The sequence below is a fragment of the Taudactylus pleione genome, unplaced genomic scaffold (genome assembly GCF_031769625.1).
Source record: "Taudactylus pleione unplaced genomic scaffold, aTauple2 ptg000095l, whole genome shotgun sequence".
In the NCBI taxonomy this organism is placed as follows: Eukaryota; Metazoa; Chordata; class Amphibia; order Anura; family Myobatrachidae; genus Taudactylus; species Taudactylus pleione.
The window spans coordinates 2,878,233-3,008,631 of record NW_028284497.1 but is presented as its reverse complement, the minus strand read 5'-3'; the positions used below and the strand labels follow the sequence as shown (position 1 = coordinate 3,008,631).

Here is a 130,399-nt window from a genome sequence, read left to right as displayed (position 1 = left end):
TATGTTTCTATGGGGGCTGCTAGGCATTTGGATTTACCATGCTCTGGAATGCAAAGCAGCTAATGCCATCTTCAGATGTGTAGTCAGCAGTCAGCACATGCGCAGTATCACAGCAGTGTCCCATTTTTCAGAACCTCTGTCATTGCATGTGTATTTTAATACATTCAGGTGGTACATCATTATTTATTGCTGCGAACAGAAATTAATCATGTCATCTTAAACCTGATGATTGATAGATATGCCCCTAATTAACTTCCCCAGTAAGGTTATTTTTGGAAGTTATAAAATAGTTTTGCACTGATCTGGGAAGTAATTATAGTACTTTAGATATAATTTAGGTATTATGTGTATTTTACAAAAGGAAAGGCCTCAGATGGCCAAATAAAAATACCACAGTGATATGTAGAATTTCTTAAAATTTTGATGAGTCATGAGAAGAGAGAATATTGGGGAGGGCTGTGGCAAAGCATATATTATCAGTGCAAATGTGTTTTCTACTTATATGTATAACAGAAAGGTGAGGAATTGGAACAGGAATCATAGAGGCAATTAAAAAAGTGAAGTATAAGGAAGTGAGCGGTAGAGCAAATGAAGGATGGATATTATTAATAATAATAATAATAATAATAATAATAATAATAAAGTGTGAAAGTAGTATGGTGAGGAAGAAATCAATTTGGGCATTAGAAGGTATAAATAAATAGACAAAAGTATAGAATAGTAAAGTACAGTAATGAGGAAATAATTGAAATTTATATAAAAAATAGGGATGTAGGAAAAAGGACTAATAGTTATGATATTCCTTAAAAGAGTTAATATTAATGGTAAATCAAAGGTGGATGACCATGAAAATCACTTAAGGTAGATAAATGTTTTTTTTGGCTACCTGAAATAGTTTTAATTTTCTTGGAAACATGATTTTCATAAGTTCAGAACTTGACCTTTTCAACAAAGTGAAGTGTACAAAAGTTTCCCACTTGCACTTTCTCACCTGATTGATTACATTAGCCCATGCTGTTGAGACTTACTAATGTTAGAGTTTGAGATGCCATTCTGCTCACTGCTAAAAAGTAGGTGAAATGTTCTTTGAAAATTTACTTTTCTTTGGATTTTCTCAGGCATTGCAAAAGTTTTGTATTACATTTAAATAATTAAAGAAATAGCCATGGTCTGCTATATTTTACTACTGGAGTACAGCACCTTTCAGACATAACAATTAGATTTGAAGGATACTGTACTACTCCTAGATATCAGACACATCTTACAGAATTCTCCAAGTATATATGATTATATATGTACAGTATATATATATATATATATATATATATATATATATTGTGATGTATGGGGCAACTTGTTGGGGTAATAGCTTGGTAGATGGGTGTTAGTAGTGCAGTGATTAGGTACAGAATTACTAGGCAAAGAAAAACAAGCATAAAAATTTCTCATGGACTATTGAACATTTTTAATAAATAAACATAACTAGAATACAAACTTATATCTATGTTAAATATTTTTGCTTTTTTTGCTTCCTTATTTTACATTGTGCATATATTTTGTGGATTAAGTAGTATTGCCCAAAAAATATTCTGCAAACATTATAAGAGGGGAGTCATAATAATATTTTCCACATATATAAAGTATAAGCCACTTAAACTTCCTACACATGAGCCTGGATACCTTCTCCTGAAGTTGCTCCATTGCCACTGCATTTGAACAATGGAGAATCATATTTCCAATTTAAAGTGCACCTTTAAGCAGATTTATTGACCCTTACCTTCATTAATCACAGGTTAATTACACGCAGTAGTTTTTGTGGTGGTACTTTCTCGCTATGCAGTAACGGCATATTTTTTTGCCTAATTTTTAAGTCTTATAACTAGTCCTAGAAACAGGAAATAAAATCATATACACACTTGATGAGAATGTGATGGTAAGTAGCTGTACTCAATTTACAACAAAACTATCTTAAAATGTGCAAACATACTATGTTTACATACTAAACATATACATTTAAACCATCCTAACACATATATTCAATATCACACAAAACAATCACAACATTGAAAAGGGTAACATTAGTTTTATTCATAAAGACCATTCCAATTAATATATAATTAATTATTCACCAAAAACCTAGGACAAAGCATGCATTCCACTGTGGAACGTAGCCTACTTCCAGGACTTGGATCAACAAACAGTGAAAATCAAAGAGACTGAAGACATCATAGAAACAGTGCAGTAGGGTTATGTCTAACCCACACTGCCTAACTTATGAACAATCCTGTAACTTAAAAGTAGTCTGAGACTATCAACAGCCATCCCTATGCAGATCAGAAAAGTCAGAAGTTGACAAAAGACATCAATTTCTGTATCCCAGTATGTGAATCATAGCACCAGACCCCTAGTGTGTTTCACCCTGGAACACATAATGGAAATATAATGAACATCATGTGAATAGTCAAAAATGTCAGCACATCACAATTGGCACATGTATGGGAATGGATTAATAACAAAACTGATAATTCCCTACCCTCCCTTGTCCTGGTTCACTATAACACAGATTATTGCTGAGTGATAATATACATATAGTTAATATCCCCTTAATTAGGCAGGCTATCACTATTTGGAGACTGGTTTCTCGTCTATTACAAGCAGAGGGCATAGATCCAGATACTCCTCTCGCCCATGCTAATTGTCTCAGTGAGCTCTCTGCTCTTCAGGTCAGTGAGGCCTGGGGTCAATGGGGTATAGTGTCTATTGGGCAGATATTTCAGGCAGAAATGCTAAAGTCAAACTCCAGCATCTGGAGTTTGACGTCCCCAACCATTTCTTCTTTAGATACCTTCAGCTAAGACATGCTATCAATGCTCAGTTCTCTGAAGTTCCTCTATCTTTGCAGGAGTCTCCCAATAAAATTTATTGTAATCTGCTGGTTCTGGCCGCTTAATATCTGGGATTTACTCTAACTTGTTGAGCAAGCACCATAAGTCTGAGTTATTATCTTTAAAACTGCAATGAGAAAACGATGTTGGAGTAATGGAGGAGGATGATTGGAGAGCAGCTCTTGCTAGCCCTTGTTTTGCTACCACATCCATTAGATACCAGCAGATACAATACTTTATAATACACAGAGTATATATGACACCCACCCGATTAATGAGAATAGGGGGCAGGTCGGACTCAAAATGTCCTAAACGTAACTCTTCTGAGGGGAACTTTTGGCATTTAATATGGTCTTGTCCTCTGGTGAATACCTTTTGGCAGGGGGTACTTCGTGTTATTATTTCTACGGGTATCCCTCAAGATATCCTTACCCCTACGACATGCATTTTGGCTGAGATTGATGCAGACACAATCGATAAGCATGCCATATGATACATTACTAATCTCTGTACGCTTGCTACAGTATGTATAGCAAGGGAGTGGATGGCGACTTCTGGGCCAAACCTCGAAACATGGTTATCCTTGGTTGGGGCAGTTGCTGCACATGAAAAGTATGTTTATGCTGCCAGAAATGCAGTGCAGAAATACTATGCTACCTGGGAAAGATGGCTCGATTCCCCACATAGTTGTTCAAGGACGACTGTGCCTAACCTGCTCATTGCTTAGTTCCAGGGAGTTACATTACCAAACTATGCAAATATCGATGTGTGAAGAGGCATCGCCATATACATATATGTCAAATTGTATATTCTCTGTTCGCAATTCATGTGAAGGAAGGAACATAATTCATTTGTTAATTAAATGCTATAAAGTGAGACCACACACAATTATTTTTCTTTTCTTTTTGTTGTTTTTCTTTTTGTTTTATGTACTTAGTTTTTATTGTATTATGTACAAAGTTTTCATAATATAAATTTATTATGCATATAAAACTCAATAAAAAATTATTGGATTGAAAAAAAAATTTCTGCACATAAAAACACACAAAAGGAAAATCCACATAAAACAAATATTATGTTAAAAATATATGTCTAGTCAAAGCCAATATTACACAAGTCTGGTGCAGCATAGATTCTAATACCAAGGAATTCACATGATAGTCAAAATATATTGACAGTCATGTACGTTCTGTAGAAAAACCTGACCTAAACTAGAGGATCTACTTGATACACACACCATGTTTCCAACACCTTATTTGAACATGTTGGAAAGGAACTTGTCAAAGCCAAAGGGGGAAATTACAAAATTCTAATGAGACAGCAGTAGTTTATTAATTAAAACCAAGGGACAAAGTATTACTATTAGTTTCCACAAACAAAGGCAAGGAACAAGTGTGTCATGGTAATCTCCTGAAGCTGTGACAAAAGGAAGTCCAGTAGCAGTATTGACATTAGGCATACAATTCCCAGTAGGTCTGGCATGTTTGGAAATCAAAGAGACCAAATAGTGAAAATGGACCAAAAGTGTACTTTATTCTGTTCCTGGTGACACCAAGCTTGATTGGGATTATTATGCAAAAAGATTCCTCCTGGCAGAGACTTGCTAGTGGGTGCTATAAGTGGCAAAGCTAAGGATTAACCACATACTTTTAAAGGAGATACAGCAATCAGACAGGCCAAATACAGCATCTGGGTTAATTAGCATTATATAGGGAAGCAGGGAAATAAAACCATTTAGTTAAAATTTAAAACCAGTAAATTAGGATAGAGTTGTGATGGAGTTTAGTCTTTAAAAAAGTGCTGTTTCCTGTGGGAAGTATGATTGATACTGAACCAGCTGGCCAATCAGAGTAGGGGGGTAAACTAGAATTAAAAAATATTAATTGTAAAAGCATGTTTACAGACTGTGAGCATGATTGAAAGCCTAATGAAGCAAACAAGAGCATTCCAGAGGTTAGACTTAGGAAACCCAGAAAGGTGCAATTACAGTAATTGAGACTGGGAATTATGAGGGCATGAATTGCAGTTTTTGTGGCCTCCAGGGTGTGAAAGGGTCTGGTTCTGTAAAAAATGAGGAGGTAGAATTGGCAAGGACTGTATGTGGAAGGAGAAGGAAAGGATAACACTTTGAGATCAGACCTGGGGAATGGAGGAGAGTGAGACAGTGTAAACAGAGAGGGAGTTGGTCAGAGTAGAGAAGGCCTTGACTAAGGGAAAGATTATCAGTACAGTTTTTGAATATTGAGTTTCAGTATACTTTGTGCCATCAAGGATAAGATGGCTTAGAGGCAGAAGGTGGATAGATGGAGAAAGGTCCAAGGAAAAATACATTTGGGTATTGTCAACATAGAAGTGATAGTGAAGTCCTAAGACACTAATACGCTCTCCTGAGAGAAGATGTGCAGAGTGAAGAGCAGCAGGCCAATGAAAGAAAATTGTGGGGACCACTTTGGGAAGGGGAAGTGGAGAGATGTGGTGGTGGGTGTAGATACAGAGATGGAGCATTTGAGCAACAAGTAGGTGAACCATGAGATAGTTGAGTCAAGAAGCCTAATGGAGTGGAGGGTTTGGTGGAGAAGAGGGTGAACAATGATGTCAATGTGGCTCTTAGGTTCAAGCAGTATAAGGATAGAGTACTGTTTTTTTTTATTTCGTCATGAGAAGGTCATTAGTAACCTTGGTGAAGTCAGTATTGGTAGAATAAGAGACTGAAAGCCAGATTGGAGAGGGTTTAAAAGGGAGATGGACTAGCTGGAGTCAAAGGGAAGATAATATAAGGGAAATTAATTAGCAAGTGAGGAGAGGAAGGGATGATTTCTTAAGGATGGATGAGACCAGGGCATGCTTAAAGTATGGAGGGAAATTGCTAGAAAAGAGAGATAAGTTAAGCAGGTTGATAATGTAGGAGCATGCTTCAGGGTATATTAGAGGGAAAGAAGTCAAGGGGACAGGTGGGAATTGGAGTGGAGTGTACACAGTGGCTGACTGGGCCGGGGGGCAGGGTGCCATCTGCCCCCCGGGCCGGTACAATGCTAGCATTCCACGGCCGCCTGGCTGTGGGAGCACTATAAGACAGTCGCAGATGGTTCTTCAGCTCTGACGGGCGGCTGGCCAGCTACACTTCTAGATAGTGCCGACTAGTTGCAGAGGCTAATCAAAAATGGCTGCCCCCATAGTAAGCTACAAAGAAATGGCCGCTATCGACCAATTCGGAGCCAGGTTTCCTTTCCCAGAAACCCTGGAGGCTGAAAAGTGTAAAAAGGGGGCAGGGCTTACCAGAGAGTCTGTCAGTGAAGAGGAGCTAAATAAGAAGTTTGATGGCACCCAAGGAGGAGAGAGACAGAGAGGGCAGAGGTGAGGAGTGATCCAGTGTACAGGAGATCCTGTGCTTCCTGTCTTTTCTACCCTTTTAGAAACCAGGTAAGTGGAGGGTGGAGCTTATATACAGTGTATGTGTCTCTCAGTCTCTCTCATCTATCTATCTATCTATCTCATATCTATCTATCTAGCTATCTAACTATCTCTCATATCTATCTATCTCATATATTTCAATCTATCTATCTATCTATCTATCTATCTACCTCATATCTATCTATCTTATCTATCTATGTCTCTATCTATCTATCTATCTATCTCATATCTTTCTATCTATCTATCTGTCTGTCTATCTATCTATCTATCTATCTATCTAACTATCTATCTCATATCTATCTATCTATCTCTCTATCTCATTATCTATCTATCTATCTATCTATCTAATATCTATCTATCTATATCTAATCTTGTATACAAATTATATCAGTGTGGCATAAACTTTGCAAGGGGTTTTTTCATTCTTTATAATATTCATTGTTGGAATTCAATCAAGCATGATGCTGAATAGCCCTGGGTTTGAGCTCCTGGAGCTACTCAATTCACTGCGCTGTTAAGTCAGAGAAAGCCAGTTCTCACAACTTAACCTGGGTGCTTAGTCATGAGCACCGGCATTCACCGACTAATGTGCCGGCCGCGTGGTTGTTAGCGCCGTGCTAAGCTGGCAAACAGCCGTGCGGCCGGCAGTTTTTGTCAGATTTCTCCTCGCATCCCCAAGGGGGTGCGAGAAGAAATCCTTTTGCCTGACCAAACATCGCGTTGAATTGAATAGCTTCAGGGGCTCCCTGTCGGGGCTATTCAACATTGCTTTGAATTGAATTCCCCTGCGTGTTTGTGGACTTAATGTGTCTGTATGTACAGTATATGTGTTCAAACTAGGTACTTTTAGCAGGGCACTACGCCCTGCCCGTTTTGTTAACTATGAAATGCACCCTGCCCGTTTTGTGATTGATGAATTGTGCCCCGCTTTCTCTGGGTCAGATAAACACACTGTGGGACAGAGCTTTAGGGGAAGGCATAACAGAGGGCCAGGCGCAGCTTCTCAACCCAGTCCCCAGGAGACGCACACAATACATGGTATTTATTCATAGCTCTTTGTCATAACAATTTTATCATCATATACTTAATTGGCTATTTAAACCACACACACATTACGGAAACCATTGTTGTCACACCCATTTTTACATTGCATTCGCTAGTAGAAAAACTGGGCCATTTGCTTGCGTCTGCCCCCAGGCTGAAAGTTGCCAACCAGCCCCTGAGTGTACAGACCTCAGCCACCTATTATAACAAATACACTAATACTGTATAAACCTAATTCACTAGCTGATTATATTCTTGCTTGGACCACCTACTTAGGAGAGGATGCCTAGGATCAAAATTAGTCTGGGGGCCACAGCCCTTACTGCAATTACCACCACAAATAATAAGGCACAATTAAATATATTTTGTGATGAAATCTAAATATTGTAAGTAGATAGAATAGGATGCAATATGCATATATATTTCCTTGAAATTGGCTCATGTTTGGTTTTATGGTTTTTTTATTTGCTTATTGGCAGGGATGAATTAATAGTATATTTAATAACTTCAATGACGCTGAAAAAGTTAGTGATGATAGTTTGTGTTAATATATATTCCCAGTTTTACTGGTACATACCACTCTATGCAACATTGCTTCACACAAGCTTTTACCCTTGTGGCAATGGACTTTCAGTCATATTTCTCAGGTGCACCCCTGTAACAATTTGTTTGTTATATTTTTTCATGGTTTGAGTCTGCTGATGTCAGAAGTACCCTAAATGTTTTCTGCTTACTTAGTACTGTGACTGAGCAGCAAGCTATATACTGTAGGTTTCTATATTCAACATCTAAATAAAGTTCTAATTACTAGTTACTGTTTGGGCCTTTATTTTATTATCCCTGCTTGCTAGAGGCCTTTTGTATTTATTTTTACATGAAACATTTCACTTCCTAACAATTAGTCTATATCCAACACAATGTCAATCCTCATCCTTTGCCGCTAAGCACTTCTTGAGTCAGCATCTACTTGCTATGCGAATATGAGAGCCAGGATGTATGGGTTTCCAACTGTAAAGTCCATGATCTTCTGTGGTATCTATGGTGCATACCAGACTGCTGTGTGCACTCTATACAAAAGGGAAACCAGCATCAACAACTACACCAAAGTGGATCCAAAGTCACAGAGATCACACTTAAGACTTAACCTCTATGTGACAGAGTGGGTCTTTCCCACATTCTGAGGAAAGGGTTATACCTCTCTGTAGCCAGGGAGGAACCACACCCTTACCTTATAAAAACCTGGTAAGTTTAGTTAGTCAGTGGTAATGTAAGGGAGAGACTGCACCTTCAGCAGCTCTCTCTATGCTGGACAATCTGAACCATGACTGCTGTGAATACCCTGCTTATTTGAACTGCTATCTCCTGTAAGTTGAATAATTCTTCCTGAACTGTGTTTGCCTTATGTAAGAAGCCATTACACTGGATCTACCTTTTCAAGCCTGGAATAAAAAGCTTACTTGTTTGCAACAACTCAGTCTCCCATTGGTCGCCTGAACTTACTAGCTAATTTGTGGTGTCAGAAGTGGGATATAGTGGGTCCTATGCCAGGGATCCTAAAGAGTCCACCATGGAAGCCATTTTGCAACAAATATTGGACTTCTTTAAACAGCAGTAAGCAGTAGTAACTGCTCCAGTACTTACCACTTTTGAAAGGATTGCTACCTTGCAAGCATGACCCAAAGATTCCTGGGCCATACTGGGCCTGGCCCCTCTACTAACGGGTGAAGCCCAAGCTGCATATGCTGCCCTCTCCCTGGAACATGCAAAAATATATGACCAAGTGAAGGCTGCCATAGCGGATCGATTTGGCCTCTATACAGAAGTGTACCAGCAGAAAATCAGGTCTGTGTGAAACTGTCCGACCTTGAAGTTAAATAGCTGCAGCTTGACCTACATAATTCCACCTGGCTGGTAGAGTTGGTCACTCTGGAACAGTTTGTTGCACTACTCCATGCCCAAGTTGCTTGCTGGGTACAGCTGCATTGAGTTGACAATTTGGACTCCATTGTCTGGCTAGTGGAAAATGCCTTGCTGGCGCAGGATGGTATGGAGAACCGTTCTTCCCATTTGTCTTCACAGCAAGCGTGGTTTCGGGATAAGGTGCCCCCATGTATGTTTTCAGATAGGCACCAGTATCCCTCGCAGACAATGGCTCTGGGGAAATTGAAGCCCACAGCTTCACCCTTCTCTTCATGTAAAGAGGGTTTTTGGGCCAGAAGTCATTCTATGGGGAAGGTAATGGCCACCTGTTTTCCAGAAGTTGGAAGTTCAGAGAGGAGCACTTCTCCAAAAACTCCAGCTCAAGTGTGTTCCTCATGTGGCCAAGTTGGGCATCAACAATGGGCATGTCCACAGATGGTTTGCTCTTTTTCAGGTGTATTTACAGCTATAGAGACCTGTTCTCTTTGCCTAGAATAGGTGTGCAAGTCGGTAATAGACTGGTTGAGGGCTTGGTGGACTCTGGCTCTGCTACTATGCTGATACAAAGGGATTTGTTGTTCCCAGAGTTGTTGTTGCCCTACTGGTCTGCATCTGTTGTGTGCATGGAGATGTCATGGCCTTTCCTGTTGCCATAATCCCTTTGATAATCAGGGGAAAATCTGCCAAACTATGTGTGGGTGTGTCCTTGGTTACCAACCCCTGTGCTAATAGGTCGTGACTGGCCTCACTTCCGGGCTCTTGTTCTGTCGGAGTAACAGGTGCCTGCAGAAACCCTGGAGAGACATTTCCCTTCTCCCCTGATTTGTTTCTGTCTCAGTTAAAGGCTCCTAAATCTAAGAAACAAAGGAGAAGGAATCACAGAGACTGGCTTGCTTGTGAGGTTTTGTTGGGAAAAAAGGTATCTTCCCATAATGCTACTGCTCACAATGTGCCTGTAAATGCTGATATTCCTGTTCATGTCAATGCATCTGATAATTCTGATGAACCTGTCATTACTAATGTGCCTATGCATGCTGATGTCCATGATAATGCTGAGAGGTCTAGGACCATTGTATCTAGCAGCCAGCCTAATCCTCGTAGTGCAGGGAATAATGCTGAGGTTTAATAAAGTAGTATTAATGAAGAGGTCTTAACACTTTTCCTTGCCCCTGATTTAAGAAAGGCCCAATGGGAAGATCCTGCTTTTAAAAGGGCTTTTGATCAGGTTCTGGATGGTGTCCTCTTGTCACATGTAACAGAAGCCAAATACCCACCTAATGTGTTGCTTAGAGAGGTTTTAGATAGACAAGACAAGCACAAACAAACGAGGGAAGGTAATATGACAGTTAGTGGTCCTGGACCCTTTCAGAAAGCAGGTTCTGGTTTTAGCCCATGCAGTTCCTTGGGGTGGTCATTTGGGATGGGATAAGATGGTGGAGAGAATAACCTACCAGTTCTATTGGCCAGGTGTTTAGGGTGCGGCTATAAATTAATTTTATTTGTGGTTGAGTATGCCACCCTTTTATCAGGAGGCATTGCCCTTAAGGGTTGCTACAGCCAAACAGGTAGTGACCTTGGGTCTGATTCAGCAAGGAATGCACGGATGCAGATACATGCACCTGGTAGCTGCGAGAATATGCTAATGAATGCATACGCATGGCAATCGCAGCACAAAGATGCAGACTCCCAGCACTACATAATGCTGCCCACTTTAAAATCTGCTAATGTCCTTACTGATGCGCAAGGCCGAGAACACACTGGGAACATGAAATAACATCAGAGCAGAATGCAGACTAAAGGTAGACCTGAACCTGCTTCAGGAGTTGAGAGACATCATGCATGCAGAGAGATGCAAGGCTGCGTCCGGCATCTCAGTGGCTAATTTATGCATGCCCCTGTAATGGGGTGTGAACACACAGGCACATCTGCGTTAGGCCGACCACTCCCCGTATCCACCCAGAAATGGCACTTCCTGACAATCCTGACAGGCGGTGTTAAAGTTGTTGAAAATTAAATCTGTAAGAACCTCAGTATATCATCCCCAAATGGATGGCTTAGTCGAAAGAATCAACTGTACACTAAAGTCTATTTTAAAGAAGTTTATAGAGACAGAAAAAATGTGGGATGTGCTTCTACCCTATTTGTTATTTGCAATCAGAGAAGTGCTCCAGGCTTCTACCTGCTTTGCCCCTTTTAAGCTTCTTTATGGGAGGAAGCCACACGGTGTTCTTGACCTTCTGCAGGAAGCATGGGAAGAACAACCAAGAGAGGGTGAAAGAATCCTTCAATATGTGGTCCAGATGCATAATCGAATAGACCTACTAGGTCAGTTGGCCCGTGAAAATTTGGTAAATGCACAGGAGGCTCAAAAACTTCTCTATAACCATAATGCCTGAACTCATGTTTTTTCACTTGGGGATAAAGTTCTTTTGTTGTTACCTGCTCAGGGAAGTAAATTACTAGCAAAGTGGCAAGGGCCATTTGAAGTAATTAGAAAGGTTGACAAAGTAAATTATGAAGTTTCTCAACCTCACTCCCATAGAGGTAGGCAGATTTACCATGTTAACCTGTTGAAAGCATGGAAGGATCAAGAGGTGTTTTTTGTAGACCCTGGTAATGGCCATAGTGACCTTGGGCCACAGATTCCCCAGTCTCTCCACCCCTTGAACCTTTGAATTCAGACAAGCTGAAGCCTCCCTTGGGGAACCTTGTTAATTAATTATCAAATGTTTTTTCTGATAAACCAGGGAGGACCAATTTAGTCTTACATGACATTGTAACCCCATCTGGAGTAGTAGTTTGAAAAAGACCCTATAGGCTTCCAAGGGAAAAACAAGCACAGGTAATCAAGGAAATACAAGAAGTGTTGAAGTTAGGGGTAATTGAGGAGTCGTCTAGCCACTGGTGTAGCCCCATTGTCTTGGTCTCAAAACCATATGGCTCTACAACTTTCTGCATAGACTTCTGCACAGTTAATGCAGTGTCCAAATTTGATGCCTACCCAATGCCAAGGGTTGGTGAGCTGCTTGATAGGTTTGGTTCAGCCAGATATATTTCTACCCTTGATCTTACAAAGGGATATTGGCAAATTGAGCTGGCAGAGGAAGCTAGGAGGAAAACTGCTTTTTCTACTCCGTTGGGCTTCTTTCAGTGGAAAACAATGCCTTTTGGCTTGCATGGTGCCCCAGCTTCTTTTCAGAGGGTAATGAACTGGGTGCTTCGTCCTCATCAGAATTATACTGCAGCATACTTGGACAATATTGTCATATATAGTCAGCATTGGAATGCCCATGTTAATAGGCTTAGGGCTATTCTTCAGTCTTTGAGAGAGGCAGATTTTACTGCTAATTTGAAGAAATGTGTTCTAGATAAAAATGAAACCAAGTACTTAGGTTATGTGGTGGGCAGTGGGTGTCTGAAGTCCCTTGTGAGTAAGGTACATGCACTAGCTGATGCCCCAGTTCTAACTACCAAGAAAGAGTTAAGGTCTTTCTTGGGTTTAGCATGTTATTACAGGAAGTTCTTTGCCGCTACATATCAATAATACCACCTCCTTGAAGAAGGCTATAAGCTCCAAAACACATTGGAGACTATCTGCACCCACTATACCTCTGCCAGGACACACCGACACCCGAATCCAGATCCGGTGTCAGTCCACACTACCTCCCCTCTCTCTCCGCTCACAGCAACCAACTCAGGAGTACACAGACACTGTACTACAGGGCAAACACTGGTCGCCAGCACCTTCAGCAACCAGAACCCAGCCCTGGACCAGCTCCTATAAGCTCCAGCATCCATCAACACTGGGGCCTTACACCCACAATGCAACATGGAGTTGTCCTCCAGAGTTGTCCTTTGAAGAGGAGGGTCACCCCCAATGCCAGCCCACAACATAAATAACTTAGAGAGCATCAAAACAGGTTTCCAAGTCTTCTACATTAATAATTAAATTGTGCCAAACTGGCTACTACTACTACTATTGCAGTTATGGTCCTGTAATAGTGTCACAATCAGCATTATTTATAGTGATGCTGCAGCTTACTTTTAAAAACCCGTGCCACCTATGTATGATATGTACACCTTCCAGTCATTTGGGGACTTGCATGCATATGAGATAAGCTCCCAGGTCCAGGCATCACAGAAGTTCAACTATGCATGTGCAGCAGTCTTAATTTCACTACAGTATTTATTTTATATGCAACGTAATCTGTAATAGTGAGAATTATATTTTAATTTGTTTCTCCATGACAATTGCTGTTATGTTTAAGGGTTTGAATATGTTTTATTACTCCCTTTCAAAAGTTTAAATATAGTTCCTTTTTTGTCCACAGGTCACATTTACAGTATGTGATTAAGGGATTTGATCAACGACATATACAGTGTCATAGACATGAGTTTTACTTTACCTTGAAATATATTAAGATATACTTTAAGGTACCCATATCAGCACTACGGTTTATCCTTGTACACATCTTCAGGGTTTCGTTGGGAGACCCTTCTACCTCCAAAGGTTTCAGAACAGGATACTCCCCTTAGTGCCAACCTATCTTCCTTTTCATTCTTAAGTGTGTTTGCCACTGTAATAGCTGAGAAATGTGTCCTAATTGTCAAATTGATTCAATCATCTCTAGCAATGTTAACCTTCATTGACAGTATTTGAACTCAATTTTATACAGTAAATTTAAGCTGTAAAATATAATGTCAAAATAAGACATTTTAGTATAATGAAGCTGTAAAGACAAAAACAACTCCATGAATTACACTAAATATAAGGATCAGAAATTCATAAGTTCACAAATATGTAAAACTCAGTGAGCATTGATATATTTTGATATTGTTATGTTAGGTAGGGACGATTACCTAGGAGCCTAGTCCAGCACAGTCTTGAAGGCAGGAATGTAATTAGTCCCGAAGTTGTATGACAGCCTTGAGGACTGGTAATTGGGCTAGATGCAGCCGTTGGGCCGAGGTGCAGCTTTTGGGCTGAGTAGTTGCCTTGGGGGTTGATTATGCTGGGTTGATGCAGCCTCTGGGCTGTGGTGTAGCCTTTGGCCTGAAATGCGGCCTTTAGGCTATGTAGCAGCCTTGAGGGCTGGTAGTTTTAGCTGGATGTGGCCTCTGGGATGTGATGCAGACTTTGGGCTGTGTAGCAGCCATGAGGGCTGGTAGTCTTAGTTGGATGCAGCCTTTGGGCTGAGATGCAGCCTTTGGGCTGTGTAGCAGCCTTGAGGGCTTGTGATCTCGGCAGGATGCAGCTTTTGGGCCGTGATGCAGCCCTTAGACCATGTAGCAGCCTTGAGGGCTCGTGACCTTGGCAGGATGATGCTGAGGTGCACCAAGTGCCGCCAGGATGACACTGGTGGTGGTACACAACTTTGCCCAATCAGATGCTGAGGTGCGCCAATTACCGCCGGGATGACACTGGCACAGTACACAGAACAGTGTATCCTGGGTACTGGGATTTGCACACTTCGGACACTGAAGTGCGGCCTATGTCACCAAGTTGACACTGGTGCTGGTACACTAGGTAGCGTACCCTAGATCCTGGAATGCACCCCATGCCACCAAGATGACACAAGCGGCAACAGCAGACCGGACCGCCTGGATGGATCAAATGGTAGTGAGGAAACACAGCAGGACAGGACTCTGGAACTAGACAGATCAACAGGAGACTAGATGCCACTAGAACACAATAAACGCTATCACTGGCATGGAGTGAAGGGCTGGCTGGATTTTAACAGAAACAGGGCCCAAACAGAGCAAGCGTCTCTAATGACAGACTATTGTGCAGCTGGACTGTGCACAGACAGGAGAATAAATTAGTATGCACCTGATACTGCACACAGACAGGCCGTAATTAGTGCAGAGCCTCAGTAGTAACTAAATGCCCCCATACATCAGCAATTGATTGCAGCAATTGTGTAATTTGCAAACGATTGTGTATAAAAATCTTTCCCTTTATCAATCGATTGTGGCAATTCTGCAATCTGCAATCAATTGAAAAAGGTAAAGATTTTTATACACAATCGATTGCAAATTGCACAATTGCTGCAATCAATTGCTGATGTATGGGGGACTTTAGGCTAGAACTGCAAACAATATGCTGCAACCACAGATCCTAACAGGAGGAAGGAGGAGACTTCAGCGAACGCTTGCCCGGCGTTCACCCCGCACAGCATTGGCAGTGCGGCAGCTTGTTATACAGATATACAGTATGGAAGCAAATAGCAGATTTAAATTAAAAACATTGTACAGTAAAATGAAGTCGCGAAATAAAGAGACATTCATTCATGCACATAGAATTTGTATACAATGGCTATAGGTTTTTGATGTTGGTTCACTAAGTTTACTAGTTATCAATGAGTTACTGAAATTGTAATTATCTCAAGTGATATAATCATTTCCCTTAGCATTCTCTTTTGTCAAGTTAATGAGAAAAGTTAATTTCTTCCATCCCCAAGCACACAGTATAGGTGTATTTAAGATCCTGGAATAATAATTAGCCCATACCTACACTGATATCAGGACAAGAGACATATGCTTTACAGACTTTTAGGAAATAAGCTGAATTTCATACAGGCAAGATTTTGGCATTTTTATAACATGTACTGTGCCTTCACATATTCAGCATATAGGTCTGCTTTTCTACTCTTTTTTTTCATAGACATTAGAGCTATTGAGGTTAAAATAAAACAGTCAGCATTGTGAGTTGCAAAACGATTTCTAAGAAATTCACTAGTAAATTAACATATACTTTGGTATTCAGTTTTGTGCATCTTGTATTTATGAGGAGTTACCCAACTATTACTCTTCCGCCAACTCAAGGTAAGTCATTATAATAAAAATTATCTGAAATATGTAATTAACAATAAGTTACAAAAATCTGGAATAATAAATTTGGATATACTATATATATTTATTGATAAATAGCATGCTGTTATAATGTAATGTTACAGCTTATTATTATATACTGTAATTTTTTACAATATTACTGCAAACTTTATACAAAATCTGACAGATGTGAATTGTGTTTCTTATATTAATATGTATTTATATAATAGAAACACTACATTTTTGAAGAACAATAGATGCCTACGTTATTGCTGGTTTGAGCACACAAGCTGAGGCTGTTCCATCTATAGTGTATTCATATGAACATATCTACAATATATAATGGATATTGCATCTGAATAGCCAACTGCATTCTAAATTTTAGTTTAAGGTGTAGATTTACTAAAGCTTCTAAAAATGAAAAAAAAAAAATGGTGGTACACTGTATCGCTAATAGCAACCAATCAGATTCTACAGTAGCTATGGACAACATCTCCACTTGCCACCTTTAGAAGCTTTAGTAAATCTACCCCTAAGAGTTTAGTAAATTCTCTTTTGCACTGATAATAAGTTAATGTTTATAAAACGATGAGTTATTTACTAACAAAGTGTAAATGTGCAAATGGGCAATAAGAAAATGCCCTTGAATCAGTAATTATTTTTGATCAATCTTTTGACTGGTATACTGTATACATCTGTAAACAATACATTTGTGCTTTTATGTATATTAAAGTCTCCGTGTGCTATTCTTTCTGGATTGATTTGTTACCACATGTTAAGTGAGCACTAATGCAATTTACCTATATACTAGGAGTGCCAACTGAAATGTCGATATATGTATGTATGTAAATATATACAGTGTGTGTATGTGTATATATATATATATATATATAACTGTTTTCATTTCCTTCTATCAATTTTGAAATTAACTTATACAGTATGCTTAGTTCATTATATGCCTCTGGGGTAAAGGAGGATGGTAGTACCCATTTAAATAAATTGAGTTTTTAAACTATTAATATGAATCAGTTGAAGGTGGGTTTATAAGACATACTGTATGTAAACTATTTTTTCTCTACTTATGGATTTATTTGTAAACCACATTGGTGGTTCTCTCCTCAGAACGTTTTGATGGTCATTGCAAAGCAGACCTTTAGGGGGAACTACAGCTTCTTGAACTCAAAGGGGTACTCTGATGGTATGAGTGGTATCATGGTATGAAAACCCACTTCCCCCGAGCATGGACGGTGAACACTGTGGCCTTGATGATGTTCCAGTGAAGGGCCTTTACTTGCAGCCTGGAGCCATTGAAGAGTTTGGGCATGTTAAGGTTCCACAGAAACATCACTTTGAGGAAAAGCGTATAGGCTGGGAAGCCAAGAGGGTTGAGGGTGTTGAGGAACTCCATGGGGTAGTGGACCACGTTATCTATTTGCACTACCAAGTCCACAGACCTGTACTCTATTTATGCCCCTTTGAACAAATAAAGTAGAGTGCCATTGATGATGGTAGCAGTGTCATTCTTGGGTATCAGAATGACATGCTTGCACAGCCAGTCCATGGACTTTTTGTTTTTGGATATCAGCAATATCAGAATATATCCTGGCTGTGAGATTTGCTAGGGTCTTCACTACTGTGGCTAGGCTTGCAGGGATGGTCAGCTCTACCTTGGACTTGGGATAATCTCCATCCCCTACTGTATTTTGAGTAGGAGTTTAGAGAATTGCCCAGTAGAGACTTTGCCCCTCTAGTGGTCCCTCATGTTCTTGCTGAGAGGGAGTTTCCCAATGTGGGGCCACAGATATGACACTTTGACACACACCTTAATGTTGTCAGCTTGAGTTTCCCTTGGTACCTCTGGCAGAGTCACCAGATAGCAGCACGGTGACACCTCCATCACGCCAACATTGCCCTGATGTCTTTGAGGGATCTGCTCAGTGCCTCAAAATCCCCTTTAAGTGCCACGGTACTCTTATCCCAGATAATGAGCTTACAGTCTTTTCAGTGTTAAGTCCTTAGCAGTGATGGCTCCAGAGGTGTAGCTGTAGTGCAGTCCAATATTCAGTTAGGGCAAACCACACCATCTGCATCCCAAATGCTGCCAAGCATCACTGGCAGTTGATGTGGCTCCCCTATTTGATTATTGGACTGTAGTAATATGCAAACAGCTGGTGCTGAACTGGTAAAATTAATTATACTGACAATCTGCAGCCTCTCAAATAGCATAATATCTAACCTCCAGAAAAATTACACAAGTAAATATGAAAATAGAAGCGCTGATTGTCAGAACAAATGTATTCGATAAAAAAAAAATTATATAATTTAATACATATACTGGCTGCCAAAATAAAATATATATTATTCAATGGTTAAAAATATTCCACTAATAAACTTATCCAATATTCAACACGGGAATGTGATCATACTTGCACTGCTCTGAACAATATGCAGTTCAAAAAATGCAGACTTAATATTGTTAGATATATTGAAGCAACAGTGATGTTAGCAAAGCTTTAGAATGCATATATGGGTTTAGCAGTCACTTGCTAGCATAGAAGGTAATTTGCTTTAGTTATAATGTAACAATAGTTCAGCAAAGTTGCAGATTAATATTGATACGTATAACAAGTTTCCCACATTATATGATACTTGTGGAATATCCCAGCAAACTTACAGCTCTCAAAGATACATCCCCGGCAATATTGGATACTATAAGTCCTCTGTGCAGCGGTACTGAAGCGCAGTGTATCCTCCCAGCTAATAGCAGCTTCCCTGTAATGCAGCTTTATCCAAACAGTGTATCACACAGGTCGTCACAGTGCAGGACAAGTCTCCAGCTGATAATTGTGTTGCTGGTGTAAAGCTGGTAAATCCTCTATGCGTTTCTCCACCTACTGTGACATCAGTGGCTTCATCAGAAGGTGCTCTGGGCCTGATTCAGACCCGCTCGTGAGCGCTGAGCGTTCGCAAGCATGTCGATGGTGCCCTAGTGTGCATGCGCACGACGGAGGGAGCTCCATCATGCGCATGCACGAGACCCGAATAACGACGGGGTTGATTGACAGCACACCCCCTTTGGTGGGCGTGCCGGGGGCGTGGCTGCCAGACGGAGGCGTTCCCATGGGAACGCCTACCGTCTGGGTCCGGCCCCACTTACATCACTAGTGATGTCAGTGGGAGTGATTTTGGCTCTGATAGAGCCAAAATCACTCCAGGGCTTGCGATCACCGAGACCCTACCGCAGGGTCTCGTCGCAAGCCCGATGGTCGCGATGGTCTTGACCATCGCGACCATCTTTTTGGCCACTCGCATATGCTGTGGGTGGTCACCCACAGCTATGCGAGCGGCCAGGAGGCCGCTCCAAGTTTAGGTAGGAGGGCCCTGATTCAGAGCGAGTGCTCTGGTCAGAGCGTCCGGCTCTGAATCAGGCCCTCTGTGTGCACTCTCATTCCGAGCAGGTGGTTCTGATGTAACTGTGACTAGAATTTAATCCAGAAGAGGCATTTGGAGCACACCCAAGACTGCATGGGAGCTCCATCATGTGTCACAAACTTGACACGTGACCAGTATCTACCCAACAGCAGCCAGTAAACTCAATCCAGCAGCACTTGGACCACATTGCTTTATCACCCAATCACCTCAGTTGAGAGTAAATATTTTACCACCTTTCACCACCTTAAGGGGTTGAATTTTGAAAAATCCTTGCTTAGTGGGTGCTTATGTCATGGAAGGAATATACTCCCCGAAGTACATGTTTCTACGTAAAGGAATATGGGTAGGGTGTTGGTGAGTCAGTCAGTCAAGATATTGCACAGGGGGAGTAAACATTTTAGACCTTTTCACCCCCTTAGGAGTCCATTTTTTTAAAAAAATCCCTGCTTAGTGGGTGCCTATGTCATGGAAGGCATATACTCCCTGAATTATATGTTTCTAGGTCTGGTAGTTTTTGGCTGGGTGTTAATGAGTCAGTGAGTTAGGACATTTGTTTATACGAATGTTAAGCTCATTAATCGATGTGTCTGAACCTGCAGTTGGACTACTGAAGTCTTCTTTGTTTGGTCATAGCAAGTGGAAGATCTTTGAACCTTTTGTCATGGCAGATAGGAAGACGTGTCTGTGAGATTACGTCAGAGATGTGTGATTGAATTTTGTGTTAAACTTTAAAAAAGCAGAAATGAAACTCATGAAATGTTACAGCAAGCATGCAGTGGAGAAACAATTAGCCGTGCTGCAGTATTGGTGGAAGAACTTCAAAGAGGGTAATAATAAGCGAGTGACTGATGAAGCGCGTTCTGGTAAACCATCCACCATGGTTACAGGTGTCAACATTGCCAAAGCTGCAGAGATGTTGCAAAATGACAGAAGGTTAACTTTACGCAATATTTTGGTTTCCCTTGGCATCTCATACGAATGGGTTCAGCATATTGTGACAACGGAACTGAAAATGCATCGTGTATGTGCCAGGTGGATAACCAGAAATCTAACAGAAGAGCAAATGTGACGTTGAGATGAATAGTGCAAGAAGACTGTTCGAATGTCGGAGAGGATACCCGATTTCCTGACATCAATTGTGACATGTGAAGAATCATGGATTCATCATTATGATCCGGAATCTAAACAACAGTCCAGGGTATTGAATTTACCTCCACCCCAAAAAATTCTTGTAATTCCTTCGGCATGTAAAGTAATGCTTCTGCTGTTCTTTGATGTGCACTATATGATCCTACAGCACTGGGTTCCCCATGGAAAGACAATTAATGGTGACTACTATGCAAATGTCTTGAAAACACATTTTCTTGGAGCCACGAGGAAGAAAAGACCACATTTGCTGAAAAAACATGGGTTTTTGCTCCAAGACAATGTCCAACCACATGTTGCTTATGTTGTATTGGCAGCACTGACTGAAATTAATGGGACATCACTGGAACACCCTCTATATAGACGGACTTAGCGCCCTGTGATTTCTGGGCATTCCCAACCCTGAAAAAACAATTGTGTGGAAAGAAGTTCTCAACAGATGATGAATGTGAAAAATGCCACAGTTCCAACACTAAGAGGGGTATTCAATATGAAAGGTTAACTTCCCTGGCGAAGTTAACGTTTCATATCGGAGTTTTTTTCTGCGTAAAGGTATGGTGCGCGCTCCCGCTTATCCCCGTATTCAAAATAAAATTAACGAAAACGGGAAACTCCGAAGTTGGATTTGCGTAAAGTTACGAATTTTTCCTTAAAATAATTGTAAGACACCCCTAAAGTTGTAAAAACATGGGGGATCACTATGGGTACCCCCGTTTTAGCCTTTAATTGAAAGTCGGGGATTTAAATAGCCGCAGCAGGTGTTTTTTTCCCAACGTTGAAGAAGTGATGCAGAAGAGCACTTAGGTTATTTTTTTCATTTTTTTTAAGTGGTCTCATCAAATTTGGGGTTCATGAAAATGGGTACAAGCATATTTTGGTGTCCCTAAAGTCAGTTTAAAAAAATTCTGCATTTGTGCACCTGCCGCTATAATTCTATTCTAGAAAACACCTGCCGCATACATGCAGAATAGCCCTGAACCTATTTGCCTATTGTTTAACAATTTTTTCCCATTTTTTTTTTTTGCACCCCAATTTTTAAATTAATTTTTTGGGGTGTCCCTATTTTTTTTTTTACTTTTTTTGACACAGTTCTTTTTTAAATGTCAATCTCAGGGGTGCAGGTTATTTTTTTTAAGCCTGCACCCCTAAACCCCAATTCTGCACTTTTTGCCGACACTTATTCAATGGTGAAAAGTTATCACCGTTTTTTAACAAAGACTTTTCAAAACTGTGATAAGTCTTTGAAATTGAATAGGGTGTAAAAGTAAAACAAGTGATATTAATGCAAAAACGTTAAAAAGTGCGATATTAATGCAAAAAACGATGTTATCGCACCCATATTGAATACCCCTATAAAAGTGATGTCACAAAACAGTCTAATGCATGTCTTTGAATCATTGTTGAAATGTTAGAAAAAATGTATTGAATGTGAAGGACGCTACTTTGAAAAAGAAAAATGTTGAGTCATCTGACTCTGAATAAAAAAATCAGTCTAATTAATTTTCAATCGCCCCTCATATACAGTATGTATATATATATATATGCAATACAAAAAGTGAAAAACAAGCGCCTCATAGTGTAGTATGCTTATTAATTTGTGCACGCACCATAAACACTGAGTATGCATATCCGTAATATGCTAGAATATAAGCACATAGTATATAATCCTTAGAATCTCTGTAACTACCTCTTGGATTTTATTGGGTTCAGTTCTTACTCCAAATTCATTAGTGTATATAGGAGAAAAGGAACAATCTCATAGTGTATTATCAGAGACAGTTTATTGAAATATACAATAAACACACACAAAAATGCATAATTACATTAAAAGAGTGCAAAATAGACTTATCTGAAAAAGTCACAGTGTCAGGTGACAGAGGTCCCTGCTTCCTCAATGCGTTTCGTCTCTTACACCACTTTGGTAGGACTTCGTCAGGAGGATAACCACTATATGTGTGTGTGTGTGTGTGTGTGTATGTATTTAAAGGGCACTCACCAGAGCATCATGAGACAAATAAATTTGTATTGCTTACATATCTTCATAATGTGTATATATTTAGTATAGGTTTTTGTTTTTTTACAGTATCACTTAAGTCAGAGTGCCTTTGAAGTTATGGTTGCATCCTGTGGTCAATTTTATCCAGTGGTTGATTACATGATTTTAAAACCATTTGGAAATGCAGTAAACTTTATAAGACAATGAAATTTTTTTACAATTTTCTGTCAAAGGGAAACACACATTTAAGATAAATTTAAATTAATACAATCTTGAACAAATTCTGGGTAGAGAGGAATGCTATGATTTCATCATAGAGATGCATTGTTTTGTATACATGTTTTCAATTTTTCATGGCAGAAAATAATAAAAAGAGAGAACAATATTACAATATGCTTTAAGATGAACAAAAAACAAAAAAATAAAAGAACAATTTATTTATGATTATATTTTAACTGTTAAATATTTATATTTAATTCTACAGAGAAGATTAATCCAGAAACAATGTCCATAAACCAGACCTTATTTACAGATTTCCTAATATTAGGATTAACAGATAGTCCAAACATGATGGTTTTTTTGTTTATGGTTCTTCTTCTTGTATATGTGCTGGCTTTGACATCAAATGCAGCAATTATTTTGGTTATACAATTAGACAAGGATCTAAAGACACCAATGTACTTCTTCTTAGCACATTTGTCTTTCTTGGATATCGGCTATACCTCAACAACTATGCCCAAAATGTTACAGGTTCTTGTAGCTGAGAGAAAATGTATCTCATTCACAGCCTGTGCAATTCAAATGTATTTCTTTGTATCTTTTGTGGGCACTGAGTGTGTTCTACTTGGCATAATGTCTTTTGATCGCTTCTTAGCTATATGTATCCCCCTCCGATATTCTACTTACATGAGAAAGAAAGTCTGCATTGCTTTGGCAAGTATATGTTGGCTCAGTGGCCTTATTAATTCAGTTGTTCACACTGTCTTCACTTTCCGTTTACACTTTTGTCATTCCAACAAGATCAGCTATTTTTTCTGTGACATACCACCACTTCTTATCTTATCCTGTGATGATACATCTATCAATGAAAACTTATTACTCTCCATTGGTGTTTTCATTGGATGGACACCTTTCCTATGCACCATTGTCTCATATATTTACATTATTGTAACTATATTGAAAATCCGCTCCACACATGGAAGACAGAAGGCATTTTCTACCTGTGCCTCTCACCTGACAGTGGTGGTTTTGTATTATGGTAGCGCTATTTTCAATTATGTGAGACCAGTTTCAACTTACTCAATGTATAAGGATAAACTGATCTCAGTCTTGTACAGTATTGTGACTCCAATGCTAAACCCAGTAATATACACTTTAAAAAATCAAGATGTTAAAAAAACAATTGGTAGATATCTCTCTTCCAAACAACGATGATTACATTTTGCTAAATAACTTATATCTGATTTAAATATAACAGTAAAATGTTGCTGTTTTGCTAATTTAATTTAAATGCATTTATGTCTTTGATTGCTCATGTTGATTCAACATAGCTATCATTTTTAAATTGAATAAAGAATGGTTTAATTGAGCTCAAATATTTATGTGAGTTTTAAGTAATCCCGACATTAAGGTTATGTTCGAAGGTTCTAAAATGTTGCTCAGTTTTCAGATTTTTCAATCAGCTCTGGTGCTAAAGCTCACTGCTTAGAGAAGTAGTTACTGTACTCTAGATATAATTCAGGTTTTATGTGTGTTTTACAGAAAAAGAGCTCTCAGGTTGCCAGAACTACAGTACCACAATCCAACTGTTATCTTAGAATTCTAATGAGTCACAAGAAGAGAGATGCTTTGAAGGCTGTTGATATACAAGAATATTGGGATTGATGCATGTAGCTCGGAATGATGGTCTTGCTAATTTCTTGCTGTATGGAAAAAGGGCATTTCTTGGTGGCAACTGGACATTTGTACAAAAGAGAAGCATTACCTGGGCATGTTACTCACTATTTGGCATCATGCAGTGTGTATGCCATAAGTCCTGCACCCAGCAGAGGGTACTTACTGTAGGTGTAAACGTCAATGATGACTGCTGCATTTGCATACAGAATGATGCATACATTTCAGATGAATCGCATTTGAATACTGATTGCAATCTGTATGCAGCGTGGGTATGCATTACGTGAGACTTAGAGTAGACGGTAAAATGGGAAAGCGGAAACAGCTTCAACGGAGACTAATGGCATAATATGGAAAGGTGTAGGTGGTTATACAGGTCAAATGTGGTAAATAATGCTTAGGAGGTAATTGGTGATATTATTTTTACTGTAAGGTAAAAATTATTATAAATTAGTGTCTTGTGGACAAACATATAGAGGTAGAATGTAATAGCCTGTGAGATGCAGGCATCAGAGTGATTCTGGTGAGTCTGCCTGTTGTATTAAAATGTCAATCATTTAAGCAAAACCAAGCTAGTTTTGTCTTTTAAATGATTGCTGCTTTAAAACATTGGTCAGACTTGCCAGAATTACCTCTATGCCTGCATCTTGCATGCTATTATATATCCCCCATAGTGTGAGGTTGTAAACAGTGGGCAAGACGTAAACTTAGGGCCTGATTCAGACCCTCTTGCTAGATGTGGCCGCTCGCTCCCTGCGTATGGAAATTCAGCTAAGTGACGTCAAGGCAGGTGATCGCACTGCAAGGCATAAGCACGCCCACTATGTCTTGGCGAGCAATCACTTTGTGTTTATAGATGCCCACCAGCCTGTCTTTAGCCACCCACTAGCGAACGTCATCTCCAGGTAGTATGTACAACCATAGGGTTCCATCGGATCTGACTGCAGCGCTTGAGGTTGACTGTACTCTACCGCAAACACTGCGAACACTTCAGTGTCTAATCCAGCCAGGTGACGTGTACTATGATGCTGTCTGTTAATTATGCATGCCTCTGAAACAGTGTTGAAAAACTCAGGCACGCCTGCTTTCGCACCTCCACTCCCCCGTTACTACTGGCCTGCCCCTGTTACCACCCACAAACAGCCTCTCCTGTCACTCATTCCACTAGGCTGTCTTTGCTGGGCGAGCAATCGCTACCCATTCACTCAAACTAGTCCGTGCACACGCACTGCGATGCATGCGCAATTGCAAAACACCGGCCACGTACGAGCGAGCGGCCGCTTGTGAGAGGGTCTGAATCAGGCCCTTAGCATAGGTATAATATTTTGTGAAATGAATACTGTATAAAGGATATTGATAAGAGCATATAAATAAGGAATATTTATTTCTTAGTTCAATGAATAAGAGTACATTATGAAATTAGTGGTAATAAACAGGAGTGAAGAGTTCAAATATATATTAAAAGGTAGTCAAAGATAATGGGCTGTATTATCTGTACAGTAAGATGACCCCTGTGTTTTGGTTGTGGCAAAACCACCCTCAAGTGTTTTGGTCCTTTTCTGCTTTGATTTTGGTTTTGGATTTCTTTAAAATTGATAAAATAAAAAGCTAAAATCAATGCAAATACAGGTTTAGGAACAGAGGGAATAATTCTGCACTAGGTGACACTTGTAATGGAATATTAAAACCCTGAATTATTATTTAACAACGCATAATATGTTTAAGTGGTGCAGGATAGCAGCCAAAGACAATAAATGTTCTGACACAAAAAAGAAAATAAAGGGATTGTTTTTTTTTTTACACGGCACACTATAGAGATTATCATAAAATATTGAGTTATTTAAAATTAGATTGCTCACCAGTGAAATATTAAAAATAATAAGTCATAGATACAATGGATGTGTGATAAGTGAAAAAATAAAGATTGAAGAAGTGATTAAAATTAATTTGTCTCGCTGTCCATTTATTTATATGCTCTATTATTATTTTAAATTAAACTTTTCAATATTATCTGGGATAAAAATAAGTGTGAACATTCACAGGGTAACTGGGGATATTTATTTATTTTATTTTTTTTGCAGTATGTTAATAAAAATAATTACACACCCAGTGTCTCTAAGGTTGAGATTACTCATAAAAATGTTTTTTTAATATGAGTTGCCAAAATGTTAATAGTCAATAGGGGCATAAATATTGGGACATTGACAGAATTTTCATATTTTGGCCTCTATTCACCACCACAATGGCTTGGAAATGAAACAAACAAGATGTGCTTTAACTGCAGACTTTCAGATTTAATTTGAGGGTAATTACATCCAAATCAGGTGAACGGTATAGAAATTACAACGGTTTCTATATGTGCCTCACACTTTTTAAGGGGCCAAAAGTAATGGGACAAACTAAACAATCCTAAATCTAACTTTCACTTTTTAATACTTTGTTGCAAATCCTTTGCAGGCAATTACAGCCTGAAGTCTGGAACGCATAGACATAACCAGATGCTGGGTTTCATCCCTGGTGATGCTGTGCCAGGCCTCTACTGCAAATGTCTTCAGTTTCTGCTTGTTCTTGGTGCATTTTCCCTTCAGTTTTGTCTTCATCAAGTGAAATGCATGCTCAATCGGATTCAGGTCAGGGGATTGACTTGGCCATTGCATAACATTTCACTTTTTATCCTTAAAAAACTCTTTGGTTGCTTTTGCAGTATTCTTCGGGTCATTATCTCTCTGCACTGTGAAGCGCATTCCAAAGAGATCTGAAGCATTTGACTGAATATGAGCATATAATATTGCCCGAAACACTTCAGAATTCATTCTGCTGCTTTTGTCAGCAGTCACATCATCAATAAATACAAGGGAACCAGTTCCATTGGCAGCCATACATGCGCACACCATGACACTACCACCACCATGCTTCACTGATGAGGTGGTATGTTTTGGATCATGAGCAGTTCCTTTCCTTCTCCATATTCTTCTCTTCCCATCACTCTGGTACAAGTTGATCTTTGTCTCATCTGTCAATAGGATGTTGTTCCAGAACTGTAATGGCTTTTTTAGATGTTGTTTGGCAAACTATAATCTGGTCTTCCTGTTTTTGAGGCTCACCAATGGTTTACATCTTGTGGTGAACCCTCTATATTCACACTTGTGAAGTCTTCTCTTGATTGTTGACTTTGACACATATACACCTACCTCCTGGAGAGTGTTCTTGATTTGGCCAACTGTTGTGAAGGGGTTTTTCTTCACCAGGGAAATAATTCTTCTATCATCCACCACAGTTGTTTTCCGTGGTCTTACGGGTCTTTTGGTGTTGCTGAGCTCTCCGGTGCATTCTTTCTTTATAAGAATGTACCAAACAGTTGATTTGGCCACACCTAATGTTTTTGCTATCTCTCTGATGGGTTTGTTTTGATTTTTCAGCCTAATGATGGCTTGCTTTTGAGTTGATAGTCCCATTACTTTTGGCCCCTTAAAAAGTGGGAGGCACATATAGAAACTGTTGTAATTCCTACACCGTTCACCTGATTTGGATGTAATTACCCTCAAATTAAATCTGAAAGTTTGCAGTTAAAGTACATATTGTTTGTTTCATTTCAAAGCCATTGTGGTGGTGAATAGAAGCCAAAATATGAAAATTCTGTCAATGTCCCAATATTCATGCACCTGACTGTATATAATAGTTGGAATTGTTTGTCTAAATAAAAGATACTACTATATCCTATAGTCTTTTGAGCAAATTGTTTTAAAACATAGATCCTGATATTAATGGATCAAGAATTAACACACATGGGGATTATTCAAATTCATTCTGATGTATTTGTATTTAAACCACATTATAAATATATTGGGTGTGCGAGTTAAGGTGCAGTGTATAACTGTGACATATATAAAAATTAATTACACAACACTGTCCCAAAGCACTTTCCCTTAGAATATTTAATCTGTTTATTAGCAGTATAAACTGTAGTAACCTATTACAATAACATTAATTTATGAAAGCTCTTAGTAGTTCTTAATATATTGGGTGTGCAATATGGGATACAATGTATAACTGTGATATATATAAGCTTGATCGCACAACAGTGTCCTGGAGTGCTTGCACTTTTTGAATATATGGGCCATATTCAATTAGAGGCGAAAAGTCCGTTGGCTGACTTTTCGCCATTATCTGAGAATTTCTTGGGGATAAAGTATCGGGCGTGTGCCCGCGTATCCCGTATTTAATTTGGAATCAGCAAGAAAGGGAACCCGGCGGAAAGGTGAGTTGTGAAAAGTCCTGTCACTTTTGGGGAATTCAGCCTATAACCCCCAAAAAGATGCACTAACATGGGGAATCACTATGGGTACCCCGGAAAAGCCCTGCTAAAGGTATTTGGGGTTTTTAAATGCTCTCTACAGGTGCCGGGTTGATTGTATAAAATGTGGTGAATATGAAAATATAAATATTGTCTTTTGCAGTAGTACTACAGGTCCTAGCAGGCATCTCCGCTCACTGGTACTTGGAGAACCACAAGTACCAGCAGGCAGGGCATCAAGGGCCCGCTGGTACCTATAGTACCCCTGCAAAAGAAATATTAAAATAAAACAAAGATACTGTTTGTTTTAATATTTTATTTTTCAGCACCTTCACCTGGAGGGCAGTGCCCTTTAAGCTCTTTTTCTTGGCCGCCGCCCATCCAGGACTTCCCGGCATCTTCACCTGGAGGGCAGCAGCCTTTAAGCTCTTTTGCACGGCCGCCGTCCATCTAGGACTTCCCAGTACCTTCTTGCTTCAGCTGGTCTTCTCTCCAGCTACCCGGCCGACAAACTGAGTGGATGGTGCCTCGCACTGGCTTTATATAAGCCAGCTGAGGGGGCGGGACGATGATGTCACAAGCCATGATTGGCTTGCAGCAGGCATTTTTGAATTTCAAAAATGGCGCTGAGGTGCCATTTTTGAAAAGGGCACGCTTGGTTCTCACCAGTGAAGTCATTGGTGAGAACAGCTCATTGTCTGAGAGGCGGAAGGCTCGCCTCTCTCAGCCAATGAGTGTTCGGCACCAGGATTTCTGATCTGAAATCCTGGGCGGAGCTGTCATTCGGGTAGTAGTGTTCTTAGAGAACACTACTAATGTCCTTGGGTCTGGGTATCTCCATTTTTTTTTACCAAGACCCTGGATTGCCTGAAGAGGACAGAGGGAAACATTGATGAGTATGTGATATAGTGTGTGCATGTGTGAGTACATGTATGTTTTACTAAAATGTTACTTTTCAATGGTGTGTGTGTTCTGTGTTTTTTAATATTGCTTTTGCTGTGGAACTACAAGTACCAGCAGGCCCATAATGTCCCACATGCTGATACTTGTGGTTCTCCTAGTATCAGCATGCGGAGGAGGCTTCCACAGCAAAAGCCAATATTTTAACTCTTTACTTGCACCACACTTTACACAATCAACCCAGCACCCACTGCTTCAGGGGTGCCGGCGATCAGCCTGGGCCTGCGGTGCCCTGGAGAGTGGGACCGCTTTATTGGGGAAGGTACCCAGCTCCCCAGAAATCCCCGGCCTGGGCTGACTAGCGGTCAGGGGTGATGCTTCAGCTGGGGGGGCCTGGTGAAAGGGCTCCCCTGGCAGTGGCATCACCCCCCGCTAGAGAAAGTCCAGTGCTGGTTATGGTAAATACAGAGGGACCCTATGCATTTTTCCCCCTGTATTTCTAGAAACAGGACTGGCTCAGCCCAGTGCTGGTTGCGCTAAATATGGGGGACCCCTATGTCATTTGTCCCCCATATTTTGGCAACCAGGGCTGGTTTTGACTAGCCTGGTACTGGTTGTGCTTCATACGGGGGACCCGTACATCATTTGTCCACTGTATTTAGCACAACCTAAATTACAATTTAGCCTACTGTGGCTCCAAAGCCCGGGCTGGTTGTCTTCTGGGGGGCGGGGCCACACCATTTTTTTAAAACACAGAAGCAGTTATCACAGATCTTCCAGATCTGAGCCTGCATCTGTGTGCTGCTACCTACCCCGGGTCCTAACGCCTGCCCCACTGATGCCCACACTACCACCCGCACCACCACCGCTAAGGCCTGCTACCATCCCCGGGGTCCTGGCTGAAGCTAACACCCACTACACACCTGCGCCTTTCCCCCAGGTCCCGCTGCAGCTAATGCCAGCTTCCTTTCCCTGAGCCCACTACCACTAAAGCCCGTAAATGATGGCCATCTGTGTGCACCCAAGTGAAGCCACAGTGAGTATACCTGCTGGAGGCTCCTACTGTGGCTGCGCAATAAATTGAAGTGTACTATTTATTCAATGGCGCATTCTTGAGGTAATAGTTTAAAAACTGTAACTTTCTAACTTACCTGAACCCCCAAAAAATGTACCCTGGCACAATAGCTACCTAATAAAACAAACCACAAGTCTAAATTCGCCCCCTACCCTGAGTTATGCCTTCCCAAAAAACCCCATAGAGAACAGCAGAAATGTGGTTCTAATTGAGAATGTCAGAAAAAAGTGACAGTTGGAACTTTAGTTTACTCCCAATTACTCATTTCATGTTTTTGCCCTGCAGCACCAAGCGACAGTTGTAACCGTCCATGCCAAATTTCAGCTTGGTAGCTCCTATAGCTTTTGAGGTGTAGTCCCGTAAACACCATGCCCCCCCTCCTCCTGAATTCTCTATGGGATAATTGCAGTTTTTTAGATGCAGTCTTAATATAAGGGCACGACTCATTATATATATCATTATAATTTCTAAGCTGAAATTATGTCTACTTTGGAAAATAAAATTCAGTTTACAAAGTACTGTACACAGAGTAAAAATATGCCCTAATTAATAGTCTTAAGCTGCATATCCACTAGCAGATATTAATGAGCGATTGTACGATTATGGCATCGTAATTGTGCAATCAGTCATGAATCGGGCATGAAAATGTCAAAAACAACCAGTGATGCATGCTCTTGCTGGATGTTTCCAACATCAATCATCGCCTGAACATGCTGGTTAATCTGCCGATAACAACAGATTGACCATGTTCAGGGATGAGGGAGGGTGCCTACACTGAACAACATATCGTTCAATGTAGGCACTGCAGGGGAAGAGGAATGACTGTAAGTTTACAATGTTGTGATTATACTGTGATTCCACTATCTGCACCTTTAGTGCAATATTTTATGCTTGCTAGTAAAACATAATATTCAAACATTTAAAATCTCTTACATAGTGTAACTCTCTTTTTCTTCATCCTTTGGTATTCAGTTTATATGGCTAAAGCCTATTAAAAGTAGAGATGTGCGGGTTCAGTTCTACTCGGTTCTTTTCGGCAAGATTATCGCAAATTCTGATTAGTTTGGATTTATTCTATTGGCTATCCAAAACACGTGATAGCCAATAGCCAATGAGATGCAGTTTTTGAGATCCAAACATATCCGAGTAATGGTGCATACACACGGTCAGATTTTCTGTCAGATCTGAACAATAACGATTTTAAAAATCGTTCATATCTGACAGAAGTTAACACTATCTGACATCCGATGTGTTTGCAGTCAGATTTGGACGATTTCATTCATTTTAATACAGTCTGAAATCATTCAGTCATTCAAATAATTTGTAAAATCATTCAAATCGTTGGTAAAAATCTTTCAATCGTTCATCGTTTATCGTTAATCGTTCATCTGATAGATCTGACCGTGTGTATGCACCATTAAACTGAAACCGCACATCTCTAATTAAAAGCAATCTGTCAATATTTTAACTGTGTGTTTATCCTATAATTATTGTATATAGCAGTGGTTCCCAAACTTTTTTGAATCACGGTGCCCTAGTGTATCAGCATTGTTTTAACGGCACCCCTAAGCCAAACATTTGTTATTGAGAAATTCAGAAAAAAATGTAGTGAAGTAGTAAAGTGAAGTAAATTGTGCTTACCTGTCATCCTTAGGTTTGGTTATATAGTGGTGGACAGGTTTGTGCTTCTGTTTGTCCACATATTTACATTACATTCACCATAAAGAATTTGATTTGATGCTGGACCACCAACCTGAGGCACCCCTGCAAGTGCCGCGGTGCACAGTTTGGGAACGACTGGTATATAGTATGTCTTTTTTTCCTTTTCCTTGGAACTATTAGCAATTTATATTTCAAACACACATGGACCCTTTAACCACAAGCAGAAAATAATAAATTGTACCATATTTCATGTTCTAAATGTACATCATAACTTGTTTGGCATTGTTAAATATTTACAATTTGATTGTCAAAAAGTCCCAATTCTCACTCTTGCTCCTATCAAAATAATAAAAAACAATAATGTTGTCATTGCTATTGATGATTTATCTGGGTAATATTTTGCAACTAGTGTGTTACTGTGACTTTGCATGTGTTATGTTGTATTTTCAGATATTTATTTTTGAAAAGCATTCATTGGCTTGATAACAGGTCATATTAGCAAACATTAAATTGCTGGTTTTATGTAATGTATACTTTTTTTCTAAAAAATTTCCTTTTATTAATATATTTCAGAGTATTACAAGTAATGTTTTTACATTGTTTCATTGTTTACACAGATTATTTGGATTTGTGTTTGAGAAATCTGATATTAAGCAATCCACATGAGACTCCATTTTGGTGAAAAGATGGAGTATACCTGTAAGGTATTTACAACTTTAAATGCAGAACAGTAGAAAATTATTTTCCCAGTATTTGAATTTCAGTAGACCTTGAGCTCAGCAGATTGTGACTAGCAAGATAAGCTTATGAATAGGGATGTATTCCAAACTGTTCCCATAAACCTCTCCCCCTAAAAGACTCCCTTCTACTAACCTTGTGGAACAATAGATGCTTGTACATAATGATACTATGCATGTTACATTTATTCTGAACAACCTTCTTTTTGTAAGAAACATTATAAGACGTGTATGCCTTTTGCAAAATACACAGAGATGCTTTTACACTGGCAGAGTCTAGTCTCAGGGTTATTTTCTCTGACTATCAATTGATACAACACAAAGATATATCTCGATCAAGAAGTTTGACACACATAATAAGCATTGCTTAATGCTAGACTGTTGAGGAGCTTGAATTGGATTCATCAAACTTGGAGGTCCCACCGAGATTCCTAACCTTGGGTCAGGGATGGACATGACAGTGTGATCGAGACAGGCAAAGCTAACAATACTGCGTGTGAGTAGCCATTGTCTGCTCAAAGTTGGTATTTAGTTGTCTTTGCATTCCTAAGTCTGTCTGTGGGTCCAAGTACGGATATCTGATGTGTCTCAAACTCTTGTTTTTGTTATTTTTTCTGTTTGTGAAATTACATGTCTGAAATTGATACAATTTGCAGTCCCTATAGATTTAAATGTGAGCACTGCAAATGTGTTATTGTCATTCAGCAGTATGAGAATTGGTTTCCCTGACTGGCACAGGTATTGCCCCTTAATACACCTTGTGATCTTTACACTTCCAGAGATAGAGTGAATAGACATAGAGGTGCCTTTTGTTTGTTGGTAGGGTGTCATATTGATGGTAATTATCTTAACACCAGATAAGGAGACTTTTGGGATTTGTTTATAGCAATTTTGCCAATCAATCTGTATTCCAAAGGTACAGTCATAGTGTGCCCAGAATTGCTAAGGAGACCCACTTTAGTAACAGAAAGTATACAAAAGAATCTGTGCTTAGTTTCTTCCTCTAAATAGAAGCACCTCACAGTACAAAGTGGAGTTTAGGTGAACCCACTGGGTAGAGTTTAGGTAAACACCATGTACTGAGTGGAGTTTAGGTAAACCCACTGGGTAGAGTTTAGGCAAACCAACCAGGATAGAGGATTGTAGAACCCACAGCTATGGAAAATGCGGACAGCAATCACCTGTCCAACTGTCAAACCCCCATGGATATTATACATTCAGTGTTAGGTCCTGGGGTGACAGATGGAATGTCTAAGCTTTTTAAAAGAGCTGGCATTCACAGAGATGGCATACTTGACCTGATTAAATTACAACAAATATGTTAATTACATGGCCCCTACATAAAAAGTAACAAACTTGAATTTACTCTTTTGAATTGGATAAAGGTGTCAGAACAGATATTGTTAGAAAGAGATTCACAAGAAATGGAAGAAGAGATAGGTAGCATGAACCTTAGAAATTATTCTAAATGAACAACTGTAAAGGCAGCAGGTTGTTCAATGGGCACTGTTAGTGCTAAGAGGGGATGGAGGTGCCCTAATGCAGTTTGCCAAGCACGTGATGATCCCAAAGATCAGATTTGTTGGAATTGTAGTGCACATTGGTCAGTAAATTGTAGAGCCTGTAAATTGGAGGTATCATATACTGAGCCCAGGAAAGATACCAGGAGCTGGGATAAAGATAAGAAATTCATAGACCCCAGTATGAAACATACATGGAAATATGAATGTCCCCAAATTAAACTGTGGAGAGAACTAAATTGTAATGTTTGCAAGTGTAATAGAGACAGTAAAGTCTCACCCTCAGCACGACCCTGTTCTGAAGGAAGGGGCAGTTGGTAAAATCCCTGAAATAAAACCATCGGCAAGATTATGGGTCTCATTGCAAGCGCTGAGCGCTCACAACCGAGTCGATGTTAAGGCCCTGCGCACGCGCAGCGGCCGCACTGCCCGTGCGCAAGCCCCAAAGTGAGAGAGAAAGTCTCTCGCTCCGGAGCTCACTACTAAAAAGGGGTGGCTGTCGATGTTGATCGACAGCTCGTCCCATTTTGTAGGTGGGGCTGGGGGTGGCTACACAAATGGAGGCATTCCTGACGGAATGGTTGCCATTTTGTGGGTGGCCGCACTGACATCAGCAGTAATGTCAGTGGAGAGCTTCCTGCTCGATCAGAGCAGGAAGCTCCCTGGGGCTTGTGGTTGCCGAGACCCAATCTTAGGGTCTTGTCACAAGCCCCGATGGTTTTGACCATCGCGACCATCCACCTTGTTGTTAGCTAAAGCTGTGGGTGGCAATACAGAGCTTAGCTAGCGACCAGGAGGCCGCACTAAAAAATACAAGTGGCCGCCCTCATTCAGAACGAGTGGTCGCTTCTTGCAACCACCTCTGAATGAGGGCCTATATCCTGTACTTACCCAGAAAACACTCAGGCAGGCAGATCAACCTGCTAGGCAAGTTCACTGGTATAAACCGTGGACTCCAACAGATCAAATGGCTTTAGCAAGGAACATACCTAATATAAATAAAGACGCCATGGGATTTGCATGTTATATGAGACACCTGCAAGTCTTTTGTACTGCCACATGGTTAGATTTAGAGAAAATGACTAAGACTACGATGGGGCATTTTGAAGCTGATCAAATAGCACGCCAAGTAGCCCGCAGAAATGAGGCAGAAATAGCAGACCCAAACAATGACCGAAAAAAAGAAGCTGTTAGTGGGGAAGAATGAATAGTAAAATATGATAAGTATTTTGCAAACAAGGTCAATAATATGCCTTCACAGGATACTCCACAAGGGTGTAACCAGTCTGTCACTGATTACTATCAGCAATGTAGACAGACGCATGAGGATTATGGGGCAAATTAGCAAAATGCAAGAGATGTGAGAATGTTTAAAAAATCATTCCTAAGTGGCTTAAAACCTGATATACTTAAAACCCTTAAAACAAGCCGTCAAGAGTATAGCACTTTAACTCCCAAAGTGCTCATTACAATTCTAAGATCCATCAAAAAGGATTAATCAGATAAGCAAAATAAGAAAAAAGGCACTCAATTACAGCCCATTTATGTTGTGCAATCCACAGGGAAACGCCAGCAATTAGCACCTTTTGGTCACAAAGCTGATGCATGCTTTAAAAAGCCAACAGCGCCGCCTGCAGCTGCTGCAGTAGGATCTAATGTTAGAAAGAACAAAAGATCCCATGTTTGTATAAAAGATCGATTGTGTTTTCACTGTTGCAAACAGGACACCTTAAAAGAGATTATTCTCATCTCAGTGAACCCAGAGTGGAATGCAGAGACACCAATGCATAGGAAAACGACCCCCAGAATCCTATACTTCTCAACAAAATCAGTTCTAATGGCCCACTGTACCCATTACAATAGAAGACAAGTACAGCACCACCGCAATCGTAGATTCTGGGACTACCAAAACTGTCATTCAGTCTAAATTAATCCCTCCAGAACTTTTGACCTCCACTGTAGTCCTGGCCACTGGCCTGGATGGTCAAATACAATATTTACAAAAAACAAAACCATTACAAGTTACTGTAAATGATGGTATACCATTAGAAACACAGTTTTTAGTTTCTGATGACTGCCCACTTAATTTGTTAGGGGCAGATCTATTGTCAGCATTAAATGCCACAATAGTATACAGAGACTGGGAGGTGACCCTGACATCCAAGCCAGGAATGCAGGAATGATACAAGTAACACATTAACAAATCTCATTAATGTTGTTAAAATTGAAAGTCCATACCAAAGTGAGATATTTGCTAAAGTCCCTGATACATTATGGGCAATGAATAAAATAGATGTAGGATTAATACCTATCCAGCCTGTGGAAATTAAGCTTAAACCACATGTACAGCCAGTCAAAATTAAACAATATCCTTTGAGACCCGACCAAGTAGCTGCTGTAACTCAACAGGTAAAAGATTATGTTAAGGCAAGGGTTCTTAGGGAATGCCATTCCAGTTGGAATTTGTCTTTGTTCCCGACTGCAAAGAGAACCCCAAATCCAGATGGGTCCCCCTCATTTAGGAGGTGGTGGTGCTACAAGCCCTAGTGAATACATAGAAGCTATGTAGCTTGTATTAAAGGATTGGCTGCCTGCCAATGCCAATACAGTCATCATACAATATGTGGATGATCTGCTTTTATGTGCTGATTCAGAGCAGGATTGTTTGCATGACATAATATTATTAGTAAATTTTTTTGCATGACAAAAATTGCAAGGTATCTAAAGATAAGCTACAGCTCATACAGAAAATGGTTGAGTTTCTAGGGCATTGTATATCACACCAAGCCAAGCATCTTAAAGAAGAGAGGAAGAGTGTGATTCAAAAAGCTGGTGTCCCATGTACATACAAATAGCTTAGAGCCTTTTTAGGTTTGATTACATATTGCCGAGAATGGGTGCCTTGTGTATCCAGCAAATTGCATCTTTTGTATGATGCACTCAAGGGACCTACACAGCAGGGTCCCCTTGTATTAACACCTGAACAAGTTGAAGTTTTTTATGTCCTCAAACAAGACATCATTAATGCACCAGCATTAGCCTTACCAGATTACAGTAAGCCATTTACACTGTTTTGCCATGAGTCTAACTCACATGCTCAGGGGGTCCTTACACACATACATGGACATAAGAAAAAGCCGTTGGCATATTACTCATTTCAGCTAGATCCTGTTGTCAGAGCAATGGTCACTTGTATACGAGCAGTGGCAGAAGCAGCTCTCATGTAGGAAAAAAGTGCTGACTTAGTGTTAGGACATCCCTTAACCCTTATGGTACCACATGGGGTAACTGAGATTTTGAATCAAGCCCAAACTAAAAACCTGTCTGCTGATAGACTTACAAAATATGAAGTGGCATTATTAACACCAAGTAATATCACTCTCAAGAGATGCACTGTATTGAACCCTGCATCATTACTTCCTCAGGTATCAAGTGAAGGGAGAGGAGGTGATACAAATGATGATGACAGTGATATCGACAGCAACGAGGGGAACACTGAAAATATGCAAACTTTTTATTTTCCTGATCATGATTATATCGAATTGATGAAGCAGGAATCATTGTCCTTATCTAACATTTCAGATGTTCCTTTTGTAGATGCAGACCTCAATCTCTTTGTAGATGGGTAAAGATACTATGTAGATGGAGTTCCATATACAAGATATGCTGTAATCACACAAACTGAAGTGTTGGAACAAGGAGCTCTACCTTGTCACATGTCTGCACAGGAGGCGGAACTCAAGGCCATTACACAGGCCTGCATCCTGCAGAAGGTAACATTGTAAATATTTACACCGATTCCAGGTACTCCTATGGGATCGCCCACATTTACGGACATATATGGAAAAGTAGAGATTTCTTAGGATCTGCAGGTAAGCCAATCAGATATGCTGATCACATCAGAGCACTGTTTACTGCATTCCAATTGCCCTGAAAGCTTTCAGTGTTGAAGGTAAAAGCACACACTAAAGACACTACACCCAAGGCTGAGGGCAATAGACTGGTAGACCAGGCCACACGTGCTGCTGCCATAAGTCACTACTCCCAAGGGCAACCTACTTATGTGGTAGATCCCGCCCCCAAGATTGACTTAAGTACCCTCTTAAAGCTACAAGCACAAGCTCCAGAGGCTGACAAAAATGCATGGTCAAAGCTAGGAGCTAAAGAGAAAAATGGTGATTGGGGAGAAGGTCAACTTTTGTGTCTAACAAAAGCACTTTATCCAGTTATGGCCCAAACTATATATACATGGTAAGGTGCACTTGGGGAAGGATACAATGGTGGCTATCGTCAACCGGAATTGGATAGCTCCGGGTTTTGCACAGACAGCACAGGCCTTTGTAACAGAATGCCTAATATGTGCATTGAATAATCTGGGTAAGACTGTCCCAACCCCTTTGAAAAGTACTCCCCAGACTCAGTATCCCTTCCAGAGGATACAAATTTACTTTATACAACTGCCCCAATGCTCATGATACAAATATGTTCTAGTTTCTACCGATATCTTCTCTCATTGGGCTGAGGGATGGGCGTGTTGGAAGGCAGATGCAAAAACAGTGGCTAAGAAAATCATGTCTAAGATTATCTGCAGATATGGTGTACCAGAAGCCATAGAAAGTGATAGAGGTACCCACTTCACAGGACAGGAATTTCAAGAGATGTTGAAAGACCTAGGTATAGTCTCTGCCCTTCACGTTGCATATACTCCTCAAAGTAGTGGATACGGGGAAGGTCTTAATGGTACTATAAGGATAAAGATTAAAAAACTGATTGCAGAGAAAGGTTTGACATGTGTACAATGTCTTCCCATGGCCTTACACTCAGTGAGAAACTGCCCAAGGAAAAAGATAGGGCTAACTCCATATGAAATTCTCTTTGGCACTGCACACAGACTAAGGTGTTACTTTCCACAACAATTGCAACACTTTCATGGTGATATGGTGCATTATGTATCTGTCCTTCAAAAACAACTGACTAAAATACATGGTCAAGTGTTTTCTTCTATTCCAGACCCCAATCTAGATACAGATACCCACCATTGGCAACCTGGAGATTGGGTGGTGATTCAAATGCATACCAGAAAAACTCTTGAACCCAGGTTTGAAGGTCTATTCCAAGTCCTGCTGACTACACCTACTTCAGTGAAACTTCAAGGAAAGTACATCTGGATCCACGCTTCCCATTGCAAAATCTTCCACCAAGGGGAGTTTCAGTGATTTGAAACATGAATAGATACATGTTGCTAGGCCCCAAGCCAGACAAAGGCTTGTGGGGATGGATACTTTGCTTTGCTTTTTTTGTAGTCTTTATGATAGCTTTCAACTTTGAAGCATTTATTACACACACAAAAACAGGCAGTGGTATAGGCAATGGTACAGACAATGGTACAAACCATAGTACTTCCAGGGAAAAGAGGGAACTCCACCATCAGCTGAATGAGGTATGGGATAACAAATTCATTTGCATGCATCACATTTTAGCACAATTTGCCAATACCACTAACTGTTGGGTGTGTACCCATTCTCCCATATCCTCAAAGACTATGCCCTATGTAGCAGTCCCTGTCTCCTGGGAAGAAATTAAACAGATTTCCCCGAAATATTTTGTAACAAAATCCAAAGTTGTACTGTTGCCCAGAACAAAGGATGGTTATAACCAAAGTTCCCTGAATTTTATTATTGTAGGATGGTTAAAACCACCCTGGTTGAAAGCTGTCAGGAATGCCTCTCGTAACAAAGAGACTACACAATTGGTTTGGGTGAATAACACACAAATATATGTCCAGGTATACAGAGACCACTATAGAGGAAACAAACTTTACCTTTAATGCCACACTTCAGCATCGCAATGGCACTGTCAATACATATCCTACATTGACATGGGAAGGAAAACAACAGTGGGAGAATTACCTCAACAATAGTGTCAATATTACAGATTGTGATGATGCACAAAATTGGAACTGCTCAAACCCATAAGAAGTATATGTACATCTGTATGCCACTTGTGTACCAAGAGAAGCACAGTTACTTCTGTATTTGGCAGCTGACGTCACTTGGTTGGGGCAGTTGACACTTCCCCCTTCCCTCTATTTTGTTTGTGGTTATAAAGTGTATAAATTCCTAGCTTTTGGAGGATCAGGCAGTTGTACCTTAGCAATAGTAAGTCCAGCTTCATGGATAATGAATACCATTGACATAACAAAAAGTTCAGCTAACCATCGAGTAAGAAAAGACCTTGTAATAAATAAAGCTCATGCCCATGATTTGGTATACATACCATGGTACAAAAAGATGAGTTTATCTTTAACACTATAGTGTACAGAATACTCACAATATAGAGGCTTTAGCTAAATTGTTTGACAATGTCACAGATTAAATTTTTGATGTGCTTGATATAATCACTAATGAACTGTAATTTAAGGTAAAGGTTATGGGACAGTTTAGATGGGTCCTTGACTATCTCACTGCTGCACAGGGTGGCATGTGTCAGATAGTTGGACCAGCCTGTTGTAACTATATAGCTGATAACTTCTCTGATCCAATACATGAACACATGAAGAAAATCAAGGAACTAAAAGACCAGTTTAGAGAAGCACATAATGATCCAGAGTATGATTTTGATGGTGAAGGATGGTTTTCTTGGTTAAACCCAGCTAATTGGTTCAAGGGATTTGGTGGATGGATATCCGGAATCAATTCTCTCATTGCTAAGGGTTTAGCTCTGGTCGTAATCATTTATATTGCTGGAAAACTTGCCTTTTTTTCTAATAAAGAAGTCACTTACACTTGATTGTTGTTTTTCCAAGGAAAAAATGCCACAAGCCCTGATGCTGACTCAGGTATATGATAACATCTATACTCAAGACAACATTCCAAGCTGCACCATTTGTGGAATCAGCCTCTTTGAGGATGACAAGAAAACATGTGGACAATGCAAGACTATCATCATTTCCCTGAATATTCATGACAAGATAATAAACAATTAGAGACTGGGGACCATGGGCTTGCCCTGGCAGGGGATGGGTCATCCTATGTATAATTGTTCTTATAATGGCTTATATGTATAAGTACCTATTGGAATATGCACGAACATGATCCTGTTAGGTAGAAAATTTGTGAATAAGAGATGGGGAATGAGAAATCTGATATTAAGCAATCCACATGAGACTCCATTTTGTAACAAGATGGAGTATGCCTGTAAGGTATTTACTACTTTAAATGCAGAACAGTAGAAAATTATTTTCCCAGTCTTTGAGTTTCAGTAGACCTTGAGCTCAGCAGATTGTGACTAGCAAGCTAAGCTTATGAATAGGGATGTATTCCAAACTGTTCCCATAAACCTCTCCCCCTAAAAGACTCCCTTCTACTAACCTTGTGGAACAATAGATGCTTGTACATAATGATACTAGGCATGTTACATTTATTCTGAACAACCTTCTTTTTGTAAGAAACGTTATAAGACGCCTGTGCCTTTTGAAAAATACACAGAGATGCTTTTACACTGGCAGAGTCCAGTCTCAGTGTTAGTCAGAGAAAATATCAATTGATACAACACAAAGAGATATCTCGATCAAGAAGTTTGACACACATACTAAGCATTGCTTAATGCTAGACTGTTGAGGATCTTGAATCATCATGTTGCTTGTTCTTCATTTGGAGTGGGTGCTGGAGGAGCATTGTGAGCCTTTTCTAGTGCCCCAGAAGCCTGGATTTGTAAAGTCTATCTGGTGAGGTATGCTGCTATGGGGTCCATTTTGCAGTGGATACAGTAATGTAGATTTATAACTGCACTTGTGTGTATGTGTGTGATTCTGTGTGTGTGATTATGTGTGTATGCACACAAATGCAGACTCTGCATCAGGAGGATCTAATGACTTTATAAGGCCTCCCTGCAGGAGCCTACAGTCCTTTCCAGTGGGTTGCGGAGGAGAGAGGAAGCAGAATCAGTGACACAAGTAACTACACACATTTATTTAATTTTCCAGTGGTAAGTATTTTATGTTTATTTGTCTTTAATTCTCATTGTATGGACATAGCAGGTTTTCATTTTCCATTTCTCATTTCTTACAGCATTTCCTATAAATGTAACAAATGTTTATTTTGCCATTCAATTTGTTTTCTGTAATAAGGCAAGTTTTAGTGTGTGTGTGTGTCTCACTTATCACCAAAGCCTGTACTTACATTGGACAGCTGCCTGAGGATGCCAGGACCTATATGGGGTGGCCCACTGAGGCTGCCTGGGAAAAAAGGGAAGACTGTCTCTTACTGCTGGTGATGGCTGTGGATCGTATAAACTATTATTTATACCTGCTGCAGCCTGCTCTTCTGGCCATCATTGTCACCAGCTGGGTGCAGCAAGGAGGCAGCTGCATGGGCATCCTTACTCTTTCTTCTCCTCAGCTCTCCTTTACCTCACACACCCAATTATGCAAGCTCCACCTCCCTGGCTATACAAGAGGAATAATGAGGAGCTGAATGAGCAGAAGCCACGCAGACAAGGGGACTTTTTAATAGCTTCTTGGTGTGTGATTAAATGAATGCTGGACGAGGGGTATATTGTTTAGTCAGTGCTGGAGAGGAATGTATTATTGGTGCTGGGCAGAGGGATTAATAGGAGCTGAGAGGAAGGTTAATGGCTGCTAGGAGTGAATGGATTATTGTGTGCTGGGTGGAGGAGGTTAATGGGTGCTGGGAGTGAATATATTAATAGGTGCTGGGTGAGGGGGTTAATGTGTGCTGAGAGTAAATAGAGTAATGTATGCTAGGTGGGGTGGGGGTAATGTGTGCTGTGAGGGGGGTTTATGAATGCTAGGAGTAAGTAGATAAATTGGTGCTGAGTATGAGGTTAACAAGTTCTGGGGTGAAAGGACCAGTGGGTGCTTGGGGTGAATGGATTAATGGGTGCTGGGTGGGGGTAGATGAAGGGGTGCTGTCAGTGCAGACAAATATGTTATTGGGTGCTGTGAGAGTGAATTTATTAATGGATTTGAGAATAACAGTTTAGTGTGTGCGGAGTGTGTGATTTGATTAAATAGTGCTGGGTGGGAGAGGTTAATAGATGCCGACAGGGTGTTAATGGGTGCTTTTAGGATGAGTTGATAAAATTCATTCTTAGAGAAGAATGTGTTAATGGATACTAGGAGGGTGGATTGATCAATTCATTTTCTGTAATAAGTCTCTCTCTCTCTCTCTCTCTCTTACTAACATAAGTGTTTTGTTTACAAAAATATAGGTGCACTATACAAACATTACTATACAAAATTATAATAAATTTTGCATCAAATAAGAGAGTGTTTTTGCATAATTTTGGCCAAAGTTATAGGCTTACCCACCATGTCCAGCTAACCTCATCATCGGGTAAGTCCCTAACATGCAAAAGGTTCAAGTCTGGGTCACACCAAATATTGATTTGATTTAGATTTCTCTTCTGTTCATTCACTTTGCATTTTGTTAATTGATAAAAATAAACCATTAACACTTCTATTATTGACACCTGCCTAAAACATTTGCACAGGACTCTTATTATATATAAAATTGGCACATCCTTAAATTGGATCCTTTACTAACGGAACATTTACCAGATCATCCTGAGATACTTTTTTAGAAAAGCTAGAGACATCAAGTCATATATTTCAAAGAGCTGTTTGGCACCCATCTCCCATGGGCCCACTGATATGAATAGTAGAAGTATTTTAGGAAATATATAAGGTTTTTTTTCCTTGTGGAAATTGCAAAGTATGTAAATTATCTGATAAAGGAGCAAAAACCTTTCAGGCTACTTCTTCCGCCAAACAATCTGAAATTGCTAATTATATAAATTGTAATTCCTCTATTATTGTATATATGGTAACATGCCCGTGCGGCCTAAGTTACATCAGGAAAACTAAAAGAATTCTTAACCTGCGAATCCTTGAACATACCCATAATATTAGAAATAAAGTGCAGAACCATAGTTTACCTCGTTACTTCCAACAATGTCATAATAGTAATCCTGAATGCTTGAAGTTTAAAGGAATTGAGCATATTGAACTGAATAAGAGGGGAGGTGATAGAAATAAAGCGTTAATGAAAAGAGGATTGGGATGGTGCAAGGTCCCAGAAAGTCTTAATAATATGCATGTTCACTTTCTCCAGGATTAAAAATGAAAGAAGACAAGCACTCACGTTTAGTAGGTGAATTCCCATATATAAACAGGTCATCCTGTGTACAAAGTGCAGCAGCTGCAGAAGCCCAACATCCATTTCAACAGATAAACTATTTTCCTTGGGGGCTTCAGGGGTTTCAGCCCCTGAGGAAAACAGTTTATCTATTGAAACAGACATCGGGCTTCTGCCGCTGCACTTTGTACACAGGATGACCTGTTTATACTTGTAATATAGGAATTCACCAACTAAACGAGAGAGAGAGAATAAGTCTACAGGATCTTAAGTACAGTACTACATTGTATTAAACTGAATTTGATAAAAATTCAGACAAAATAGTTTTATTATGTTTATTTTGCTAGACTATACATGTTTATTTTATTTTAGTTGTGTATTTTTAAGTCCTACAGTGTCACTGCGGATACTGTTTAATTTAAAGGTTCTGCTGTAACGTTCTAGTGCTGAGGACTAGAAAAGTGACACCCTAATAAGACCGTTGTTTTATTATTTTATTTTGCATTAGTTTGTTATTTGCACAATATGTGTGATTATTAAAATTGAAGTAAGAGGTACAAGGATCTAACTCTCATTATTCATAAATCATTGAAATTCCTTTCAAGCTATCTGTAGTTTAAGAAAGAATGCAAATTACATTTACTTATGCATTTTTGAATGAAGGAAATGTCTACTAATTGCATGTTTCACATCCTGATTTTTTAATGTGTATATAATTGGATTCAACATTGGAGTCACAACGCTATACAGGACAGAAACCATCTTATCTTTGCCCAAACTATATGTAGAAATTGGTCTCACATAGTTGGAAATAGAACTTCCATAGTATAACAACACTACAGTAAGATGAGAGGCACAAGTGGAAAATGCTTTCTGTCTTCTTTCATTAGATTTCATCTTCATTATAGTCACAATAATATATACATATGAGACAAGTATGCCCAGGAAAGGTGTCCATCCAATGAAAACTCCAATGGAGAGTAACAAGATCTCATTGACCGATGTATCATCACAAGATAAGGAAAGAAGTGGGGGAATGTCACAAAAGAAGTAATTGATTTTAGTACCACAAAAGTGCAGGCAGAAAGTGAAAGTGGTATGCACTACAGAATTCACAAAGCCACTTAACCAAGATATGCTAGCCAAGTTGACACAAACTTTACGCTTCATCATCACCATATATCGGAGTGGGTGACATATGGCCAAAAAACGATCAAAAGACATCACCCCAAGTAGAACACACTCAGTACCCACAAATGACAAAAAGAAATAGAGCTGAGTCACGCAGCCAATAAAAGAGATAGATTTTTTATTCACTAGAAGTAATTGCAGCATTTTGGGCATAGTTGTTGAAGTATAACAGATATCTAGGAAGGATAAATTACCCAAAAAGAAGTACATTGGTTTATGTAAGTGTTTATCCCATTGTGACACTACAATGATGGCTGTGTTTCCTATTAACGTCAGCAAATATATAAGAAGGAGCAAAAAAAACAGTAAAACTTTGAAATGCGGGTGTTCAGATAAAGCCAGTATGAGGAAGTCTGTGGATTGTGTCTTATTGTTGCTGACTGTAGATTGTATCATCTCATCTGCAAAGAATATTACAGTTCTGCTGGAGTTACATTACATGTTTATATAAATTCATTGTTTTGGACACACTGAAATGTATAAATACATATTTTTAGTACAAGGGTAGTACTTTTAGATATGTTTTTTATTTTCCATATTTTTACATATAAGATTGAATTGCAATATATGTTTCTGTCTTAAATTACTCTGGCTTAGGCTATAGACAACGTTAGCAACAGGCAACAATTATGTTTTTTTAACACAGCTAAAGAGACTAACTAGTGAAGAGTTAAAATTATAACAGTGACAGATTTCAGCAATGAAATTGTAAAGCTCAATAAAGAACTAGTGCAAAGTATTGGATAAAAAAATTATTAATTACTGTTAAACCAAAGATCTGTAACACCTGCTCATCTGTAGTAGACTATTCTTATGTGTGAGAGGGTAACACGGTTCTACCTTACCAGCATTTTTTAGATGACAGTCTCAATTCATTGTGGTGCCTTTACCTTCTTTGATGAAAGGTCAGATCCACTAAGGGTCTGCTTGTGGTCACCCTCATAATCTGTAGTGTACTGTAGGAGTAGTATACCTTATTCCTCACCCTGCCTAATAAGTAAACACACAACCACATAGGGGGTAGAAATGGAATGATCCTAAAGGATATTGATAATTTTAATAAAACCAAAATAATAGCACTTTTAAGATAAGAAAACTGTAACATAAACTCACTAAAATATCCCTATTCCCAAATAACTCACTTACCCTAAAAGCTGCCTTAAGAATTCACCTATATTTAAGTTTACCAATAAAAGAATTAGGTAGCAATCCCCTTACGGTGCTTTTCTTTTACTTTCACAGTAAGAACATTACCAGAACTGGATATTTTATTGACAGTTGATTTTAAATCACTTACTGAGAATACATTGAATACTCATTCAGAGCCGCTCGTTAACAGCAGTACGCTCGTTGCGTTCCGATGTTGACTAACCGCGCATGCGTCGGTGTTACACTGTGCATGTGCGTACGGCAGATTGCGAGCTTATTTTGACTCATTCGTAAAATAGCGTACAGGAAGTGACATGTCAAATGTGATTGACAGAACAGGGCGTTTTTGGGTGTTGACGGGGGTGGAGATGGAAAAACGCAGGCGTGGCGTTTTTGGGGCGTACATACATTAGCAGATGCGAACGTAAAATGTGTTCGTACCGACTCATACGTCACTGGATGATCCTCTTTCCCTTCAAAATGCTCGCACAGCTTAGGGTCTGGATTACTCGACCACATTGGCGATGGCCTTCTCCTCCGTCCCGGCACTCCACGATGTTGCAGCAATTAATCGCGGGTGGTCAGAACAGCAATTAGTGTTGGATTGTAAACCGGCTTGGTATGTGTTTTGAAATCAGTTTTTTGGGTTAGCACAAAAGCGTACGCAGGTGGAAATCATTGCTGCTAATGTCAGGATTACACAATCAATTTGCATACATTTGTGGGGGTTTATTTTGGCCTCAATTTGTTGGTTTTGGCCTATTGTAACAATAATGTCATCATGTTTTTTTTGTTTTTCCCTTTTTCTTTTGGCCTGGTGAATTTGCATCGTTATGTAAATTTTTAAACGTTCCTTAAAGAGCCCTTTTTTTTAATTCATGTAAAATGTGGTTTTTGCACGTTTTTGCACGTTTTTGCCTTTTGGCCCAGGATTAAATGTAACCCATTTTGACAATAATGTGAGAATACAATTTCAAACTTTTTTTAGAATTTTATTGCTCAAACAAAAACTAAAATAAAAAACAGATTGTAGAAAAAGATTTTTTGCAGGGTTCATTCCCAAAGTTAAATTAATTGGGCCAACATAAAAGATTTCTGAAATGTAAAACACAAAAATAAAAACAATTCACAAGAAAGGAGAGGGAAGTTTTGTCCAGAAAGGAATATGAGGCAAGCACAGAAGGAGTGTGGGAAAAGTAGCCATTGCTTTCACCGTTTTTTCACCCGTTTGGCTGGGGGAGGGAGGGCGCCAGACCGGGTCCGGGATGTCATCGGGCTGGCCTGTCCAGAGGCAGATGTTGTGGCCTCTGGACTAGGCACAGGGCTAGGCACATTTGGAGGATTGGCTGATGTTGTGCCAGAGGTGGAGGATCCTGATGTTCCGGCAGGAAGGGAGGTCGGCTCCACCATGTGCTGGCGAACGAGCTGCTCCAGGGCATTGGCGATGCGGATGTTGGCCCTGGTATTTTCCGCCAGGGCCTGACCAATGGTCACATTAGCCGCAGCATTTTGCTCCAGGGCCTCAGCCACCCGTATCAGACTGGCGTCCATCCTCTGCAGAATTTCCGTATGGAAATCCGATTTGAAATTGAGTTCTGTGAGGAGGGCCACTGCCTGCGAGGGGGATTGCCCTGGACTGGCTTCTGCAGGGTCCTCAGCCGGATGTACTGGTTCCTCCCCTGCAGAGCCAGCAGAAATTCTGCGGCCAAGGCTCCCCTCTGGAGCAGACTCATCCGCCTATGTCTCTGTTGGAAAAATGAGAAAAGACTCACATTAGAATCTACATATTGGCACAATAACATTTCAGAGTTGGTGACATCACAATATTTACCTGGGACAACATGAGGAGCCGCAAAGTCTGGCATGTCCGTATCCATGTTGGACACGCCAAACACCTCCACAGGCTGCACACACCCCTGTGCCAGCTCTTCTAAATCCGTCAACTCCAATAACACAGGGGTGGGATCCCCACCTGTCCCCCTTGCATGCCTAGCCCTGTCCGCCAGTTTTTGCTTTAGGCAATATTTGAAGTCGGCCCATCTGTGGGATAAAATTGGAACCATTATCCTATTGTTTAAAATGGGGTTTGTTTTTAGGGGGGGGAAGTGTTTACTTACCGCCATTTGACATCCCGGGCTAGACGGACATAATCACCCACCCTATTGACAGCAACGGCTACCTCTTCCCACATTCTCCACTTCTGGCTTGCACTCATATTCCTGTCTGCCTGTGGCAGGATGTCCACACACTTCTGAATCAAAACCTCCATCTCCTTTCTTGTGAATTGTGGCTGCCTTTTCTTTTTGGCAGCTTTGCCCGGAATACTGGGCCCAGCAGCCTCTTCCATGTCATCCTCCTCACCTATTTGTGTAAATATGCAGAATTCTCAACTTCACAACTTGCCCAATATTATGTTTCTAATTAATCATTGAGACAAAATGCATGAAATACTTTCCGCCTGACTGTTGTCCATTGTTTCCCTGGTCTGTAGCCATGTCTGAGCTCCAAACAAGAAATACACCAGAATTTTAATTGTGTTTCGTGACGTATTTATACATGCGTCCTTATTTTGCGGCCGCATCATTGATTGTGCGTTCCTATGATCCCTCCTTAATTTGTGCGGGAAACTAAACACTATTTATGGCTTGGTGTGTCTCGAGTCGAGGTGGCATTTTTGGATTGTTGGAGGTTACCTTGGTCGGAGTTTCTTGTTTGCGGATTTTGGAGTTGGCGTTGTTGGGAGTTTATTTTGTTTGCTATATTTGCGTTTTTATTTTCTGGACGCTTTTTTTTTGGTGTGTTTTTTGGCCTCGTTTCTTGATTTGGTAAGTTTTGGGAAGTCTAACTTTGGTTCAATTTGTGTCTCCTTCTTTTTCATATTTTTCTAAAGTTTTTTTTTCCTAATTTCATCTCTGTTAGGTTTTTATTTGTCTCGGCCCCAAAGACCTTTTGATCGGGAATCTTATATATTAGCTCTTGGTAAGTCCATTTTTTAACTTGTATTTGCGAACTAATTAGCGCATTTTTATCTGTTTGTATAGTGACTTGTATTTGCGAACTAATTAGCGCATTTTTATCTGTTTGTATAGTGACTTGTATTTGCAAACTAATTAGCGCAATTTTAAATGCTTATTCATCCTGTAAAATTGTTTGTGTTTTCCCTTTAGCATTTTTTGCTTACATTTGACCCCAATTTGACGTACTGTGTGCAATGTCGTTTTGCTCGTTGGCCAAATGTGTGTTTCGCCTATTTTATGTTTTGTCTTGCACCAAATTTACAAACATAAATGCACAGACTAAACAGATTTTTTTTAATATTGGGAATATTTACAGTTTGGACGTATCATGACAATACCCAGGCATGTAAGCAGCAATGGATGGTATCATCAAGCTAAGTTGTTTTAATTTTATTTTGGGGTGGGTAAAAAGCCTTACATTCAAATCTTGCCATTTCAGGTTGATCTGGGTCGGATTGTTCTGGCCATGCTCCCGGAAGCCGACCAACCTCAATCTCGTCCCAGGCGTAGGTATCGTAGGCGTGTAAGGCCCCAGATATTTAGAACACGTGTCACCCTTTTTGGAATGCCCGATGATGAGGTTTTAAGACGCTACCGTCTTCCTCCCAAAATCATCATAGACACTCTCTCATTAATAAAGAGTGATCTTGAGCGGCAAATTGACAGTCCTACAGCAATACCACCACTTACGCAACTTATGGCGGTGTTACATTTCTGTGCCTCAGGATCGTTTCAAACAACGGTGGGAATAGTGGCGGGCATCTCACAATCCTCCTTTTCCAGGATCCTGAGGGCAGTGATGGAGGCACTTTTCAAGCACCTCCATAATTTTATTAAAATGCCTTTGGATATGGGTGCCCTTAGTGTGGCCAAGGCCAAATTTTACCAAATAGCTGGCTTCCCACACATCATAGGGGTTGTGGATGGTACTCACATACCACTTCAGCCTCCAGCATGGCTGGAGGCCATATTTCGCAACCATAAACACTATCACTCCCTGAATGTAATGGTGGTATGTGATGCCTCCCTCCAGATCCTGTCCCTGAATGCAAAATTACCAGGAAGTGCACATGACTCCTTCGTCATCCGGCAATCAGGGTTATGGCACAAATTAACCAACCTACAAGCTGGTGATGCGTGGCTCCTGGGTAAGTGGAGACCTTTAGTACATAACAATGTTAAGCTTGATACACAGTGATCCTGATGTTGTCTATTCTTTTTCACAGGAGACAGTGGCTACCCTTGCATGCCCTGGCTGCTCACTCCTTATTTGGCTCCCACACCAGGCCCACAAAGTGAGTTTAATACAGCACTTACAGCCACCAGGCAAGTGGTGGAGCACTGTATCAGCCTTTTAAAAGGCCGATTCAGATGCCTCCATCGCTCTGGTGGCGAGCTCATGTATTTGCCGGATATGGTTTCGAAAATTGTGGTCCTGTGTGGGATATTTCACAACATCGCCATAAGGAGTGGTGTCCCAATGCAGCCAGAGGATGCCTTACCTGAGGATGGCCCCCCCGAGGTTGGTCGGAGGTCAGTATGTGGGGGGGCCATACGCGATGATGTCGTGGCCAGATATTTTAGGTAATTATTGACCAAACAACAGTGTTTATACCCAATGTGTTACGGTTTGTTTGTGTTCATCTTTTTTTTTATTAATTTTTTCCCCATCTTCTGTTTGTTTGCATAATCTTTGGCACTCCCACGATGACTACTTCCTGCTACCCTTCAAAAACCTTTATGTGGAAACTTGTGGAATATATTATGTAACCCATATTGCAACGCCATATTTGTGGAATCATGTGGCCATGGTCCTTCGTCAACCAGTTCTTGATTTGTTGTGTGCTTGTTTCCTGTTTTTGGTATGTGGTGTATTTCTGATTATCACTGTGTGTTTTGTTTGTGAGTGACCACTTTGTTTTTTGATTTCTGTTGTGAATAAATTTTTTGAGAGTGTAATTTGGTTCCTTTTTGGGCACGTTAGAAGCAAGTGTAACCAGGCTCACAAACGTTACATTTGCCTAAGGGGTAACCCAGTAATGAAGCAAGTTGAGCTAAAATGTAATATGTTTTCGGGGTACAAACCAACACACCAAGGAATCCTGTACAATCAGTTGGCTTCGTAAGATCAGCCTAAGCACCTTGCCCACCAAATAGGAACCTGTAAAATGTTGTAAACTATAATGTTGCCCACCCCAAAAAAGGAAAATGACATTGGTACTGGTAGGTGTTTCATGTGCCTGTTTGCTTTCAAAATACAACACACAATCTTTAGTGAGAATAATTGGCAATCCTTGCTTGAAGAGTCTACTTATGTCAGTGTAAAGAATCTTTGATTTACAAAAAACGCATGAGACAGAGCGTTAATTATAACTGATTTATTTTTAAACAATTTCTAAAAAAAATTAAAAATAAACTAATTCCTAAGGAGGACCGCCAGATGGTCAAGGCCCTGCAGCAGCCCGGTGACTTGCTCCCGCATACGGGCCACACACTGACATATTTCAGCCCGACGCCTCTGTTCCTCTGTGGGTGACAAAAGTTTGGGGATTAATACATCAATAATGAAGCCACATTCAAAAACAACACAAAACAAGCAAACCAAAACTTAAAAGCTTGTGAAAAAAAACATCATTACACGGATAAAACCCAGCACCCCAAAATGTTGTAGGCCAAAAATACAAGGGCCAAAAAAAAATGCCCACAGGTGTGATATGTGTATGGTGAAATCAGCAGGAACAGGTAAAGACAACCCCAAAAAAAACAAAAAGGCGACAAATAGCCCACAAAAAAGGGGACGACACATGATTACATACAAACAGTTTGTGGAGCCAAAAAAAAAAAAGCAAAAACATACCGTTCTGCAAAACGCCAGAGTGAGAAGCCACTCCCTCGACCTCCTCCTCGGTGGCTACATTCCCCAAACCTAGGGGCAGGGTGTTGGCTGAATCCGGGGAGGGGGTATTTGGAGGAGGGGCGGTTGGAGGAGAGGGGGAATTGGGCTGGAGGGGAAGGAGCCCCGAAATCTCAGCCACAGGGTCTGGGGAGGAGGGGGTAATTGAGGAATTGGGGGTTGGCGAGAGGGGCCGTGACCAGCGTCTTGTCTGCCGATGATGCCGTAGTCTTTGCTGTGCCCCTAAAAGATGTGAAAAAAATTGTGGTTAGTTTCAACATGAATCCAAAAAATTTAATTTTTTAAGACAACACAAATAGGAAAACATGGCCATGCAGATATGAGTACAATGAATAAATAGGACAGACATGAAAACATGCACACGCAGATATGAGTACAATGAATAAATAGAACAGACATGAAAACATGCACACGCAGTTAGGGCCCACAAGATAAACATGAAAACCACAGTCCATAAAACTTACTTTCCGCGATCTGCATGCGAAAGCATGCCAGCAAGCGGGGCGTCCGCCAGTGCAGGTCCGACCACCTGCACTCCAGCTGGCCGATATGTCGGCGTGAGCCGAAGGAGCGCAGGCGGCGACGTACCTCCGCATATGCGGAACGCTTTCTGCGATTTGTGATGGGTGGAGGCTGCCTGGTGATCCGCCTGTCCATCACCTCCGTGAGCACCAGCAGCTCGCGCCTGGTGAATGCGGCAGCTCTCATGATGGCAATGGTGTATTTTTTAAAAATTTATTTTAATAAAGTACCAAAAAAAAATTTGATTGGCTAATGTATTTTGGAAATTAACAGGACCAATTCTATTGGTTAGTGTATGAGTCATGTGTTCGACAGGGCCAGAAATCTCTTGAGAGTTATGATAGGCTTGATGCAGTGACATGCGTAAGCAAATTTAAATAAAGAAATGAACCCCGGAAAATATGCGGGGATCCAAACAAATAGAACAATTGTTTAATTGGGGCTAACATGTATTTTGACCAATAAAAGCGAATGTTTAAGCCGTACGTATTCTGCGGGTAAACACAAACACGGACAAGATTAAAGTTTATTGCATTGTGTTGAAAAAAAAAAAACAATTAAGCTAATTGATACATTGATTGGCAGGATACGATTGAGGGAGGTAGGCAGAATAAACGAGCAGGTAATCGGAATCGGACAGGCCCACTTCCGGTTTGTACTTGTGCGTGCGTTCCCTTCAAGCCATTTCGGGGATGTACGCTCGCTATTTGGCACGCTCGTTAGTTAGAGGAGGGGTCTGTTGAGTTTGGGGCGGATTTTTATCTGCGTAAGAAAATACGAGCGAGTGCTTGAATTTAAATATTTTTTTACGTACGCCGAACATACGTACGCCCACTTGCGTCCGGGTCTGAATCAGGGCCCTTGTTTCTTAGAATCCATTAAAGTGTGGTAAACTAAGAAATAATTAGCTTTAATACCTTATTATTACCTAGAAACCTACTCCTATTGAATAATACTCCAAGATATACTAGCCCTAAAATGTTATTATACTCAGAATCCCCTTATTTACTCCCCAAAACTTTATAGACCCTTTTTTTTGCTCTCATCACATTCCAACATTAATATAAATTATTTTGTATGCGTAACCCACACTTATTATACAGTACCTTGGTTTTTTTTTTCAGAAAACTTTTTGTTTTCAGAAGACATCATTAGTCTTTTTACTTCTTCTAAAACATCAAAATAATTATCCTAAAAGTATTTTTTATTAAAATTTCAAGAAAGTGAACCAAAAACAAGCATAGTTTTTTTTTTTACCCACCACAAATATATACTTTGTGGCTCTTGTTTTGCCAATAATCTACCTTTCCAAAATAATAAAATGCAGGATTCTGTGTACTCAGATGAAGATGTGGATGGGGTAACCCTCCTTGCACTAGGATTCATAAATAAATTAGCAAAAACTTCTCCTACTGTATGTAGCAGTGAACTACAATATATTTATTAAACACATAAAAACAAAAATCACAATAGAATACCTTCACAGGGAAGAGGATATATTATACAATAGAATGTGTATTGTAACCTTTCATGAAGGAAATATTATGGTGAAAACAACAAACTGCTTAAAACACTTTACCCAGCTCCTTGTGGATCCACACACTTGCCACCGACGCGTTTCAACCTTCTGTCGAAAGGGTGCCTTGATAAATACCAGAAAGTTGAAACACGTTGGTGGCAGGTGAGTGCATCCACAAGGTGCTGACCAGGAATCCAGGAATTCGTGTAAGCACTGGGACCTCTGCATTTAACCCACTAGAATAATCCGGAGTTTGTGGGAGCCGATAACCTAGGGGTCCCCCACTGCCCACATTCTGGGTATGTTCCTGTCTTTACTACATATTTATTTTCTCTGCTGAGGGGTAAAGTGTTTTAAGTAGTTTGTTGTTTTCACTATCATTTTTCCTTCATGAAAGATTACAATACACATGCTACTGTATAATATATAATTTTCCCTGTGAAGGGTATTCGATTGTGATTATTGTTTTTATGTGATTAAGAAATGTAGTTCACTGCTACATAGGAGAAGTTTTTTTATGAATCCTAGCGCAAGGAGGTTTACCCAATCCACGCCTTCATCTGAGTACTCAATACGGTCTTTTGGTGATAGAACCAGGGGCAACCACCAGCAGCTGGGAAGTTCACTGCCCAGAGTGTCCTTCTCCCCTTGTAGAATTCTGTGTAGGCAAAATAATTTGCACTTGAAATAAAAATACATTGTTTTTCTAAGCATATTTGCTGTGTTAAATCAAACACTTTCTATGTGTCAGAAGAATATTGTAGCCACACAAGGCCATTTTAAAAACTTGACAACCTACTGTACCACATCACATATCATACAGTACATACATTCATATATACATCTATACATACATACACAAATACATACATGCATACATACATACATACATACATACATCATATTTGTATACACATTTCTATTTACAAGTTTTCAGATTATTATATAATTTTTTATGAATGTCACTAATCATTAGATAGAGAGTGGAAGATACCTAGTTCAAACAGATGATTCCACATAATATAGCATAATCATGAATTATTAAATTATTATAATGTTAAATATGGGGGTTCAACCTATATATTTGTATAACACACCAAAATGGAAGAGACAAAATAATATTTCTATATGGAGGCATTTGGATACTGAAGTCATATATTTTATCATTATTCATTAAAATCATTGTGTCAAAATAAGTGGTTCCTGTTTAGTAGTTCTGAGAAATATTGATAAAACCAAATATTAATATATGAAAATTGTGCATTCAGATGTGAAATGTGTTTTAGAATCAGAAACTTTTTATTCCTAATGTGGTTTCTATTCATGTATTATACAATTATTTGAGACATCATCTTATTTTCAATTTTATCCTATGTCAGATATTTCTATTTGATCAGAGGAAGATAAATGAGAAAAGTTTTTCTTGCTTCTACTGGAGTGTGTTATAAATCCTACAGATTTAATTTTAAAATCCCAGTGCTCAGCATACAAAGTTTTGGCACATTTCTTGTCAACTTCCTATGATATAGTTCATTTGATAATGTTCCCCCTCAGACAATAGTGTAAGACAGAACTTAAATTAATAAGAGATACACAATGATTTGTAACTTTGTGTTTCCTAATGCATAGTTCCACCTAAATCTTTATCTATCAGCAACCTGCTATATTGTTAATTAGCTGGTATACAGCGTTTCCCGGGTTGAAGACTGGACCCTGAAGTACACCTGCAACCTTTATTTGTTTACATTGTCCTTGCCTATAACCCCATTCCATTAATCCTGAAAAGGACCCCACTGTTTGCTAACATGCATACAAACAGTGGCGAGACTACCGTGGGTGCAAGGGGTGCGGCTGCTATGGTGCCCGAGCTGTGGCCTGCCACTCCCCCTTCACCCAGTCACACACACAAGATGGGCCAGTCCAGTCAGGGCAGTCAAGGGAGGCCCAGGTGTCAGCAATGTTGATTTCGTGCTGGTCCACCAGTTGATTACAGCTGGCGCAGTGGCAGGCAGTCATAGAGAGACAGGGCTGCTAGTTGGAAGGCAATCAGAGATTGCAGACCAGCATCCAATCAAAAGTGGCAGCTCCTGATTGGCTGCTTGTTTGCGATCTCCATTTGGTTCATAATAGGCACCAGATTCAAATTGCACTGGCACTGTCTGTCCATGTCTGCTGCTGCCTGCCACTGCACCAGCTTTAATTAGCTGGTGGCCCTGCCCCAAATCTACACCTGCTGGCTGCTGATGGCACACAGGGGGAGGCAAGAGGCTTCTGTAGGAATATGGGGAGGTGAGTTTACTGGGGGGGCATAATGTGTAAGGGGCACTACTATTATGTGGCATAATTTGTAAAGGGCATTACTGTGTGGTATAATGTGTAAGGGGCACTACAGTGTGGCATATTGCGTATAAGAGATTCTACTGGTTGGCATAACCTGAATGGTCTCTGTGTGGCATAACATGAATGAGCTCTGTGTGGGGGCAAATGTATTTTGTTTTTTACCTCATGGGGGGACTTTTAAATTCTTGCTATGTGGCCCACAAAGTTCTACTTATGCCATTGCATCCAAACATAGAGGCTCTGGATTTAATATGAACTTGCATGAGTCACAAGTTTGCTCAGACAGAGGTTTAAAAGGATACTTTTGTAGCTTTCTCACAGGATTTTGGCAGACTGCCAATTTCCACTGGAGCCAGACCTGGACCCTGTGTAATTTAAGAGTGTCCTCATTTTTAGGGCTTGTGTGACAGTGTGTGGCCCTGACGATGTTCAAACCTAGGCAAAAACCTAATCCTGGTCAAAATGCAACATCCTGCCAAATTTGGTGGAGCTAGGTCCAAATTTCTGGTCGTGCATAAAGGACTAAAGACGGACAGATAGACAAACTTTTTCACTTATTATATAGATGTACATGGATGTTTTGCTCTTTAATCAGCAGTGTCTTCTTCTTTGTATCTAATTATAAAGTATCAATTTCACAGGTTTATCCTAATCATCACTTCACACTCTTATTCACTGTGGCATTTTGTAGGTACTGCTGTTCTTATATCACACCTGTTTCAGGCATCTGGAATGATTAAAGAACTCTGTATTGATTTTTGAGTTCCTCTCCTAAGTGCTCTCATATCTTGTCAACCCATACTGGAATTGTACCATCTGCTTGCTACTAGTAAGATCATTATATAATCTACAGTTCTTGCTTTTTATCACTATTTCTCATCAGCATGGTTTGCATTAAATGTCTCTTCTCTGATTTTGCTAACGTTGCATCACTTCAGTTCAAATAACGTGTTCCCTCACTGTTCCTGGATATGTTTTGCTTGTACCATTTTTTAAGGGATCAATGGCAATCATGTAAATATAAAGATTAAAAAACACAAACTATTTAGTGATAATATTAGTGTCAAATTCCAGTAAACCACTAAAATACAAAACAATTCAGAAGATAAAACAAATATGAAATGTATGATTTCTGAAATGTACTGCCTCCTAGCAGTTTAAAAAATACATCAAACTACTGATTTTACATTGGTAATATACTAGAACAGGTAGACATTAATCTCCATAATGCTAAACTGAAAAGTAAATCTGGTAAGCATGAAGCTTTGTAGGGAGCCCAATCAGGGGTTTTGTGCATCCAAGGATGATCCAGATCCAAGCATGTAGTCCGCACTACATGCTTGGATCTGGATCATCTTTGGATGTACCAAACCCCTTACTGGGCTCCCTACAAAGTGTTGCGGTGGTGCCATGCTATGTGCCCAGGACCTACAGCTACAGCAAGCTAGCCCACCGCAACCACCTAAAAGGGTGAGGACTTTTCGTATCAATGACCCACAAGGGTTATTGTGCACGTGTATATCCAGTAAATATTTTAGGTTTTATTTATTGTGTGTATTTCATGAAATTTAATAAATGTTTTATATATTTGATGCATATTTATGCTAAAAAAACACATTTTGTATAGTTTCTTTTTTTATATGTTCATTTTCATCGTCAGACTAAGCGCCTAAGTTCACACACCAAAATTGGTATGCATATGTTATTTTAGGGAGTAGTTGTGTTGCTCTCAAGGTGTATGATTGGTTGCCATTGGTTCTGTTTATTGCGCAAGCATTGGCGTCACTAGAATCTGTTGTATCTTGTAGCTTTAAGTAATGTCAATATTAATTGCAAACCCCTGATATAGGTTTACTGTATTTTTGCCTATTCCTTAGTTTTCTTTCTTTTAGAAGCTGACAGTGGCATTGTCATGTGCTTCTTCCATCTAATCATACACTTCCCATATGATTTAGAATGTCATCTTTAACATTATAAAAAAAGTACATTATTTATATTGAAATATTGCCTGTGGCCAATTATACATTTTCACTGGTAAATAAGTTTAATATAAAAGCTCTCTGTTCTATCACTTACTATTACTGCTGCATACATTATAGCTGACAGGTGAGAACATTACACAGGTTCCATCTCCAGCTTTATGGGACTTTTAGCAACAATGACATACCTGTAATGTTATGCACCATAGTGCTGTTTTCTGTACTGTAGATAGTCCTGATTTGAAAAGTAAAGTAATCTCTATGGTTTGTGTAATAAAAAAAACTTTTTTGGGTGTCCTAACAAGGTATACTCATTTTCCTTTATGGAAATAATTGTCTGAAATTGCACAAATAATGGTATGTGGACTTTCAATCAAATGAGTTCCATGTGCTATAGCTATTATGTTCTACATTCTGTAGTAGGTGTGTAAAAGTAATAATACCATATAGTCTCTGAAGAAACCCAGACAACCAGCATAAAGTCTAGCATCCATGTGATCTAATGCAGACCAGCTATTTATATTAGATGGTTGTGTGGTTCTGCTGTGTTGTGGGATTTATATGATGATGGTGGGATAATATTAGCATCAAATGTTGGCGTCATAACAACAAATTAATTGGTTCATAGATTCCTACCAGGGACATTATTATTTATTTTAAACTATCTTTTGAGGATTGCAACAAAGATACTCAGTAGACACTGTGTAACAAATTGTTGCCTTGGATCAATATGTATAAATTATGGTTGCTTTTAATATAGTTGTAACCCTGGTTAAGGGATAAAATAAGAATGGTACTTATAAATCTATGTAATATTTATAAATGTACAATTTATGAGGTAAAATATATATATGTACAGTATGTAGTCACAATTCATGATATATGTTTATTAATGTATTAACATATCGATTTATGTGGTACTTTTTTATCTCTGTGGTGAGGATGTGCTACAGTGTGTTGGATGCACTGGAGAAAAAGGGGCGGAGTGATATGCCTGGGTGTGGTTGGGCTTCTGTTAGGGAAAGAAGGGCCAAGTTCAGAGAGACATTAATAGCAGCTGTTAGCAGCAACTGAGGGCGAGTCTGCAGATCTCTCTACTCAGTGCCTGCCCTCCTGTTTCCTGGGCAGCCGATGAGTGGCTATGCGCTGCCGGGCACAGGGGGGCAGAGCGGAAGAGGAGGCATTAGCGGCGGCGGGCAGCGAGGGAGTGCCGCTGATGGCAGGAGTGCATTGCTGTTGCCTTTATGTGCCTGAATGAGCGCCCCTTGGATGCTCAAAGCAGCTCTGCAGCAGTGCTGTAGTGTTCGTGCAAGGTACCCAACAATCTACATGCAGGTGCCATGGGGCAGCTACAGTATGGTGCCACCTGTAGGGCCCTGTGTGATGCCACTGTTCGTACAACCCTAGTTATGGCCCTACTAGAAACCACCAGTTAATTATATAGGTGAATCAGCAGTCTAAACTGATTCAAAGTAAATCGCACTACTGTAGGCATTGATTTCTAAATATGAATTAGTAATGTAGCATTGATTTGACACTGTATGCACTTTCCCTGATATATACTGACTGATCAATGATTAATATAGCAGGATACAAAGAACTGTTTTATGTCTTAGGGGTTTATTTATGGAGAATCGGGTTGTAAAACCCAGCACTTCTGATCATGTTTTTGCCTGATGTTTAAAAGGGCAATGCTTTTAATGGGAAGACACTGCTAGGAAAAGCATTGCCCTTTTAAATATCAGGCATAAACATGATCAGAAGCCCTGGGTTTTACAAACCAACAATTGTAAATAAACCCTCTAGTTTTAAATAATATGAGATATATTGTGTGTATCAGTTGTTGTTAGCACATGAACTTTCAGTGACATATTAAGTGTAACTACTTTAACACCATAACTAATTAACTTAACTAAGCTGAATTGACAGAAATATCAGCATGTTTACATATGACCGTATTTCATGACAATCAGGATTTATATTTCAGACCAATTTATCAGACACAACTTGTCAGGGTAGTGGCTCCGATAAGACTAGTACCTAGTAGAACCACCTTTTGCTGTAAAAACAGATCTGTACATTTACTTGGCCATTGTAGGACTTTCACCTTTTTGTTATTCAACCAGTGTTACCTTGGCCTTGTACTTGAGATATTTTTCCTGCCTTAATTTGATAAAAACGTAGTAAGTTTAAAGTTTTAAGTTTAAAAACATACTTCCAGACTTTAGGGGTCTATTTACTATGCTTTGGATGGAGACAAAGGGAACAGAGATAAAGTACCAACCAATCAGTTCATGTCATTTTTTAAACACAGCCTGTGACATGGCAGTTAGGAGGATTAGTAAATAGACGCCCTAGTTTTCTAGCAGTCTGAAGCAGATTGTCTTGCGATATCTCCCTATCATTTTGAACCATCCACTAGTATTTCAATTTTAACAAAATGCCCTACACACAATATTTTGAATCATATATTTTAATTGATATTAATAAACTTTAAGTTTTATATTCATACATATCTGGGGGTATATTTACTAAAGTGCTGGTTTTTAGAAGTGTAGATGTTGCCCATAGCAACCAATCAGATTCTACTTAACATTTATCTAGCACCTTATAAAAGATAATAGCTAGAATCTGATTGGTTGCTATGGCCAACATTTCCACTTCTAAAAACCCTCACTTTAGTAAATACTGTATACCACCTGGAATTTGCCAGAAAACATCAGAGTTACCCAGATAAAATGTGGAAGAAGGTTTTGTGGTTCGATAGGACAAGAATTTAGCTTTTTGGCCCAAATTCAAAATGCTATGTGGTGCAAACCTAATATTGGTCATTAAACATCATCCCAACAGTGAAATATGGGAGTGGCAACATCATCATGTTGTTTGGATGCTTTTCCTCAGCGGGGACTCCTCATAAGACAACAGACAAGAGGTAACAAACAATGTAGACAAACATAAATGAAAAAGTACATAATATACAGGTCACTAGTAAGAAAGTGAAGGTATTATTATTATCATTTATTTATATGGTGCCACAAGTGGTCCGCAGAACCTTACAAAGTACATAAACAAATAGGTGACCAGTGACTTACAGTACAATACAATACAATGCAGGAGAAGGACATGAATAATATACATTGCTACGTTAGCAACCATAACACCCATATAAGCAGCAGAGCATAAGCAACCAAGTGTTAGGTGCCCTAGTGGGGAGTAAGTAGTAGATGAAAGTGAAGTAGGGAAAAGCACAAGAGAATAATTGTAGAGAGGTGAAGAGTCTGATGAGGAGAGGTAGATAGTTCCAAAGATGGGGAGCAGCATGAGCAAAATCTTGGAGGCCGAAGTGGGAGGAAGTAATCAGCTGGCATGGAGAGGATTGGGTGAGGACTTTGTTAGCGAATGTGAGAACCTTGAATTGGGTTCTGAAAGGAAAGGGGAACCAGTGGAGGGCTTGTAGGAGAGGAGAGGCAGATGTAGAGTGTTTGGAGAGGGAGATGAGCCAAGCAGCAGAATTGAGGTCAGACTGGAGAAGAGAGAGATGGGATTTTGGGAGGCCAGATTGGAGGATGTTACAGTAGTCCAATCTGGAGATGACCAGTGAGTGTATGAGGGTTTTAATAGCATCCTGGGTGAGACAGGGTCTGATCTTGGAAATATTTTTGAGATGGAAATGACAGGACTGGGATAGGTTCTGGATATGTGGTTTGAAGGAGAGGGATGAGTCCAGGATAACTCCAAGACAGCGCACTTTGGGCCTAGATGAGATAGTTTTGCCATCAATTGATAAAGATATAGTGGAAAGTGAGGTTATGTGGGAGGGCGGTAATACAATTCCTCAGTCTTAGACATTAAATTTAAGAAATTGCTTGGACATCCAGGAATAGATAGCAGAAAGAGAGTTGGAGATACGAGTCAGTAGAGAAGGGGAGAGATCAGGGGAGGAAAGGTAGATCTGCGTATCATCAGTATAGAGATAATAATGGAGGTCAAAAGAGCTGATGAGTTCACCTGGAGAGGATGTATAGAGGGAGAATAGGAGAGGTTCAATAACAGAACCTTGGGGAACACCTACTGTAAGAGGTATGTAAATCATAGATGATAAGTGAGACAACAATCCCTTAATAGTCCTTTCTTTAGTGCTTTGTTTCTTTAGCATCCATTGAGCAATCTTAAGATGAAAAACCTAGGGCGAAATATAGAGAAAAATGATTTTACAATAAATGTGATGGCGTGGGAAAAATCTGGTATGCACAGAACAGGACACTCACGTGTCCTGTTCTGTACACATCAGCTTTTTTCCACACCAAGTAAAATTTACAGACTTAGGTGTACACAGATATACAAGTGGCGTATATCAATTAATCAGCACAGTTTGCCACATAGACACATGTTTAGCAAAAAAGATGCCCGATGCTAGTAGAGTCTCATGGGACCTGGCATGCCAAGAGAGGCTGTTTGGCAGACTGAAGCAAATATGTGCAAGGACACATCTGTACTTGCATGTAATATTTTTTAAAGAAGCTAAAGAAGCCTCTGATTGCTTCAGAGGCCAGCATTCCCAGTGATGCAGTGTGCTTATGATGTCATGATGTCACCCTTGTTGGGAGGAGTTTGCGCTGCCCTGCCTGCTGGATCAAATTAAATCCAGTCAGAGCGGCAGTGCATGCATGGACTTCAGCCGCGTGGAGTCAGCAATGCCCAGCATGGTCAAATAAGTACTGGGGGGACAAGTAAGGCAAGTATCTGTTGGCTCAGGTGCCTTATTAATTCAGTGGTTAACTTTTGTCATTCCAACAAGATCAGCTATTTTTTCTGTGACATACCACCACTTCTTATCTTATCCTGTGATGATACATCTGTCAATGAAAACGTATTACTCTCTATTGGCGTTTTCATTGGATGGACACCTTTCCTATGCACCATTGTCTCATATATTTACATTATTGTAACTATATTGAAAATCCACTCCAAACAAGGTAGACAGAAGGCGTTTTCTACCTGTGCCTCTCACCTGACAGTGGTGGTTTTGTATTATGGTAGCGCTATTTTCAATTATGTGAGACCAGTTTCAATTTACTCAATGTATAAGGATAAACTGATCTCAGTCATGTCCAGTACTGTGACTCCAATGCTAAACACAGTAATATACACTTTAAAAATTCAAGATGTAAAAAAAACAATTGGTAGATATCTCTTTTCCAAACATCGATGATTACATTTTGCTAATATCTGATTTTAATATAACAGTAAAATGTTGCTGTGTTGCTAATTTAATTTAAATGCATTTATGTCTTTGATTGCTCATGTTGATTCAACATAGCTATATTTTTTTAATTTAATACAGAATGGTTTGATTGAGTTCAAATATTTATGTGCGTTTTAAGTAGGGGTGTGCACCGGCCACTTTTCGTGTTTTGTGTTTTGGTTTTGGATCTGGATCTTTCTTCATGTTTTGGATCTGGATTGGTTTTGCCAAAACCACCCTTCCGTGTTTTGGGTTCTGGGTTTTGTGTTTTGGATCTGGATTTTTTTGAAAAAAAGCATAAAAACAGCTAAAATCACAGAATTTGTGGGTTTTTCTGCTCCTATGCTATTATTAACCTCAATAACCTTAATTTCCACTAATTTCCAGTCTATTCTGAACACCTCACACCTCACAATAGTGTTTTTATGTCCAAAAGGTTGCACCGAGGTAGCTGGATGACTATGCTAAGAGATACGAGTGGGCGGCACAAACACGTGGTCCATCTAGGAGTTGCACTGCAGTGGCAGACAGGATGGCAGTTTGAAAAACTAGGCCCCAAACTATACATAATGCAAGGAAACAAAAGAGGTGCAAGATGGAATTGTCCTTGGGCCCTCCCACCCACCCTTATGTTGTATAAACAGGACATGCACACTTTAACAAACCAAACATTTCAGCGCCAGGGTCTGCCACACGACTGTGGCTGAAATGATTGGTTCGTTTTGGCCCCCACAAAACAAGCTGGCAATTAATCTGTCCCTGCACAAACTGGCTCTACGGAGGCAAGATGTCGTCCTCATCCTCCTCAACCACCGATTCCTCAACCTCTTCAGTGTTGTGTACATCCTCATCCACACAGAGTATTAATTCGTCCCCGCTGGAATCCACAACCAAAGGTCCCTCTGTACGTTCTGGAGGCTGGTCTCCCTGGAAGAGTTGATAATTCATTTTATGAACATCATCTTCTCCACATTTTGTGGAAGCAACCTCCTACGCCTTTCGCTGACAAGGTTCCCGGCTGCACTAAACACTCTTTCGGAGTACACACTGGAGGGAGGGCAACTCAGGTAAAATAGAGCCAGTTTGTACAGGGACCTCCAAATTGCTTCTTTTTCCTGCCAGTACAGGTACAGACTGTCTGACATGCCTACTTGGATGCTGTCACCGATGTAATCCTTTAACAGACAGACGCACGCTTGTCGCTGCTGCTTTGAGGATGCAAGTGCGGCTACAGCCCACACAATTCACAAAGACAGAAAAAAAAAAAAGAATATTTTTATTGTTTGTGGGGCGCACTTTGAGGGTTACACCACCCTTTAAAAGACAGACGCACGCTTGTCGCTGCTGCTTTGAGGATGCAAGTGCGGCTACAGCCCACACAATTCACAAATACAGAAAAAAGAAGAAGAACATTTTTATTGTTTGTGGAGCACACTTTGAGGGTGTCACCACCCTTTTACAGACAGACGCATGCTTGTCGCTGCTGCTTTGAGGATGCAAGTGCAGCTACAGCCCACACAATTCACAAAGACAGAAAAAAAGAAGAATATTTTTATTGCTTGTGTAGCACACTTTGAGGGTGTCACCACCCTTTAACAGACAGACGCACGCTTGTCGCTGCTGCTTTGAGGATGCAAGTGCAGCTACAGCCCACACAATTCACAAAGACAGAAAAAAAAGAATATTTTTATTGTTTGTGTAGCACACTTTGAGGGTGTCACCACCCTTTAACAGACAGACGCACGCTTGTCGCTGCTGCTTTGAGAATGCAAGTGTGGCTACAGCCCACACAATTCACAAAGACAGAAAAAAAAGAAGAATATTTTTATTGTTTGTGTAGCACACTTTGAGGGTGTCACCACCCTTTAACAGACAGATGCACGCTTGTCGCTGCTGCTTTGAGGACAGTATCATATGCAGTGACAGTAGACTTGTCAGAAATTGTTGGCACGTCCTTCAGTCCGGACCAGATGTCCAAACCAGCCCTTGACTTATGACACAGGCGCACGCTTGGCGCTGCTATTATGTTGATGCACGTGTGGCTACATCGCACACAAGTCACAGACACATTTAAAAAATAGATTTTTATTTTTTGGAGCACTTTGAGGGTTACACCACCCTTTAACAGACAGACGCACGCTTGTCGCTGCTGCTTTGAGGATGCAAGTGCGGCTACAGCCCACACAATTCACAAAGACAGAAAAAAGAAGAATATTTTCATTGTTTGTGTAGCACACTTTGAGGGTGTCACCACCCTTTAACAGACAGACGCACGCTTGTCGCTGCTGCTTTAAGGATGCAGGTGCGGCTACAGCCCACACATTTCACAAAGACAGAAAAAAAAAGAAGAATATTTTTATTGTTTGTGGAGCGCACTTTGAGGGTTACACCACCCTTTAACAGACAGACGCACGCTTGTCGCTGCTGCTTTGAGGATGCAAGTGCTGCTACAGCCCACACAATTCACAAAGACAGAAAAAAGAAGAAGAATATTTTTATTGTTTGTGGAGCGCACTTTGAGGGTTACACCATCCTTTAACAGACAGACGCACGCTTGTCGCTGCTGCTTTGAGGATGCAGGTGGAATCTAGACGGGATTTGGAACCGCGGATGCACTACCTCCATCAATTGTCTAAATCCCACTGCACTAATGGCGGATACCGGACGCACGTCTAACACCAACATAGCAGTCAAGGCCTCAGTTATATGTTTTGCTTCAGGATGACTGCTGTCGTACTTCATCCTCAACCCTAGGGACAGTTGGATGGTCAATTGTTTAGTAAAAGTAGTGATGTTCCTACTTCCTCTCTGGGATGATGAACAACTCCCAGCAGCAGCAACAGCACTAGGAGGAAGTTGCTCTTGACCTTTCCCTATTTTATTTTTATCGGAGAAAGTTTTGTCCTCCATTTATGTTATATTGATATATACGTGCGGCTAAAGCGCACACAAACACATAAAATGTTTTTTTATTTTTGCTGGAGAGTAGTGCACTTTGTGGGTTACACCACCCTTTAAGAAATGAGCCAGCCGGCTCTTTACTTATGGGACACAGGCGCACGCTTGGCGCTGCTCCTTTGTTGATGCACGTGCAGCCACAGAGCACACAAGTCACAAACACAGAAAATATTATTTTTTTTGGTTTGGACTGGAGTGTACTTTGGGGGTTACAGCACCCTTTAACGGTAAAGCCAGCTGGCCCTTTACTTATGACACAGGCGCACGCTTGGCACTGCTTTGTTGATGCACGTGCGGCTACTGCGCACACAATTCACAAACACAGAAAATATTTTTTTTTTTGGTTTGGACTGGAGTGTACTTTGGGGGTTACAGCACCCTTTAATGGTCAAGCCAGCCGGCCCTTTACTTATGACACAGGCGCACGCTTGGCACTACTTTGTTGATGCACGTGCGGCTACTGCGCACACAATTCACAAACACAGAAAATATTTTTTTTTTGGTTTGGAGTGTACTTTGGGGGTTACAGCACCCTTTAACGGTCAAGCCAGCCAGCCCTTTACTTATGACACAGGCGCACGCTTGGCACTACTTTGTTGATGCACGTGTGGCTACTGCGCACACAATTCACAAACACAGAAATTATTATTTTTTTGGTTTGGACTGGAGTGTACTTTGGGGGTTACAGCACCCTTTAACGGTCAAGCCAGCCGGCCCTTTACTTATGACACAGGCGCACGCTTGGCACTACTTTGTTGATGCACGTGTGGCTACTGCGCACACAATTCACAAACACAGAAAATAATTTTTTTTTTGGTTTGGACTGGAGTGTACTTTGGGGGTTACAGCACCCTTTAACGGTCAAGCCAGCCGGCCCTTTACTTATGACACAGGCGTACGCTTGGCACTACTTTGTTGATGCACGTGCGGCTACTGCACACACAATTCACAAACACAGAAAATATCTTTTTTTTGGTTTGGAGTGTACTTTGGAGGTTACAGCACCCTTTAACGGTCAAGCCAGCCGGCCCTTTACTTATGACACAGGCGCATGCTTGGCACTACTTTCTTGATGCACGTGTGGCTACTGCGCACACAATTCACAAACACAGAAAATAATTTTTTTTTTGGTTTGGACTGGAGTGTACTTTGGGGGTTACAGCACCCTTTAACGGTCAAGCCAGCCGGCCCTTTACTTATGACACAGGCGCACGCTTGGCACTACTTTGTTGATGCACGTGTGGCTACTGCGTACACAATTCACAAACACACAAAAAATATTATTTTTTTAGCACTTGTGGGGAGCACCCCTGATGGACAGAGCACCCCCTCGACAACACTACAGCACCCCTTTAGGACTGGGACACTGCACAGGACTTTGGAGCGGACAGCCCCTATGGAGAACTGACTGCACAACACAGTCCAGCCAGCCCCTATGGACTTTAAAGTAGTGGACACAGCCCCTATTAACAACAGCAGCACAGCACAACACAGCCAGCCCCTATGGACTTTGAAGTAGTGGACAACAGCAGCACAGCCCAGCCCAGCACAGCACAGCACAACACTACTCTGCACTACACTACACTACACTACACTACACAGCCCAGCAAGCCCTAACTCCCACCCTCCCTCTTCACTGTCCACAGCCGAGTGAGAAAATGGCGCCGACCCGGGTACCTTATATAGGATCCAAAACCCGCGAGGCTCGGAAGGCGGGATGATGACGTTTTGCCTCGATTTCAGATCCGAGTAATGCGGGAAAAGTCGAGCCTGACTCGGATCTGCCTCAGATCGGGGGGGCTCGGGGGGGTTCGGATTTCAGAAATCCGAACCCGCTCACCCCTAGTTTTAAGTAGGGGTGTGCACCGGCCACTTTTCGTGTTTTTTTTTTTGGTTTTGGATCTGGATCTTTCTTCGTGTTTTGGATCTGGATTGGTTTTGCCAAAACCACCCTTCCGTGTTTTGGGTTCTGGGTTTTGTGTTTTGGATCTGGATTTTTTTTAAAAAAATTATACAAACAGCTAAAATCACAGAATTTGTAGTTTTTTCTGCTCCTATGCTATTATTAACCTCAATAACCTTAATTTCCACTCATTTCCAGTCTATTCTGAACACCTCACACCTCACAATAGTGTTTTTATGTCCAAAAGGTAGCACCGAGGTAGCTGGATGACTATGCTAAGAGACACGAGTGGGCGGCACAAACACGTGACCCATCTAGGCGTGAAACTGCAGTGGCAGACAGGATGGCAGTTTGAAAAACTAGGCCCCAAACTGTACATAATGCAAAGAAAAAAAAGAGGTGCAAGATGGAATTGTCCTTGGGCCCTCCCACCCACCCTTATGTTGTATAAACAGGACATGCACACTTTAACAAACCAATCATTTCAGCGCCAGGGTCTGCCACATGACTGTGGCTGAAATGATTGGTTCGTTTGGGCCCCCACAAAACAAGCTGGCAATTCATCTGTCCCTGCACAAACTGGCTCTACGGAGGCAAGATGTCATCCTCATCCTCCTCATCCACCGATTCCTCACCCTCTTCAGTGTGTACATCCTCATCCTCACAGAGTATTAATTCATCCCCGCTGGAATCCACAACCACAGGTCCCTCTGTAAGTTCTGGAGGCTGGTCTCCCTGGAAGAGTTGATAATTCATTTTATGAACATCATCTTCTCCACATTTTGTGGAAGCAACCTCCTACACCTTTCGCTGACAAGGTTCCTGGCTGCACTAAACACTCTTTCGGAGTACACACTGGAGGGGGGGCAACTCAGGTAAAATAGAGCCAGTTTGTACAGGGACCTCCAAATTGCTTCTTTTTCCTGCCAGTACATGTACGGACTGTCTGACATGCCTACTTGGATGCTGTCACCGATGTAATCCTTTAACAGACAGACGCACGCTTGTCGCTGCTGTTTTGAGGATGCAAGTGCGTCTACAGCCCACACAATTCACAAAGACAGAAAAAAAAAAGAAGAATATTTTTATTGTTTGTGGAGCGCACTTTGAGGATTACACCACCCTTTAACAGACAGACGCACACTTGTCGCTGCTGCTTTGAGGATGCAAGTGCGGCTACATCGCACACAAGTCACAAACACATTAAAAAAATAGTTTTTTATTTTTTGGAGCACTTTGAGAGTTACACCACCCTTTAACAGACAGACGCACGCTTGTCGCTGCTGCTTTCAAGATGCAAGAGCGGCTACAGCCCACACAATTCACAAAGATAGAAAAAAGAAGAACAATATTTTTATTGTTTGTGTAGCACACTTTGAGGGTGTCACCACCCTTTAACAGACAGACGCACGATTGTCGCTGCTGCTTTGAGGACAGTATCATATGCAGTGACAGTAGACTTGTCAGAAATTGTTGGCACGTCCTTCAGTCCGGACCAGATGTCCAAACCAGCCCTTGACTTATGACACAGGCGCACGCTTGGCGCTACTACTATGTTGATGCTTGTGCGGCTACATCGCACACAAGTCACAAACACATTAAAAAAATAGTTTTTTATTTTTTGGATCACTTTGAGGGTTACACCACCCTTTAACAGACAGATGCATGCTTGTCGCTGCTGCTTTGAGGATGCAAGTGCGGCTACAGCCCACACAATTCACAAAGACAGAAAAAAGAAGAATATTTTTATTGTTTGTGTAGCACACTTTGAGGGTGTCACCACCCTTTAACAGACAGACGCACGCTTGTCGCTGCTGCTTTGAGGATGCATGTGCGGCTACAGCCCACACAATTCACAAAGACAGAAAAAAAAAGAACAATATTTTTATTGTTTGTGTAGCACACTTTGAGGGTGTCACCACCCTTTAACAGACAGACGCACGCTTGTCGCTGCTGCTTTAAGGATGCAGGTGCGTCTACAGCCCACACATTTCAGAAAGACCGAAAAAAAAAGAACAATATTTTTATTGTTTGTGTAGCACACTTTGAGGGTGTCACCACCCTTTAACAGACAGACACACGCTTGTCGCTGCTGCTTTGAGGATGCAGGTGGAATCTAGACGGGATTTGGAACCGGGGACACACTACCTCCATCAATTGTCTAAATCCCACTGCACTAATGGCGGATACCGGACGCACGTCTAACACCAACATAACAGTCAAGGCCTCAGTTATACGCTTTGCTTCAGGATGACTGCTGTCGTACTTCATCCTCATCGCTAGGGACTGTTGCAGGGTCAATTGTTTAGTAAAAGTAGTGATGTTCCTACTTCCTCTCTGGGATGATGGACACCTCCCAGCAGCAGCAACAGCACTAGGAGGAAGTGGTTCTTGATCTTTCCCTATTTTATTTTTATCGGAGAAAGTTTGGTCCTCCATTTATGTTATATTGATATATATGTGCGGCTAAAGCGCACACAAACACAGAAAATATTTTTTATTTTTGCTGGAGAGTAGTGCACTTTGTGGGTTACACCACCCTTTAAGAAATGAGCCAGCCGGCTCTTTACTTATGGGACACGGGCGCACGCTTGGCACTGCTCCTTTGTTGATGCACTTGCAGCCACAGTGCACACAAGTCACAAACACAGAAAATATTTTTTTTTTTGGTTTGGACTGGAGTGTACTTTGGGGGTTACAGCACCCTTTAACGGTCATGCCAGCCGGCCCTTTACTTATGACACAGGCGCACGCTTGGCACTACTTTGTTGATGCACGTGCGGCTACTGCACACACAATTCACAAACACAGAAAATATATATTTTTTCGGTTTGGAGTGTACTTTGAGGGTTACAGCACCCTTTAACGGTCAAGCCAGCTGGCCCTTTACTTATGACACAGGTGCACGCTTGGCACTACTTTGTTGATGCACGTGCGGCTACTGCGCACACAATTCACAAACACAGAAAATAATTTTTTTTTTGGTTTGGACTGGAGTGTACTTTGGGGGTTACAGCACCCTTTAACGGTCAAGCCAGCCGGCCCTTTACTTATGACACAGGCGCACGCTTGGCACTACTTTGTTGATGCATGTGCGGCTACTGCGCACACAATTCACAAACACACAAAAAATATTATTTTTTTAGCACTTGGGGGGAGCACCCCTGATGGACAGAGCACCCCCTGGACAACACTACAGCACCCCTTTAGGACTGGGACACTGCACAGGACTTTGGAGTGGACACAGCCCCTATGGAGAACTGACTGCACAACACAGTCCAGCCAGCCCCTATGGACTTTGAAGTAGTGGACACAGCCCCTATTAACAACAGCAGCACAGCACAACACAGCCAGCCCCTATGGACTTTGAAGTAGTGGACAACAGCAGCACAGCACAGCACAACACTACTCTGCACTACACTACACAGCCCAGCCAGCCCTAACTCCCACCCTCCCTTTTCACTGTCCACAGCCGAGTGAGAAAATGGCGCCGACGCGGGTACCTTATATAGGATCCAAAACCCGCGAGACCCGGAAGGCGGGATGATGACGTTTTGCCTCGATTTCAGATCTGAGTCAGGCGGGAAAAGTCGAGCCTGACTCGGATCTGACTCGGATCGGTGGGGCTCGGGGGGGTTCGGATTTCAGAAATCCGAACCCGCTCACCCCTAATATATATATATATATATATATATATATATATACACACACACACACATACAGTATATACACTGTATTTTTTATTTTTTTACACTAACCCATAAATGAGCTAGATAGAGAGGATACAGTCAGTTTGCCAGCAGATGGGATACCAGCTGATAAATCCCAGTGTTGAAATCCCGACCTGGAGCTAAATATAGGCGTTGAAATTCCGACGCCAGTTTAAATACCGATGCTGGAATCCTGTAGGTAGTTGTAAGTCGCGGGCAGGGAGGGTTAGTTTTAGAAACCATGGTGGGTGGGTTAGGTACCACTTGGGGGGGGGTTAGGGTTAGGCATTAGGGTGGACGGTAAGGTTTAGGCATCAGGGAAGGAGGAGTAGGGAGAAGGGGGAGGGTTAGGATACCGCCTGGCAGGTGTCGATATACTAACCCTGTCAGGATGCCGGCGTCGGGATTCTGACCGCCGGGATCCCGAGGAAGGTGGGGGGTGGGGTTGGGGGCCCCAGAGATATCAGTGTACAGGGCCCCAAGGTTTATGTTGCCAGCCCTGTGCATACTGTATGTATTATAAATACTGCTGGGGTCCTATGTGTTTACAAATTATATAAAATATCATGCATTTATGTTGCACTTGCACATGTATTTATTTAGGTGACATGTACATGTGAATGTCACCTAAGAAATTACTACACACGCAAGTGCAACGTAAGTGCCACTGCCAGCATATTTTATATTAGTAACAAACACATAGGACACTTCACTATTATATATTGCAGGGGTTCTCCTATACTATATGTAATTATTTAGGCGATGGAATGATATATACTGTAGTGTAGGTGTCTTATGTTTTTGTTACTTATATATCATGCACATTGATATTTATGTAGGTTGTACTTGCACATGTGCATATCACCTAAATAATTACTACATTTGCCCCCTACATAAATGTCAATGTGCATGATACATAAGTAACAAACACACGGGACAGCTGCAATACATTTCATCCCATCCCATAAATACCTAAGCTATTACATATAGGATAGAACCCCTGCAAAAAAAAAATACAATATTTTCTGCTCTGCAGCGTCACATTGTGCAAACCACACTCCCAACATTATTGTCACGCCCATTTTAAAATTGCATTCGCTGGTAGAAAAGCTGAGCCACTTGCCCTTGTTTGCTCCCCAGGCTGAAAGTTGCCAGCCAGCCCCTGTTGGGAACCACTGGTATATAGTAAGTCTTTTTTTCCTTTTCCTTGGAACTATTAGCAATTTATATTTCAAACACACATGGACCCTTTAACCACAAGCAGAAAATATTTTTTTTTATAAATAGTTCCATATTTCATCTTCTAAATATATATCATAACTTGTTGGCAATGTTAAATATTTACAATTTGATTGTCAAAAAGTCCCAATTCCCACTCTTGCTCCTATAAATAATAAAAAATAATAATGTCATTGATATTGATGATTTATCTGGGTAAGATTTTGCATCTAGTGTGTTACTATGACTTTGCATGTGTTATGTTGTGTTTTCAGATGTTTCTTTTTGAAAAGCGTTCATTGGCTTGACAACAAGTCAGATTAGCAAACTTTAAATTGCTGGTTTATGTAATGTATGTTTTTTTCTAAAAATATTCCTTTTATTAATATATTTCAGAGTATTACAAGTAATGTATTTTACATTGTTTCACTGTTTACACAGATTATTTGGATTTGTGTTGTTGGTTCTTCATCTGGAGTGGGTGCTGGAGGATCTTTGTGAGCTTTTTCCAGAAGCCAGGATTGGGGTCCATTTTGCAGTGGATATAGTAATGTAGATTTATAACTGCACTTGTGTGTATGTGTGTGATTCTGTGTGTGTGATTATGTGTGTATGCACACAAATGCGGACTCTGCATCAGGAGGAACTAGTGACTTTATATGGCCTCCCTGCAGGAGACTACAGTCCTTTCCAGTGGGTTGCGGAGGAGAGAGGTAGCAGAATCAGTGACACAAGTAACTACACACATTTATTTAATTTTCCAGTGCTAAGTATTTTATGTTTATTTGTCTTTAATTCTCTTTGTGTGGACAGAGCAGGTTTTCATGTTCCATTTCTCATTTCTTACAGCATTTCCTATAAATTTAAGTCATGTTTACTTTATTTTGCCATTCAATTTGTTTACTGTAATAAGGCAATTTTTAGTGTGTGTGTGTGTGTGTGTGTCTCACTTATCACCAAAGCCTGTACTTACATTGGACAGCTACCTGAGGATGCCAGGACCTATATGGGGTGGCCCACTGAGGCTGCCTGGGAAAAAATGGAAGAATGTCTCTTACAGCTGGTGATGGCTGTGGATCTTATTATCTATTATATATTTATACCTGCTGCAGCCTGCTCCTCTGGCCATCATTGTCATCAGCTGGGTACAGCAAGCAGGCAGCAGCATGGGCATCCAACCTCTTTGCTCTCCTCTGCTCTCCTACCCTTACCTCTCACACAGCCAATTATGTAAGCTCCACTCCCAGGCTATAGAAGAGGAATAATGAGGAGCTGAATGAGCAGAATCCAAGTAGACAAGGGGACTTTTTAATAGCTTCTTGGTGTGTGATTAAATGAATGCTGGAGGAGGGGTATATTGTTTAATCAGTGCTGGAGAGGAATGTGTTATTGGTGCTTGGCAGAGGGATTAATATTAGCTGAGAGGGAGGTTAATGGCTGCTAGGAGTGAATGGATTATTGTGTGCTGGGTGGTGGAGGTTAATGGGTACGGGGAGTGCATATATTAATAGGTGCTGGGTAGGGGAGTGTTAATGTGTGCTCAGAGAAAATAGAGTAATATATGCTAGGTGGGGTGGGGGTAATGTGTGCTGTGAGGGGGGTTTATGAGTGCTAGGAGTAAATAGATAAATTGGTGCTGGGTGGATGAGCTTTATACGTGCTGAGTATGAGGTTAACAAGTTCTGTGGTGAAAGGACCAATGGGTGCTTGGGGTGAATGGATTAATGGGTGCTGGGTGGGGGTAGATGAAGGGGTGCTGACAGTGCAGACAAATGTGTTATTGGGTGCTGTGAGAGTTAATTGATTAATGGATTTGAGAATAACAGTTTAATGTGTGCTGAGTGTGTGATTTGATTAAACAGTGCTGGGTGGGGGGAAGTTAACAGATGCCGACAGGGTGTTAATGGGTGTTTTTAGGATGAATTTATAAAGAGAGGAATGTGTTAATGGGTACTAGGAGGGTGGATTGATTAATGGATTCTTGGAAAAAAATAGGTAATTAGGTGCTGGATATGGGAACTTACTTACCCAGTCAGTGTGCGGTAAGCATTGCAGGAGGGTGCTGGGCTGGACCAACTGCCGCCTTGATCACTATTACAATAAGCACAAGGCAAACAGGTGCAGCACCAATTTAAATTTTCCGCGAGCCAATTGTGGCTTGCGGACTGATGGCTAATAGGCAGCAGGGAATCTTTGAACTTGATGCTGTGGCAGCAACCATTTGGAAGTTCCTCCCACTTTTGGCGTCAGGCACTGCTGAGTGTAGCCTCCAGTATGGCAGCGGTCAATAGAAGAGGACATTGCTTGAAGAGGTCCAGTGGTTGCAGAAGAAGCCAGAAGACGGCACCGCTGGCCTGGATGGGAAAGTGGCAGAAGAAAGAAAATGAGAACCGGAGAGTGCTGCAGGTGGTGGTAAGCAAAGAGCTAAAATAAGCTCCCCACTGCAGCCTCTCCTAACTTACTGGTAGGCGGCTTTGGCCACTGATAGTTTTCCACTCCAAACCCTAGACTACCAGGTGTCGGGCATTAGGTCCATGGGTGCAATGAGGTCTCAGGTCTGAGGGGCATGTTAGGAGGGCAGATTGTACATGCCACAAGTAAGAGTGACTCTGGGTATTAGGCACAGATGACTTTATGTGTCATAATGTAGGCAGGCAATAGCCTGAGCCCCTGGTGAGTGGCTGGGCATTAGGCCAAGTTAACTCTTTTGTAACAGATAAAGAAGGGGCCACTACTGTTTGACATAATGTGTATAAGAAGTACTACTGTATGGCATAATGTGTATAAGGGGTACAACTGTGTGGCATAAGGTGATAATGCACTCTACTGTGTATCATAATTTGTATAAAGAGTACTACTGTGTGAAATAATTTCTATAAGGGATACTACTGTGTGGCATAATATGTAAAAGGGGCACTACTGTGTGGTATAATATGTATAAGGGACTCTGCAGTGTGGCATAATGTGTATAGGGGGCTCTACTGTGGGCCAAAATGTGTATAAGGGGTACTACTGTGTGGGATAATATGTATAAGGGGCACTACTACTGTGTGTCATAATGTCTATAAGAGGCACTACTTTGTGTCACTATGTGTATAAGGGGCACTACTGTGTGGCATGAGAAAAAGGGACTCTACTGTGTTGCGTAATGTGTATAAAGCGCTCTGCTGCATAGCGTAATGTGAACAAGGGAAGGGGTAAATATGAGACACGTCAAGAGGACATACAGTCAGGTCCATAAATATTGGGACATTGACCAAATTTTCATATTTTGGCCAAGTCAATCCCCTGACCTGAATCCGATTGAGCATGCATTTCATTTGATGAGGAAAAAACTGAAGGGAAAATGCCCCAAGAACAAGCAGGAACTGAAGACATTTGCAGTAGAGGCCTGGCAGAGCATCACCAGGGATGAACCCAGCGTCTGGTGATGTCTATGCGTTCCAGACTTCAGGCTGTAATTGCCTGCAAAGGTTTTGCAACAAAGTATTAAAAAGTGAAAGTTAGATTTTAGGATTGTTTAGTTTGTCCCATTACTTTTGGCCCCTTAAAAAGTGGGAGGCACATATAGAAACCGTTGTAATTCCTACACCGTTCACCTGATTTGGATGTAATTACCCTCAAATTAAATCTGAAAGTCTGCAGTTAAAGCACATCTTGTTTGTTTAATTTCAAAGCCATTGTGGTGGTGAATAGAGGCCAAAATATGAAAATTCTGTCAATGTCCCAATATTTATGGACCTGACTGTATTTGTAAGTGGGCGCAAATGTATTTGTATTTGTAGGTGGGCGCAAATGTAAAGTTTGCAGGGGGCGCAGAACACCTTAGCACTGGCCCTGCACCCAATTGTTAGAGACTTTGATAAACACGTAAGTGGTTTTTTATGTAAATGTGGGGAATTAGGGACAGTAATGTGAAGTTTTTCCTAGAGAACCTAGAAAGCTCAAATCAGCCATGCTTGTCATATGTCATTGTGTGCTTAGAGCACTTTTTTCAGGACACTCTTTTTGTTTATTTACAACGGTTGCTAGGGTTTTAAGTTGTCATTCATTTTTTCCCCTACCAATTAATTTTCTGTAATAATCTCTCTCTCTCTCCCTCTTACTAACATAAGTGTTTTGTTTACAAAAATATAGGTGCACTATACAAACATTACTATAGAAAATTATAATAAATTTTGCATCAAATAAGAGAGGTTTTTTGCATAATTTTGGCCAAAGTTATCGGCTTACCCACAATGTCCAGCTAACCTCATCATCGGCTAAGTCCCTAATATGCAAAGGGTTCAAGTCTGGGTCACACCAAATATTGATTTGATTTAGATTTCTCTTCTGTTCATTCACTTTGCATTTTGTTAATTGATAAAAATAAACCATTAACACTTCTATTATTGACACCTGCCTAAAACATTTGCACAGTATTATTATATAGATAGATAGATAGATAGATAGATAAATAGATAGATAGATAGAATCACCAGGTCCACACTCACGTCATAATATTTACTTCTGCTGGGGTGACAACCTTTAGTGAGCACAGGGGCTTCACGTGCATAAACAAAGAATGAGGTGCACTCACCAGACTTGTAAAAAAAATCAGATTTTCTTTATTATTTCAAATGGCTTAGTAGAGACAGCATCGATGTTTCAGTTCACTCTGGGGCCTTTGTCAAGACAAACGTCACCCCAGCAGAAGTGAATATTATATATATATATATATATATATATTGGGGTGAATATATATATATATATATATATATATTGGGGTAAGAGATGGCACTCAATCCTTGATTAATTGTGTGGATGGTGCAAGGTCCCAGAAAGTCAATTATATGCACGTTCATTTTCTCCAAAATTAATAATGGTATAAACAGGAAATCCTGTGTACAAAGTGCAGCAGCTGCAGAAGCCCGACATCCCTTTCAACAGATAAACTATTTTCCTCGGGGGTTTCAGGAGTTTCAGCCCCTGAGGAAAACAGTTTATCGGTTGAAACGGACATCGGGCTTCTGCCGCTGCACTTTGTACACATGAAGACCTTTTTATACTTGTGAATAAAGGAATTCACCTATTAAACGAGAGAGAAAGAATAAGTCTACAGGATTTTAAGTACCGTACTACATTGTATTAAACTGAATTTGATTAAAATTAAGATAATAATGGTTTTATTTTGTTTATTATGCTAGACTATATTTGTTTATTGTATTTTAGTTTTGTATTTTTAAGTCCTACAGTGTCACTGCGGATATTGTTTAATTTAAAGGTTCTGCTGTAATGTTCTAGTGCTGGGGACTAGAAAAGTGACACCTTAATAAGACTTTTGTTTTAAAATTTTATTTTGCATTAATTTGTTATTTGCACAATATGTGTGATTATTAAAATTGAAGTAAGAGGTACAAGGATCTAACTCTCATTATTCATAAATCATTTAAACTCCTTTCAAGCTATCTGTAGTTTAAGAAAGAATGCAAATTACATTTATTTATGCATTTTTGAATGAAGGAAATGTCTACTAATTGCATGTTTCACATCCTTGTTTTTCAATGTGTATATAATTGGATTCAACATTGGAGTCACAACGCTATACAGGACAGAAACCATCTTATCTTTGCCCAAACTATATGTAGAAATTGGTCTCACATAGTTGGAAATAGAACTTCCATAGTATAATAACACTACAGTAAGATGAGAGGCGCAAGTGGAAAATGCTTTCTGTCTTCTTTCATTAGATTTCATCTTCATTATAGTCACAATAATATATACATATGAGACAAGTATGCCCAGGAAAGGCGTCCATCCAATGAAAACTCCAATGGAGAGTAGCAAGATCTCATTGACCGATGTATCATCACAAGATAAGGAAAGAAGTGGGGGAATGTCACAGAAAAAGTAATTGATTTTAGTACCACAAAAGTGCAGGCAGAAAGTGAAAGTGGTATGCACTACAGAATTCACAAAGCCACTTAACCAAGATATGCTAGCCAAGTTGACACAAACTTTACGCTTCATCATCACCATATATCGAAGTGGGTGACATATGGCCAAAAAACGATCAAAAGACATCACCCCAAGTAGAACACACTCAGTACCCACAAATGACAAAAAGAAATAAAGCTGAGTCACGCAGCCAATAAAAGAGATAGATTTTTTATTCACTAGAAGTAATTGCAACATTTTGGGCATAGTTGTTGAAGTATAACAGATATCTAGGAAGGATAAATTACCTAAAAAGAAGTACATTGGTTTATGTAAGTGTTTATCCCATTGTGACACTACAATGATGGCTGTGTTTCCTATTAACGTCAGCAAATATATAAGAAAGAGCAAAAAAAACAGTAAAACTTTGAAATGCGGGTGTTCAGATAAAGCCAGTATGAGGAAGTCTGTGGATTGTGTCTTATTGTTGCTGACTGTAGATTGTATCATCTCATCTGCAAAGAATATTACAGTTCTGCTGGAGTTACATTACATGTTTATATATTTTCATTATTTTGGACACACAAACTTATAAATACATATTTTTAGTACAAGGGTAGTACTTTTAGATATGTTTTTTATTTTCCATATTTTTACATATAAGATTGACTTGCAATATATGTTTCTGTCTTAAATTTTTCTGGCTTAAGCTATAGAAAACTGAAGCAACAAGAAAAATAATGCAGAGACTTATGTTTTTTTGACACAGCTAAAGAGACTAACTAGTGAAGAGTTACAAATATAACATTGACAGATTTCAACAATGAAATTGTAAAGCTGAATAAAGAACTAGTGCAAAGTATTGGAGAAAAAAATAATTAATTACTGTTAAACCAAAGATCTGTAACACCTGCTCATCTGTAGTAGACTATTCTTATGTGTGAGAGGGTAACACGGTTCTACCTTACCAGCTTTTTTTAGATGACAGTCTCAATTCATTGCGGTGCCTTTACCTTCTTCGATGAAAGGGCAGATCCATTAAGGGTCTGCTTGTGGTTACCCTTATAATCTGTAGTGTACTGTAGGAGTAGTATACCTTATTCCTCACCCTGCCTAATAAGTACAGTAAATACCAAACCACATAGGGTGTACAAATGGAATGATCCTTAAGGATGTTAGTAATTTTAATAAAACTATAAAAAATAGGACTTTTAAAATGTGAAAACTGTAACATAAATTTACTAAAATACCCCTATTCCCAAATAACTCACTTCCCCTAAAAGCTGCTTTAAGAATAGACCTAAATTTAAGCTTAAAAAATACCAATATAAGAATTAGGTAACAATCCCCTTACGGTACTTTTCTTTTACTTTACTAAAACTGAATATGTTTATGACAGTTGATTTTAAATCACTTTCTAAGAATACATTGAATACTAAAGACCTTGTTTCTTAGAATCCACTAAAGTGTGGTAAAGTAAGAAATAACAAGCCTTCACACCTTATTATTACCTAGAAACCTACCCCTATTGAATAATACTCTAAGATACCCTAGCCCTAAAACATTATTATACTCAGAATCCCCATATTTACTCCCCAAAACTTTGTAGCCCCTTTGCTGCTGAAGGTTTTCCCACACTTTTGTTGAGGTATTTTTTGCTGTCATCACATTCCAACATTAAAATATTTTTTTTTATGCGTGCCCACACAAATATACAGTACCTTGTTTTTTTTCCAGAAAACTTTGTGTTTTCAAGGGACACCATTTGTCTTTTTACTTCTAAAACATCAAAAACATTATCCCAATCTGGTTTTTATTAAATTTTCAAAAAATGAACCAAAAACGAGCATAGTTTTTTTTATCCACCACAAATATGTACTTTGTGGCTCTTGTTTTGCCAATAATCTACCTTTCCATAATAGTAAAATAGAGGATTCTGTGTACTCAGATGAAGGTGTGGATGGGGCAACCCACCTTGCACTAGGATTCGTAAAAAAAATTGCAAAAACTTTTCCTACTGTATGTAGCGGTGAACTGCAATACATTTATTAAACACATAAAATCAATAACCACAATAGAATATTCTAATACAATAGCATGTGTATTGTAACATTTCATGAAGGAAATATTATGGTGAAAACAACAAACTGCTTACCCAGCTCCTTGTGGATCCACACACCTGCCACCGATGTGTTTCAACCTTCTGTCGATAGGGTGCCTTGATAATGACCAGAAAGTTGAAACACGTTGGCGACAGGTGAGTGCATCCACAAGGTGCTGACCAGGAATCCAGGTATCGTATAAACACTGGGACCCTCTGCGTTTAACCCACTAGAATAATCCGGAGTTCCTGGGAACCTGTAACCTAGGGGTTCCCCACTGCCCACTTTCTTGGTACATTCCTGTCTTTACTACATATTTATTTCCCCTCCTGAGGGGTAAAGTGTTTTAAGCAGTTTGTTGTTTTCACTATCATATTTCCTTCATGAAAGGTTATAATATACATGCTACTGTATAATATATAATTTTCCCTGTGAAGGGTATTCTATTGTGATTATTGCTTTTATGTGATTAATAAATGTATTGTAGTTCACTGCTACATAGGAGAAGTTTTCTGATGAATCCTAGCTCAAGGAGGTTTACCCCATCTGCGCCTTCATCTGTGTACTCAATACGGTCTTTTTGGTGATAGAACCAGGGGCAACTACCAGCAGCTGGGAAGTTCACTGCCCAGAGTGTCCTTCTCCCCTTGCAGGATTCTGTGTAGGCAAAAAAATCTGCACTTGAAATACAAATACATTGTTTTTCTAAGCGTTTTTGCTGTGTTAATTCAAACACTTTCTGTGTGTCAGAAGAATATTGTAGCCCCACAAGGCCATTTTAAAAACTTGACAACCTACTGTACCACATCAAATATCATACAGTACATACATTCATACATACATCTATACATACAAAAACACAGTACATACATTATATTTGTATATACATTTCTATTTACAAGTTTTCAGATTATTATATAATTTTTATGAATGTCACTAATGATTAGATAGAGAATGAAAAATACCTAGTTCAAACAGATGATTCCACATATTATAGCATAATCATGAATTATTAAATTATTATAATGTTAAACATGGGGATTCATCCTAAATATTTGTATAAAACACCAAAATGGAAGAGACAAAATAATATTTCTATATGGAGGCATTTGGATACTGAAGTCATATATTTTATCATTATTCATTAAAATCATTGTGTCAAAATAAGTGGCCCCTGTTTAGTAGTTCTGAGAAATATTGATAAAACCAAATATTTAATATATGACAATTGTGCATTCAGAGGTGAAATGTGTTTTAGAATCAGAAACTTTTTATTCCTAATGTGGTTTCTATTCATGTATTATACAATTATTTGAGACATCATTTTATTTTCAATTTTATCCTATGTCAGATATTTCTATTTTATCAGAGGAAGATAAATGAGAAAAGTTTTTCTTGCTTCTGCTGGAGTGTGTTATAAATCCTACAGATCTAATATTAAAATCCCCATGCTCAGCATATAAAGTTGTGGCACATTTCTTGTCAGCTTCCTAGGACATAGTTCATTTGATAATGTTCCCCCTCAGACAATGGTGTAAGACAGATCTTATATTAATAAGATATACACAATGATTTGTAACTTTGTGTTTCCTAATGCATAGATCCACCTAAATCTTTATTTATCAGCAACCTGCTATATTGTCAATTAGCTGGTATACAGCGTTTCCCGGGTTGAAGACTGGACCCTGGAGTACACCTGCAACCTTTATTTATTTTCATTGTCCTTGCCTATAACCCCATTCCATTAATCCTGAAAAGGACCCCACTGTTTGCTAACATCCATACAAACAGTGGCAAGACTACCGTGGGTGCAAGGGGTGCGGCTGCTATGGTGCCTGAGTTGTGGCCCGCTACTCCCTCTTCACCCAGTCACGCACATAAGATGGGTCAGTCCAGTCAGGGCTGTCAAGGGGGGCCCAGGTATCAGCGATGTTGATTTTGTGCTGGTCCGCCAGCTGATTACAGCTGGCGCACTGGCAGGCAGTCATAGAGAGACAGTGCTGCCTGTCGCGAGGCAATCAGAGCCTGCAAACTGGCAGCCAATCAAAAGTGTCAGCTCCTGATTGGCTGCAGGTTTGCGATCTGAATTTGGCTCATAACTGGCACCAGATTCAAATTGCGCTGGTGCTGTCTGTCCATGTCTGCTTCTTCCAGCTGTAATTAGCTGGTGGCTCTGCTCCAAATCCACACCTGCTGACAGCTGATGGCACACAAGAGGAGGTAACAAGATGCATTAGGGACACGGGGAGATGAGTTGCCTGGGGGGGCATAATGTGTAAGGGGCACTACTATTATGTGTCATAATCTGTAAAGGGCAATAATGTGTGGTATAATGTGTAAGGGGCAATACTGTGTGGTATAATGTGCAAGGGGCACTACTGTGTGGCATAATGTATATAAGAGGTACTACTGTGTGGCATAACCTAAATGAGCTCTGTGTGGGGGCAAATGTGTGTTTTTTTTACCTCTGGGGGGGCTTTTAAGTTCATGCTACGTGGCCCACAAAGTTATAGTTATGCCATTGCATCCAAACACAGAGGCTCTGGATTTAATATGAACTTGCATAAGTCATCAAGTTTGCTCAGAATGAGGTTAAAAGGATACTTTTGTAGCTTTCTCACAGGTTTTTGGCAGACTGCCAATTTCCACTGGAGCCAGAACCTGGAACCTGTGTAATTTAAGAATGTCCCAATTTTTAGGGATTGTGTGACAGTGTGTGGCCCTGACGATGTTCAAACCTAGCCAAAAACCTAATTCTGGTAAAAATACAACACCATGTACAATTTGGTGGAGCTAGGTCCAAATCTCTGGCCATGCATAAAGGACAAAAAGACGGATAGACAGACACACTCAGGGGCATTTCTAGAGAGGAAGGGGCCCGTGTGCAGTCTCCGACATGGGCCCCCTCCTCCCTGTCTGGTGGCCAGCAGCGTACTAAGCTGTGCATGCCCAGCGCCGGAGTTATAGACTCTGGGCACTTGAGTGCGCCCAGAGTCTATAGAGTATGCGCAGGTCACCAGGAAAATGGCAGCAGCGGCCATTTTCCCTGTACTGCACATGCGCAAGCAACGGGAGAATGGCCACGGCAGCCATTTTCCAGTCGTTTTTAAAGCGCCGGACCCTGTGCCGAAGTGGGACTCTGGAGAGGTAAGTAATACTATGGGTGCAGGGTGTGTGGTGCGGGGCCCCCCTGGAACCAGGGGCCCATGTGTCCTACACACCCTGCAACCACACGCCCCTGGACACACTTTCTCACGTATTATATAGATGTACATGGATGTTCTGCTCTTTAATCAGCAGTGTCTTCTTCTTTGTTGTCAATTTATTTATTTGACCTTACATAAAGCAGTGTTTATATGTTTATAAATTATGATGAGTGCAATTGTTGCTTCTAAGTAAAGGTACCCATCCATCTGCGATGGATTGCCGTGATCCTGCGATCAGAAATGTCGATCTACTGGGTGGAAACGCTGACCGCCCACCATCGATCATCAGCGATCCATCGCAGGATCGCTGAAATTTTACATGTTAAATGTCCCCGATTAGACAATCACGATAATTTTTTGATCGCAATCATCAAATCGGCAAAATCTAACATGTTGGATTTCTGCGATCCTGCAATGCCGGGTTGCAGCATCGCAGGATCGTGGCAATCCATCGCAGATGGATGGGTACCTTAACAAGTATCTGATTGAAAAGTATAAATTTCACAGGTTTATCTTAATTATCACTTCACACTCTAAAGGGCCCCATACATCTGCAATGGATTGCCGTGATCCTGCGATGCTGCAATCCGGTATCGCAGGATCGCAGAAATCCAACATGTTGGACTTTCCTGATTTAACGATCGCGATCAAAATATGATCGTGATTGTTTAATCAGGAACATTTAACATGTAAAATTTCAGCGATCCTGCGACGTTTCGCTGAACATCGATGGTGGGCGGTCGGCGTTTCCGCCCGGAAAATCAGCTTTTCTGCGGCAATCCATCGCAGATGGATGGGTACCTTTATTCACTGTGGCTTTTTGTAGCTACTGCTGTTCTTATATCACACCTGTTTCAGGCATCTGGAATGACTAAAGAACTCTGTATTGATTTTTTAGTTCCTCTCCTAAGTGCTCTCATATCTGTTCAACCCATACTGGAATTGTACCATCTGCTTGCTACTAATAAGATCATTATATAATCTACAGTACTTGCTGCTAGGGAACATTTTTATCACTATGCCCCATCAGCATGGTTTGCATTAAATGTCTCTTCTCTGATTTTGTTGGCGTTGCATCACTTCAGTTCAAATAAAATGTTCCCTCACTGCTGTTCGCTTTGACCATTTTTTAAGGAATCAATGACAATCAGGTAAATATAATGTTTAAAAAATACAAACTATTTAGTGATAATATTAGTGTCAAATTCCAGGAAAACCACTAAAATACAAGACAATTCAGAAGATAAAACAAGTATGAAATGTATGATACTACTGCCTCCTAGCAGTTTTAAAAGAGACATCAAACTTCTGATTTTATATTGGTTTTATACTAGAACAGGTAGACACTAATCTCCATAATGCTAAACTGAAAAGTCAATCTGGTAAGAATAAATCATATTGAGCTCTCACATTATATATTGTCAAGCTATATAGATCAGATGATATACTGTATGCCTGTATTATTGTTACATATGTCATCTTGTAGCTTTAAGAAATGTCAATATTAATTGCAAACCCCTGATATAGGTTTACTGTGTTTTTCCCTATTCCTTATACTAGTTTTCTTTCTTTTAGAAGCTGACAGTGGCATTGTCATGTACTTCTTCCATCTAATCATACACTTCCCATATGATTCAGAATTTCATCTTTAACATTATAAAAAAGATACTGTACATTATTTATATTGAAATACTGCCTGTGGCCAATTTTTAATTTTCACTGGTAAATAAGTTTAATATAAAAGCTCTCTGTTCTATCACTTACTATTACTGCTGCATACATTATAGCTGACAGGTGAGAACATTACACAGGTTCCATCTCCAGCTTTATGGGACTTTTAGCAACAATGACATACCTGTAATGTTATGCACCATAGTGCTGTTTTCTGTACTGTAGATAGTCCTGATTTGAAAAGTAAAGTAATCTCTATGGTTTGTGTAATAAAAAAAACTTTTTTGGGTGTCCTAACAAGGTATACTCATTTTCCTTTATGGAAATAATTGTCTGAAATTGCACAAATAATGGTATGTGGACTTTCAATCAAATGAGTTCCATGTGCTATAGCTATTATGTTCTACATTCTGTAGTAGGTGTGTAAAAGTAATAATACCATATAGTCTCTGAAGAAACCCAGACAACCAGCATAAAGTCTAGCATCCATGTGATCTAATGCAGACCAGCTATTTATATTAGATGGTTGTGTGGTTCTGCTGTGTTGTGGGATTTATATGATGATGGTGGGATAATATTAGCATCAAATGTTGGCGTCATAACAACAGATTAATTGGTTCATAGTTTCCCACCAGGGACATTATTATTTATTTTAAACTATCTTTTGAGGATCGCAACAAAGATACTCAGTAGACACTGTGTAACAAATTGTGGTCTTGGATCAATATGTATAAATTATGGTTGCTTTTAATATAGTTAGTACAAAAAACCAGGACTGGAACAGGGTTTCTTGACACCCTGAGCTGGCCCTGCCCTCTAAATCCATGACATAATGACATCACGCGGGGGTGAGACAGCAGGCTCTAGGAAGTAGAGCACTGCTCACAGTGTCCTTAGGATGCTCCAGGCTGCTCCACAGGATGCATGGTGCCTGCCTGGAGCGTCCCTTTGAAGCTCGTGGCAGCTCTGCAACAGTGCTACTGTCTGCAGGGTTCGTGCAAGGTACCCAACAATCCACATGCAGGTGCCGTGGGGCAGCGATGATGCCACCTGTAGGGCCCTGTGTAATTGGCACTGTTCGTACAACCCTAGTTGTGGCCATGCTAGAAACCACCAGTTAATTATATAGGTGAATCAGTAGTCTACACTGATTTAAAGTAGATTGCACTACTGTATGCATTGATTTCTAAATATTAATTTGTAATGTAGCATTGATTTGGTACTGTATGCACTTTCCCTGATATATACTGACTGATCAATTATTAATACAGCAGGATATAAAGAACTGTTGTATGTCTTAGGTAGAGATGTGCGCCAACCCCCATGTTTTGATTTTGGTTTTGGATCTTGATCTCCCCTGGTTTTGGATCTGAATCTGGTTTGGGATTTTTTTCCTCCGTGTTTTGTTTTTGTGTTTTGGTTTTGGATCTGGATTTTTTGCAAAAAATCATAAAAACAGCTAAAACCACATAATTTGGGCCTGTTTTTGTTGCTACAGTATTATTAACCTTAATAACAATGATTTTCGGGCATTTCTAGGCATGTTTAACCACCTCACAGCTCACAATATGGATTTCACTATTTTTTACCAATATAGGCCAAAGGCTGCAGCGGGCTGGCTGGCTAAAGTAAGCAAAAGAGCAGCGGCACAAACGCACAGCAATTTAAAAAAATATCAGACATCTATGAAACATTGCCACACCGCAGTGGCAGACAGGATGGCAGTTTAATAAACTATAATAATGTCAGTCGGCAATGCTCCAAATTGTGCCAAATGTAAAGGAAAGAGGTGCAAGATGGAATTGTCTGTACCACCCACTGCTATTTGGGCAGGGGTGGATTGGGATGGAAAACCAGCCTGGGAAATTTATGGAAGCAGCCCTAATGGGGGTGTGGCTGTTGAGGAGGTGGGGGTCCATCGAGGGGGTGGGAAAAATGAAAGTTTGGAGCTGATTGGCTGGGACTTATCTCTCTGCATTTTATATCTCTCCAAGGATTAGTGAGTAGACCCCTAAGACTTTAGACACCACCATCGGTCGCACCATTGGAAACTTCAACAGCCCTATGCTGGCGCAGATCATCCAAGTATTGCCTCCAATGTGAGCAATTCAACGTATCTATAGCCAACCCCCTGTAACCACCTAAAACATTTCTAATACACTACTTGGTGCATGCATCTGTACCTGCACTGCCACTCAGACACATGTGCAGATCAAAAACAATGCAGAAGAAAAAAATAAAACACTTTGCCCCCCACAGAAAAAAAACCCACATTGAACCCTGACAGGAAAAAAAAAAAAACATTATCCCCCACAGGAAAATAATAAAAACATATTGGCCCTCACAAAAAAAAGAAACACATTGACCCCCACAGTAAAAAAAAAAATAACACACAACACCCGACAGCAAAAAAGAAAAAGCATAGCCTCCATGGAAAAGAATAAAACACATTGGCCCCCACATAAAAAAAAAAAAAAACACTTTAGCCTCAACAAGAAAAAAATAAAACACACACCAGCTCCCACAGAAAAAAACAAATACATTGGCCCCTACAGAAAACACACATTGGCCCCCCAGAGGTAAAAATACAAACACATTGTCCTCCACAAGAACAAAAATAGGGTGCGCAGTGTACGCCCCCACCAGAACTAGCACCAGGAGCACAAATGTCAAACTGCCACCGCTGGGGTCGGGATGGGAGTAGTAGTAGTGGGAAGCAGGATGGGAGTAGTAATAGTAGTGGGACACCTGGGACAGTATGGGAGTAGTAGTAGTAGTGGGAAGCAGGGGGTTGAATGGGAGTAGTAGTAGTAATGGCAGAGCAGGTGCAGGCTTGGAGTAGTAGTGTGGGGCAGGCTGGGAGTAGTAGTTCAGAACAGGTTGCGGGACAGGAGCAATAGTGGAAAGCAGTGGTGGGATAGGAGAAAGAGTGGAAAGCAGTGGGCAGGATGGGAGTAGTAGTGTGGAGCAGGGGGCCGGATGGGAGTGGTGGTGTGGAGCAGGGGGCTGTGGTGGTGTGGAGCAGGAGGGAGGATGGCAGTGGTGGTGTGGAGCAGGGGGCAGGATGGGAGTAGTATTGTGGAGAAGGGGGCCGGAAGGGAGTGGTGGTGTGGAGCAGGGGGCCGTGGTGGTGTGGAGCAGGAGGCAGGATGGCAGTGGTGGTGTGGAGCAGGGGGCAGGATGGCAATGGTGGTGTGGAGCAGGGGGCAGGATGGGAGTGGTGGTGTGGAGCAGGGGGCAGGATGGCAGTGGTGGTGTGGAGCAGGGGGTAGGATGGCAGTGGTGGTGTTGAGCAGGGGGCAGGATGGCAGTGGTGGTGTGGAGCAGAGGGCAGGATGGTAGTGGTGGTGTGGAGCAGGGGGCAGGATGGGAGTAGTGGTGTGGAGCCAGGGGCAAGATGGGAGTAGTGGTGTGGAGCCAGGGGCAGGATGGGAGTAGTGGTGTGGAGCAGGGGGCCAGTTGGGAGTGGTGGTGTGGAGCAGAGGGCATGGTGGTGTGGAGCAGGGGGCAGGATGGGAGTGGTGGTGTGGAGCAGGGGGCAGAATGGCAGTGGTGGAGTGGAGCCAGGTGGCCAGTTGGGAGTGGTGGTGTGGAGCAGGGGGCCATGGTGGTGTGGAGCAGGGGGCAGGATGGCAGTGATGGTGTGGAGCAGGGGGCAGGATGGCAGTGGTTGTGTGGAGCAGGGGGCAGGATGGCAGTGGTGGCGTGGAGCTGGGGGCAGCATGGCAGTGGTGGTGTGGAGCAGGGGGCAGGATGGCAGTGGTGGTGTGGAGCAGGGGGCAGGATGGGAGTGGTGGTGAAAATAAGAGGGCTGGATAAGAGTGAAAGAAGTTGAACAAGACTCGCCTCCACTCCAGGGTCATCTCAGCTCACCGACGTCGTTCTCTCTCCGCGCTGACATAGGGAGTGTGTTGCCATGTGTCCTGGACCGCTCCTCTAAGTCCCAGGAACAGCTGCACACACCCCATCCTCTGCAGCCACAACAGGATTAGATGGCTCAAAGAAAGAGAGGCCTGACGGCAGGCAATGGAGGCTAAGGGAGGGGGACACTGCACATAGTGGAGTTTGCGTATGTGCATGTGTAAGGAGGCTGGCTGGAGGCGGGCTGCGGAGGGGCTGGAGGCAGGGCCATGAGTGTTCATGGCCCGGGCTCCGCAAAGGCTTATGGGAGGAGCAGCTGCGGCTTGGCATGCGCAGCAGCTACCCCGTTGGGCAACAGTGTCACTAAGCATCTGCACTTGTGCAGAAGCAGTGCACAGTGCAGCAGCTACCCGATCGTGGCAGTGGTATTGTCGGCATAGAGAAGACCGTGGGAAGGGGGGACACACTGCTGAAGGGCAGGCCTGCTGCGCAGTTCAGCTGGCAGATCGGAGCTAAGCTCTGATCGTGGCAGTGCTACTGGGGAGAGACGGGGTCAGTCATTGAAGGGTGAGGGATGGGTCGTGCGGCTGCCGGCCACCACAGGGACTGGCCCAGCGGGAACTGGCCCGGCATCCCGGTGGCCCAATCCGCTCCTGTATGTGGGATATTAAAAAGGACATGCACAGTTTAACAAACCAAGCACTTTAGCCACTAGGACTGACACTTTCGTGGCTGAACTCCATGGTTCTTTGGGCCCCACAAAACATTTTTTGGAAGAACTACCTTCAATTATTAAGGAGGAGGTTGATGATGAGGGTGTTGGTGATGGAGATTGCATGTTATGGTCCAAACTGCTGGTAGCTGATACTGGACTGCTTGTTATTAATTTACAAATTATAATTTTGTTAAACAAATTGCATGAACTCGCTGCAAATGACGTAACAGGGAGGAGGTGCCTAGATGGTTAACGTCCCTTCCTCTGCTAACTTTGGCTTTACAAATGGAACAGGTGCCTTCGCAACTGTTGTCAGAATTTAGATTTAAATAATTCCACACCCAAGACGTTGCTTTTCTGGCTTTCTTGTTATTATTAGCAAGAACTGCTGCCACTGGTGGCTGATTTACGCAAACCACATCCTTATCATCTACATCCACATTAGCATCAAATAGGACACAGATTTCCCCCTCATACTCCTTTTGCACTTCCTCCACACTATCAGCCTCATTTTTTATTATTTCACCATCTAATACTAGCACAGCCGTCATGGCGTCAGTGATCCTCTTTGAAACTGGGTGACAGCTGTTATACTTACTTCCCCTATCAAAGGACTGTTTAATAGTCAATTTTTTTTTAAATTACTTCCGATCACGATTGAGGATGTAGATGATGATGCAGGTGTTGGTGTTGGGGATCGAAGGCGCTTGGATCTCATAGAGAGGGAGCAGGTAGGTGACATTGGACTTGTTACATTTTGAGTTTTGGAACTTGGTGACGTACACTTTGATATTTGATGAATGCGCTCCAAGTGACGTAACAAGGAGGAAGTTCCTAGGTGGTTTAGGTCCCTCCCTCTACTCACTCTTGCATGGCAATGGGCACATATGGCTTGACAACTGTTGTGTTGTCCGGATCAGGATGGAAATAATTCCACATGTGAGAAGCAGTTTTTTTTGTCTTTTATCCCGACATGACAACAATGGGCTTTGGCTTTTTCAAACCATGGGCAACAGCTGTTGCCTTACTTACACAAAGGACATCCTTGGCATCAACATCCTCAACACCAACATCTTCATCATCAACATCCTCATCATCCTTAGCGCCTTCACCCACCAAAATATCCTCCTCCTCCATGTGCAATTCCAAAGAAGCATCCTCAATGACAACGTGTGCAAGATGTTAACTGCCCTTCCCCACATTTACAGAGGGCACACAAATGTTGGAACTTGGAGGATCCTCCAGTACCTAAGTATTTAGGTCGGGCTCACACATGGCAACCGCAGACACACTTGCACTCTCCTCAGGGATTTGTGATTTTGATTTCTCAGGGCACATGGTTGGTTTTTCCGGAGCTGTCTTAACAACTTTCACATATTTAATTGGACCACCACCACTACTACTACAAGCAGAAGGGCTATCAGAATCAGCAGTCTTCTTCATAAAGTAAGAAGGCCAAGGCCTTACCCTTTCCTTGCCACTTCGTGTAGTGAATGACATATTGCCAATTTTTTGTTTATCTAAAGTCAAATATCCTTTAAATTTTTTTTCTTACTTTCAGTAAAACCTGCTTTACCATATCAATGGTGTGACTTAAGCCCTGGGGCATGGGCCTTCCTAGAGGTTGAGGAAGTTGATGTCCTTGCACTGCTGGCAGCAGCTAAAACATGTGGTTCTTGGCCTTGCTCTCCTGTCATATGACAGCCCTCCATATTTTTTCTGCAGTCTACAAGCAGTGTCACAATCACCACTAGTGTAGCCAAGTTGCGGTAACAAAATTCACACACGTGCAGTCGTGCACACACACAAAAATTTTAGAAAAAATAACAAATGATGATTTATATTTTTTGTCAGCTCCAGAAGAACAAGGTTGGAACTTGCGTTGCTGGCTAGCTCTTGTGCACTACTGCGGTTATGGCGAAAACCCACCCACACAAACAAGAAAAAAATGTGACACTTTTATTGTTTTTTTTAAGAACGACTGTAGTCGGGTAGCACAAGGCTGCAAAGTGCGTTGCTGGCTCTTGTGCACTACTGTGGTTAAGCCTGTTAATGGCGCATGCACACACAGAAAAATATAAAAACGTTAAAGACACTGATTTTTTTTTCTTTTGGAGTCCGGAACTTGGGCCCAGAGATGGACACAGCACAAGCCCAAGACACAGCAGACAGCCCAGATGTATCACCAGACAGCACAGTGACAGTGACAGCACCGTGACCAGAGACCAGAATGGATCAGCACATACAGCACAGTGATAGTGACAGCACCGTGACCAGAGACCAGAATGGATCAGCAGACAGCACAGTGACAGCCCCATGACCAGAGACCAGAATGGATCAGCAGTCACCTTCCCAGGACACAGCAGATAGTACCAGCACCTCTCTCAGCCCTACACTACACACCCTCCCTGTTCAGTCTCCACAGCCAGAGTGAAAAGGCATCGGTCGCATGGTCCCTATATACTACATTGATCATAGAGACGAAAGCTCGCGAATCGCAAGATTTCCGTCTCTATGGTTTTGCCTCGGTTTCGAGAACCGAGTAAGGTGGGAACCTCCGAGCCTGTTTGGATCCAACTCGGATATGCTAAATTCGGGTGGCCTCGGTTCTCTGAGAACCGAACCCGCTCATCTCTAGGTCTTAGGGGTTTATTTATGGAGAAGCGTTGCTGATAATGTTTTTGCCTGATATTTAAAAGGGCAATGCTTTTAATGGGAAGACACTGCTAGTAAAAGCATTGCCCTTTTAAATATCAGGCATAAAAATGATCAGAAACCCTGGGTTTTACAACCTGACACTTGTAAATAAACCCTCTAGTTTTAAATAATATGAAATGTATTATGTGTATCAGTTGTTTGCACATGAACTTTCAGTGACATATTAAGTGTAACTACTTTAACGCCATAACTAATTAACTTAACTAAGCTGAATTGATAGAAATATCAGCAGGTTTACATATGACCGTATTTCCTGACAATCAGGCATTACATTTCAGGCCAATTTATCAGACACAACTTGTCAGGGTAGTGGCTCCAATAAGACTAGTACTGTACCTGGTAGAACCACCTTTTGTTGTAATAACAGCAAATCCTATCAGGTTTGCACACTGTTCGGGAGCAATTTTCTTGCTTGCAGATTTGCTCCAGTGTGCTTTGGTTGGTTGGATGACGCTTGTGAATTGCAATTTTCAAATATTGCCACAGATTTCCAATTGTATTAAGATCTGTACATTTACTTGGCTATTGTAGAACTTTCACCTTTTTGTTATTCAACCAGTGTTACCTTGACCTTGTACTTGAGATATTTTTCTTGCTTAAAGTTGAAAAAAACATAGTAAGTTTAAAGTTTTAAGTTTAAAAACGTACTTCCAGTCTTTAAGGGTCTATTTACTAAGCTTTGAATGGAGATAAATTGAACAGAGATAAAGTACCAACCAATCAGTTCCTGTCATTTTTAAAACACAGCCTGTGACATGGCAGTTAGGAGCTGATTGGGTGGTACTTTATCTCCATCCAAGGCTTAGTACATAGACCCTTTTTGACTTACAGTATCTCCCTATCATTTTGAACCATCCACTAGTTCTTCAATTTTAACAAAATGCCCTACACACATTATTTTGAATCATATTTTCATTGATATTAATAAACTTTGTTTTACATTCATACATATCTGGGGGTTTATTTACTAAAGTGTTGGTTTTTAGAAGTGAAGATGTTGCCCATAGCAACCAATCAGATTCTACTTAACATTTATCTAGCACCTTATAGAACGTAATAGCTAGAATCTGATTGGTTGTTATGGGCAACATCTCCACTTCTAAAAACCCTCACTTTAGTAAATATACCCCCTGGAGTTTGCCAGAAAATATCAGACTTACCCAGATAAAATGTGGAAGAACGTTTTGTGGTTAGATAGGACAAGAATTTAGCTTTTTGGCCCAAATTCAAAATGCTTTGAGGTGCAAACCTAACATTGCTCATTAAACATCATCCCTACAGTGAAATATGGGAGTGGCAACATCATCATGTTGTTTGGATGCTTTTCCTCAGCGGGGACTCCTCATAAGACAACAGACAAGAGGCACAAATAACAATGTAGACAAACAGAAATTACATAATATACAGGTCACTAGTAAGAAAGTGAAGGTGTTATTAATATAATTTATTTATATGGCCCCACAATTGGTCCACAGTGCCTTACAAAGTACATAAACAAATAGGTGACCAGTGACTTACAGTACAATACAATACAGAACAAGAACATGAATAATATACATTGCTACATTAGCCACCATAACACCCATATAAGCAGCAGAGCATAAGCAACCAAGTGTTAGGTGCACTAGTGGGGAATAAGAAGTAGATGAAAGTGAAATAGGGAGAAGCACAAGAGAATAGAGGGCCCTGCTCATAAGAGATTATATTCTAAAAGGGAGGGGCAGACAAAGAAGTGTGACACCAATGGGGTAGACGGGGAGGAAGGAAAATGTAGCAGCAAGTTAGGGTGAGAGCTGGAAAGCTTTAATGAAGTAGTGGGTCTTGAGAGCCCATTTGAATGATTGTAGAGAGTTGAAGAGTCTGATGGGGAGAGGGAGTTAGTTTCAAAGATGGGGAGCAGCACGGGCAAAATCTTGGAGGCAGAAGTGGGAGGAAGTAATCAGTTAGCATGAGAGGCAGCATGAATCAGTTGAACAAAGAGGGCGGACAGGAGAGTGAAGTGAGATGAGATCAGAGATGTGCAGTAAATGGGAGTGGATTGGGGGGACTTTGTAAGCGAGTGTGAGAACCTTGAATTGGGTTCTGAAAGGGAAGGGGAGCCAGTGGAGGGCTTGTAGGAAAGGGGAGGCAGATGTAGAGTGTTTGGAGAGGAAGATGAGCTGAGCAGCAGAATTGAGGTCAGACTGGGGAGGAGAGAGATAGGATTTTGGGTGGCCAGATAGGAGGATGTTATAGTATTCCAATCTGGAGATGACCAGTGAGTGTATGAGGGTTTTAGAAGCATCCTGGGTGAGATAGGGTCTGATCTTATAAATATTTTTGAGATGGAAATGACAGGACTGTGAGAGGTTCTGGATATGTGGTTTGAAGGAGAGGTATGAGTCCAGGATAACTCCAAGACAGCACACTTTGGGGCTAGTTGAGATAGTTGTGCCATCAATTGATAAAGAAATAGTGGAAAGTGAGGTTATGTGGGAGGGTGGGAAGATGATCAGCTCATTCTTAGACATATTAAGTTTAAGAAATCGCTTGGACATCCAGGAAAAGATAGCAGAGAGACAGTTGGAGATGCGACTCAGTAGAGAGGTGGAGAGATCAAGGGAGGAAAGGTAGATCTGAGTATCATCAGCATAGAGATGATAATGGAGGTCAAAAGAGTTGATGAGTTCACCTAGAGAGGACATATAGAGGAAGAAAAGGAGAGGTCAAAGAGCACCTACTGTAAGAGGTATGTAAATCATTATGATAAGTGGGACAACAATCCCTTAGTGCTTTCTTTAGTGACACTTAATAATAATTAGCATCCAATGAGCAATCTTAAGGTGAAAAACTTGGGGTAAAATATAGAGAAAAAATATTTTACAATAACAATGGTGTGGGACACTCAGGTGTCCTGTGCTGTACACACCAGCTTTTTTCCACGCCAAGTCACATTTACAGACTCAGGTGCACACATATATACAAGTGACGCATATCAATTAATCAGCACAGTTTGCCAGATGGACACATTTTTAGCAAAAAAGATGCCCGGCGCTAGCAGAGGCTCACGGGACCTGGCATGCCAAGAGGGGATGTTTGGCAGACTGGAGCAAATATGTGCAAGGACACATCTGTACTTGCATGTAATATTTTTTAAGAAGCTAAAGAAGCCTCTGATTGCTTCAGAGGCCAGCATTCACAGTGATGCAGTGCGCTGGTGATGTCATGACATCACCCATGTTGTGAGAAGTTTGCGTGGCCGTGCCTGCTGGATCAAGCTAAATCCAGTCAGTGCAGCAGTGAATGCATGGATGGCGGCCATGTGGAGTCAGCAATGCCCAGCGTGGTCAGGTAAGTACTGGGGTCAGGTAAGTACTAAGGGGACACTGCATAAGGGACGCTACTTTAAGGAGCACAATTACAGGGGGTACAGCATAATTGGCCACAACTACAGAGGCACTGCATTTGGGCACAACTACTGTACAGGGGGCAGTGCATATGGGAAAAACTACAGGGGCACTGCATATGCGCACAACTAGAGGGGCACTGCATATGGGCACTACTACAGGGGACATTGCATAAGGGGCATTATTACAGGGGGCATTGCATAAGGGGCATTACTACAGGGGACATTGCATGAGGGGCACTACTACAGGGGGCATTGCATAATGGGCACTACTACCTGGGGCATTACATAAGGGGCACTACTACAGGAATCACTGCATAATGGGCACAACTACAGGGGTACTATTAAAGGGGGCACTGCACAAGGGGAACTAACTTGATGCACTCAGTTTACAGGTTATAAGCTATGTTCCCATAAGGGACACTAACTTGATACACACAGTTTACAGGTTATAAGCTATGTTCCCAATAAACTGGTCCTACATGGACATATAAACTGTGCAACCTGTGATGAGCTGAGGTGATGGACTGACAGGAGTGGAGAGGAGGGTTGGTGAGGTAGATCTTTCAGGGTAGGGTGTAATAGGCATTACTGTGTGACACAATGTGCTATTAGGAGTCTTACTTAGTGTGGCATAATGTGTTATAAAGGGCATTACTGTGTGGCATTATGGGTTATAAGGGGCATTATTGTGTGGCATAATGTGTAAGGGGCATTACTGTGTGGCATAATGTGTTGTAAGAGGCATTACTGTGTGGCATGTAAGGGGCATTATGATGTGGCATGTGTTGTAGGGGCATTATAGTGTGGCATAATGTTTTATAAGGTGCATTACTTAGTGTGGCATAATGTGTAAGGGGCATTACTGTATCACAAAACCACACATCTTTTTCAGAAGTGCCAGAGGTGCATGCAGAAAAATGTAATCTTTGGGTTTTAGAGTTTTTTTAGGCAGGGGGGGGCAAAAAACTTTTTTAATGGGTTTATCAAAATGTATAGTTACACCACTGATAAATAGATAGATGTAGAAACCCCCCAGAGAGTGAGAGACTGTAGATAGATAGACATATAGATGTAGAAACCCCCAGAGAGTGAGACTTTGGATAGATAGATAGATAGATGTAGAAACCCCCCAGAGAGTGAGAGGCTGTAGATAGATGTTCAGTACCCCTAGAGAGAGACAGTAGATAGACATATAGATAGAGATATAGAAACCCCCAGAGCAGGAGAGACTGTAGATAGATAGATGTAGAAACCTCCAGAGCATGAGCAACTATAGATAGAGAGATAGGTAGATGTAGAAATCCCCCTATGAGTGAGACACTGTAGATAGATAGATGTAGAAACTCCCAATGAGTGAGACTGTAGATAGATAGATAGATAGATAGATAGATAGTGTGACACAGTCTGATTAGGAGGTCCCTCTCCTGGGTAGGGGACTCCTTCCTTACACACACACAGCAGCAGGGAAGCAGCACACCAGTCTGGATGCGAGTACAAGCTGGTCGGCGCCAGTCTTTATTGTGCAAAACAGAAATAACAAAAGAAACCATAAACATAAAACCTAGCCCTGGCCGGGCTCTAACTTTACAGGTGGTTCCCTCACTACCAGAACCTGGCAGGGCCTAATGCCCTCACCAGCAACAAAGGTACAGCACAACACTCACAGTTAGGTTTTCCAGTGTCTCTGAGCAAACTCCCTGCCTGCTCTCACAGGTGCGACAATCAGCCCTAAACACATTAGGCTTATATTGGCCACTCTCAGGTGGAAACCCTAACAAGCCTGTTACCAGGCTAAGAGAACCAAAACCTGGAGTGGCCGTGGGTGGAGCCCTCCCTCTCCTCTCACCCACAACCCCCAGGTCCCAAACCGGCTTTTCAAAAAGCCGAAACTCAAGCCTGCTACACTGCAGACTTTCTCCTGGGGGTTTAAAACACAAAAGACAGGAATCTGGGACAAATGTACCTGCCACAGACCACTTTACCAGTGATCCTATCACAATAGATAGATAGACAGATGTAGAAACTCCCAGAGCATGATAGACTATATATAGATAGATACAGTAGATAGATGTAAAAAACCACAGAGCATGATAGATGGATAGATAGATAGATGTAGAAACTCCCCAAAGAGTGAGACATGATAGATAGATAGATAGATAGATAGATAGATAGACAGACAGACAGACAGACAGACAGATAGATAGATAGATAGATAGATAGATAGATAGATAGGTAGATTAATGTAGAAACCCCCAAAGAGTGAGACACTGTAGATGGACAGATATATACAGTAGATAGATAGCTGTAGAATCTCCCCCAATGAGTGAGACCAACCCAGCTGAGCCGCCCCTAGGGCATCACTCTAGTGAGAAAGGTGAAGTGTAAAAAAGTGTTAGATAGATAGGAGCAGCTGCTGCATATATTAGAAGTATGGTGAAAAATAGATGTGTGAAAATGTTACATATAATAATTATAATAGAAAAAAATAAAGGTGCTAAAAGTGCAAAAAAAATATTATAATGCAATGCCCTGAAGCAGCCCAACCAAAGCAATCCAGGAGACCCACTCCCGAAAAATCACCCCATAGCTGCACTACATAAATTTATAGGACTTACCTAAATTGTGCCTTGTACTCAGAAACCCCCCCTACATGCACTACTGTAGAGCATATTCTAAGGTCAATATTAAGTACTTCAACCCATTGGATTATGATTCTTTCACAAAAAAACCTTATTTTAATAACTCACACTTAAAAAATAAAATTTGTTGGAAAATTCACTCATTAAAAAAAATAGGATGCGGGAAGGGGGAGGTTAGGCTTAGGCACTAGGGGGGAGGATAGGGTTAGGCCAAGGGATGGAGTGTTAGGGTTAGGGCAGGGGTTAGGAAAACACTTACCGTTCATTCCTATGGGTGTCAGGATTCTGGCTGTCAGGGTGCCACTGTCAGTATTCTGACCAGCGGCATCCCAACAGCCAGGATTTCATACCCAACCCGTTGTCAATATAATATTAAAAAATGTATAGAACAGTGATTAGGTGTGACAGATGTAGCAGCATTAGTAGTCTAGGAAAATCACCATCCTTTTATAAATTCTAGAACCAATAAATAACTAAAATGTGTGAGTTAGACATGATAAACTACTAGTATAAGCTAATGTGTGTTATTATTATTATATAGAAAGCCAACAAGGATCAAATGAATGAATGAATGTGGTAAGGCTATTCTTCTAGTAATGTCCTGATTCAGGGTTGTACACAATGCCGATGTTTTCACAAATGGAGCAATTTTTGCCACACTGACCACACAATCTAAGGTAGATTACCATAGTTGCACACTGTGATACTTTATTGACAGTGTGCTTGACAGTCAGGGAGCATTTTTATATATTTAACGGACTTTAAATGTGCAAAAAAGGCTGACATGGCCTTGAAGCGTTGGTAGAATAACATCCGTTTTGCACTTTTAAAGTCCGTTGGAATGCCGCCTGTTCCATGACTTTTGAAAATCTGTTGGATATATATATATATATATATATATCCCTACACTATCATAAACGGTCACAACATGCCTGCATTTTCTTTTACTTGCTACCCCCTATAAGATCCGCAAACGCTCCCTGTCTGTCAATCACTCTGTGTCCATGTCCTCACTGCAACCTCGGTCGGTAAGTTGGCTTGTGTACACTACTACTGATGCATGCTCAGTCCAAAACAATTTACTCAACCGCACAAAACATCAGCATAGCATCCACCTCTAAATCAGTCCCTTATTTCCTCAGCAGTTATTAAATTATTGCCGCCGGGCCCCATCATAGTTACGTCCCTGATCATATCACTACCCCGAACTGTGAATATAATACACATGTGGTTGGTCTAGCTTCATGTTGCCTAAAACCCTCTCTATTTGCCCTCTTATACCCACATCTCTTAATTATACACATCGCCCTGTACAGGGCCAGCTCTAGGGGTGTTCGACCATTGTGGTGGAATAGGGGTGCCACCCATAGAGGACGTACACCTCCCCAACATCCCGATTCCGCTGTTCCACCCGTGGGCTGAAGTGGCCCATGGGTGGTCAAATCAGGAGGTTGGGGACCCCCACTGCCACAACTGTGCAGCAGTGCCGGACCCTGGAGTCTGAATGGATGCTCCTCGCATGCTCGCGGCATCCATTCAATGATGGGAGAGGGCTGGGGGAAGCCCAGCTAGTGAGGCTCCCCCCCAGCCTAACATTCTTTGGAGGCGTGCACACCTCCAAATAACGTCATGTAGGAAGCATGGCCTATGGTATTAGGCAACGCCCCCATTTCTGGTCACGCATAGGGGTGCACTAGAGAGAGCCGGCACAGAGTGCTCTCACCCCTGGAGCTGGCCCTGGCACTTAAATTACGCTGCAGTGTACACAGTGCTTCCATAGTACCTCTTAGTATGACACACAGCACCCTCCAAAATGTCACTCAGTATTCACAACATAATACCTTTCAGTATACACAGTGACCACCACCATAATATCCCTCAGTACACACAGACCCTCCATATTACCACCAGAACACACAGTGCCCCATATTACCACCAGCACACACAGTGCCCCATATTACCCCCCGGTACACAGAGCACCTCCATAATACCCCCAGTACACACATAGCCCTCATATAACCCCACAGTACACAGTGGCCCATAGTACCCCCCAGTACACAGAGCACCTCCATATTACCCACCGCATTACACAGTGGCCCATATAACCCCCAGTACACAGAGCACCTCTATATTAGCTCCCAGTACACAGAGCACCTCCATATTACCAACCAGTACACAGAGCACCTCCATATCAGCCCCCAGTACACAGAGCACCTCCATATTAGCCCCCAGTACACACAGTGCCCTCATATTACCCCAGTACACACAGTGCCCTCATAATACCCCCTAGTACACAATGCTCCCATGTCACCCCAGTACACACAGTGCCAACATACAGTATTGCCCCAGTACATACTGCACCCCCATATTAATCCCCAATACTCACAGCACATCCATATTACACCCCATACACACAGCACCCATATATTAATCCCCAGTACACACAGCACATCAATATTACCCCCCACAGTACACACAGCACCCATATATTAACCCCCCAGTACACAAAGTGCCCCAGTACACAAAGTGCCCCCATATTAGCCCCCAGTACACACAGTGCTACTGCCCCCATAGTATCTGTTTTTTTCCCCCCTGTAAAAACTGAGCAGTGAGCCGGAGCAGTGTTGTGATGGGAGGCGGCACAGGCAGTGACTCAGATGAGGAGCAGGTCAGCAGCAAAAAGAAGACTGATATGTGCAGCCCACTTTGAGCCCAGTAGTAGGCTGGCTGGTCCCTTGGGAGAAGCCATCCACTGTGAAGCAATGTCGGACAGCCAGCCCTGATATGTGTCCTGCTCTGAGCTGGCTGTGTCATTTGCTTCAGTCTGTGAATGCACATGCTCACAGCCATCTACCCACCATTGAGGAGTGGCCAGAGGGTCCCGCAGCACATCTACTAAACTGTGAGTAGCCCCAGACCCAGGGAGGAAAGGTAGGGGGCAGGGCTATGTGCTTTAGTCATAGAGGCTGCACTGCATTCTGCATGGGCCGTCCCAGTCACCAGACTCAGACTGACAGCTCTGGCTCACTGTCAGTCTGGTGACAGTGTGTGACAGTGGCTGCTGATCACAGAGGGGGCCGGTCCAGTGGGAAGTGGCCCGGTCTCCCATTGGACCAATCCGCCCCTGGGCAGCAGCACCCAGGACACACTGCTGTGTGGTGAACTGCTGCCACTGAGTGCAGCAGGAGTCTCCTCTGCCTGCACCAGATAGGAGGGGAAGAGTGTTCGCACTGATCGCGCACCCCCTTGGCACCCAGATACTGTTTCTATTTTTTTTATGTAAGTAGGTGCAGCCACACACTCTTGCCATTACCTGAGCCTGGCCAGGCTCTTTGCAGCCCTGTGTCTGATGCTGCATATGTATACACAGACAGTTGTGGACAGCTGTAGTGGCTCAGGTTGGCGTCTCAGTATAAGTTCTTACCACTGCTGCATTAGCATATCTTCACATATCCACCCCTGCAAAATTCACACCAGTTGCAACAATAGTGTTCAACTCTGAATCAGGCCCTAAGTTACTAGACACTTGCTGCAACAGTGTAGTCGCAAATTTTATCAGCTAATATATGATTCTAATATTGCCTTAGCTTTAGCTGAAAGTAATTTAAAATCACATCTAGTCCTAATAGAGAAGGAGTCTGCTCTAAAATTATATATATATATAGCTTTAAAGTTATGTGATTCTGTGTGCATTATTTCGTCCGGAGTGCCGCCTGTGGATTCTTATATTACAACGTGTCTCACATTGGGGAAGACTGTGGAGGGCACCCGGCTCAGCTACTACATTTACCATTGGAGTGCCGGATCATGGAACTATATATACAGTATCTATATCCTCCACACACGGCGGCACTCATGTAATGTACTTAGGGCAGAAATAATGCCAATGTTTCGATATATTTTATTCCATCGTCATCAGGATGATGATGGAATAAAATTTCTAGAAAAGTTGGCATTATATCTGCCCTAAGTGTATTCAGTACCTGAGTGCCGCCATGTCTGGAGGATATATTTGAACCCCTTGCTTGGGATTCTGTGGGAGGGCACCAGGGTCGGATAATATTGAAGTTTATGTGAGTGCCGCTCTGCTGGAATTGTGTTTTTATATATATATATATATATATATATATATATATATATATACAGTATATATAAGCGAACAAGGATGGGCACTCACCAATCAGTAAAAACTTTTTTTTATTTACTCACGGATCACATAACGTAAGTCGACGTTTCGGTCCTTAAGAGACCTTTGTCAAGACAGATTCACAACCACAGAGCTACCACCAAGGAGACCCACAACCCAACTGCCCTCCAGCTGACTGAAATAGCCACATCAATTAAGCAGGCTCCAACCCCAATCAAGGCCCGGAAGTGTCTATATCGAAGCAGCAACAATGTAAATATTAGTCCAGTTCATACTCACCACTATAGCAGCATGGCTGCTGCCCAAAACGGAGGCACAACAGCCTCCACACTAATAGATAAACAGAGAGAGCACCGCAGCGCCACACACCGGAAATGGCTTTCGCTCCACAAGGTGGAACGCATCCCACCCGGAAGTGACACGGCTCACATGTCACATGCAAGGTTGCTAAGCAACGCAACCCAGCACAATAGGCAATGCCACCGTGCGCATAACTGTACTCATCAGGACTCAAGGTCATTGCAGAGTGAGTGAAGGGATGTCAGTGTTTGGGGGTGGTGATGGGGGAGTGGTCAGAGAAATGCAGGTGTGCCTGTCCGTTTGAACGTAGTTGCATAGATGTGTATAAATTAGCCGCTGCAACTGCATACACAGCTAGTGTACTCAGTGAGACTTGCAATTTCTGAGACAGGTCAGAGCTGTTGTAATTCTACGTGACGGGCCACTGTTACTCGATGTTACTGATGTGTACGCAGGACTGCAAGGTATTACAGATGTGAAAAAGTGGTAGTGGGCATCTCTATGCTGGCTGAGCAGTTGCAAACATTAGCATATTTACGCAGCTGAATTGCATGCTTTTACGCAGCCGCAATCGCAATAGCGATCCATGCTGAATCAGACCCTCTGTCTATACTAGAAAGACATTCATCCTACATTTCAATAGATTTCATCACTGATTTACAACCATCAGCACTGAGGACAATATTATTTGGGTTATGACGTACCACCTAGTCAAATCTCTTTCAGGTATTACTGCTGTTCCTTCATTGGAAATTCTTTTTACCAAAAATATTTCATTTAATGTACTTGGTTGCCCTAATGAATTTTTCTGATTGAGTAGCCCAATGAGTTTCCAAATTATGGAGGTCCCTGTATCTAAACTGTAGTATTCATGTCATCTGCTCTACGGCATATCACCCACAGTTAAATGAACAGACAAAGGGAGTTAACTGTCTTAGAAACACTATAAAAACCTTCATGAGAATTTTTATCCCAGTTAGTCAAAATAATTGGGTGGTCCTGTTGCCCTGGGTGGAAATCCACCTATAATATTCATTAGCATGAGACCACTTCTGTCTCTCCATCCTCTTTTTACTAAATTTGCTTTATTTTCCATCTTACAAGATTACAAGACAAGAAATGGCATCATGTTCCTAATTTATAACAGGCAATAGAGGGCCTGATTCTGAGTAGTATACAGCTCCGTTTGTGACCACATTTAAAGAGTTTTAGCAAACTGTGTATGCACAGTATCTAATATATCTAACTTTGCATATCAATGGGTGAATCTAAGTCATAAGAATCTCATCTATTTATCTGTGTCCATGAAATGAGTATTTCTGGGTGGTAGCTAGGCAGCAACATTACACGTGCATGCAAAATAATCTATTAATGGGAGTGTTGTAGGCATGTCACCAGAGTTCCATTCATTCTGTCTTGCATATGCTGAGGGGACATCTGTTTTAGATTGGTCTCCTGCACTCAGCATGGGATAGGTGTAAGGGGATGTGGGCAATATCCCAACCGAGGGGATTCTGGCACCTGAGAATGCCGGCGCCAGAATCCTGACACTTGTCAGAATCCAGGCGCCGGCATCCTGACCACTGGAATCCCAAAGGTAAGTAGCGGGGTTAGGGGGAGGGTTAGGCACTAATGAGGGAAGGTTAGGTTTAAGGTGTAGAGAGGGGTAGGTTAGGTTTAGGCACTAGGGGGTGAGGTTAGGTTCAGGCACCAGGGAGGGAGTGTTAGGGTTAGGGAGAGAAGGAGGGTTAGGAAAAATACAGAGATGTGTGTGTATCCAAACCCTGTCGGGAAGCCAGTGTTGGGATTCTGACTGCCAGGATCCCAAGTGCCGGCATCCCATACCCATTCCGCTGTAAATGCTGATAGATAGTAATGATGATGGCTGTAACTACAGTTGACAGTGCAACTACTGTATACTTGTTAAGATGTGAGTATACTGTAGTTGCATAAACATGTGGTTATAAATATGGTGGCAGCAGCCGTCCAAGCTTGTGGCCACTTTGCATTCAACTCAGTAACAGGCCCAGAGTGAGGATTTTATTAATTGGAGTTGAAGCCTGGGAGGCATCTGAGTACATGTAATTGTGTCACGGTTTAGTAGAAAAGTGGCTTGCTAAAGGTAAAGATCTATAGGTTAATACAGTCTTATTACCTCTCTACAGGAATTGTTCAACAAGTAGATGTTTTTAGGAAAAAGTAAAAAAAACACAAATAAATGGAATAGGCACAATTTAGACAATCAAAATTATGGTAGGGTAAAGGAATCAACAAATAGAGGACCTAAAGGGGTCGATTCAATATTTAGAGAGGAAAAAAAGGGACATATATGTTAAAGACCCAAGAAACAAAGAGGGCAATGAAGATAAAAGAACAGATAATAATGAAACAAAAAAATGTGGACAGTTAATGGAAGTGTGGTAGCATGTAAACCACTCTGGGAGAGAAAGGTGGGAGAGACAACAAAGGATTTAGTAGGTGTTTAACATTAAATATGTTTATTTTTTTTGTGGGGTGGTTTGTATGAGAAACAGAAATCCAAATTATCTGATGGACCTAGGCTTGGATACTTCTCCTGGGTCCATGACACTTATTTATATGGTGTCTTTGTGATGTCTCATATTGAGAAGTGCATATACAACAGCTGGATTCAAACTATGAAAAGCAGAGGATTGGTGAAAACTTTTGGCTCAAAAATGCGTATCATGCAATCCTATTGTTGATGTTTTTGCACATGCAAATTCTCCATAGACAGAAGCCGGCAAACTGTTGTAACTATCTCAGAGCAGGTGAAAAGTAGTGCAAAATCCCTATTTTTGCTTAAAAATGTGGGGACCCCCCCTTATGACATGTTAGGTAAAAAAAAAATTTGCTTAATTTGGCCAGTAATGACATGTCAATTTTGAGATGAAACAAATAAATGTAGTGGAAAATTGGTTTCAAGTAGCGGAACAGTTATTTGGGGGGGGCTGTGTCTTACAGGTGGCTGCACCTGGTGTATTTCTAACATTTTTAAGAGAGCACTTTTTTGACTCAAAAATATACTAGCATCCATTTTAATATACCCCCAATTTAACTGCAGCAATTATTTTTTCAAAAACAAATTGCTTTTTATATTTTTTCAACACTTATACAAATATGCATATAACAGCCATTTGACACAATTTAGGAACCCCAAATACCATTCTTAGGGCCACTAATACACTCCAAAATAGTTTACCTATATAATTTCCCTAATTTAAGAGGTACTGACAGATTTCCCCAAATTCACCTGTATGTTTTGCAGGTTACTCTACAAATTTTTCACACAAATGCCTTTTTGCATCTTTTAATAATTGGATAGTGAGAAAAACGGGAGCGCGCATAAACAAAATATGCAAAAATATTGCACCAAAACATACCAATTGTTTGTAAACTTCTCCAGCGTCAAGTTTTCACTTTATCACGTCTAATTAGATTCCCCCCTTAATATGCTAAGTTAATTAAAAATTTTCCTAAATTACATTAATTTCAAGTTCTTCATATCATTAGAAACATATACTGAGCTGCTGAGAGGAGGGTTGAGTGAGTACTAATTACCTGATTCTGTGCTTGTCTGAGTGGGTGCCTGGGCCACTGTAGAGGAGGAGAAATGCCCCCTCCATAGCATCACAGATAGTGATTTTTTTTTCAAGTGGGCAAAGCCACACCTCTCGAATTTTGACATGCCCCCTGTATTTTTTGTGCCCAACATATGTTTCAGCATCTCATAGCATATTGATACAGTATACTGTATTTTTGTGCATGCTGTTTGAGTAAATGATTATTCTACTGCAATGATAAATAAGTCTATACTTTTTTATGTAATGCATTGTGAGATTAGAAAAAACTTTTGTCTTCTGGAGCAGATGTTTTAATTAAATAAAATGCATATGTGCATCCTGATCATCTGGCTTACGTGTTACACAGTTTCTATGGCACACATCTCAAGAGATGTTTCCAAGAGCTATAATAGGGAGTTTTACTGTAAACTGCACACACTGATTCCTGTTTGAAATAACACAGCAAACAGCAAATTAAATCTGTTCTAACAAAGTATGTAAAGTACACCAGGTATGTTTATATAATAAGTGGAAATAAGGCAGTAATTTGACATGTTAAATGTTGGGAAAGGTTTGTTTTGTTCTCAGGACAAAAGTTTCCATTTTGACAAAAAGTTAAATTTTACTTAATGCACTTGATTAATACAGAGTGGTTTATGTCTACTTAACCTTTTCTACTAGGAGGCAAGGCTATATTCAAATATCAAATCTATAGGTTTATAATTACTTGGAAATATTACAGGATTTTTTCTTTAGTATGTAAGCATTAGATTTTCATTCCACACTTTATATTATTCTTGTCATTTCTGGTGGGAATGACATAGGTGTCGAGTTATTAAAATTTAAGATTTTCCAACAATTTTGCAACTAGATTAAAAGCAGTGATTTTTTCTAGAGGAATAACCAACCTTGTTTTGATTTTTTTTAAAAATCATTCCTTTAAAATTTGCGACAAATTAATGAAAAATTAGTACTTTTACAAACTTTATTACTTTCGCTCCTCTGTTATTTTATTGACTTTTAATGTCTTCAGATTTTACAGTTAGATTTACATAAATAAGTATGCCTATTATTTAAAATACTAAAAATAACAAATATTATTAATGTATCAAAATCATTATTTTACTCTTTCACTGCTCCCTACTAAATTTTTGCCTACTGTACACTGTACATTAGAATTGAAATTCAGTAAGTTTGAATGCATTTATAGGATTGTGTATGTTACGTTGAACAATGAGAAATAGGTCAGTTCTGACTGAATTCATCTTGCTCGGCTTTTCTATCCCAAATTGGCTCCGTACACCCCTCTTTTCTTTCGCTATATTACTGTATGTGTTCATTATATGTAGCAACATTATGATCATAATGATAGTGAAAATTGAACCAAAGCTACATATCCCTATGTACTTCTTCATAACTAATTTTTCCTTTCTGGAGATATGGTACACGACAGTCACTGTCCCGAGAATGATACGTGATTTAATTATGGAAGATACATCTATTTCCTTCAATTACTGCATTGTCCAGTTATATTGTTTTCTGGTTTGTGGAGCTAATGAACACTGTCTGCTGGCAGTTTTAGCATATGACAGATTTATTGCCATCTGCCGCCCACTTCAGTATGGAACTATTATGAAACAAAAATCTTGCCTGCAAATGGTAGTGAGTGCCTGGCTTGTGAGCTTCCTCATTCCTACCTCTACTGCATTTTCCTTCTACACGACAAAATACTGTGGTGTCAACATTAATCATTTTTTCTGTGATGTTGCTCCATTACTGCAGATTACCTGTGGTGAGGACACTGATACAGGAACAGTATTTTATACACTGTCTTCTACCTTAGTGTTGAGCTGCTTTTTTATGATCTGTGCGTCCTACATTTTCATCCTCTATACTGTACTTCATATAAAATCCCACACAGCCCTCCATCATGCTTTATCCACCTGCGCTTCCCACCTTACTGTGGTTACACTCTTCTATAGCTCCTGCATGTTCATGTATGTTAGACCAAGTTCACATAAATACATTGATGTGGACAAACATGTAGCCATAGCTTATATTGTTGTTGCACCTATATTAAATCCTATGATATATACTTTCAGAAACAAAGCAATGAAATCTGCCTTAAAAAGTTGTATAAAACTAACAAAATGAATACATGTTTTAAGTAGAGATGTGCACGGACCCCTGTGCCATGGTTTTGGTTCTAATTCATCATTGTATTTTGATTTAGGTAAAACCACCCTCAAGTGTTTTAGTTAAGATTCGGTTTTTGTTCGGTCTTAGATTCCTTAAAAATGCATCAAAATTGATAACAAAATAATAAAAACAGCTAAAATAATGTAATTTAGACCTAGTGTGACAGGGTCAGCATGATTCCACATTCAGTAAATGTGGAATATCCAGATCTCCCAGGTTTGGCAGAGCAAAGGCATTATTTGTTATGTCCAGTTCAGGTGGTGCCTCAATCAGTGCCTGGAAAGACAGCTGATTACAGACACCTGTGGGAAGCTGGTTTAAAAACTGCAGAGACACTGGGGAAACTGAGCCTGATGGTGAATAGTCATCCAGCCTATAGGCCCGGGGTTGACTAGTGTTAGGGCTCCTGGACCTGTGAGTCCACTGAATAAAATATTGCTGTATTGGAAGACTTGTGTGACATCTTGCCTGTGAAACTGCCATATCCTGTGTACCTGCCTGTGGTGAGCAATAAAAGCTACTGATGGATTTTACCCGGCTAATGCGATTCTTGTCACACTATTTACATGCACTCCAAAACCAGAGATCAGATTTTAAATACAAATTCTGAACTGATAGCAGACCCAAGCCAGGACTTGGTTCTGCCTGGAACTCCAAGTGTGATCCGAGCTGGGACTCAATTTGACTCGGAACCTTAAAGTTCAGGTGTGCTTGGTTTTCAGGAAACCTGAACAGCACATCTCTAATTTTAAGCCGGTAACTACAGTAGTTCATAAAAGTGTCTAGAATTTATGAACAATCTGTACAATAGAATGAGCAGTGTGTAATGTTGCAAACATGAGCTGATACTGTTATCTAATCAATGCAGACTTTGATTTATAATTGTTATGATCAGATTGCTAATAATTGTTATACACAATCAGCATTTACTATTGAATTCAATTAGTTTACAAAGTAATATGACATTTCAAATGTAGTTAAAAAAACAAGTTATATGTATTAACTTTATTTGTTATAAAGGTCTACTCAACTTCACGATTGTTATGTACCAGTTTTTATTTACTGTTTATTAACAGTTATTTAAATAACAGGCACATATTAACTGCTTTACAGAGAATTTTTAGACATTCACATCTATACCTGACCAAGAGTAGCTTACAAACTATATTCTATAGTACATGTAAACGGTATACAATCGGAAAGCCGGCTGCCTTAATACCGGCAGCCGGCTTCCCGACTGTCATATACCGGCGAGGGTGAAATGCTGGGCGTCTAGATGTAGATGCCTGACATTTCCCAGATGCCGGGAGACCGGCGCTCAGCATCCCGATCAAAGGGATGCCGGGTGTCGCGAGCGGACAGCCGCAGGGGGGGTTGGTTAGGTTTAGGGCACCCGGGGGGGACTTAGGGTTAGGCACCCCCCCGGGAGGGTTAGGGTTAGGCTAGGGGGAGGGAGGGTTAGGGTTAGGCACCCCCTGGGGGGACTTAGGGTTAGGCACCTCCCCAGGGAACTTAGGTTGAGGCAGCGGGGAAGGGGGGGTTAGGGTTAGGCACTCAGAGGGGGGATTAGGGTTAGGCACTTGGGGGGGAGGTTAGGGTTAGGCACCCCTAAGGAGAGTTAGGGTTAGGTTAGTCAGTACTTAGCTATCCACGATTGGGATTTCCAGCGCTGTCGAGCTTCCGCTGCCGGGAACTCTGCTTTGGTCGGACAGGCGCTGCCGGGAATCATACCAATTCCCATGTACACACATACACAGTAGGGTTAATTATTGTCAGATGAAGACATGGTGAGAACATTAAAAACTCCAAACATATTAACCCTAGTCCAGTGGTTCCCAAACTGCGCCGTGGCATCCTGGGGTCCCTCAGGACACTTGCAGGGGTGCCTCAGGTTGATGGTCCAGCACAAATCAAATTATTTATGTCAACGTAATGTAAATACTGTATGTGGTCAAACAGAAGTGAAAACCTGTCCACCACCTCATAACTGAACCTAAGGATGTTAGGTAGCACAATTTTCTTCACTTTACAACTGTACTTTATTTAATTTTTTTCTGAATTTCTCAATAACAGACAAACTTGGGGGTGCCGTGAAAAAATTCTGATACTTTAGGGCACCGTGGTTCAAAAAACTTTGGGAACCTCTGCCCTAGTCAGAATAGTATCCATGACCCAATGCTGTGAAGAAAGCAAAGCCACCATGACATCCAGTTTAATAGATACATCACATCATTCTTCTCTTCTGTTGTTGAACCTGATCATTTCACTAAAATACTCTCAGATGATTGTTTTCCTTTTGCATTCCTTCCAGTAATAATATCAAAGCAATGTCTTGTCATATGCAGTCCAGCACTCATTAATACAAATATATAAAAGGGAAAGTCACTTCCTTCCATAAGGTGATCTTCCTATGTTTTGATTAGCTACAAAAGTAAGGATACCACTTTTACCAACACATGGATTGATTGTTCTACACAGTGTGGAAGGATATAACATGATTCAAGCATGAGCTACGCAGATTATGTTGTACTGCACTGAATGAAGGTTATTGCACAAGGCACTGGTATGTCTAAAAGTCACTTCACCATGCTTATGCTCCTGGAGCTCACTCTTGCATTCGACACCACTGACCACCCTCTCTTCCTTGCACACCATTTATAACCTTTGAGGTTTTTCTCTTCTGGATGACTTCTTAACTCTCCAACTGCTCCTTTCCTGTTTTTACCTTTTCCTTCCTTCCTGCCCTCTCCTCTTCTTGTTGCACAACTTCCTTGATGAACTCATCACCTATGGTTTCCAGTATCATCTCTATGTCAAAATTTAATTGTTCGCCCCTGCCCTCTCTCTGTCGTTTTATTTCTTGTGTATCAATATGTTTTCTCTGCTATCACCTCATGGATGTCTATATAAAGCTCAACATGTCATATTTCTGTTTTGTTTCATACCTAGCTGAATTAGTATTATACTTAATATCTAGATTATATTGCATCTTGGTATTTTGAATGATCTATGTCTAACCTTTCCTTTTATTCCTTATATTTTGCTTGCATGACCTCTATGTATTATTTTTTGTGCTTTAATTTAAAACACTCTAATTTTATCACATTATATTTAAATATGATAATTTTAATAACCTGCACTGGCTGTTATCTTTTCTGGTCCATATCCCTCATTAAACTTCAAATGGCTGATGAATTTCAGTGCAGGACAAAAATATCCACTAATGTCCAATAGGCTGATATTAAAATGAGCGGGATCTAAGTGCTGAAAGTTAGACACAACCAAAGGTCAGTAAATAGTTTTATTTGCCTTCATATATATGACTGCACATTATACAGAGTATACGTTATGGTTAATAATTTTAAGGGCTTTCTCACCACTTAGACAGGGTTTGTTTCTATAGAGTAAGCCAATGCTGGTTTTAGGGTCTCTGAGGGGGCAGGTACAAAGTAAGTAGCTTCATGCCTCCATTGGGGGGCTCATTAATAGCAATCACAGTGGGAACAGAGAAATCAGTAACTCTGAATCCTCCATTGGGGGGCTCATTAGCAGTGATCACACTGGGAACAGAGAGAGCTTTAACTCTGAAATCCACCCAACCATGGCCCCATCTGAGTGAGCATGATGAAAGAAGGCTTTTCTTTCAAGTGCATTATAGGGAGGGCCACACACCATATTTGCTAACAAAATGAAGGGTAGAATCAATTCATATATTTATGCTTGGGTGCTGATATCAGATTAGTGTAAAATATAGTCAGCATACAGTATCACATGTAATATTACATATTTGCAAATTTAGCCTTTGTCCCAAATGACATGTACAGTATTATATCGGTTTCAAAAATAGTTTGTTGTAAGTTTTTCATTTCCATCTGAAATAATAAATAGCATTGCAGGAAATTTTTTATATCAGAGAAATCTGAGGTGTATATGTAAAGGGAATTTAAGTCTACATACAAATGCAAAAATGTCAATAACAGACTGTGAGTAAGTCATTTATAAAAAGGTAACACAGTAGTGGACCCAAAACTGAGCTTCCAGGGAGCCCTGAGAATAAGTTTTAGGAGGATACAGTTGGAGACAGAGCTTGACACAACTCTTCCCAATGCAGTAAATAGGCATTAAACCATGTGTACTAATAACTGTATACCAATAACTTAATAATACAGTATAATAAAACATATGACTACTGAATTTTTATTCTCTCCTGCCTTTTTCCTGCATTCTATTCCTATATGACCATCCCTAATGCAACAATCCCCTCTACAATCCATCCATTTACTGAAAAAAGACAAATTTCCTTTCTTCCTGCTCAAAGTTTACTGAACCACTCTGTCAACATCTAGACTGTTTCACCATACACTCTTCAGAACCAAATACAACTACTTAACCTAACTTTCAAAGCTAACATCAACAGCTACCTCCTGCATCTGATCTCATCTTACATACGCTTATTTATGGACTTTTAAACCATCACCTCACTTCCTCTTTAATTACTTGTGTTGCAGAATCTGATTTGTATTTATTATATTTGCTATATATGTATTAATATATATATATATATATATATATATATATATATCACATATATCTTATATCTGTAAATATAATATGTCAGGCTTATAGTCACCCCCACATACTACCAACTACTCATGACCCTTAAATCTCTTATATCACCATCTGGTGCAGGGTCTCTCACTACCTTTCTGAGTTTATTGTCTCATTTTTAAATTTTTACAAAGCCACGTAGTCTCTCTACAGTCATACATTAAGGATACCAAACATTTCCTTAATCTAGTTAGGTGCATGAAATGGCAAAAAGGATACCATTTTGTAACATGTGATGTAGAATCACTATATACGAATATATCACATATAGGTGGCTTAGAAGCATCTAAGTCCATCTAAGTTAAGGACCAGGAACTAAAATGAGAGATGACATGTTTTTGTTTTGGATGGAAGGGCTTTCATTTTATCCCACAATTGTTTTCTTTTTAATTCACAACGCTATTTGCAGCTACATGGTACTGTCATGGGCACCAATTTTGCTCCTAGCTTTGCCAATCTATAATTGGGATGTTTTGAAGACAAGTACATCTGGAATGGAACTAATGGGACAAACTTGGTGCTTTATGGTCAGTACATCATTGGCATTTTTATTATCTGGGATAGGAACAGTCAATCCATTTTGAGTTTTGTTGATTACTAAATGTTTATTAATTTGATCTGAGTTTCACCAGCACTTCAAGCACTACTGAAATTAATTTCCTGGATATTGCCCTTTCTGTGCAGGACAATGTGATTACCCCTATTACTTATCATATTTGAGTTGTCAACATAAGCAATAGAAATACAACATTCCCAAAGGGCAATTACTAGGAATTAAAATAAACTGCTCTGAGGATACTAATTTTTACAACAAAGCAGAATCATTAAATCAAGGGCTATCCAGAATACCTCTTAGACAGGTGCAGAGCTGAAGATAATATCATTAATAGATAATTTTTGCTAGAGGATAAAATGGGTAAAGTTTCCTCTATGAATAAGGACGGTCCCATCCTACCATTTGTGACTTGTTTTAATAGATACTCACAGAAGATCAAGAAGATTTTGGATAAGAATTTTTCCCTACTTAAAATTGAACTAAATGTGTCACCCCTTTTGGAGGATAAGGCAAAAGTAATATTCAAGGAAGTTAAGAACTTGAAGAATTAATTATCTCCAAGTGTTTTTGTCCCAGTAGACAGACTTCAGCATGCAAAGAGGGTGCTGCATTGAGCTGCTCCTGGTTACTTAGAAATACAATTTTGTGTTTTAGATGAGGAAGAAGTAGATGTATAACTTGCAAGTATATTGGGAATACGATTTTGACCTTTAATTCCTTCACATTGAATCATAAGTTCAACATTGCACAATTAATTGTACTTATGCTACATAATTTATTTAATTTTGTGTGTGTTGGCTGCACCACACAAAGTTTAAATGTATAGTTTTTAACATAGAAGGAAAATCAATAAAATGATTATGACACATAGCCTTTCGAGGCGCATAAGGTGTGTACATAAAGGAAATACAAAAGGACTCATAATATAATTGAACATATTCTGGCCAAAACCAGAAGGGAGGATAGATATTATACACTCTGCAAACATGAAGCTTTTTGGATATTTGCTTTGGACACTTTGTCCCCTAGTGGGCTGAATGAGTCTACAGAGTTAAATGGATTCTGCAATTAATTTGTACATACATTGTCCTCCTTGTATTATACATAATTTGATTCTTACATCACCTACAGTAGTACTATCCTCTCTACCATCTACCATAGCTACCATCTTCATCCATGCTGTCACTTTCTATCTCAATGGTGCTCATGCTGAATTGAAAAGAATTTGCCTCTCAATTGCAATCCTAAAATTCACTCAGCAAAAATACTAGCAGAGCTGGCTATATGGTAAAACGCATCCAGCTCATCAAGGAAACCACATTTGGCTACTTTACAGATTGTTTAAATAAAAGTATATGTGCCTGTTTTACACCAGATCATGTAGCTTTACTGTGTTAGTTTATACTAAAAGTACAGTACAATTCCATATACAATATGGCACTGTATGCCTAAACAGTGTTATTAATAATGAATAAAGTCACAAATGCCATGCAAACTGGAATTAAATTAAGCCCCAAAAACAAAATGAAAGTATTAAGTTCTAATTAGAGATATGCACAGACCTCCATGTTTTGGTTTTGGATCAGAATTCATGTTCGTGTTTTAGTTTTGTAAAATTACAAAATAATCATCCTGTTTATTGATGGCATTAAGGACATATGATTGACATTACCATATAAAAGAATCCAATACAGATATGCATTGACTTTGTCATACAGTCAGGTCATTTGATTGACGTCTCTGTGTACCTATGATAACAGAACCAACTACTAGCTGATTTGCCACGCCCCACAGTGTAACCACCAATCAACGGCGCTAATGACCTGGACTATATGGTTTAAATCACCCTCTGTAGACAGTACCCTCACTGCATTGCCTTGAAGAAGACCCCACGTTGGTCAAAATGCGTTGGCACAAGATTATATCCACCTTTCATCAATCCATCTAGCGAGGACTGGAGATTACTACACCACACACAGCGTCGGCTTTCATGAGCCGCGAAGACACAGAGACAGAGTGCACAAGACAAGAAGAGAGGATTCCAGAGTACATCGAGCAGGCAGGGGTAAGAGCGGAATCCTGTGAAGACAAGAGGAGGTGAGTTCCTAGTCAGCAGGGGGAGAGCGGGGACTGTTCCTCTCAGAGCAGTCTATGTTTATCCCTCTCTGCGTGCACCGAGCGGTCCCATCCGACGAGGAGCGCCGGTGGTCACGAGGTGGCCCGGTGCCCTCCGGCGATTCCGCGGGTCAGACCTGGTGCTAGTGTTCCACGCCTCCCACTGCATTCCAGGTACTATCCGTACTACTTACCCCAGAACATCACCCCGGGCATCCTGTCATCTTATACACGTCTGCTGCAACTGACTTTGCAGAGCGGGATGCCGCACTAGCATACTTTCACTTTTCCCCATACTGAACATTTTTTCATCGATCTGGCCAGATTATCTCCAGACCCTCGCCTTTATACATATATCCCTTGGCATCCTTCCCAATCATCTATATTTTGGGACTCTATTTGTTATTTTAGAGGTACACATCTCTTAACATATAGTACCCATGCTTTGTTATATACACTGCACATGTACTTCCTAGTCTGCTATTTTGATATTTACATGTAATCACCTGTGGATTACATATTGCCTCAAGCTTTGCTGCTAAAACTTCATTTTTTTGTTTATATTTTGTATATGTGTGATTTTTAATCAAGTAAATAGGATTTTTCATCCTAGTTGGGGAATCTTCTATATTTACATTTTCATATACACGGTTCCCCTTTGCACCCACTAATGCCTGTTAGTATAGTAGGGGTATAGAGCGCATTTATCTGCATCTTGTATTACTTTGTATAATTAGAAAGGACAGACACCCTTTAAAAAGTGCAGCCATACCCCGAACATATATTACTAGTCCAGTGCACAATATATTCCCATTTTTTGCTCAATTGTCTGAGTGTCTACTTCATTATTGCAGCAAGGACTACCACACACATACATACATTGATGGGACCCCTGACCAATAGAGATACAAGGGAAGGGAAGGCCATGACATTATTCTCACAAGAGGCCACAAGAATACACACAGTAACAACATAGATGACTTCTTCACTACCTTTACTAAAGTAGAGAAAATAGTCTCACAAGAGAACAAGTTATGGTGGGACTTACAGGCTCTCAATTGGTATTCAGAGAACAAGATTATACCCAAAGGGCTGAAAATCATCATGTCACCACAGTAATTTGACATTCACAGACACATGGAGTACTATATTAAAAGAATGCTCACAAAAATTATTACCATTACTGATCAAGACACATGCAGATCATTTGACAAAACTTAACCAAGAAATACAACATTTTAATTCACTTTTAACTCCTTATGAACAAGTTGCCGAGTTTCTGACTTTAGTTAAACTAACCACAGACAAACTGAACAAGAAAGAAGATAAAATAATCTCCATTAAAAAGAAAAAAATCCTTAGGGACAAATACGGTATAAGCCACACAACATCGAGACTAAAGACCTACCAATCTACGTACAAAAGCAGGGATCTGAAGAAAACTGCAGACAAAAACCTAAATCATACACCAAAGAGGACCAAGCCTCCTACTCTTAGAACCCCGATTTACTGAAAATTGAACCTCACCTACCAAGAGTTTCAAACACAAATTCACAGTCATAAAACAAATATACAGAAAATAGACAGTAAAACCATCCAGGATTCCCCTACATCCACAATAGGATCTGATTCTAGTTTATCCATTTAAGATTCATTTACACTACACAACATAGATGAAGACCCCGAATACCAGCTAGCTAGATTGTCACTAGAACAGGGTCTGAACTTTTATGGTTAGATATTGAGCCTGATCTTTAAAATCTAACCATACACGATACCCATCAACCCATCCGATTAGATAGCACGTGCAAACCTCAGATTGGAAACGTACACGACACTTGACACATCATGTGCAAATCCTCTTCTTTTTTTAGACCCACCATCTCACCACATATGATCCATTCACAATCAAAATCAACAAAAAGAAAACTAGAAGAGGGTGCAGGGGAGGAGGGATTAGCAAAAAAACCCCGGACAGCCACTATCACCAGTAAAGGACAAGGTATATTTAACTTGAGTAGTTTTCCATTAACAGCTAATCACATTTCGGCACTAGATAAAGGATTAAAAATTGCCCCTACCAATCAACCAGATAAATTCAATACATATCTGGACATACATAAATTTGCAAGTAAACTGACTCTTAAAAAATTCTTCTACCAAAAACCATTACCTCAATATACACCAATTGAGGACAAAATTCGACATACAGATTTAAAACCTCCATCCAGACTTTATCCCATCCAAGCCACTGGCAACATTCACAAATATGTTAGTTAAAGATTTAGAGTAATTATGTGACAAAACCTCCCAACGTAAACAGAAATACAAAAACATGACGTACAATGAAAGCAGAGCTCTTGAAGAGCTAAGCAAAGATTCCAATATCATTATCAAACCCGCTGATAAAGGGGGAGGCATAGTGATGCTTGACAAAACAGACTATATCCAAGAGACACAGAGGATCCTGAATGACATTACAACATATATATATATATATATATATATATATATATATGTATGTGTGTGTAGTATATATATATATATATATATATATATATATAGATGCATGCATATATATATATATATACATATGTGTATATATATACATATATATATATGTGTGTGTATATGTTTGTGTGTGTGTGTATATATATATATATATATATATATACAGTAACACTCAAATTGTTGATCAGCACTCCATATACTTGTCCAACGTTCGGTGTGCAATTTCCCAAGGAGCCTGACACAGAGCCATGACACCATCCACAAACTTACAATATGGGCAGCACTTCCACGTTTATGCCTTGATGAAAGATGAATTAAACAACTGTAACGCTGCATATTTAAAGCATGTCTCTATAATTTATTCATCCGTGGAAGTGCTGCCCATATTTCAAGTATATATATATATATATATATATATATATATCTTTAAGTATATATGTGTACATATATGTGTGTGTATGTTTATATATATATATATATATATTTATATCTTTTTATTATTTAATTTTTTTATTATCCTTATATACTAATGGTATATTACCATATTCTTGGTTGTTTATATATCAAATAGGGATGTGCAGGCTCGGATAGGTTCGAGTTTGCACGTGGAGTTCGGATTTTTCCCTCCAAAAAAACGGAACTCAGAAAGAGGCAAAACGTCATCTTGCATGGACGAACATCATCATTCCTGGACAAATATCAATGTGTAGTTACTATTGTGATTGTTCACCTATTATTGTTGTTATAATTAATGTATTCACCTAGGTGCTTCCTGGCTGTTTCGGCGGTGGAATGGTGAGTGGATGGGCGGGCTGGGGCGTTCCACTTGTAGGAAGTGGTGGGAGACTGTCGCACATGCCTCTCTGCTGTGTTGGTTATGGAACGCATGCGCTGCTGATTGGCTGTTGCGACCTGTGCTCTCCCTACAGGGGAAGTAGAATTATACAGTAGTTCCAATTCGGGTAATACGTGCACTACACGTGGGGGTGGTACCCTGACTCTCTGTGGAACGCACGCTGTTGATCGGCATGTGTGAGTAGCCAAGTTAGTTATTTATTTTTATATTTATTTAGTTTTGCCACAGAACACACAATAATAGATTTTTTTAATATGTATTTTACAGCCATATGTCATCAGCGACATCCTCCATCGACCCTGCATGCAGGGCTGACGGGGGATATTGTTAGCGAGAGCCATGCTGCCGAATGCAGCATGGCTCCCACCGTCGCTGTCGGCATCTGCAAGTGTGTATTGCACTTGGTGATGCCGTCTCCCCCACCGGGTCCAGTCGCTGATGAGGTCGGGTACACTAGACATAGTCTAGTGTGTACCCGACATAAAATTGCTGGTGGGATTATCTGCTAAGGGGCACCAGTCCAAATTTTGCCTAGGGCACCAAATTGGCTAGGGCCGGCTCTGGCAGTGAGTGCACGGGGTATGAGAGGGACCTAGGCAGTGAGTGCATGGGGTAGGAGAGGGATGTAGGCAGTGAGAGGTGCAGGGGGTAGGAGAGAGATGTAGGCAGTGAGTCTAGGGGGTAGGAGGGGGTGTATGCAGTGAGAGGTGCAGGGGGTAGGAGAGGGATGTAGGAGAGGGACGTAGGCAGTGAGTGCAGGGAGTAGGAGAGGGACCTAGGCAGTGAGTGTGCAGGGAGTAGGAGAGGGACATAGGCAGTGAATGTGCAGGGAGTAGAAGAGGGACCAAGGCAGTGAGAGTGCAGGGGGTAGGAGAGGGATCTAGGCAGTAAGAGTGCAGGGGGTAGGAGAGGGACGTAGGCAGTGAGAGTGCAGGGGGTAGGAGAGGGATGTAGGCAGTGAGAGGTGCAGGGGGTAGGAGAGGGACCTAGGCAGTGAGTGTGAAGGGAGTAGGAAAGGGAAGTAGGCAGTGAGAGTGCAGGGGGTAGGAGAGGGAAGTAGGCAGTGAGAGTGCAGGGGGTAGTAGAGGGAAGTAGGCAATGAGAGTGCAGGGGGTAAGAGAGGGAAGTAGGCAGTGAGTGCAGGGGGTTGAGATGGAAGCAGAGGCTAAGTCCCATTATCAAAGTTGAGGGGGTTCAACTGACATTTTCCATACTCCCACTTTAAAATTCAGATAGCACTGCCTCCGGGCACTGTGTAGGCTGCTCATGGGCCAGTGCCATGTGCTTACCCCCAGGCTAAAAGTTGCCAGCCAGCCCCTGCATGGCTGTCAGGGCTATGTGCCATTCTACAGTCCTTCAATGGAGAACTCCCATCCTGCTCTGTTAGTGGAAAGCTGTTAGGGCCTGATTCTAACTCGGACAATATGATGATGGTGTCGGACACAGTTGGGCAATTTTTTTTTACCACATATGCATTCCAATACAGAATAGCAGTAGTGATGTCAGATACAGAGTCGCAGTAGAGATGTCAGATGCAGAGTCACAGTAGTGATGTCATATGCAGAGTCGCAGTAGTAATGTCAGATGCAGAGTTGCAGTAGTGATGTCAGATACAGAGTAGCAGTAGTGATGTCAGATACAGAGAGGCAGTAGTGATGTCAGCTACAGAGTGGAAGTAGTGATGTCAGATACAGAGTCCCTGTCCTTGCACAGTCATACACACAGGGGTACACCAGGGGAAGCACTTGTAGTGGCATTAGCATAAAGGGCTCTATTTACTACAATCCGCATATTGAATGCAGATTGTAGTGTGATATTAATGACTGAATTCGCATTGGGAATTCAGGCAATATCACAGGGATTTACTACAAATCCCTTGCAGGGCAGAGCTTGCGATAAAGCTCTGTCCCTGCGAATCCCCTTCGGGAGCCTTATCATGGTATTTTTGCAAAAAATACAGTGACTAAGTGCCCACGCATGCGCCGACCGGCCGCCGCTGCTACCCCCCCTGTGCTAAGCCACGCCCCCTGTCGCTAAGCCCCGCCCCCGTGACCGCGGACCCCCTGCGACCCCCCTTTCCCTTAATTACACTTACCTGCATGATCCGGGCCTCCGGTGATGTTCACCATGCCTCCAGTCAGGTGATCTCCCATACTGCACTGGGACCCGATCACCTGATGACTGGGCAGCAGTGCACTATGGGAGACCAGCTGACCGGAGGGGAGTCATCACCGGAGGCCTGATCACCGGTCCCTGGAGTCAGGTAAGTCAATTTTTTTTCTTTTTTTTTTACAGTAATCAGCTTGCGGTCTGTTTAGACCACACAGCTGATTACTGGGACCGACTTCGGGCTCTGCTCTCCCCGTTAGAGCAGGCCAGGAGTCCGGTAACCGAGGTAAGACCCTGGATAACGCCACCTCCAGGTGGCGTTATTATCACAGGGCTTTCCCCGATATTTTTACACATTATATTTTTAGTAACTCTGGTCAGATCACATTTCCCATTACAATTATGGGAAATTCGATCTGATTACTAAAAATAAGTGATACTTAGGGGTTGGAGTAGAATTTTACGAATTCTACTCTAATTGCCCTGTAATAACTATAGGTGATACTAAAATAATGTGAAAAGGGTGTGAAAACACCCTTTTTCACTTTATTTTAGTCAAAATAATGTTAATAAATAGAGCCCAAAGTCACAGACTGCTTCTGGCAAAAGATGCTGCATCCAGCTCAGAATCATCCCTAAGTCTCAGCTTAAGTAATATCCCTGCCATATGTGACACTATTTAATATTTTCTTTCAAATGGCCACTAAGATGTCAGTATCACAATATCTTACTGCTGGCCTGCACAGAGGGCCTGATTCAGAGCGCTCGCTCTGAATCAGTGCCCGCCTATTGATTTTTTAGAGCGGCCTCCTGGCCGCACGCATAGCTGTAGGTGACCACCCACAGCTAGTGCGAGCGGCCAGGATGATGGTCACGATGGTCAAGACCATCATGACCATCGGACTTGCGACGAAACCCTTGTGGTAGGGTCTCATTGCCGCAAGTCCCAGTGGACTTCTTGCTCTTACAGCCTGGCCCCTGATGGTAGGCATTGCCATGGGAACGTCTCCTTCTGGGCAGCCACGCCCCAGTGCCGTCCACCAAAGGGGGCGTGCTGTCACTCAACATCGACAGCACGCCCCCTTTGTAGCGAGACCCGGAGCGACGGCTTGCCCGTCGCTATCCGGGTCTCACACATGCGCATGACGGAGCCGCCTCCATCGTGCGCATGTGCACTGGGCCAACATCGACTCACTTGCGAGCGCTCAGCGCTCGCGAGCGGGTCTGAATCAGGCCCAGAGGCTGCACCTGAAGTTGTTTCCTCACACCCCCCAACTCACCCCTGGTAGTAGAAGTCTCAAGTCCTATGTGATAATGAATATAGGGCCTGATTCGCTATGGATCACTATTGCGATCACGGCTGTGATTACGCACACAGGTCTGCTGTGAAAATATGCTAATGAATGATATCGCAATGCTGTTGCACAGCCAGCATAGAGACGCCCACTACCGCTATCTCACATCTGTAATATCTTGCAGTCCTGCATATACATCAGGAACATCAAGTAACATCGGCACAGCACATACAATTACAGTATGTCTGACCTTACTCAGAAATTGCTAACCTCGTCGCACGCAGTGAGAACTCAAGCTGCGTATATCATCGCAGTGGCTAATTTATGCATGCCCCTGTAACGGTGTTCAAGCGGACAGGTGCATCTGAGTTTCTCCGACCACCCCCCCGTCACCACCCCCAAATGCTGACTACCTCTCACTCACTCTGCGTAATTGTAATGCTGCCATCATGCACTGCGGTGCATGTGCATGTACAGCATGCAACAATCGACCATCTGCGTACGCTGTTGCGGTCTGTGCTGGATTAGGCCCATAGATCTTTACTCACCATTATTGTGCCTGGTCAGCTGTGCCCTCCATAGACATGGTTCTCCTTCTGAAGTTAGGGCAGATTTCCCCACTGCTGCTGATACATCCATTAAGGAGCTGGCAGGCAAACTTGGCTTGGAGGGCCCCTGAGAGAGGGGTAAGGGGCAATTTAACAGCAATCAAGCTGACTGCAGCTGCAGCAGGGATCCCTGAACTTCACAGAACTGCAACTGGGGTTAGGTTCTGCCCCCTGCATTAGGCTCCATTCTCTGCTGAGCTGCTTCAGAGCAGCATGAGGCAGGGATCTGAAGCAAGGTGCAATGCCTAGGCTAGTACTGAGCCCTCTCTCGAGAAGGTGCATGGCCCCAAATCAGTGGGGCCCACCGGGGAATTACCCAATTCCCCGACAGCCCAGCCCAAGCCTGGTTGGTTAGCTGAACATGTATTGCAACTAACATTCCTAACATATTGCTTGAAGTATCAAAAATTTCTATAAAAATATATCTGATGAGTGCAGAGGATCAATTGTTGCCCCAGTTTTCATTTCTTAACTACAGCACAATACTTTCTAACCTATTTGTGTATTAGGTTCGGCTATAGTAACATTACTTGTTGCTATAGCCTTGCTTATCACCGATATCTCCAGTTACAGTGATGTAGTAACCCCGCCTACTTTGATGCTGGTTGCCACTTTTACAAATTTTTCCAGGGCCACATTTAGGGCCCGATTCAGATCCGCTTGCTAGGCTGCGTTCGCATGCAGCCTGCCGATGTTTGCAATCTGTGCAAGCGTATGCACCGCAGTGCGCGAACTAGTCCATGCGATCGGGAAGTGTTCGCTCGCTGCGCATAGACAGCTCGCTCTGAGCCTCTTAACGCCATTTCAGAGGTGTGCATAATTAAGACGCAGCATCATAGTACACGTCACCTGGTTGTTTTACACAGTGAAGCACTCGCAGTGCTTGCGGTAGGGTATGGTCAACCACAAGTGCTGTGATCGCTTCCGATGGTACTTGATGTTACCGATGGTTGCATACACATCCTGGAGATAACGTGCATAAGTGGGCGTCTTAAGACAGGCTGGTGAGTGTCTGCATACACACCTCAATCACTCGCGAAGACATAGTGGGCGTGCTATTGCCTTGCATACTTTTGCTGCGTGCAAATGCATCTAGCAAGCAGGTCTGGATCGAGCCCTTAGTCCCTGATCCACCCGATGTACATTTGTGTGTCTACATGCAAGCAGTGTTGGACTGAGGCATGAATGGCCCATGGGGGAATGCAATGGTATGGGCCCATGCTTAATGGGTGTGGCCAGCCACCACAGAGACTTGGCCAACAATTAGAGAGGACAACATACTACAGGGTGTTTCACTCGCTATTGGTCCCAAAGTTTTTCTTATAACTTTTAATGTAATTGACGTAATTTAGTGAAATGTGACACAGACATACTTTGGTCTATGAAAAACATGAGGAAGTCATAGCAAGTGTTTACAGTGTTCATCATTAGCATCCAGGCCAGCTGTTCACGCATGCGCGAAGTGAAGAATAGCTGTTCACCACCCTAGTCAGCAGCACAGTCCAAAATTCAAATAGGGGAGCCACACCAACTGTCAGTGAGGATATAACCAGTGAGGATGGCAGTTGGTCTGGTTCCCCTATTTAAAGTTTGGACTGTGCTGCAGCACCATCTCTGGAGCCACCACTGCTAGTCAGTAGGTATTCCTGCTTCTGACAGTGGTGTTGTGTACTGACGCGTCCACATTCATTGTGTCTGTGTGTTATGTGCCGATTTGAAATGGTACACAGCTGAACAACGGGCATGTATTGTCCAGATGTACTGCAAAGACAATTTATTGAGCAGTTTGGAGGTCAGAAACCACCGGCAAAATTCACCAATTTGGTGAAAAAACTGGAAACCCCTAGAACATTATTGGATGTCCATATAAGAGGCCATCTGAAAATGTCAGAAGCAACGGTGCAGAAAGTGAAAAACAGACTACTGGCCTCCCTGCATGAGTTCCTCATGTTTCTCACAGACCAAGGTATGTCTGCGTCACATTTCACTAAATTACATCAATTATATTAAAAGTTATAAGGAAAAGTTTGTGGCCAATAGCGAGTGAAACACCCTGTAGAATGCATGATCTGAAACCCTTTATAAATAATAATATATACAATATATACTGATAGTTCATGCTGTATAATCTACCAAATTATGCACTGTAGTAAATACACCATAGTCTTGGAAATGTAGTATATTGTAACATATGTATAATAATAAAGCACGTGATGGTGATCCTGTTTATATACTGTATACCACATTTGGGTGCTCATGGGCACCACAATGTGTTTAGGTTGGGGGGCCAAGATATAATTTAACTTTGTGGCCCTATATATACCTGTATATATATATATATATAGCGGCCCAAGATTTTCCTTACTAACAGGTCCTGATGTATAAAAATTTAATTTTCACACACGAAAACATTAGATCTGTTAACCCAACCACTCATTTTGATTGGCAAGAGGGCGAAACTTTCTACAAATCAAGCACTCACGTACAGTCATGTTCATGTTTTACGAGGTAACTGAAATAGAGTAACAATGTATAATTCAGGTACACAGTCTGGAACCTGACATTAAAGTAGGGGGTGGGGGCCTCTGGCAGTGGAGCTCACCGGGGATTTCCCCTGTACCACTGTAGGCCAAATTGTTACTGCATGCAAGTACATACCGTATGTCCCTGGGTGCAGGCTAACAACAATTTTGTCTTATGTTTTGAATCAGTAGATTATTGGTGCATACACACGGGATGACCATCAGCGATAACAATATCACTGTACGATCTACCGGGTGTGCTGGATGATCGATATCGATCATCCATCACACCACCAACCCACCAACGATGGCCAACGGCGTGGGTCCCTATAGTAACCTGGTCAATATCGACCAGGATGGCCTGCATGCACGGGCGATGGACGATATCATTAACGTCCATGCATGCCCGCGCTTCGCAGATCGTTGGTGGGTTGGAAGGGACCAAAAAATGCACGATATGAGCGATAACGATATGATCGCTATCGTTATCATTCATATCGAGAATTTTAATCGTCCCATGTGTACGCACCATTAGATCTGGATATCAGACATTATTATCTTCCTGTTTCTGTCTAGTTACAGCATAGTCCTAATCCTTCTATTCTGCTAACTGTCCATTGCATACTTATCTCTGATAAGTATGCAGTCTCTAAGATGCTGGTTTCCAAACTAGGTGCCATGTATCACATGCAGGGTTGCCAGGAATTGGTGGTCCAGGACCAAATCAAATTATTTATGGTCAATTTGATAGTCAAAACCAATGCTGGTGGCCAGTGCTGTAACTACATTTACCGGCACCCGGTGGAGGCCATGCCCCCTCTGCATGATGTCACGTGGAGGTGGCAAGGCCACCATCGCTGGTAATCACAGCAATGCCTAGAGCATCTTCATGATGCTCCGGGGTGCTGTAAGGGCAATGGTGGGCATACTTGAAGCGTCCTAAGTATGCTCCAGGTGGCACTGCTGCAGAGATTCTAGCAGCAAGGTACTATTACAGACACCCTGCTAGCCAGATGCAGGGACAGCGGGTGAGCACACCGCTCGCACACCCCTAGTTGCAGCCCTGCTGGTGTCTGCCAATCATAAAATATGTAGACTAGCAAAAGCGCTCTCCTGTGTACCACTACATGACTGACCCTGGGGGTGACAGGCAGCACAATTTACTTAATTTAATAATTTTACTGAATTTCTCAATAAGAAACATTGACCTATGGGTAGCATGAAAAAAATGCTTCTCCAGCGATATCTATCAGGCAGATTGCTTAGTCTCCATTGTTGTTGGGTACATGCTCAAACACATTTATGTTCAATAACTTTTTATATTTGTATGAATTTTATTGTTTTTTTTTATATTATCAATTTGGCGAATATAGTAAAAAAAATTAGTCACCAAGTAGATTTAAAGCAATGTCTTTCACACATCTGTTTTTTGTTCTAGCATATTTGAAAATAACAACTAATAAATGATTTGTAGATAATAATATGTCACAGCATGCCTTTTCATCTAGTGCTTACAGCAGTTTGAAGGCAAACATAAAACATAGGGCCTGATTCAGACCCACTCGCGAGCGGCTGTCCGCTCGCAAGTGGGTCGATGTTATGGACTGAGCATGCGCACGACGGAGGGAGCTCCGTCGTGCGCATGCGCCAGACGCGACGAGCGAAGGAAAGTCCTTCGCTCGTTGTGTCCGATCAAAGGGGGCGTGCTGTCCCCCATCAGAAGCCGGCCCACTGATATCACTAGTGATGTCAGTGGGAGTGATCAAAGGAGGGCGTGCTGCCTCCCGTCAGAAGCCGGCCCACTGACATCACTAGTGATGTCAGTGGGAGTGATTTTGGCTCTGATAGAGCCAAAATCACTCCGGAGCTTGCGGTTGAAAACCTCAACCGCAGGCTCTGGCTCGCAATTTCGATGGTCGCGATGGTCTCGACCATCGCGGCCATCACAATGCACGCTCGTATAGCCTGTGGGTGGTGACCCACAGCTATACGAGCGTCCAGGAGGACGCTCCATGAAAATGGAGCCCGGTCCTCATTCAGAGCGTGCGCTCTGCTCAGAGCGTACGGCTCTGAATGAGGGCCATAACTCCTAAATGAAAGTGAATGAAAAGATATAAACTTTCTGTTCATGACAAATATAAATTATTTGTTCAAGTTTATAGATATGAACAATGGGCAGCATTGGAGGTAAATCAGATGTACAGTTTA

At 41.2% G+C, this 130,399-nt stretch overlaps 3 protein-coding genes across 3 annotated transcripts; 1 reads left to right on the top strand and 2 right to left on the bottom strand.

Moving 5' to 3' along the window:
• The first annotated feature begins 23,169 nt into the window (after nt 1-23,169).
• On the top strand, nt 23,170-24,099 carry LOC148526482 (olfactory receptor 5V1-like). Its single transcript, XM_088470142.1, has one exon. The coding sequence runs from the start codon at nt 23,170-23,172 to the stop codon at nt 24,097-24,099; it is 930 nt and encodes a 309-aa protein (XP_088326268.1).
• A 14,225-nt stretch (nt 24,100-38,324) lies between these two features.
• LOC148526481 (olfactory receptor 5V1-like) lies at nt 38,325-59,790 on the bottom strand. The gene is made up of 3 exons (XM_088470141.1): nt 59,723-59,790; nt 45,578-46,495; nt 38,325-38,359 (listed from the first exon to the last, which is right to left on the bottom strand). The coding sequence occupies exons 1-3, from the start codon at nt 59,739-59,741 to the stop codon at nt 38,325-38,327; spliced, it is 972 nt and encodes a 323-aa protein (XP_088326267.1). The 5' UTR covers nt 59,742-59,790.
• Nucleotides 59,791-80,046: 20,256 nt separating this feature from the next.
• LOC148526480 (olfactory receptor 5V1-like) lies at nt 80,047-113,817 on the bottom strand. The gene is made up of 3 exons (XM_088470140.1): nt 113,737-113,817; nt 87,903-87,942; nt 80,047-80,792 (listed from the first exon to the last, which is right to left on the bottom strand). The coding sequence occupies exons 1-3, from the start codon at nt 113,815-113,817 to the stop codon at nt 80,047-80,049; spliced, it is 867 nt and encodes a 288-aa protein (XP_088326266.1).
• Nucleotides 113,818-130,399: the final 16,582 nt, after the last annotated feature.

Coding starts and splice junctions, on each gene's coding strand:
- LOC148526482 (XM_088470142.1), top strand. CDS start 23,170: ATGTCCATAAACCAGACCTTATTTACAGATTTCCTAATATTAGGATTA.
- LOC148526481 (XM_088470141.1), bottom strand. Junction 38,360..45,577: donor GGATGTGAAACATGCAATTA/GTAGACATTTCC, acceptor CCATCTACAAAG/AGATTGAGGTCTGCATCTAC.
- LOC148526480 (XM_088470140.1), bottom strand. CDS start 113,817: ATGATACTGGAAACCATAGGTGATGAGTTCATCAAGGAAGTTGTGCAA. Junction 87,943..113,736: donor GGGCAGGAAGGAAGGAAAAG/GTAAAAACAGGA, acceptor CATGGATGCTAG/ACTTTATGCTGGTTGTCTGG. Junction 80,793..87,902: donor GTTTCTTCAGAGACTATATG/GTATTATTACTT, acceptor ACTTCTTTTTAG/GTAATTTATCCTTCCTAGAT.